Source organism: Chionomys nivalis, chromosome 3 (assembly GCF_950005125.1).
Source record: "Chionomys nivalis chromosome 3, mChiNiv1.1, whole genome shotgun sequence".
NCBI classification, from domain to species: Eukaryota; Metazoa; Chordata; class Mammalia; order Rodentia; family Cricetidae; genus Chionomys; species Chionomys nivalis.
The window spans coordinates 561,344-705,522 of record NC_080088.1 but is presented as its reverse complement, the minus strand read 5'-3'; the positions used below and the strand labels follow the sequence as shown (position 1 = coordinate 705,522).

Below are 144,179 nucleotides of genomic sequence, written 5' to 3'. Positions count from 1 at the left end.
ACAGCAATCCCGTCTCTGTGTACTTGATGACCAGTGCTACTGCCTTGTTGTCTTTTTAAAAACATGGTCCAGGTAGCAAATACTCCAAGTTGAGCACTCCTAAGGTTATAGGAATAGAAAGGGAAGGGCTTCCCTGAGTCTACAACAGGAAAGGGAAAGGCCTGAGATGAGCTCTACCTGGCACTCCCTTTAGCACCCTACCCTAAGATCCACTTTAACTAGATCCCTGGGAATATATGTGCTAAGTGCCTGTTCTCCACCCACATTCCAATAGTGTGTGTCATATGTCAGGGGAAAGGACCCTAGAAAGGCCTTTTGCTTTGTTTGGACTGGAGGACTCTTGATTCATGGAAGCTGAGCCCGGTAGCACTGGAAGGAGGGTAGCCAGGGAGAGGTTTATGGAAACCTAAGTTAGGCATAGTTGGAGAGACTGAGGTAGGCAGGGAGGCTGATTGAGGGACACCTTAGTGTTTGTCCTCATAGGGAGCTAGGGTAATAAGCTAGCTGCTGTCACAGAGATAGCCCATGCTTAGGATATCATGCCCTCTGAACCATGCAACTGACTTCCATGTCAGCTCTGCAGGGTAAGTGAAGCAAGCAAATCATAGACTGCACAGCTCTCAAACTTCAGGTGGGTTGTCTTCTGACACAGGGCAGGTAGGGACAGAGGCCTGCCACCTTGTTTTCTGGAGATAACAGCAGTGGAGTTTCCTCTGTGGTAGCCTTCAAACAGGGAACACTGTGGAAATAGGATACAGCAATGTTAAGTGGGGATGTGGGCCTGGAGTATTTGTCTCTGCCCATCCCTTGTGTCTCAGAACTCTCCTGTTTTCTGCCTTTCACATCTCCGCAGCATCACATAGCATGTCAAACGTTCCCTGGCCCCTTCTCACTAGACTTAAGTTCCCTTTGGGTCTTTGGTCTAGAATGGCCAGGCCCCAGTCCAGGCTTGGGTCCACAAATATTTGTGATGTGACTAAATGAGTTGGCAAACAGGCTAAGAATCCGGTTTCTTTTAACAGGAACCGAAGGACCCACCTCTTTTTTTCTTCCCCTTCCTCTGACAGTTGATTTTGTGCCAACTTATCTGCTTTTCAAAGAGTGACTCTGGATCTACCTGATAAGTAGCCTCAGTGACCCTGTAGCTAGGGCTCCATTCTATTACCGGAATTCATCCTCTGCCAAAATATGTCTGGCTTGTTCCGGTCAGTGACCCCCATGGCACCACCCTCCGCTCTTGAAAATGATGCTTACAGCACCAACAAACACAAAATCTTGTAAAGAAAATAAGCAGATGCTTCCCAAATCACCAGGAGTTTTAACTGATAATTGTAATACAACCAGTGCCCACTGTGGATACCCTGCCTAGAAAAGCATCCAAGAAGGCGCTGAGCTGATGTCGCCTCCAAGGGATGCGTATGCTGAGTGGGCTGAAGCCTCATGGGAAAGGACAGTGAAAGCAAGGGTCAAGCTAATTTATATGCTGACCGGGTCCCCAATGCTGCACTAACAATCTAAACAGAGATTGAAAGTTGCACTGGTGCTGGGTGGTGTCTGGGGGTTCTGCTCTCCACCACCTTGTGCAAGTCATTTCCAGCACAACTTAGAACTGGTTCTGGCTAACTGGTAGTGGTACCCTAATAACTTACTTCTCAGGCATCACATCCACATCATGCCAGACAACTCTTACAATACCGGTGGGGCAATTTTGCAGCTCACAGCAGCTGGTCCAGGATAGTCTCATTCATTCAAGTTGCTCGGACCCTGGCTTGCTGGTGATGATAGGGCAATAACTCCCAACCCTATGCACAGCACTAGACTCCAGGGAACACGAAGACAAGAAGGTGGCAAATATATAGTGAGAGGTAGAGTCAGGTTAGCCTGTAATGCTTGAATTTGGGTCTTCTGTAGACTGAGGCTGTTAAGACAAGTGTTTATATCAGAGTGGCACAGCCAGGGATGGTATCAAAGCGAAGGCAAGGAGAAAACCAATTCAAGAATTCAAAAGACGTGTTATCAAGCTGTGTAAGAGTAGAAAGCTTTGAGTTGTTGAGGAAGCAGAAGAAATTAATAACCAATACAGAAGAAAGCATGAAAAGGTCAGAAAGACTCTGGTTCCAGCCTTTGTGTAAAGGCAGAAGGCCATCTGTCCATCAAGGTAGACAATGAAGCAGACTCCAAGGGAGATAGGGAGAGATGATAGATAGGCTGTCCTGAAGGAAAGAAATATCCACCAAGTACCCAGACCACAGGCCATGTCAACCAGCCTATGCTACAGCAAGAAGATGACCTTCGTTCCAATTGCTGCACACAGTAGCCATAACCAAAATCAGAATAAGAGGAAATTACTTCTTGAAAGGATCAAAAACCTGTATAAACTCCTTGGGGTCAAAGGAATTAAACAGGAAAATTAGAAAATGTTTTAAAAATGGTGAGGCATGACATGTCAGAATATATTAAATGCAATTAAATTAATGTTCACAACAACACAAGACAGGAGGGAAATTCCTTCCGATTTATAATAAGAATAAAAACTAGGGACTGGAGTGAAAGTGCTTGCTGCTTTTCCCAAGGACATTGAATTCTGTTCCCAGTACCCACATCAGGCAGCTCATAACTAACTTGAGTTCCAGAGGACCCAGCACTCCTCTTCTGGCTTCTGTGGGCAAAAGGTACACACTCCTCACATCTGGTCAACTGGTGAAGTGACTTTTCTGTAAACCAACTGGTGCTGTGGGACCATGGTCTGTATCCTGTCAATTATATCTTAAATAAACGCTGATTGGCCAGTAGCCAGGCAGGAAGTATAGGCAGGACAACCAGACAAGAAGTAGAGGTGGGTCAAGGAGAACAGGAGAATTCTGAGAAGAGGAAAGCCCATTCCTTTGCAATTGTGACCCCGCCACAGAAGAAGCAAGATGTGACTGCCTCACTGAATAAGGTACTGAGCCATGTGGCTAACACAGACAGGAATAATGGGCTAATATAAGTTATAAGAGTTAATACGAAGCCTGAGATAATGAGCCAATCAGTTTATAACTAATGTAGACCTCTGTATAATTTCTTTGGGACTTAACAATTGTGGGAACCGGGCAGGACAGAAAATCTCAGACAACAAACTGGCATATACTTGGCCAGCTTGGTAGCAGCAATGTCTCCAGACTGACAGTTTCAGCTATGCCAAGTCCAGTTGCAGCCCTCAGAATGGCAAGTTCTCATTGTGCATCAGGCCCAGTGAGATCACTGTTTAAGAGAAAATGGTTCTAACGCTGTACATAATCAAACTTGGGGAGCTGGGTTCCCCCATGATGGCTTTGGTTTACTGGGCTTCAGCAGTTGGCTGAAGTAGGAAGGCCTGTGTTTCTGGGAATCTGTAGAAGTTGGCCAGAAGTTAAATCACAATAGGTTTTTGATGATTAGTGATGTGGAACTCCCCTATGTATGCTGTGAGTATGTTTTATTGTCATAGGTTAATAAAGAAGCTGCTTTGGACCTAAACAGAGAACTCTCAACAGAGGAATCTAAAATAGCTGACAGACACTTAAGAAAATGCTCAACAGCCTTAGCTATCAGAGAAATACAAACCAAAACAACTCTGAGATTCCATCTTACACTTGTCAGAATGGACAAGATCAAAAACACTGAAGACAACTTATGCTGGACAGGATGTGGGTTAAAGAGAACACTCCTCACTTGCTGGTGGTAGTGTAAACTGGTACAGCCCCTTTGGATATCAGTATGGCGATATCTCAGAAGATCCAGCAATACCGCTTTTGGGTATATACCCAAAGGACGCTCAATCGTACTACAAGGATGTGCTCAACTATGTTCATAGCAGCATTGTTTGTCACAACCGAAACCTGGAAACAACCTAAATGTCCCTCCACACAGAACAAAGCAACTGGCAAGCTCCCAATATAAGCAGAACTGTCTTTAAAATTTCTTGCTTCATGGAAAAGTCTGCCAGAAACTATGGGGCTGTAGACTGAAGAGGGATGCCCCAATGTTACAGAAGAACTTTGGGTGACTGTCCAGACAGTGAGATAACTTTGTCAATTCTTACAGTTTTAGAAGTTGCTTACAATAAACTTCCTTTAATTAGGTAACATTATATCCTTCTGGAGCCTTTGGTGGAGTTGAAGAAAGATAGATTAGGTATAAAACTTAAGACTTACAAAGAGAGGATAGATGATAGAGTATTTTCCTTAATTTGCCGAATGTAAATGGACTAAATATTGTAACTATGATTTTTGGTTGATAACTGTTTTGTTTTATGTAATCTTTCTATGTTAAAGTTAAAACCTTCCTTTTTTTCTTTAGACAGAAAAGGGGAGGTGATATCAGATTTGGTGTGGGACAATGGTCTGTATTCTGTCAATTATATTTTAAATAAACACTGATTGGCCAGTAACCAGGCAGGAAGTATAGGTAGGACAACCAGACAGGAAGTAGAGGAGGGCCAAGGAGAATAGGAGAGTTCTGGGAAGAAGGAAGTCTTAGACTATACTGGTGACCCAGGCACAGAAGCAAGATGTGACTGCCTTGCTGAATAAGGTACTGAGCCACTTGGCTAACACAGATAAGAATAATGGGTTAATATAAGTTATAACAGTTAATAAGAAGCCTGAGCTAATGGGCCAATCAGTTTATGATTAATATAGACCTCTGTGTGATTTCCTTGGGACTTAATGACTGGAGAAACTGGGCAGGACAGAAACCACAGACAACAGGGATTCCCCACAGTATGCTGTAAATATGTTTTATTAACATTGATTAATAAAGAAGCTACTTTGGCCTGTGACAGGGCAGAATAGAGCTAGGCAGGAAAACTAAACTGAATGCCGGGAGAAAGAAGGCAGAGTCAAGGAGACAGATGTCCCAGAGCCTTACCAGTAAACCACGAGCCTTGTGGTAAAATATAAAATAATAGAAATGGGTTAATTTAAGATGTAAGAGCTAGCTAGACATATTCTTAAGCAATTGGCCAAGCAGTATTTCAATTAATATAGTTTCTGTGTAATTGTTCATAGCTGGGAGGAAAACAAACCAGCAGTCTCTGCCTATAGGTCAGAACATATTTATATCCTCATGTATGTTCCCAGAGGACAGCGTGAGCTGTGTTAGTGGAGAAGTAGTCACATCTGGATATTAAAACATGGGGACCTTCCAAGTCCATATTTTTTGGGGAATTTGTAGGGCAGCATCCCAAAAGCAGGGATTATACTTCTTTAGTTTAGTGTCTGTTGATGTAGTAGATGTAATGACCTAAAGTAACTTGAGAAGAAAGGGTTTATTTGGCTTACAGGTCCTGATCACAGTCACTGAGGGAAGGCAGGGCAGGAACTCAAGGCAGGAAAAACCTGAAAACAGGAGCTGAAGTAGAGGCAACAGAGGAATGCTTCTTACTGGCTTTCTCTTCATGGCTTGCTCAGCTTACCCAACAATCCTGACCAAGATCTTTGTGGTCTTACTGATCACTGATGCATCATTGTGTCAACTCCAAATGTCCACACCAGGTAGTGTGACAAGTCATCAGAACTCTATGAAATTTATTCAGCCTCCCCCCACAGGTGACACCAGGCTTCTTTTTTCTTCTTCTTCCAGCATGGACTTTCTGGAGAAAACTCAATCTCTTGGAGTCCATTGTCTCACTGTCTGATGTTCCAAGGGAGGGGACACCAGTGTCTCTTTAGAGTGCTATGACCAAAAGAAACGGAGAGAAAAGGATTTATTTGGTTTATATGTTATCAGAGTTTATTAGCACTTAAGGAAGTCAAGACAAGAACACAAACAGGAAACCAAAGCAGTAACGAAGCAGGAATGCTGAATACTGGCTCATTTCTAGCTGGCTTTGCTTTTTGTTGTTTTTTTTTGGTTTTGTTTTGTTTTTTGTTTTTGTTTTGTTTTGTTTGTTTTTGTTTTTCCGAAACAAAGTTTCTCTGTAGCCTTGAAGCCTATCCTGGAACTTGCCCTGTAGACCAGGCTGACCTCAAACTCACAGAGATCCTCTGCCTCCTGAGTGCTTAGGATTAATGGCATGCGCCACCACCACCTGGTTTAGCTGGCTTTCTTCTTCAGTCCAGGCTCACTTGCCTAGGGATGGTACTACCTAAGGTGGGCTGGTGTTACATCAATCATGAATCAAAAAAATATCTCACTGGGCAGTGGTGGTACATGGCTTTAATCACAGCAGTCAAGAGGCAGAGGCAAGTGGATCTCAGAGTTGGAAGCCCGCCTGGTTTGCAGAGCAAGTTCCAGAGCTACACAGAGAAACCCTATCTAAAAAACCTAAAAGAAACACGAGGAGAAGGAGGAAAAGAAGGAGAAGAGGGAGGAAGACATAAGTATAGACCAATCTGAGCAAGAAAATTCAATTTTTTCCTGGTTTTTGTCTTTTCCAGACAGTTTTTTTTTTCTGTGTAGTTCTGGTAGTCCTGAACTCACTCTGTAGACCAGGCTGACCTCAAACTCAAAGATCCACCTGCTTCTGCCTCCCAAGTGCTGAGATTAAAGTGTGGGACCCTCACCCCTTATTCTCAAAGGGGCAAGAAGAAATTTCCTAGCAGAATGTTTTCCCAGGAAGATAGTGGCCTTCCCCCCCTCCCACCCACAATTCCGAGCACAAGGTCACTTAGCTCAGCCCAGCCAGCCTCCTGGTACAGGCTGATAAAGATGCCTAACTCAAGAACAGTGGCCTTGCTCTAAAAACAAGGAAAAAGCTAACTTAACAGAATGGGAGGGAGCAAAAGTCCTTGTACCCGTGCCAAAGCATCTTCAAAGAGTCTCTTTGTAGTTATGCCTTTATTTTCTTTTTTTTTTTTTTCGAGACAGGGTTTCTCTGTGGTTTTGGAGCCTTTCCTGGAACTAGCTCCTGTAGACCAGTCTGGTCTCGAACTCACAGAGATCCGCCTGCCTCTGCCTCCCAAGTGCTGGGATTAAAGGCGTGTGCCACCACCGCCCAGCTGTAGTTATGCCTTTAAAAGCTTACCCCACAGAGGAGATACAACTCCTCTCTACCTTGTTGTAACAGGGATGGAGATGCATGTTTGTATTATGCTGATTAAACCTTGCTTATTACAGTCTGGGCCTCTCTGGTGGTCTCTCTCTGGGGGTCGTGATCTGGGCACAACATATGGTGCATTGGCTGGGAACCCCAAAGATTCCACCAGGATGATGGAAGTCCAGAGGTTTATTAGCATCTACCGGTGAGAGAGCGCTCTTTGTCTTTTGTCTTTTGTCTCTTTGTCTCTGTCATTTTGTCTTGTCTGTCTGACTATGGCTGCTTTGGTTTTGTACCGGTCGACCGATTTGGGATTTTAGTATTGACACGTGGTCTCTGAAGTGGATGAGCTTGTACAGAGACCCTGGAGAAACAAGGGACGCCTTGTCTTCCATTTTCAGACAGGGGCCTTGCTGGCTCTGGGTCATTTTCAGACAGGGAGTTTTGCTCCCCGGTCATTAGACAGGGGCTGGCATTCTACCTACTGGCCCTGGGTCATTTGCAGCTACCTCACAGCTGTTTGGGTTTCTCCCACCATGGGAGAAAATGTGTCTTGTCCCAGGAATTTGTCAAAGTCCTTTTATGTTATGTTATGGTAATTGTTGCTCTGTTTTCTTTCTCTCTCAACTTCCATCCTCGAGGCTCCTATGGAGCCCTTTAGGGATGGAGAGGAGAGAGACAAAATCTTGGAGAGTGCCCAAAAGAAACTGGGTGTAGAAAGGGTGGGGAGTACATGCCTGTGACTTGGAATGTCTCTGGGGCCACTACATCGGGTACATGGTGATCCCCAGGAGTTCCAAAAAACTGTTGTTTATTATGTTTAAGACTGGACTGACGAGAACAACAACAAAAAAGACAAAACTTAAATGTAAAATGCAGATAACTTAACAACAGCCCATCTAGGGTCTGTATCCCTAGCCCTGAGCCAGGTCTGATGGCAGAGAATACATTGTCTGGGTGCTGAGAGCTAAGCCTTGAGATTTCAGGAAATGCAATGTGGCAGAGGATCTGGGTGGGGGCTGGGGAGCTCGGAGGCCAGGAAACAATGATTTCAATAGCCATGGGACTAGAGTCTGGGAGGAGAAAGCAGCCTTTACTGAGCAGAGGAAAGACTTGCCAGCACTCCAATCCATAATTCTCAGCCACCCAGTGTTGACAGAGGTTTCTACCTGCCCGGTTCTGCAGTCATTCAGTTCCAAGGAAACACACGGAGGCCTACATTAATTATAAACTGGTTGGCCTATTAGCTCAGGCTTCTTATTTATTAACTCTTAATTCTCGTCTGTGTTAGTCACGTGGCTTGGTACCTTTTATCAGTGAGACATTCTCATCTTGCTTCCTCTGTGTCTGGGTAACAACTGCAAACTTAGCCTTTCCTCTTCCAAGAATTCTCCTCTTCTGGTCACCCTGATAAAATTCCCTAAATGGTTTTTATAAATGTTTGCTTTCGTTTAAAGGGGAATATGCTATAGATATGAATGCTTTGCACTGGTATGGACCTTATTCTACTGATACAAATTTTAGGCCAATTTTGTTAGATACTGACACCTGGAATTCCAGAGGTTCAGTCGAACCTTTAAAGCCAAAGACCTGTGACTCTTAGCCTTGAGACTAATGGTCTAGGACTTTCAGACATGGAGGCTTATTTCTGCAGGTACTAATAGCAGGGTTCACTATGCTGGGATCTCATGGTGGGGATTTACTGTTGTTTGTAAAAACATGGCTTATTCTCTGGGCATAGAGGCACCAGTACTGCCGCTCCTGAACTGCAATGTGGGAACTTTCAGCTCATTAATTGTGGGGGACGAAGGCCCATAGTCCACATTGTCTGGTCAGGGAATCTAGCCACTTACAAGGCACAATTTGCACCTCCCACTCTTTTGAACCAAAGCAAACGCAGCACCACCTCAACAGGTGCCTGGATGTGCTAATGTTGCTCTGCTTCTTCTATTGTAAATTAGGAGGTCACCTGGGGAAGAGGTGTTTTCAGTCTACAAGACAAAATAGGCACAGGCAAGGTGTGATCTAAGTCATCCCCCCACTACCTAGGAAACAGAATGCTAATGAAGTTTTTGTTAAACTTCCCTCCCAGTTTATGTAGATAGAAAAGCTGTTTGGAAGTAAGTGTGGGTGATTTCAGGATTTGAATGATCACTGAAACTGCCACCCAATACTGTCAGGTGAATTGTGTCTTTATTCCCATGCCTCCCCTCTGGTATGAGAAACGTTTTATGTTGGTGCTGGACCCCTACATAATCGTGCTGCAATGTGAGGCTGATTGGTGAACCCCCCAAAACACAGAAGAGTGACCAGATGTACAGAGGAGAATGTGAGGAACCCGTGAAAAAACTGCACCACAGGTGGATAGGTGAGTAAGGAGTGCTCACTTCAGAAATAAACAGTAGTATTTTAAAAAGCAAAAGAGAGGCGGAAAAATTTAAAATCAAGAGTAAAGCTGTATATAAATATAAATGTGGGACAAGGAAATAGGCAGACACCAGAGAGCCTGTAAATGTGCCAGCCGCCTCAAACACTGGTCTCTGATGGAATTTTTAAACTTAGAAAGCATGGGCTGTGCCCAAGCAGAACAAATAATGAGGGACAGGCACTGCCTAATCCCTAGTACAGCAGGAAAACCAAGCCAAACAGCGGATCAGGGGAGCATGTCCTGCCCCTGCCGCATGGCCTGGCTCCAGCTATGAGCTGAAAGGCAAGTATGCAAAATAGGTAGCCCAGAGCAGGGCAGCTTCAGGTCAGCCTAGGGTCTGCAAAAATGTAAAGCAAGTTAAACATGATTTCTTTTTCCATTTCACATTTCTTACTTTGTCAAAAATCTGGTGTGGGTAGGCATGTGGAGTGATATCCAAGGACATTGATTCGGTTTCTTTGGTCTTCATATCTGTTTTTATGCCAATATCAGGCTGTTTTCAGTACTGTGGCTCTGTAGTAGAGTTTGAAGTCAGAGATCGTAATGCATTTAGAAGTTCCTTCATGATACAGGGTTGTTTAGGCTATCCTAAGTTTTTGTTCCTCCATATGAAGTTAAGTATTGTTCTCTCGAGGTCTGTAAAAAATTTTGGGGTGATTTTGCATTGAATCTATAGATTGCTTTTGGTAAGATTGCCATTTGTTGTTATGTAAATCCTACCTACCCAAGAACATGGGAAATATTTCCATTTTCTGGTGACTTAATTTCTTTCTTCAAAGATCTAAAGTTCTTGTCATACAGGTTTTTCCACTTGTTTGGTTAGAGTTACTCCAGATATTTTATGGTATTTGTAGCTATTGTAAAATGTGATGTTTCCCTGATTTCTATCTCAACTCATTTATCATCTGTATAAAAGAGGAGCATTCAGGTTGTTTCCAGATTCTGGCTATGACAAATAATTCTGTTATGAACACAGTTGAGCACATGTCCTTGTGGTATGATTCAGCATTCTTTGTGTCTATACCTAAAAGTGATATTGTTGAGTCTTTCCTGAGAAATTGCCATACTGGTATCCAAAGTGGCTGTGCCAGTTTGCACTCCCACCAGCTGTGGAAGAGTTTTGCTTTACCCCACATTCTCTTCAGCATAAGTTGTCATCAGTGTTTTTCTATCTTAGCCCTTCTTACAGGTGTAAAATGGAATCTCAGAGTTGTTTTGGCTTGCATTTCTCTTAAAAGCATGACTAAAATTGTTGAGCATTTCTCAAATGTCTTTCAGTCATTTTAGGTTCATTTATTGAGAATTCTCTGTTTAAGTCTGTATTCTACATTTTTTTACTGGATCATTTGTTCTTTTGATGACCAATTTTTTGAGTTCTTTGTATGTCTTGGAATGGATTATTAAAGATTTTCTCCTATTCTATAGACTGATGTTTTGTTCTGTTGACCATGTCCTTTGCTTTACAGAGCTTCTCAGTTTCAGGAGACCTCATTTATTAATTGTTTATTTCAGTGTCTGTACCACTGTGGTTGTATTTGGGATGTGACAATGTATTCAAGTATACTTCCTACTTTCTCTTCTATGAGGATCAGTGTGGTTAGTTTTATGTTGAGGTCTTTGATCCATTTGGACTTGAGTTTTGTGCTTAGAGAAGAATATGGATCTACTTTTGTTCTTCTACATGTTGATGTCCAGTTATGCAAACATCATTTGTTAAATATGCTTTTTTTTCCACTTTCCTATCAGCTAGGCATACTTGCAACTTAAAAGGAAGATAGTTTGCAAACTTTTAATTAGACATACAATGGCAACTTGTATATATATAACTTGACCCTGTATTGATTTTGGATTGAGGATGTGTTTGTGCTTTCTTCACAGAAAGCAAATACAGCTGGATGAGGTGACTGCATGCACAGAAAGGGAGTGGTAGTCCCGAAGACATCATAACTGCTAATCCCCCATAGAGGCTCCGAGTGAGAGGAGATGGTGAGAAAAGCCATGGTCCTGTCTTCCCTATCCCCACAGAGAGGAGTTCCTGATCCGCGGGACCGGCTGCTGCCACTTTGTGCTGCAGGATGCTGTTCTGTGCTGTGGGATGCTGAGCTGCTTCCAGACACTTGGGACCCACACAGCCATGGAGGCCCTGCCAAGACGACTACAACTTGCTTGCAGTCTGAATCCTGTTTGCTTTGGAGCCGGACTAGAAATGCAAACTCAAACATTTGACTGTTGTAATCTTTGGGACACAGAATTCGTTTGATTAAAATATTGGACCTGAGAACTAAGATCTAAACTTTCCCCTCAGGGAAAGAAAGACTCAAAATAAGGAATGACTGAAGCCCCTGTTCACATATAAAGAGGGCAGCCTAAGAGTTTGACTGCTGACTGGTACTTAATAGCAGCAATATCATTGGTCTCTCGCCCATCAGAAAAAAAAAAAAAGAAAAAACCTTTCTTGTCTTTTGTTTAGAATGGATTTAAGAAAATTGTGACGTGTCAAATTGTGGATTTATTGTTAATTCCCATTCTGTAATTGTGGTATTGACCTGGTAATGTTTGTAACTGCTTAAAGATGTTGAGATGTTTGACATGTCCTGTAAATGTTTGGATTTAATGCATTTGTTAAGAGTTGTAAATTAGGAGGTCATCTGGGGAAGAAGTGTTTTCAGTCTACAGGACAAAATAGGCAAGATGTGACCTAAGTCATTCCCTCCTTCCCGCAGCTTCCTAGGAAACAGAAAGCTAATGAAGTTTTTGTTAAACTTTCCTCTCAGTTTATGTAGATGCAAAAACTGTTTGGGAAATAAACACAGGTGATATCAGGATTTGAATGATCACTGAAACTCCCTCCTGATACTGTCATCTGAATTGTGTTTTTAATATCCCCACGCCTCCCTCTGGTATGAGAAATGTTTTATGTTGGGGTTAGATCCCAGTAATTAATACTTGGTGACTCACCAACCCTTTAGTCTGGGCTAGTATTGTGCTATCAGCTCTTTGAAGCCTCTTGTCCTCCATAGCCACAGCTGCCACAGTCTCAGTAGCTCAACCTGCAGAATCTGCCATCCATGACTTTGAAGTTTTCAACTGTTCTTTAGATTTGCAACTCAGAGCTCCAGGTTTAGAGCCCTTAGCTCAAGATGACTCTAGAATACTTAGCTACCTCTTCATCCTGGGACTTAGGGTAACAGACCCTTGGGTCCTGGTGACTTTGGGACTCTTTGGCCTTCATTTCCTTGCTATAAAGGCATTTGCTGGGCCAAAAGCCCGAGACAAGCCATACCCACTCACTTCCTGCTTGCAGCCTTAGTCTCTTCCTCTCTTCCAGTCCCTCTCTCAAAGAGGCAGCTTCTGCCTCTCCCTGCTTCTCCCCTTCCCCCCTTTTCCAGCTCTTCTCTCTCTCTTTCTCTCTCTTTCTCTCTCTCTCTCTCCTCTTCTCCCCTTTTTCCTTTCCCTCCATAACCCACCTAATAAATGTCCAACTTTGCTCTGTATGGTGTGCCTATCTGTCTGCCTCCCACCCACCGCTGCCCACATGACTCCCTGGGGACCAGCCACCTTCCTGCCATGTGGTCTCCTGCACAGTCCTTGCCTAGGGCTGGCTGCTCTTGCTGCCCACTGCAGGGGACTTGCACCGTCTTGGGACCCACTGTCTGCCGCCGCTGGGACCCCTCAGCAAGCTGCTGGGGACTCACAGCCTGCTTGGGACTGACTGTTTTTGGGGACTGGCAGCAAACCCATTACAATGCTGAAGAAGGCTTTTATTGGGCCTAATGTTCCAGGTGTTCAGTACACAAGAGCAGGTTTCCTGGCCAACATAAAAAAAGAGTACCAGGCAAGCTGCTTACATAGCTAGAAAGGAGGTGAGGTATACCCTTCTCCATCTGAAATGTCTACTATCATTGGACTGCTCCAAGTTTCGTCAATTGCTGGCCTTTTGTGAAGATCAAACATGGACCCCCCCCCAATAAGGGACAATCAGATCTTGCATTGCAACAACTACAAACTGGGGAAGCACTCCTCCCCACTTAAGTTATAACAGCTGCAGGGGAAGTAGTGTCAACGAGAGCTCACCAAAGTTGTCTTTTCTGAAATGGTCGTGACTGGAGGCCTCCTGGGGCAGGAGTTGGGTCCCCAGCAGTAGGGGCTACAGAGCTCTTTGTAGCTGGAGTACATTTTCCTTAAGGCATCTGTGAGGTGTTCAAAGCTACCAGGCTGACATGAGGACATTCTGGACTGTCCCCCAAAAGAGCAACTTCCCTCTAAGAAGCAGCGTTCACAGAAAAAAGATCTGTCTGGGGCCCATCAGAGAGTTACCTTTCTAAGAGTGTATACCACTTAAAGGAAAAGTAAACACTAGATAGTGCTTATAGCGAGGACCTGTACTCAGCCCTGACATTCTCAATATTCTCATTGTTGGCCCCTAACAAAACTCCCCATATAGGGATGAGTTTATGAACACATCTCTGTTAGATAGTTCATCATGTGTTTTATAGAGGTACTCACAAATGCTAAGATGACTTTGGTGTCTCTATGGATGATGGTACCATGTGAACCGTGTCTTCCTACGTGTGGTTCAGTATAAATCAAAACATAACTATAGCTATGACTTCACCCCTAAGTCTTTCTATGGATGATATGCTTCCCTCCATGAGTTGATGAGATGTTAAGGAGTCAGGATAAGGAGTTCCCTACCCACCCTGCCTGGTCCAAGGCTGGGTCTGTCAGGCATAGCCATCTCCATCCTACTGGACCTGGCTCCTTGGAGACATGTGCTGATCGGGGAGCTGATATTAAATGCCGAATACACAGCTAATCCTGGAGAGATGCTCACCCAGCTTGAGGCTGCTCACTCAATGTCAGCTCTGTCTAGGACGTGAGAAGGCCCTGCTACCCAAGAAAACCTAAAAGTACACATCATCCTCAACCCTGGGTCTGACTGCAGGGTGACAACAAGAACCCATACACATATCACTCTTACTGTGCAATTGGCTGAGAATCCTCACACTGATTCATAAGTCTGAACTCTCCTTAGAGCCTCTGTCAAGCTGTCTTTCTATGGCATTAATATCTACTCAAATAAATCTCTTACTCCGAAAGATGATCTGCCTCAGTGTCTCTTCAACTCTAAATCTGAAGCTTTTCTTATAACAGTTTGGAGGGGGAAAAAAAAACAGAAAAATTAATTCAAGTCTGCCTGGTGTGCTGTGGTTTGAAATGAGAGAATCTCTCCATAGTTCTTAGCATCTGAATACTCAGTCACCATTTGGCTGTACTGTTTGTGTAGTCTTGAAAGGTATGGCCTTGTTGAGGGAAGTATGTCACTGAGGACAGAATATGAGAGTTTGGAGACTCTGAACCATTTTTAATTCATTCTCTCCACTTCCTGCCTTTGGCTCTCATCCTACAGCTTGAATTGCCACGCCTTCGAGCGTTTATGCTTTTCCCACCGTGATGGTGATGGGCTATCATCCTCTGGGAGTGGTAAGCGCAAATAAACCCTTTCTTCTGTAAGTTGCATTGATCATGATAGTGTATTACAACAATAAGAAATAACTAATATACCTGTTCATTGGAGGAGCTTGTGAATCTGGGACAGTGTTCTGGAGTGAACACCTTGCCTCACGGAATCTGACAGGAACTAGGTCATGGCCCCAAAGGCATATCTTTGCTGTGTGTCAAATATCACCACTTCCCAGCTCAGACGTAACGGTGGCCATCACAATTTCTAAGCCTCACTTTCCTCTGTTGCTTCAAACTCAGCAATCCCCTCCCACACACTTTATACTGAAAAAAATGGAATTAAATGGGACATTGGGTTATTCTCAGAGGCACCCTGTATGGTTATCACCCAAAGAACATTCTGCCAGGAGATATCACGAATATATTCATTAGTCCTCTGTATACAGAGCACCAAATCATACCAAACATCATCTTACTAACCCAAAGTAGCCAACAGTCCACCCTCGACACGCCAACAGCAAAATAGAACTATGACCCACCAGCACACCAGCTTCCATCCTCCCCTACCCACCTGTAGATCCTTGAAGGGTACCGGGCAAGTTCTCTTGCCCAAGGAAATCAGCTCCATTATAGAAACCATGGGTTCCTTGAAGGCTGTACACCGGAGCCTCCTCAGCTCTAAAGATCTGATCTGTTGGAAGTCTTCTTAAGCCTCATGGCTTGAGATCACGTTGTTAATAAATCTCTCTACATTAGAAAGATGAGACAGGGCCACTAGAGGGAGACAAAGATGTTCCCAGGTGTGGAGGGAGTTCCTTGCCAGGAAGCAGACACACCTGGCTCTCCCTACTGATGAGATTTTCCTAGACCTCTAGACAAGATAACAGAAACCTCTCCTTCACTAGGCCCAGCTAGATGGTCCTGCCCTTTCTTGGTAGCCCTGTTATGCCCTAGAGGTGGCCCTCTAGTGCCAGGACTGAGTTCTGCACACAGCTTTCCTATCTTTCACCACGGAGAGCAAGGGTTTAAGTAGAGTCTCTTTGAAAGCCCAACAGAGCACTGGACCCTACTGACCAGGCCTTTACTCTTCTCCATGACCACAACATAGACTGACAACTGGACCTAATTTCTAAAAAGCTAAAGTCTTTACCCAGTACACCGTAGAGAAGCTGAAGGGGAATGAGCCCCATTGGCATGACAATCTCAGTCACAGGTTACATCACAATGCCCCATATACCCAGCCTAAACAGTGTGGCCCCTCACGAGTATCACCCTACTCACTAGGACTCAGAGCTTTGTATGGCACACAGAAAGCACAGATCTGTGTGCAGACTCCTGTATTCCCATCCAAAGGACCGTGGGCCGAAACTCACAGGTCATTGTTGCCTGACTCTGGACTCCTCTCCATATAAATAAAGGTTCAACTACTGCTTTCACAGGATTTGTGTTTGATGAGGTTGAGTGTCACTGGAGGCCTCATTTGAAATGTGCAGAGCGATACAGGGGAAGATAGGGCTAGCTCCTGGTATCGCAGGTGGGCTTAACTAAGATAGGGCTAGCCTCTGGTATCACAGGTAGGCTTAACTAATGTTCCGGAGAGCCTGGAATTAGGACTAGCTACGGTGGCCTGAGTCTCACTGAACTTCAGTGTTTGCCTGTAGAGGACACAAACGGGGAGGGGGTGCCACCTGTACTGGTGCCACCAGAGGGCAACCACAGCAAACCAGCTGGACGGTCATAGCCGGCTTATCTTTGATACTAGACTCAGAAAAGGTCTCTCTTCACCAAATGGACCAGTGTTCTTAAAGCAGAAGAATACATGCATCTGTCAGAGAATAACTGGCTCCAGAAAAGAAGGAAGCTGAAAATCCAGAGGGGTAATTTCATGTCCTTGTTGTTATGGTTTAAGTAAAAATGCTACAGGTCCCTGAGTGGCTGCACTAGGCAGAGGGCATGAGACCACACTGCAGGTTCCCGAAGTGGCTGCAGGCAGCAGGCAGCGGGTCCTGAGAGCAGCCAGTCCCAGGCAGGGAGCCACATGGTGGATGAGAGACCTCAACGGGGCAGCCAGTCCCACAACTCTCAACCTCAAAACATCTTTGCCTTCACCTGGACTGATCCTGACACTCACCTCTCGATACATCTCACCTGGACTGTCCTTCCCCAGGGATTCTGGGACAGCCCACACCTGTTCTGATCTTCTCTCACTGTCTCTAAGTCTAAACTCATACAGTATGTGGATATTTTACTTTGCAATCCATCATTAGAGATCAGCAAAACTGATACCTCCTCTCTTTTAAATTTCCTGTCCAAAAGGGGCTATAGAATCTCACCTTCTAAGGCCCAATGTCTACCTCTCAGGTCATTTACTTGGAATTGAATAAAAGTTGCATCCTTACTCAACTCTCCTGTGCCAAAAACTCCACATACTCTCCTGCTGATGGAGCGGCAGGCTATGTTCTGCCACCCGGCTAGCTTTACTCGAAATATTACACAGAAATTGTATTCTTTTGAACGCTGACTGGCCCATTAGTTCTAGCCTCTTATTGGCTAACTCTCACATCTCGATTAACCCATTTTTAATCATCTGTGTAGCCCCATGAGGTGTGGCTTACCAGGAAAGATCTTAATCTGCGTCTGTGTCGGGTGGGAGAATCATGGCAACTGCCTGACTCGGCTTCCTTCTCCCAACATTCTGTTCTGTTTACTCCACCCACCTAATTTTCTGTCCTATTAAAGGACCAAGGCAGTTTCTTTATTTAACCAATGAAATCAACTCAAAACAGAAGACTCCCACATCATTTCCCCTTTTTCTGTTTAAACAAAAAAGAAAGGCTTTAACTTTAACATACTAAAATTACATATAACGAAACAGTTATCAAGCAAGAATTACAGTTACAATATTTATGTCTACTTTATCTTTTATCATAACTAAGGAAAACTATAACTAACCATTCTTCAACTCTATCAAAGACTCCAGAATGATATAATATTACCTAAGTAAACAAGAAGTAAGAAACTTCCAAACTCTAGAAATGACAGAGACATCTCGCTGCCTGTACAGTCACCCAAAGTTTCTCTGTACCATTGGGGCATCCATCTTTGGCCCACAGGTCCATAGTTTCCAGCAGACATTTCCATGAAGCAGGAAATTTCAAAGGCAGTTCAGTCACTATCTGCTGTGTCCTGCAGAATGTCTTGCAGACTCTTTCATGAATCAGGAACCCCGAAAGATCATCTCACCTTTAGGCAAGTTCAGCAGTCCTCTCTCTGTGGGTTCTCTGTGTCCAGTTTATGCAATAGTCCAGGCAAGAGCAGTTTTTTGCCCAAATGGCTATCAAACTTGATAAGGAGCCTCTTCAATGCCCATCTTCTTCTTGAAGTAGCTGGTGCTGCCAGGAGCAGACTTGTCTCATTGTCATGAAAAGCTCTAAGTTATTAAAACATTAAATGTCCTATTCTGTAGTCTTTGAAAGATATGAAGAATGTCTATCTAAAATATATCTATATACATCCAGAAAATCTAACATAACTACAAGCTTGACTATTATTGATGATTATCCATTAACAACCTATATACATTACATTTTTAAATGAACTACACAATCACAATACCTTAGTCAAGGTCAGAAATACATATACATATAACAAAATTGACCTTAAATTTATATCAATAAAGTCAAATCCATACCAATGTCAATTATTCATATCTATATCATATCCCCCTTTAAATGTAAAAGAACATTTATAAACAATATTTGGGAATATGGGCACAGTTATTTCTCTCCAAACTGCTTCTTGTTGAATGGGGGTGCTGTTAATCAGATCTTTCATGGTATAACCTATGTGCCAGGATCATCTCAGTCAGCAATTGAGTGCAGTGATTTTTTGAAGGTGTTCACAGCAACCTTTCAGGAGGGCGTGGTCTATCATACCATATTGGGATAGAAGCAATCCACAGGGTCTCATCCTCTGTGAAAACAAAAAAAGAATCTCTTTTCCAAAGTATCATATCCTTAGATCCAAATTCTGAAGTCAAGTTATTTTCAAAATATCTATCTTAGATTAGTTCAGCAGCATTTATAAACAAATATCTTTTATCAGCTGTTGCTCTTTCCTCAGGATTCAAACAATTCAAAGAGAGCATAATAGCATACAGTATCAAGATTATCTGTGTATTTTCCATTTTTGTGCAGCTTTATTTTAACCTCTATTTCTTTTATTTTTACTTTTACTTTTTGAGACAGGTTCTCTGCATATCTTTGTCCTGGAATAACTCTGTAGACCAGGCTATCCTTGAACTCTCAGAGATCCTTCTGTCTCTGCCTCCCAGGCATTGGGATTAAAGGCGTGTGCTACCACACCTTGAAGTCAGAGTTCAACTCCGAGGTCAATCTATCTCTGCCTCCCAAGTGTTGGGATTAAAGGTGTGTACCACCACACCCAACTACTCTGTTTATTTTTCTTTTTTACTTTTAAGAACTTTAACCTTTAGCCTACACAGATTTTTTAACACATAGTAAACCCTTTAGACGTTTTCTTCGACTTTGAATCTTTCTTTTACTGTATATGCCTCTTTTGTGACCACATGAGTCTTTAATTTACCAAACAATATCAGTAGGACTAAAGCCGTGGCTTTGCCAGCTAGATCCAGCCTATTCCTTACTTTCCAGCCTCATGGCGGAGGTACCGGCTGTAATCATTTTTATTGCCACAACTCTATGGCATTTCAAGGTCCCTGCCAGCAAGCAAGCTGCAGCACTGTACTCAGAAAACACACTCAAACACTCTGTAGTCAGATCGCCTGCCTGAAAGAGTCAGAGTTTGCCCTGGCAGAACAGACCAGAACACCAGCATTTTAAAACAGCACAACTTTTTTCTTGCTATGACTGAAAACAAACAAGCATTCAGTCATCTTTTATCAATATCATTTAAATGGCAGGACCTCTTAAGAGCTGCAGGGTTTTTCAGCTAAAGCTGAGTCAGGAAGCCTCTCTCAGATGAGAGCGCTTGCTTGCCTCTAGCAAGCAGAGCAGACCGGAGAAATTGCTGCTACCAAGAAAACATGCTTTATGCCATTCTGTAGTAGGAGCTGCGGGCCTGTTTTTCGTCCTGCCCGGCTCCATTATGGTTAGCTTTACTCCCGAAATAACAACACACAAATTGTATTCATTTAAACACTGCTTGGCCCATTAGTTCTATCCTCTTAATGGCTAATTCTCACATCTTGCCTAACCCATATTTAGTAATCTGTGTAGCACCAGTCTTACAGGGAAAGATTCAGCATGTCTGACCTGGCGGCTTGCTTCATCACGTCTGCCCTGGAGAGGAGAGGCATGGCGTCTGCCTCACTTCCTCTTCCTCCCAGCATTCTGTTCTGCTTACTCCGCCTACCTAATTTTCTAACCTATCAGGCCAAGCAGTTTCTTTATTAATTAACCAATGAAATCAACGGATTGATATATGACACTCCCACATCACTCTCCCTCTTCCTCTTTCTCCTATATGTTTTACCAACTTCTCCATATCTCCAATGTCATGCTTTAATTTCCACTTAACCACTCTGCTGTTATTACAGGGACCATCATTAAACATAGAGTCAGAGGTACGAGGACTGTCAAAAGCCAAGGTGGTAAGAAACAATAACGAGCTTGCAGCCCCAATCTCCAAAAAACTCACAAAACAGACTTTAACATAACAAGTTCATCACTGACTGCAGCAGTGTCTCCTGGATGTTCAGGTAACACCATGATGCTAAAGGAAAACAAGTGCCTTAAGATTTACTTCAGGTAGAACAGTAAAGGGATCTAATAACCCCCCTTCCAATAATTCCCCTACATTTCCTCCCTCCTCCCCACCATCTTCCATTACAACACTATATCATCATAATCATAAGTTTTTAATGTGTCTAAAATTTATTTTTTTTAAAACATTTTTTTCATAAGCTTCAGGGAGTCAATTGAACCTACCTAAATGGACCAGACTTGCCCAGAATAAGTATAATTTAATTCTTCCCTTATCAGTCCAGGTCTCGGGAACCCCTGGGAAATTCCCTTCTCCACCCCCCCCCCCAGAACCCCTCTCTATCTTCCATCTTGGGACTCTCCTCCCTTAATCACCAGGATCTAAGATTTTTTCCCAGACATAATTTTTTGCCTTTCCAGTATCTTGCGAGGTCCAAGCTGCCAGCCAGCCAGTTCCACAGATCCTGGAAAAACACAAAGTAATCAGCCACCCCAGGACGTGGTCAACCATCTCTACTCCCCGACACCCACAAAATCAGCAACGAAGCCCACAAAGTCAGCATGAAGTCACGAGAGACCTTAAGACACCCCATTCCCACCCATTAAGACCCCCAAGCCCCCAAATTTTTGTAATAAACAAAAGGGTGGAATGTAATTATTCAGCCACAAATAAGGCTGCACTTCCGTGGCTGAATAATTACAGCTAAACCTTAAAATGAGCAAAGACAAGACTAGACAAATATTACTATGAACCTGAGTAGACCTTAGGAATTTATAAATCTTGATTATCGAATATACCTTATTTATCAAGCATATGTTACTTATCTAAATTTTTTAGAAGCTTGATATTTACTTGTATGGGAGTAAGCAGAGTTATCACACTATATGGTTCCTAAGAGTTACTTTGTTTAAAGAAGCTGCCATTTTGTGCATTTACATCCTTCAAAGTTCATACAAAATTTCCCAAAGGGAAAGGCATAAAGGAACTCTCATAACACATAATGAGAATCATTAAAAATTGAAGAAAAAGGTGCTGGAGAATTGTGATCAGCAAAGTATGTATGTCTAACTACCTATGTCTTTGCTAACCATTGAACATGAAACTGCTAATAAAATTGGATAAATAACAACATATGTTTGATAAATAATATATATTTGATAATCAAGATTTATAAACTCCAAAGGTCTACTCGGGTTCACAGCAATATTTGCCTAGCTTATAATGGTACGCCATAAGGATCAGTAAAGTTGTCAATCTCTTTATGGACCATATCTATGATTAAAATATCTAATATTTTGATATTAGAAGAGCTTTGGTTCAAAACCTGTTATTTTTTAAGAGTAAATCTAACAGGGGTGGAAATTGAATGTAGTCCTATTATTAAACCTATTAAATTATTGCAAACTGTTATGGATAATGAAGACATGAAAATTAATGATCAGTCACCTTATAAGTGATGAAATTCTTTAATGTGTTCAGAATTATACTTGTAGTCATTCCAAATACTAATGTAATTAATTACAGGAATAAGTCTCCTGTATATGTTTTCAAAATCAAACCTAAAACAAGTAACTAGACGTAAACAGTTTGTCTAGTTAAGATAATTAACAGATAATTGTCCTGAAATGTGATTGGACACTGTGCTTTTATTTCCCAACCTAATCACACAAAATTATATTAATATTATATTAATTGAAACACTGTTTGGCCCATGGTTCAGGCTTATTTCTAGCCAGCTCTTACATCTTAAATTAACTCACTTCTATTAGTCTATGTATTGTCACATGGTTGTGGTGTTTTCTCACTTTCGACATGTCTTGTTTCCTTGGTGTATGATTTGCATCTCTTTGACTCTGCCTATTCTCTCTCTATAGCTCTGTTAGTATTTCCCACCTGGCTTTACTCTGCTAGGCCATTGGCCAAAAGAGCTTTATTCATCAACCAATAAAAGTAACACCTATACAGAAGGACATCCCACATCCCTCAACTGTCTCAGAGATCTGGTGACTGTTGCATTTAAAATGCTCAGTAATAAAGCTTTTCATGATAGAGAGAAATGCTAGCTCCTAGCCATGACCCAATCTCCTCCAATAAAGATGAAAGGTCACAGAACTTCACCTGGAGTTTTTTTTTAATGTGGCAAAGTTGGCCACTGGATGCAAAACTGCCCTTCACTTCTCCTATAGCCTCTGTCCAGACTGTGGACAAACAGGAGACTAGGGAATTGATTGCCTTGTTTAGACAAGACCAGCCAGGTCTCCCAGGTTCCTACTCCACAGAAACGTCTGTCAGATCTTCTGTGCCTGACATTTGAAGCCTGACCCTGCCCTGCGACCTCTGCCCCCAGTGACCACAGAGGAACCCAGGGTAATTGTCCAGGGAGCAAGTAAGTCTGTCATTTTTGATAGATCCGGAATCTGCTTGGTCTTTGCTTTCCGCTTACTCCGGTGGAATTTATGCTTCTCAGATCTGTGGTGGTGCTGACTAGGCTAATGATAGTTTTGTCAGTTTGACAACAGCAACCAAGGCCTCAGCAGCCCCCTCAGTTCTCTTCATGTGTAGAAATCAGGCCTCACTTCCCTAGCGCTATTACTAGGTCTAGACAGTTTACCTTGACACCAGACTCGGAAAAGAGATAAACTCACTTTACCATGAATGGACAGCTCTCAATAATCAACCAGCCATATCTTGTGGTGAACAACTATATAGAGTAATATCTGGAGGGCTGGAGAGATGGCACAGAGGTTAAGAGCATTGCCTACTCTTCCAAAGGTCCTGAGTTCAATTCCCAGCAACCACATGGTGGCTCACAACCATCTGTAAAGAGGTCTGGTACCCTCTTCTGGTCTGCAGACATGCACACAGACAGAATATTGTATACATAATAAATAAATAATAAATAAATATTTTTTTAAAAAGAAAATGTTATAAAGTTTATGGAAGGTGCAAGGATGTGAAGCTTAACTTAGATTTCTTCTCATTTTCCTGATGCTATTGACTGACTGACTATAGATTTAAGAGCAGCAAATTTACCAACTCCTCCCCAAGGCTACAACTGCTCTCTTTATTTATAAACCTCAGGCCTCAGGCCTTACTGTCCTAGAATTACTAGGTCTCCAGCAGTGGAAGACAAACAATGACCTTGCTCCCTGACTCTGAAGGGAGATAATCTCACAAATGTTTTTAACCCAGAATCCTTTTTGGGTTGCCTATTGCCTTTTCTGTACTGTGGATTTCAGTATAGATTATAAACAGTGGCAATGTTAATATATCTAAAACATTTATTTATTTATTTATTTAAGACAAGGGTTCTCTGTATAACAACTCTGGCTGTCCTGCAACTTGCTCTATAGACCAGGTTGGCCTTGAACTCACAGAGATTCAGCTGCCTCTGCCTCTGGAACATTGGGATTAAAGGTATGCACCACCACTGCCTAACTAAAACATTTTTGTAAACTTAAAAAATAAATTCTTATAAGTTTCAGAGAACTGTCTTGAATCCACCTCTCACAGGTCAGATAGACTCCAGGTAAGTGCTCCTAAGTTCTCCGACCCCTCTATTTCCCCCCCCCCCAAACTCCTTAATTGTACCTCCTCTCTCTAAGCTATCTGTCCTAGAATTTCCCAGCACCTTGCCAGTTTGGGGTGTTGCTTCAGAATCTGCATCCTAGAGGCTCTGAGGTGGCTAGCCCTAAGTGGTTCAGTCTCACAGACTATGCCAACTCAGCCTGTGCTTCTCTAGCCCTAGAAGGTCCCACAGAGCGTGGACAGTGAGTAAAATTGCCTTCATTTTCTGGCCTTGGCCAACATTCCAGGTTTCTTGGGTCTCCAACAATGACACCCCATTATCAGCATACAATAATAATAGAAAAGATTACATCACCTGCTTATCATTTATTTATTTATTTTTAAAAGGGCTGTGATGTTATGTATCAAACCCAGAACAAATGACTATTTGAAGTGCCCATTAACATGTCAAAGTGGGCACTGGCCCCCAGGTCCTCTCAGCAACCTTCAGTCTTTGCCTATTACAGGGTCTTCCTGGTTGGCCTACCCTGCCCTCTACCCTGAACTCTCTGACTACAACTAAAGAACTTGATCATTTATAAAGATGAGTATTTACTTTTGTTTCTGAACAGTCTACAATACGTTAGCGGCTCACGTATGTCTAGGACTTGATATCACATTCCTGTCAGGTTTAGCCTTAAAAATAATGATTTTTAATTGTCCTTCTAGTATCAAAATAAAACCTTTTAACAAATGATAATGGGTTCAGTAAAGAAACAAAACTAGCCATTCTGTGAGTAAAATGGAACAAGGCTTTACCACTCTGTTAAGGCTGTCTTTTGGGAAGGCAAGGAAAAGTGACAAGGGAAGAATCCCTGTGTGAAATGGGAGAAGGAAAAAGGGGGCTTGTGAGTTGGGGTGTGGCCCATGAGCAGGGACTGAGGGAGCACAGAGGCCAGCACCCTTAACAGGTCATGGGGTTCTCTGTCCAAATGCCCAACTCTGGGAAAAGAACTCTCCTGGGAGACCAGGCATTCCATTATAGAATATATATCGTATTTATCACATATATACTCCTGTTTATTTAAGTTCTCTATAAGCTTGGTGTTGAACACTTGGCAAAGACAAAGAATGTAAGGGTCTTGTAGATAAATAGCCCTTTGTTGGAAAGACACCTGGTGTCCTTCTAGAGAACCGAAACTTAAATTCAGTTGTAAAAAGCAAGAGAGCTTAACCCCTTCATTCCTAGGCATGGAGAAGAGAGCTCATTGTAGATAAAAGGGAGGGCATGCTCAGAGACAGGGACATCTGGAAGAGTCCAGAGTGAACACGCTCCTGAGTCATGTGAGGATAGGAGTATGGAAGAAAGGAGAGGAACCGATGACCAAGAAAGGTGAACTGGACCAAGAGACTGGCCAAAGAACTGGTATAGCTAAAACAGCTGGGTTATATAGCGACCAGAGGATCCAGGAGAAGGATAACCCAGCTAGTCTGTTATTGTTTGTTAAAAGGTTTTATTTTGATACTAGAATGAAGGACCAAAGGATAAAAATATAAAAATGTAGATTCCAGAAATGGGAATGTAGAAATAAAGAAATATAAAGTTGTAAGCCTAGGAGAATGAGGACAGATTGTCAGCAGCTCTCTCAGTAGTTTAAGGATTAACTATTAACAGTGGGTTACTCTGCTTTACAACCCATAGCTCTATTTACAAGGTCAAAGCATCTCTCTGCAAACTGAGAGCTAACCTACGGATATGAGCTGAGTCAACTTTTAGGAAATAGATATGTAACCTCTGGATTATGAATTAACCCTGTAAGTCCCAAGTCCCCATCTGGCTTTCTGGTTCCCCCTCAGGGCCACCTGAAAGTTCAGGAATCCCATTAAACCTGGATGATTTTTATATTTTTTAATTTGGCTTGATTGGGATTTTTGTGTGAGCAGAGAGCTCGCGTTAGGAAAATTCCTAACAATCCCTGCTGTGTGAAACCGGCAGCATCGTAGGGAGAGCACAGGGCTCAGTAAACACCACCTGGAAGTACCAAGAAAGACAATAAATTAAGCACAAACACTAATTTAACTGAAAAACTCTGTTGATGGAGATTGTAAAGTAAGGCAATCTGTATCTGAGTTTTACCATGAGACTGTAAAGCTTCCTCTGTTCAGACCTAATGCTTGGTGCCCCTACTATAAAAAAAGGTGGGGTCAGAAACTGGTCTTTGCCACAGCCTTATAAAATCCATCTCTGGCTGTGGTCTCAGCTAGCTGATAAGCTTTTTGTGCCCCAAGAAGATTTATTTTATTATTTCCTGGATTCTGGTTTCTGGAATAAAGTTTGCTTCTGGTTTATTAGACTTTGGTGGTCTGTCCCCATCTTTGTACAACAGCCCCCTCCCCCAGACCTAACATAGAAGATCTTCAATTCAAAATCATTATTTTTAAGGCTAAACCTAATAGGAATGTGATGTCAAGTCCTAGACTTATGAGAGCTGCTAACATAATGTAGACTGTTTAGGAACACAAGTAAATAGTCATCCTTATAAATGATCAAGTTCTTTGATTGTAGTCATGCTAAGTATTGATGTAATTAATTACAGGGATAAGCCTTACTTGGTCCCCTGTATATATCTTCAAGGTTGAGCTTAAAGCAAGTACCTAAAAGCAAAGTCTGTCTATACCTAATAGACAGACAGCCCTCAAATGTTCATAGATCTACAGAATATAGCATTTAAAATGTTTAATTAAAAAGCTTTTTGTGAGATGGGAGCAGAAAAATATGTATAACTCAATAAAAACAATTTAAAAAATCAAAAAAACAAAAAAGTTTTTTTTTTTTTTGTAATAGAGAGACATGCCAGCTCCTGGCAGCACCCCTATTTTCTCCAAAAAAGATGGATGGGAACAGAAGAACCTCTACCTGGAACTTGCTTCGAATGTGGCAATGCTTTTCACCTCAACTGCTGCAAAGACCCTCTTCAGATGGACGAACAGGGCACTGGAGAACCAACCACCTTGATTTGCCTAAGCAAAGGTAGACCGGTGCTCCTACAAGTCCCCACTCCACAGGAAGTCTGACGGACCTTCTGGGGCCTGGCAAACCTAGGCCTCCCAGCTGAAAACTGATGTTGCCCTGAGACCTCTGCCCCCAATAACAATGGAGGATCTTGTCACGGGTGGCTGTCTAGGTAGCCAGCAGAGTAAATGTCTTTCATTTTAGTCGCTGACTCAGGTAACAGAATTTATCCTTCTCAGAACTCTGAAGCTGTTTGACGACTAGGCTAGAGGTAGCTTTGTCAATCTAACAGTAGCAACCAGGGCCTCAGCTGCCTTCTCAGTTCTCTGTAAAATTCAGGCCACAGGCCTCACTCTCCTAGAGCCAATACTAAGTCTAGACACAGTTTTCCTCGTAACCAGACTCAGAAAAGAGATCAACTCACAAAACAGATTTCAGTATAACCGCATTACTTTGTTTAAAGGAACTTACTTTGCAGTGACTGTTCTCAGTGATCAGCCACCTGTATTTCCTGGTGAATTAGAAAGAAATTCTTGTAAGCTCCAGAGAATTTAACCATTGTTCCCCTTAGCTATGCTTAAAAGGAGTCTACACTTTCCTCTATGGGGTTGTGGCCATTTTGTACAGGTGAACAACCCCATGCTTGTGGTATAGTGTGGTATAATAAACGCTCTTTGTTCTTACATACTATCTGAGTCTGAGGTCTTCCTTCAGCGTTTCCTTGGGCCCTACAGGAACAGTCACATCCTTCGTTTTTATCTGTTTTCTATTCAAGGGGAAGATGGCACTTGTTCCAGGAGAAGGGCAAGGAGGACACCATTGCAATGATAGGTCTCAGCTCAGACTAGAAATGCAGCCCTGGTGAGTTTAGCAGCGTCCAGCTCTGTGAGCCACAAAAAGCTCTAACACAATGCTTGCCCTTTGCAGGGTATGCTGACATCTGGTCAAAGCATCTGAGGATTATAGCAGATTTACCCTCTTGCTGGTGTCTTAGTTACTTTTCTTTTCTTTTCTTTTTTGTTGTTGTTTGTTTGTTTTTTCGAGACAGGGTTTCTCTGTGGTTTTGGAGCCTGTCCTGGAACTAGCTCTTGTAGACCAGGCTGGTCTCGAATTCACAGAGATCCGCCTGCCTCTGCCTCCCAAGTTTAGTTACTTTTCTATTGCCGTGATAAAACACCGTGATCAGGCAGTGGTGGTGCACACCGTTAATCCCAGCACTCAGGAGCCCAAGTTAGGAGTATCTCTGTGAGCTTGAGGCCAGTCTTGCCACCAGGTCTACAGAGAAACTGTCTCAAAAAAATAAAAAACACCATGACCAAGGAAACTTATAGTAAGAAAGGTTTATATGGGCCTATGGTTCCAGAAGGATAAGAGTTCAGGCAGCCAGTGACATATTTCCATCAGCAAGATAATACCTCCCTAACTGCCCAAACTGGGGACCAAGTGTGTTCAAATGTCCAAAAGTGTGGGGACATCTCATCCAAACCACTACAGCAATCAGCGGCCTGCCTGCTGTCTCCATCAATGTGTTTGGTAACTGTAAAGGATGACCAGAAAGCAGGACCGGTGGTCATCACACTTTCCCTTTCAGGAAGCTGGAAATGAGCTCTGGCTATAAACTATTTTCTGGTTCCCAATGTCTCTTGACCCCACTGTTATCATTCATGGCCAGCCTAGGCTGGTCCCAAGAGGGTAGCAGAGGGTGACCGGAAGCTGAGGCAGGCGGGCGGGCAACAGACAGGAATGCTATGCCATGCAGAAAGAACTTGGGTATAGAGTTTATTTAGTGGGTTATAGAGGGGGAGGGGAGAAAGGGAGAGATAGGGAAGGGGGTGGAGAAAGAGAAAAAAAGAGGAAGAAAGGGAAGAGAGAGGTAGAGGCTGCATCTTCAGAAGAAGGAAGGAAGGGGAGAGAGAGAGAGAGAGAGAGAGAGAGAGAGAGAGAGAGAGAGAGAGAGAGAGAGAGAGAGAGAGTAAAAGCCAGAGATCTGCTTGCCTCCTCAGTGGAAATTTGGGGGGATTGGGACGGAAGGGACTTGTCTCTTAAAAGGGACAGGGTACCCAGGTGACAAAGTAGGCCAGCAGATTACAACATCCACTACCTTTGCTCCCAGCCTCCTCTAGTGTAAATCAGGGCACACTTGTATCTATGCCTGTCTGCTGCAACCTCAGAAACTTTTCTTCAGTCCAAACACCCTGCTTGAAACCTCTGAGAAGTAGTAACATACACAGAAGAGGCCCAGGAGCTGAGAGACTTCCCCCGAGACAGAGCCTAAGCAGTGGAGATCTGGGTTTGCTCTGTAATTGTTTCAGGCCTGGACACCATTAAAGCAGTTTGGATGGTCCTGCAGCAAGGCAATCAGAGTGTAGGACGATTAGTAGTCTCAGGAAGATTCTTCGAAAGCCACCCACTGATCCCAGTCCAACTCAGTTCTTTCTCCTGTGTCTTGGCTTCCTCTTCTTGCCACACACCCTAGACCTCCTCCCGTCCAGTGCCCACTGATCACACAGCTGCCTGCCCTCCAGGGATCTTCACTTCCTTAAGGCACCTCCCACTTAGATTCCCTCCAGCTTTCTCCTTTCCCCCTCTGAGCTCTGAATCTGCTATCTGATTCTCAGCACAGACTGAAGTAATTTCCCAAGAACCAGAGAAATGAAACTGAAACTAAGTCTGAGCCGAATGAGAAATGCAACAAGGAGGGGGGAAGAGGGAGGGAGGAGCTAGTAAGAGGGAGGAGGCCAGCAAAACAAAGCGGAGCACAGGATGACATCATCACGACCGAATCTGCTGTTCCCATCACTATGCATTCTAAAGCCACAGAAACATTGTACACTGTGCTTGATCCTAACTACAAGAGTCACCGGCATTGACGAGGCGCGAGCCACGGACCCTGCCCTCAGCCACAGAAACAGAGGTCAGACCCTGTGACAAGACTCTGCTCCTTAGAGAACACACAGGGAGCCTGGTGTCTGTCCTGCCAGTTCCCAGCGCAGGCAAGCTCAGGGAAAGGGCTGCAATAAGCAAGTTCCTGTGTTCTGAGGAGAGGCACTCACTTCCCTAAGCTGGGGGATGTTCTCTGCAGTGCAGAGCTCTGCTTTGAAAGATGCAATAGGGCCCAGGGCCTGCCCCTTCTCCAAGAAAGCCAGCACCTGTCACCCTTGCCAGTCCTGCAGGAGCAGTCTTCTCAGCCCTCAACTGCTGTCACCAGTTGCCCAGAAAGGCTGGCAGGGTTCCTGGGTGACTCCCGGGATGGTTTGTCTCTGTCCCTTCCTGGTGCTGCAAGAATTACCCCGTGAAAAGGAAGGCTAATCTAGGCTGTATTCAGCTAAGAGGAGGTCACACTGTTGGAGTAGAAGGAGCTGCACAGAGCTGGGGAGGGAAAGCAGGCAGCCATGTGAGCTGGTGTCCATACAGCTGGTCTTGGTGGGTTGCACCCAAAATATGCAATTTCCAGAATTTAGGACCCAGCCAAGCCATTCCCCTCCCACTCTGCGATGAGTTTCGTTTCTGATCTCAGTTTTTGAGGGGCAGGGGTGGGCAGCAAGCTCAGGCGATTTCACTAAGTTTCAGTTCTCCCTGGGAAGTGGGAGGAGCCAGCACTATTTAAAAGATTGGAGTCGGCAACTGAACTCTCTTGCTGAGCAGTGTCAGCGGAGTGGTAAGTACAGCACAGGATTCTGTGCAGAGCTAGGGGATGCCTCTGGGTTCCTTGTAGATGCTGGAGGGCACTGTGGGACATTGCTCAGTGCCATTAAAATTAGAGGGTGAGTGACAGCTCAGGTAGTTACTGGGCTAGACACAGTGGGTCCCTCCCTGCTACTGATTTCAGAGGCAGTCTGAAACAACCTCACAAATCCTATTATCTCTGCTAGAAGGCAGCTGGAGAGGGTGGGGTCCTGGGGTCTCTGGAATCTCCGGAGTCTGGGGCTAAAGCATAGATGAAAGGTTTCAGATCCCCTGCAGCATGGGCCAGGAGCCCATGGGAAAGCAGATGGAAGTCTCTTGTTAAAGGTGGGAAGAAACAGGTGACCCAGGGACAGGCTTTGAAGTACAGGTGGGAGTGCTCTGGGGACCCTGCTGGAAGGGCTGACAGGGCTGTACATTATTCCCAGGGTCTTTCCAGTGCTTACACAGGAAGCCCTACATCTGCTCAAAGTGCAGGGTGTCCCACAAACCTTCCATTTCAAAGGCTCAACTGCAGGGGACATGGAGGGCAGGAACTGGGAGATAAAAAGACTCTTGAGTCTCTCTATGGCCACTTTAACACCCAGACAGGCCTGGGAAGGCTCCCACTCTTATCAGTTTTCCTGGACAAGCAGGGTGGTTAGGGGCTCTGAATCCTATTCCATGCTGCTCCTGTTTACAACCGGGCTGAGGATGATTTCCCAACAGGACAAAAACTCAGGGGAGCCCCACCATTGGGATCTCTGTCCATAATAAATGGTAAATAGCACATTAGGGCCATTGGCAAATACCCCTGCCTCCTATAGAGTGGAGGTATAGCCAATCAACCCAAGGACAGCACAAACGGGCACAGGCCTGCCTGGGTAGGGATGCTTAGAGCCCACCACACCTGGTTACTTGTGTGTGTCTGATGTTGAACTTCAGTTGAGGCAGGAGCCTGCATAAGATGTGGTAGGGCTGCCCTGATGGTCTCTGTGCAATGGGATCTGTAGTGTGACAGAGTTAGGAGACAGGAGGCAAGGGTATCCTGTAGCTCCCCTGCAAAGTAGCGTTGCTCTACTGCTGGGAGTAGCTTGTGCTTGACTAGAGCAAGATCTAGATGGGCAGATGCACTCACCTCAGGTTGGCAGTGCAGGGGGCTGCCCAGGACACTGAAGGAACAGAGGAGGGTGTGATGCTTGAGGTTGCTGTGCTCCTGAGATCCACCAAGTCTCAAAGGTGATTCAGAAGAATTGCACATGCTTGTGATTTGCAGACAACACATGGGACTTAGGTTCCAGAAAAGGACCAGAAAAAAGGCTTGTTTTGAGTGGTCACTAGGAATCTTTGATCATGGGGCACAAGGCTCGTGATATCACTTGATTATGCAGTGAAATTGACCAAAACAAGCATGAACCAATAGATGAGGCACAAACAGAGGATAAAAGGGTACTTATCCTGGTGCCTAGGACCCCTTGTAATATTAGGTCTTCAAAGCAGCAGGAGGAGAGCTGTATCTGAAGAATTTCCTAGATTAACAGTCTCCATGAGCGCCTTTAGAGTTACTCCTCTTTCATGATCCCCTTCCCAAGTCAGAAATAAACACCTGCATTCCAAAAGGAGAGGTGATGGGTGATGCTGCCAGGAAGCGCAGACCCTGGGGCTGGTAAGAAAGGAATGGAGATTGTAATATTGTTATCTCTGTTGTGAATCTTAGCCAAGGTCTGAAAAATTGTTTTCCAAACCTTTCTAACTTACAGTCATCATTTTCCACAGTGTGCCCAGGAAGAAGCAATCAAAGATGGTTCTTAGCACAGAAGAATCTGGAAACCCTGCTTCAGTCACCTTACACAGTGACCAATTGCCCAATGGAGAGACTGGCCTAGAAGAGAAAAACCAGGTATGACAGGTGTCCATCTGAAGGCTGATGCTTTATGTCACACCCCCTGGAGGTGATGGCTTCCTTGACCTTCCTGGGGCACGATGCCAATGTGGGTCTACTGTTCACTTTGCTTGGGCTAAGGTAAAACCAATGACCCTCTCTTGTCCTTCACAGGATGCCATCTTGGTCTGGGAAAAGGGGTATCGTTAGGAATTGGCAGGGCCCTGGGCAGTGCTATGCTGTACCCTGCCTACACCATGACTTAATCTCCAGCTACAATGTTAATGACTCACTGAGACACTACCTCCCTGGAGAAGTCACTTGGTATTTGTTTTCATTGAATTGGGATCCAGTTTTGCTGGAGTTTTGCTCCCTTAGCATGGTCCCAGCCTGACCAGTCAGCTTTCTGGCCTTGGGAGGGTCTTCCTCCCTTCAGCAGTGGGCTTTTCCATCTCCATGGTGGGATTAACAGCATGGCTGTTGAGAGGAGTCAGTGTAGCTGATGCTGGCACTCAAAACTGTATCTTCATTCCCCAGGCTATAACCCTCAGTGTAAGGGCAAAAGGAACTCACACCCAATGCATCAGTCACTCTTTTGTTTCTGTGACTTAAGTTTTCAAAAGAATCAATTTATAAAGAAGAAAGGTTATTTCGCTCATAGTTTCAGAAATTACATCCCATGCCCACTAGGTGCCATTGTTCTAGGCCTGCAATGCATAGCATGAAGGAACAAAACTGATGTCTAATGACTAGGGGGGAAGAAGAGGTAGAGGAAGGGCTCCAAGTTCATTTCAAGGTAACCTATACCCTCCCAGTAGTCCCCAACTCTTCCAACCTCACCACATTCCAAGAACAGCTGGGACCTCACCTTCAGGAGGCCTTTGGGGTATGTTTCAGATCTAAATTCATATACACTCACACCCACTTGCTTTGGGAATAGCTGGGTTTTTCTGTCCAGGCAAGAGGCTATCTATGATCTCTCAGCACAGCTTCTAGGCAGAGAGGGACCGAGTTTCTGATTTGGGTGCTTTCAGACCCACAGTAGCAGCACAGCCTCCTCCCTCAGGTATGATAAATAAGAGACCTAGGACTGGAGCCATCTGCTTTAACAGGCACAGGTGTCTCTGTTGGAGGAACAAGTGAGACTCTTGCACCTTCTCGGAGTACAGTTGATGTTAGCAACAAAGCCCCAGAGGATCTGCTGCTGGAGTGCTGGGAGCAAGACCCGGGTGTGGGGTGCTGTTGCTACAATCCTTTCCCTGGGGGAGAAAGTAACAAGAGTCCCTCTTTCTAAGATCACAAGGACAAACCAAGGTGTAGTTACATCAGCAATCACCAGGGAACAAATGAGTTTATCAGACTTCCTTGCTGAGCAATAGGGAAGGGGTCAAAGCAGGAATGTATAAAGCAACCACACTGGAAGATCTGCATCCAGCAGGGACAGTGGCTCCCCCAGGGCTGTGTAGACATCTGCTCCTCTCATTATTCCCCATCTATTTCCTTTAGAACTCGCATAGGCCTAAAGCCAGGTGCACTTAGAACAGAATTACACACAACTGGGAAAGTATCTGGATATTCATGGAGGATCCCATGACCCTCTCCACCTTCCTCTGTGAGGAAAGATCAACAGTCTACAAAGCTGTAGGCAGGAGTTTCTCTTCCACAAGCTGCTCCCAAGTAACCAGACAGAGGCTTAATAATAATTATAAATGCCAAGCCAATAGCTCAGGCTTATTACTTGCTAACTTTTACTTTTAAATTAACCCATATTTCTTATCTATGCTTTGCCATGTGGCTTGATACCTTTTTTCAGTACAGCATGCCCACCTTGTTTCTCTCTGCATCTGCTCAAGAGACTTCTGACTTCATCTATCTTTTTAAAAATTTATTTGTGTATATAAGTGCTCTGTCTGCATGTTCCTCTTCTTGCCAGCGGAGGGCATTGTGAGCCACCATGTGGTTGCTGGGAGTTGAACTCGGGTCCTCTGATAGAGCAGTCAGTGCTCTCAATTGTTGAGCTGCTGTGAGATAATTATCTTGTGTACTATAAAGATTTGTCACTCATATTAGTTTAATAACATGCTAATTAGCCAGTAGCCAGGCAGAAAGTATAGAAGGGTCAACAAAATTAATAATTCTGGGAAGAGGAAAGGCAGAGAGTCAGTCACCAGACAGACAAAAAGGAAGGAAAATGAGAATGCTGCATTGAGAAAAGGTACCAAGACATGTGGTTAAACATAGATAAAAATTATGGGTAAATTTAAGTTGTGAGAGCTACTTAATAATAAACCTAAGCTAATAGATCAAACAGTTTATAATTAATATAAGCCACTGTGTTTCTTTGGGACTGAATGGCTGTGGGGCCAGGCAGGAGAGAAACTTCTGTCTACACTGGGCCATCTCTCCAGCCTTCTGACTCCACCCTTCTTTATCCCAACATCCTGTATAATTTGCTTGTCCTGCTTATACTTTCTGCCTGGCTACTGGCCAGTCAGCTTTTTATTAAGCCAATTTGAATGGCAAATCTTTTTTTTTTTTGGTTTTTCAAGACAGGGTTTCCCTGTAGTTTTTAGAGCCTGCCCTGGAACTAGCTCTTGTAGACCAGGCTGGCCTCAAACTCACAGAGATCTGCCTGCCTCTGCCTCCCAAGTGCTAGGATTAAAGGTGTGTGCCACCACCGCCCAGCCAGAATGACAGATCTTTAAAGTATATAGAAAAGATTATTTCACAGCACAAAGCTGAAAGAAAATGGCCATATGTCTTTGTAGAAAGCTTCAGCACAGGCAATGGCACAAGGATCATCTTGGGGAGAGACAGGAAAATGATACTGAAAAGCAAGGCTGTGGTTGCCAAGAGCTTGGGGCAGAGGCACCTGCTAGAAAGGAGAGTGATGGGAAAGAGGTGATGTGAGGATGAGGTGTCCTGGTCCAGCAATGGTTATTTCCTTCACAGGGTTGGAGGGTGGGGAATCTGTGTCTTAGCTTATTTCTTTCTATTTTATTAAATATTATGAATGGATCTTACAAGGGCACAAAAACAGAATGTTGTCAGGACTCAGACTCACTGCTGGGCACCATAGGCATAGTGAGGTCTCAAACACAGCTACCCAGCAGCTGTCCTGTGCTCAGTGGGGTCAGACCACATCTGGCTAAGGAGTCCATATCAATGTGGTCTGTTAGGCTGAAACCTAATATTAATTCTTTGTCAGATATATACTTAGCAAACATTTGCTCCTTGGATAACACTTTTTTTCCTTTTTTGGAGACCTGGTCTTTAGCTCTCAAGACTTTATAATTCTTGTCTAACTTATGCCTTTTGGGTCATTTCTAATAAGCTAGGACCTAACTCACATTTAGGGATTTTTGTAGTTATTGTTTTTAAGAATGTCTATATTTTATGTCTTTTTCATCTAGGTTTATGATGGATCAAGAATTCATTTTTATGGTGTGAGATAGTGATTTAGGTCTTTTAACTTAAATGTAGACAGTGAAATATTCCAATATGGCGTGGTGAAAAGCCAGTCCTTTCCCAGACATTGCCTTTGTATCTTATCAGCATCCGTACCATGTGGTGACCTTCAGAGATGTATGTTGTGTTCCACTAATGTCCTGTTCCATTCTGTGAAGTACACACCTTATCAGTTCCAACTTTATCACCATCTTGGGACAAGAGGCTTCCATTCTCCCACTTTGTAGTTCTGTTTTAGAGCCATTTTGCCTATCGGGGCAGAATTTAAGCCATTTATATTTAATATGGTGCTGTTAGATGAGAACACCTGTTGCTGTTCGTTTTTATGTGTGAAGCCATTTGTTCTTACCCCTTTCCTTATATTCTTCTGTGTTTAAGATTAAACATCTATATTTTAAGAGTGCTTATCATATCTTCTGCTGATTTCTACAAACATGATGTGAGTGTCTGTAGTTCTTGCCTTTAATAAACTCAGGAAGTCTATCTATGAGGGACAGAATACTAACTTCCTGGGTGGTATAAGAACCTTTTCTCTGCTCTTTGTCCCCATCCCATCTTCCAAGATCTTCCTCATCCATTAATCAGAAACCTCACAATCCATTACCACTGTTTGTTGCTTAGGTATCACTTAAGGATGCTGAAGTCATAAGAGATCTGTGCCAGGCTGATTCATATAAATTTAGGATTCCTCTCCTGTCCCTTGCCCTCTGCACACAGGATGCCTTTTACAATTCCTGCAGTGTGGATCTGCTGGGGATAAATTTGTTCAGATTTCATATCCGGAAAGTCCATATTTTGACATAATTTTCTGTGTTTCTATTTGTAACAATCATCTCCTGGTTTTCATGAGAACAGCACGGGAGACTTTCAGAGTAGAACACAGGCTATCTGACTCCTAAACTGTCATATTTCAACCAGGGTGAACTTAACTCTCCAAGTCTTAGTTTTCCCCCTAAATTATAGGATCTAGTGATAACAGAGCATTTGAGCAATCGCTTTACTCTAGGGATGGGAAAGATATTTGCAGAGTGCTCATTGACCTTCCAACACTTACCAGTAAGCCAAACTCACATCTTCTTCCTAACAGACTTTTAATTAACACTTCTTAAAAACAATAACAAACAAACAAACCTCCCTGGCTTCTTGCAACTTTTAAGGGAAAGGCCATGTTGCCGACCAGAGATATACTAATTCCCAGCCATCCGATGTTCCTGCCAGTTATCCATGGTGATATAGCCTTACTCTTCCCTCATTTCAAACAGATATTTTTCTGGGTATAGAACTCTAAGTTCATGGTGTCTTTGGCATCAATATAAACACTTTTCAAAATGGAGATGCAACCCAGTTGTCAAGATGTTTTGGCAAATTCTACCCTACTATCTTCACGCTTCCATTCTTTCTGATAAGAAACTAACTGGTTGTCAAGCTTGTGTCTGTTCCTCTGTATGTAAGGTGTAATTTGTTGATCACTTTTAAACCTGTTTAGAACTAGCTTTTAATCATTTGATTCAAATGTACCTTGTTGTAATTTTTTTGTGTATCATGTACCTGAAATTTGTTGACTTCTTTAATATTTGGATGATGGTTGTCATTTTTAAAAGGTTTATTATTGATTATGCATACAGTGTTCTATGCCTCCAGGCCAGAAGAGGGCACCAGATTTCATCATAGATGATTGTGAGCCACCATGTGGTTGCTGGGAGTTGAACTCAGTACCTCTGGAAGACCAGCCAAGCAGCCAGTGCTCTTAACCTCTGAGCCATCTCTCCAGTTTGTTATGGTTATCATTAAGGAGGCATGCCCTGGCACTCAGTAGGTAGTAAGGGGAGGTGGTCCAAAGTGACAACTGAAAGCTGCTAACATATCACAATGAAAACCAAGACTGTGGTTGAAAGAGAGACTAAGGGTTAAAAGGGTGGAGTCTAAAGACTGAGGAAGATGAGTGGGAGGACTTGGAGTTAGCTATGAGATATGCCAACCAGATAGGAAAAGAAGTAGGGCTCTGGTCCAGTGACACAGGCCAGCAGGCTCACAGGAAGCCCTTGAGGATGAGTGTGTGTAGGGCATGACTGACCTTCTGATATTCTGACTTCTGATGAGGCCAACTATAACAGTAAATTGTATATTAGAATGTCTTCTAACAAGAAGATTGCCTTTGGGAGACCATCTCAAACCACCCCACAGACAAGAAGTCAAATACGCGGTAACCAAAGAAGACTGAGATAGCATCTTGATAGCTGTGCTATAGTTCTCTATGGTGGTAAAGTTATCAATGAAAACCGATTGTTGTGAGAACAAAGAGTTTAGTAAAATCAACAGCACTGGAGACACCTACAAAGTGTGTGTGTGTGTATGTGTGTCAGAGGCAGAGCAACCATTAGCTAGGGGCTTGTCAGTATCAAAGCTGGAGTCAAAATGGATAGAATGGGGCTTCATTACTCCTAACTGTGTTGGCAGAGCAGAGCCAGTGCACGATCATCTCCCTGGTTGGGCCAGAGGACAAGCATAGAGTGTGTGACCTGCCCTTGGGCCAGGGGACAAGCGTAGAGTGTGTGACCTGCCCTTGGCTCAACCCATAACAATGTACAGAACTAACATTCAATCTCCACAGAGATTACTTCTGCCTTGGTCCAGTTTTTGCCGTAATCCTATAAAAACAGTGAACAAGGGAAATTGAACAGTATCACTTCCTCTGTGGAAACTCATGTCACTCCTTTTCTCTGGCGACAGTGAACCTGGGGTTACGCTGCAGGTCCAGCTCTGATAAAGAGAAGTAAATGGCACCTTAGGTTCTTAGGCCATGCATAACAACATGGATCCTGTCATTTTCATCATCGATACAGAAGAATCAACTTTTTATTTCCTCAAATGTATTTTTGCCCATTTCTTACTCTTAGGAACTCTAACAGCATATGCATCATCCTTGAACCCAGCAGCCTTGGCTGGAGCACTCCCATGGAGCACAACCTTACCTTACTCTTGCTTTGCCCTCATCTAGGACTCTGTGAACAACCTCTGCATGCAGTATGAGGAGAAGGTGCGGCCCTGCATTGACCTCATCGACTCCCTGCGGGCCCTGGGCGTGGAGCAGGACCTGGCCCTGCCTGCCATAGCAGTCATTGGGGACCAGAGCTCAGGGAAGAGCTCTGTGCTGGAAGCACTGTCAGGAGTGGCCCTCCCTAGAGGCAGCGGTGAGAGCCCCGTGCTTATTGCCTTGCTAGACTGTGGGAGCTGGGGCTCAAAAGATAGAAGCAGATCCCCTCCCAGTTTGGGCACACAGCAGAACAAAGGTGGTCTTCCTCCTTGGCTTGAGGGCAGCCTTTCTTCGGTGCAGCTCAGCAGTTTCTTCCTCCTCTCACAAGGGCACCAGTTTTAGGGTTTGGGCTTCTCCCATGCAGCTTCCCAAGCCCTTCATGAGCCCAAGTTACCTCCTTTGAGGCTCTGTATCCAACAGTCACTGTAAGTATCGGGGCTGAGCACGTGGGGGCAGGCGCCCACACAGGGGCGGGGGTGGGAGCAGCTTTCAGTCCATTGCACTGCTCCATTGTACATTTTGTGAGTCACTTGAAATCTGCAGTTTGCAGAAGCCATGACTAAGTGGGTCAGGTTCTTAGACCCTTCCTTTGAGGTGACGCATACCCTTTGGAGAGAAGACTGGTGTCCAGGTTAGTGTTGCTGCTTAAAGTCCATGGCGGAGGTGGTCATCGAGTGCTCAGGGAGAGGTCAGAGCCGACGTGGTACAGGGACCCAGTAGAAATGTCATGGTAAAGGCAGGAGTTGGAGGGAGATCATAACAGGGGGCAGGATAAAGTAGGCTGAGGGGCACAGTGAACAGGATGTGGTGGAGGCTGGTGAGAGATGTCTGGTACCCTAAAGGTTCCACCAAGGTCCCCACAGAGCTGAGGGTGCCATACTAGGAGGAGAGCATTGGGCTCACAGGGACCGCATCTCCTAGGTATCGTCACCAGGTGCCCTCTGGTGCTGAAACTGAAGAAGTCGGAACCAGGAGAGGAGTGGAGAGGCAAGGTCATCTATGACGACATCGAAGTGGAGCTCTCCGATCCCTCCCAGGTGGAAGAGGCCATCAACAAAGGTCCGTGTCCCACTGTCCCTTATCCTCTGACTGCCTGTCAACCCTGCCTGGAGTCGGAGGAGAAGTGTAGAGTCATTCTGTCAGGGCCCTGTTCCAGCACACACACAAAAAAATAAATAAATAAAATGAGACCCCTTCAAACCTGCTGTCACCCAGGACCCCCAGACAGAAGAGACTCTGTATTCCTTCTCAGTGGCTGTGGCACAATATCTCCCAGGATGCCTTTCAGAGGGACATACTTTATCTCCTGGATTCAGAGGGCTTTGGTCTATGGTGACCTTTTCCTATGATCCTGGAGGAACATTATTATGGCAGGGACAAGTGTTGACAGAGAGAAGCAGAGTGCCACAGGAAAGAGCCAGAAATGAGACATATGGACCTGTGCCCCAGTGACCTACTTCCTCTAGCGGGGTTCCACCTCAAAAAGTGTCTAGAAGCTTAAATTATGACCAGCTGGGGACCAATCCAACTTTTCAATACAGGAACCTGTGGGGTCATGCATAGCCAAGACATGCTTTCCCAGAGTTCCCTGGAAGAAGATGCCCTCCATCTATCTAGTCTAGATTCCCTCAGTCTCTTCTCCCTATCCCACCCCACAAAGCTTAACCAGGCTTCCTTTTTCCTCCTCTAAAGGCCAGAACTTTATTGCTGGGGCAGGACTGGGAATCAGTGATAAACTCATTAGCCTGGATGTCAGCTCCCCAAATGTCCCAGACCTGACCCTGATTGACCTGCCTGGGATCACCAGGGTGGCTGTGGGCAACCAGCCTGCAGACATCGGACGGCAGGTGAGACTCTAGACTCCACTCTGACCCACACTGGGCTTCAAGGGGCACTGGAGTATGTCCAGGGCTATGTCTAGGAGGGACCTTGTGGAGGCGGGAGTGAGACTGAATGGCCAGGATTCACTAAAGAGGGGTGCAGTCATGGAAGCCAGAGCCTGAAGCAAGTAGATGGCCACAACCATCTCATTCTCAATCCGTCTCCATAACTAGGCATTGCCATCTCATTTCTTACAGATCAAGAGACTCATCAAGACATACATCCAGAAACAGGAGACCATCAACCTGGTGGTTGTCCCCAGTAATGTGGACATCGCCACCACAGAAGCACTGAGCATGGCTCAGGAGGTGGACCCTGACGGGGACAGGACCATAGGTGAGGAGAGTGGGAGATAACAGTGGTGTGTGTGTGCCAGTGAGAATACATGCCCTGGATCCAGATGGACCAAACTCAGTGCACAGCCAGGATCCCACTGAGGTGGGAGGAAGTGAGCCCTTCATCTTGTCTCCCTGGTAGGAAAGGCATGAGGAGTCAGGGGTGGGCAAGCGTGGGGAGGAAATCGTATTTGCTGAGACTCACTGGCTGAGGATCCATGGTAAGGTCCACACAGAGTGAAAGGATGAATAGCTGTTGTCTCTCTGCGTGGTGGCCGTGGAGAGGTGCTAGGAAGGAGCCTGCAGCTCACTGAGGGTCTTCTCTGATTTCACAAGGCTAACTGCACTTGGCTCTGTGGGTGGACTTCCACCTTGCATGGGTTCTGGCTGTCTCAGGCAAAATGGGATCCTGGTGGTTAGTCAGAGCTACAGTTCCTGCTATCTTGGGCAGGGTGTGTCCTCTGATTCCAGTGTCTGTCTTGCAGGGATCTTGACCAAGCCCGATCTGGTTGACAGAGGTACTGAAGACAAAGTTGTTGATGTGGTGCGGAACCTGGTGTACCACCTGAAGAAGGGCTACATGGTGGTCAAGTGCAGGGGTCAGCAGGACATCCAGGAACAGCTGAGCTTGACTGAGGCCCTTGAGAAGGAGCAAGCCTTTTTCAAGGAGCACCCTCACTTCAGGTGCCTTTGCCATACTGTCCCATGCAGTGAAAATTACTGGCCAACAAAATTCCTGACATGAAGGGTATATGTGCAGCAGCCTGAGGATGATTGCATTTTCAAAACCACTATAAAACTTTCCTGAAAGAAAGCACAATGTACAAAGTAGTCCTTAAAGAGTAGTAAGTAGTAAAATAGAAGAGGGAGCTTGCCAAAGTACCACAATCAAGAGGTGCAGGAACTAGACTTACAAGTAGAACAGAGCAGAGGAAAAGTTGGAGACCCAGAACCCCACTGTGCCTTTGACACGTCATAAATGCAGCGCTGAGCCATGGTAGGTGCCCCTTTGCCATCTTGTCATAGACAACTACTCAGCACCTGCATAACACCAGGCCAGGCTCTTGCTTGACACATTACTGCAAATCAGAGGTGAGACAACAATAGACATGAATGATAACATCTGAGCTCCCAAAGACATCTGCTGATGATGGCTTAAATCGCACCAAGACCTTCAGAACTCCCTACTGCAGGAGCATTCTCTTGGGCTGTCCTAATCTTAGTGGGAACTTTTAAATTTGTTTCCATTTAGTATGATATTGTCTATAGGATTTTTGTATACACTGTCATGTATACTGTCATTAGATTGAGGCAAGTTTCCTCCATCCCTATCTTCTTCACGGTTTTTGTGATGAAGAGATATTGGATTTTGTCAAATCCTTCTTCTGTGTCTAATGAGATGATGGTATGATTTGTCTTTGAGTACGCTGTGGTGATAGATGATAATATGAATTGAATTACGTATGTTGAACCATCCTTGCATCTTTAGAATGAAACCAAGCTTGGTTGTGATAGATGATATTGTTTGTATGCACATAAATTTGGGTTTGCCAGTATTTTATTGAAAACTTTTGCATATTTCTTCACCTGGGAGATTGGTCTGTAATTTTTTGTTTGTTTGTTTGTATTGTCTTTATTTGGATTTGGTATCAAGGTAATACTGGCTTCATAGAGAAGAGTTTGGAAGCTGTCCTTCATTTTCTCTTTCAAGAAGAATTTGGACAGTGCTGGTGTGAATTTCCTGAAAGTCTGGTAGAATTCTGCAGTGAATCTGGTCCTGGGCTTGTTTCAGTTGAGAGAACTTTTATTAGTGTTTCAATCTCATTCCTTGTCTAAACTGTTTATTTCATATTGGTTTAATTTCATCCATGTTTTTTAGGCTTCTCAGTTTCGTGAATTAGAGATTTTTAAAGTATGTCCTTGCAAATGTCTGCCCTCCACTTGGATCTATTGCATCTATTGGATCTCTCTCTCTCTCTCTCTCTCTCTCTCTCTCTCTCTCTCTCTCTCTCCCTCTCTCTAAATTTGGCCAAGGATTTGTCAATCTTCTTTTTCTTTTCGAAGATCCAACTTCTCATTTTTTGATTCTTTGTAGTTTCTTTCAATTCAATTTTTTTATTATCCAATCTATGGGGGTATTGTTTGCTCTTGATTTTCCGAGGCTTTCAAGTGCATAATTACGTTATTAATTTATGATATCTGGAAATTTTTGATGCATTTGTTCTATAAACATTTTTCTTAGGATTGCTTTCACTGTGTCCTGTAGATTTATATATGTTGTTTTCATTTCCCTTCAATTATTAAATTTTTTTCTTTTTTTCCTTTTCTTTGTTTCTCTCTCTCCCCCGCCCCCTCTCTGTGTGTGTGTTTGCTTTTTGAGACAGGGATTCTCTGTGTAACCCTGGCTGTTCTGAATCTCTGTAGACCAGGCTGACCTCAAATTCAGAGATCCAGGTTATCTCTGCCTCCCATGTGCTGGGATTAAAGGCATGTGCTGCTGCCACCCAGCAAATTTTTGAAATTTTTTAATTTCCATATTTCTTCCTAATAACAATCACCATTCAGTAGGGTGTTGTTTCGTGCCCTGCTTGTAATTTTTGTTGCTGTTGATATACTGCTTAATTCTGTTATGGTCAGATAAAGTGCAGGATGTGATTTCAATTGTCCTGTGTTTGTTGAGATTTGACTTGTGTTCTTTTTTTTTTCTTGCTGATTTTTTTATTAATTAATTAATTTAATTATTAAAGATTTCTGCCTCTTCCCCGCCACCACCTCCCATTCCCTCCCCCTTGACTTGTGTTCTAATAGCTGATATGTTTTGGAGAAAGCTTAAGGGGCTTCTGAAAATAATGTGTATATGTGTGTTCTTTAGTATTTGGGTAGAATCTTCTACAGATATCTGTTAGATACACTTGATTTCTTTTTTTCTTTTCCTTTTTGTCTGTCAGACTGTCTCTTGTTTGTTTGTTTGAGAAAAAGTCTCTTTACTAATCTCTGGCTGTCCTGGAACTCACTATGAAAAACAAGCTGTCCTCAAATTCACAGAGATCTGCCTTCTTCTGTGTGGGATTAAAGACATGCATCACCAAGCCTAACTTCATTTGGTTTCTGATATCACTTAACTGCCATGTTTCTCTGCTTAGATCTTGTCCAGATGTCCTATCTGTTGACGTGAGTTGGGTACTGAAATCACCCACAATCGGTGTGTTAGTCAATCTGTGATTTTACATCTAATAGCATTTTAAAATGAAAGTTGTGGCCCTGTGTTAAATGCCTGTATGTTTAAGATTGCAGTATCCTCTTGGTAGATTGTTCCTGTGGTCAGTGTAAAGGATCCCTGTAGTGAATCATTCACCCTGATACCTGACTTTGGGTTTTTATTATTAAGACCAATTAGAATTCAAGCTATACATCCTTCCTTATCTCTTTTAACCAGTTTTATGTTGAAGTCTACTTTATCAGAAATTAAAATATCTAACCGACTTGTATTCTAGATTCATTTACTTTTCCACCCTTACCCTGAGGTCATGTCCATCATTGAGAGTAATCTGTGTTTTCTGGAGGCAGCAAAAAAATGGATTCTATTTTCAGATCCAACCTGCTAGTCTGTCTTTATTGGGGAACTGAGACTTCATATTCAGAATTATTATTGACAGATATATGCTAATTCCTGTCACTTGTTTTTGTTTTGTTTGTTTTAGACTTTGTATTATGAAACAGGGTCTGGTTGTCTTAGACTTGTTTATCACACATATGCAAATGCATTTCAGTGACTTTGTAAAAAGACCTGGATCTATATGTATTCTTGTGTATTGTGTATGTATGTGTGTTCTCCTATGTACAGCCTATATGGAAGGGTGTGTTTACTTGTATATATTATACATGTGTGTGTTTTTACTAACATATCACGCATGGAAGGTTGTGTTGTATACTTGTATATGAAACACACAAAAGATGTGTGCGTGTGTGTTCATATGTATCACACATGGAATGGGATGTTGTGTTATGATAACATATCTGTACATATGTTTTATGGAGAACAGATTTTACTCTGATTATTAATGTGCTGAGGGGGAATACTGCAGCCCATTATGGAACTATCCTGGCTGGTTCCCCTGTATCACTGTACAAAACGATCTCTGAATTCTTCATGAGTACCAACCTCAAGGTACCCAATCATCGATAGTTCCCAAACTGGCCCTGGCCTCCCCACAGCAGACTGCAGATTTGTGTTTTGGCCGAGTCTAATGGGACCCTCTCTCCTATTCCCTCAGTGTTCTTCTGGAGGATGGGAAGGCCACAGTGCCCCGTCTGGCAGAGAGACTGACCACGGAGCTCATCGCACACATCTGTGTAAGCCAGGGAGGCTGTATCTTCATCAAGCTAAGCTGGGACCGGGATGGTTCTGGCACACAAGCTGGTCAAGATCTCTTTGCACGGACATGCTGTGTTTGGGAGTCAGTCACTCCAGCATCTGAAGGCTTTGTGCTGGCTCCTGCTGCTATCACCCTTAGGTTCTGGGTGGCACGGCTGTGAGACCCTCATTCTGGAATTGATCTCGAGAGCTTAGTTCAAATGGCCTCTTCAGATAAAAGCCACGCTCACTTTCTCTGACCTGGTGGAGTCTGCATCTCAACCCCTTAGTTCTCTACCTGGGGAGTTGAGAATACTCAGCACATGTGGATTTAGAGTCCATACCTGCTTGAGGACTGCTGTGGAACGAACCCAGCAGTGATCTTCTTCCCCTGGGCTCTTCCTGAGTTCAAGGTGTTCCTGCGGTCCCCAGGATGCAGGTGGAGATCAGGGCATCTGCAGGCACCATGGTCTTGAGTGACCCTCTCTGGTCCTCCTTGATGCAGACAGAGGCAGGCCTGCTCTTGCTGAGTTCTGTGCCTTGAGCTGCCTGGGGACAGCAAGCTGTAGAAACCTTCCTTGGAAACAAGAATCCTCGGCAGCTTTTGACCTGTTGAAAACAACGCAAATGCTTGGGAGTCTTGTATTATTCTAACTTCCCCTGTTTCAGAAGCTTCTAAAAGGTGCTTTGTTGCATTTCCCTCAAGAGAGTTCATGTCCCTGTTACAGAAGGAGATGACCCTGGGTGGCTATTTTAGAAGGCAACCATATGCAGTGGACAGGTTTGCATACCAGATGGAGTTGTGGGCAAACCTGTGTGGGAAGGGATGCTTCTCAAGGGCTGTTCTGCACTAGGGAAACTGTATCCAGACTTTAGAACATTACCCATGTGTCACAGTGACTAGGCTGAGCAGGTTTGGAGCCTCCTTTGCATCCCAGTCTGTAGTTCTATCTCCCGTTCATCTCTTTCCATTTCAGAAATCTCTGCCTTTGTTAGAAAATCAAATAAAGAAGTGTCACCAGACTGCAAGCGAGGAGCTGCAGAAGTACGGTGCAGACATACCAGAAGACGACGACGGGAAAACGTTCTTCCTGATCGATGTGAGCATTGCCCATAGTTCCAGGCATGAGGACAGCATCACTGTCTACACAGGAACCGCTCTCTGGGGCTCTTCAGATCCCAAGCCTCCAAGGCTGATGGAGCTGCATCCTGTCCATTTAGTGTTAAAAAGGAGTGGGGCAGAGACAATGGTTGAGTGCAGGGTGGGGCTTGAGGGGACATTTTCATTTCATCCACACTGACAGAAGAATTCTCCCCAAGGCTCCCAAAGGAGGAGGGGGAATGAAGGTATTTCCTGCTGCCAAAGTCCCTTCTCCATACTGTTGTGCTGGGCCCGTGAGGAGGAGGTGGCTCATCCACCTTCAAGGCACATATGTTCTTTTACTACCTTGACCCCATGCTTGAAGGATTTCTGCTAATAATGACGTTTTTCTTCTTGACAGAAAATCAACACTTTTAACCAGGACATCACTGCCATAGTACAAGGGGAGGAGAGTGTAGGGGAGGGGGAATGTCGCCTGTTCAACAAGATCCGAGGGGAGTTCTTCTCGTGGAGTAAGGAGATCGAAAAACATTTCCAAAGCGGTAAGTATCTTGTTCAGTCTGCGTTGCCACCCTTAACAATCTTATACTCCACTGTCATGGACAATAGGAAACCATCACTCACAGTTCTGGGTGCTAGGAAGTCCAAGGTCAAGGTACCAGAAGATGAGGGGACTGGTGAGTGCTCCATCTCTGCTCCCAAGGTGGCACCATCTAGCCTGATCCTCATGTGTGGAGGATAAGAGCCAATTTTCTCTGGCCTCTGTTCTAAGGACACACATCCTTCTGTAAGAATGGAGCTACCATATCCTAGTAACTTCTTAAAGGCCCACCTCTCAGTGCCAGTCCACTAGGAATGAAGTCCAACTTATGAACTTTGGTAACACATTAGATAGGAAACTGACAACAAACCAAAGTACAGGTACTAGCAAAGTCCAACTTGGTGAACCAATGAGTTTTATTGGATTTACTTATAGGAATGTGGGTCTGGGATTACTTACAGACATAGAAATGAGTCTTGATACTTGTCATTATGGCCATGAGAAGGTAATACAAGCACATGCAGCACCAGAATGCTCCATAAATCTGTTCTTTGATCACATATCTGTTCTGATAAAGCTGTCATGGCTGAGGGGAATTCCAAGACTTCCTTGAAGGGGCTTGATGAAAACATAGGATTAGTTTGAACCCACCAGAGGTTCTGATAAACATCTTTGCTGGACTGAGTGACAGAATATGAAGCAACTTTACAACTCCAAGGTACAAGAGCAGGATCCAATTAGAAAAGATGTTTTTCCAAAAAGAGGATATACAAATGACTAGTAAAATACCAGTGGCCATCAGAAATGCAAATGAAAACACAAGGCTAATTCCTGTCCCAGCCCCCAGGGTGATTAGAATTAGAAAGGCAGACACTGGCAGGTGCTGGAGAAGAGGCTGGGAAGAGGAAGCCTGGTGTACTGATGGGGAATGTGTTACAGCTGTGAGTCCTCAGAGAGGTGAGCACAGGATACCCACTTCCACTCCCAGGGAGAGTTGGAAAGATGTCTCTTTCCTCTACTATAAGGAAATAGTCAAACAAACATATAAGTCCTTTAACCTGAACCTGGCATCTTCTCCCTGTGTTTTCACAAGTCCTTTACTCTGGGTATTTATGTATCTTTGTCAGTCCCTGTAAGGACACAAGACACAGTGGATTAGAGACCACCCTCAGAGACTCCTTTCTACTTAATAATTTCTTTTAAAACCCTCATCTGCACATAGTCCCATCTTGAGGTGCTGGGTGGTTGGGACCACAGCACAGGATTTTGAAGGAAACAATTCAGCTCTTAGCGTCATCAATGAATGGAGTATTTTAATTCACAGAAAGGAGCGGGAATACAAGGTGCAAGGCTGACAAGCCTTGATGACAGAATACGCCTGTGGCCTGAGATTCCATTTCAGAAACACCTGGAATACATTCTTGGTGTAGGTAGAAGGTAGAGCAGAGGCTGCAAGGTTGGAGAAAGGGCAGAACAGAAGGCACCTCATGCTGGTGAGAGGAGCAGTTTCTGGCGGTGACAGACACTTTCCAGAATCAAGGATTAAACTGTTGGAGCTTGGTTCACAATTCTGGATATATTTAAGGTCTTGTTTATGAGATAAGTTTTCTTTTAATTAAAAATATTCTTTGGAGGGTTAGAGTGATGGATCAATGGTTAAGAGCACTGGCTGTTCTTCCAGTTGATCTAGGTTTGAAACCTAGCACCCACATGGTGACTCATAACCATTTGTAAATTCAATCACAGGGGATCTCTCTGACTTCTGGAGGCACTGTATGCACATTGGGCAGAGACATATATGCAGGCAAAATGCCTAAACACATAAAGTGATAAAATAAAAACTAAAAAGATAAAAACAGCTAGTTTGCCACAGGGGAAGCTGGGATTGTCTGAGTCTGCTGCCCACTTCCATTAGTGGGGAGAGGGACTGTTTTGTCCAATGAACAGGGAGATCAGGTCACACTGGGGCCATCCACGTTCCTACTTGCCCTGTAATCTCTTGCTGAGAGGTACCTCTCCTCCCACCCAGCTCTTGATGCTGTCTGGGGGGTCACAGGTTCTGTGAGCTATGTGCTCTGTCTCTTCTTTGCTCAAATCCAGCTGGATTCATAAACCCACGCACTCCAGGTATTTTTGATGCCATGTCTTCCTGTGGTTTCCATCTGTTGGATTCTGCCATGGTCTCTGGCACTGAACTTGCCTTTTGCGTCAAGATCGTATTCTTCCTTATAACCGCAAATATCTTTCAATTTGCAGATATTTATTTGCTTCATTATATCTCAGTCAATCCAGTAAGATCAGAATGGGCTTGTTTAGGAAAATATTTGCAAGTCCTCTTAGAATCTAACAGTCACCTCCTACTGTAGGTTATGATATTTTATATAATGAAGTCTGGAAATTTGAAAAGCAATATCGAGGCCGAGAGCTGCCAGGCTTTGTGAACTACAAAACGTTTGAGAACATCATAAGAAGCCAAATCAGAGTCCTGGAGGAGCCGGCTGTAGAAATGCTGCACAAGGTCACTGGTGAGTGCTACCCGGGGTCACTGTTCTAGGACAGGAGACAACCAGGGTTGTCCTCTAGAGCTGGTTCTAGGTGGGCTGGAGGGTTTTCTGTGCTCTAGATGCCACTGTGGTGATCAAAAATGCAGTCCATTCTGATCTTGTCTGTGGGTACAGGGATTTGCTGTCAGAGGGCAGAGTCACCTAAACTTTTGGACCCTTAACTCAGTTCTGTAAAGAGCAAAGCCAGAGTCCTTCACGCAAAGTGATGACCACGCTTAGCCTGCAGCTATATTTATATTAAAGAGAGTTCTCTAGAAGCCTGGGTGTACCTCCTTCTTCATTGGACAGGAAGGAAAGAAAGGAGGGGGCGGGGATCAGGAGAGCCCCCTGCATCCTTCAACCCTATCCTGGTTGGTTTTACATCTACACTGAGTGAATATATCTTAACCACTTACTATGTTAAACTGTTTTTTTTTCTCTCTTCAATCAGAAATGGTACGAGTGGCCTTTTCGAAGGTTTCTGAAAAAAATTTTGATGAGTTTTTTAACCTCCACAGAACTACCAAGGTAAAACCAAATGTGTGTTGTTTTTAAAGCATAATGAATATGACATTAGGGAACAGGTGTTTAGGATTGAGACTGTGTCTCCTTTACTGTGCTTGTATGGAGGAGGCTTAAGCTCCTCCTTGCATCTTGTTGATGAGGCTACTGGTGCTGTCTGACTAAAGTAGGGGCAGGGAGAGGAGGGAGAAGAGAAGGAGGAACGGAGCTGAAGGCTGAAATCCACAGGTGAGGCTCTGTCAGGGAGCCTCACAGGCCCATGCAAAGGAAGACCCTCCTGACACTGAGTGAAAGGTATCAGATGTGGGGCTCAGGGGGGATGTTAAGACAGATTGTGGGAAGTAAGACATTTATTAGAAGAGTTGTTCGTTGTGGACAGACAGACAGACACACAGACAGTATACTTGTGGCTCTGAGTAAAGTCAGGCCCCATGTCCAGAGACACTCTGACAGGTGTCTGAAGTGGATTCAAGCCCATAGAACAGACGAGATTCCTTTCTGTAAGTCTCTGAGGAAAGGAGGTTTTACAACCCTACAGTCAGGCTTTCCAATACCCCAACAGGCAGAAGGGAAAGGGTGGGTAAATGTGGCCCGGGAAATCACCAGATACCCATCAGTAGCCTTTTGATGTCCTTTGATGTGTATGATGTGTCTTAGAAAACTTACTTCCCAAGATGAGAAATTTAGGTGTCTGGTAGCCTGTTGGCTTGGTAGGATAGCTCTGTGTGAGGCTGAACGGGAAGGGCTGCTGGATTCTTAGGGACACAGCAGTCTTGGCTGGTTTCTAATAGTGATTCTAACAGCGAGGACCACAAGTGTGAAATTGTGTCTGTTTAGAGGGATGCAGCAGCAAAGAGGAAAATGGCTCTACCTTCATAGGGCATGGTGAAGAAACTCAGCCCCTGCCCAGACACACAGGTCCTGTGCAGGTGGCCAGTGGCTCTGCCATTCTCCAGCCTGGGCCACAGCTGGGTTGTTCCATGGGCCTGTGTCCCCAGTGTGGGAGGATGAGGCCTCCCTGGAAGGTATGGTAAATGAGAGGTATAATTGGAGACACACCCAGCACTGAACTTTGCATAGATTGCCCCTGCAATGGTCAAGCCAGGAGCCACTCTAGGCTAAGGCTGTCCTGAATGCCTAGGACATGGCACCCATAGGAGGTGACTGACCTAAACTGAGTCCTTCTTACATTTGCACACTTTCTGGTAGAAGTCACCTCCTTATTGTAGATGTTAAAGTGGCTAAAACAGCAAGGAGAGCGGCTGGGTCAGGGCTGAGAATCTATACACATCCCTAGCCCTTCCTAAGTGTATTCCTTCTACCCTTACTGTGACCAAATAACTGGTAAGAACAACTTAGTAAGGATTTATTTAGGCTCATGGTTTGAGGGGATACAGTCCAATGTGGTCGAGAAGGCAGAGCAGTACGGATGTAAGACAGCTGGTCACGTTGCTCTGTTCGGAAAATGAGTGCTGGTGTTCAGAAGCTCCAACTGTATATAGAACAGCATTGTCCACTTTAGGCTGGGTCTTCCACCTCAGTTAAACATCTCTGGAAACACCTTTTCAGACATGTTCAGAGACAAGCCGCCGGAGTGATTCTAAATCTAGTCAAGAATCTAGAGAGATGGTTCAGCAGTTAAGAATGCTTACTGTTCTCGTAGAGGAGATGAGTTCAGTTCCCACATCAGGTGGCTCCAACTATTTGTAACCTCAGTTCCAGGGGATCCAGTACTTTCTTCTGGCTTCTGTAGGCACTTGCGTGAATATGGTAACACAAAGGAATGCCACACATACATAAAATAAATAAACAAATCTTCAAAAATAAATCCACTCGAGTTGATGCTTTAAATAGGGGCTACTCATGCCTAGGCTTCCTCTGGTTTCCACCCTCAGTTTGGAGGACCCTACATAGATGAGATGAGCAAGGGGGTACAGGGACTACTCCCCGGTAATGGCTGTTCTTGTTTCTGCTGGGTGACCAATACTTGTGGACCTGTTGGGTATCCTGTGTTCTTACTCCATGGCAAGCCTTTCTTGATGATGTTGGCCTACATTTTTCTTTCCTTGCAGTCCAAACTCGAAGACATCAGATTAGATCAAGAAAAGGAAGCGGAGAAGATGATCCGACTTCACTTTCAGATGGAGCAGATTATCTACTGCCAGGACCAAGTCTACAGGGGAGCTTTACAGAAGGTCAGAGAGAAGGAAGCCGAGGAGGAGAAGAAGAATACAAAGTCAAGTGGCTTCTCTTCCTCTCAAGCTTTGCAGAACTCATCAATGGCTGAGATCTTTCAGCATCTGAATGCCTACCGCCAGGTAAGTGTGTGAACACCTTGGAATGGGGTTTCAGGGTATTCGTTCCCTTTGTTTCTTTGGGATTTCTGTTCTTGTTGTTCTTTTTGTTTGTTTTTCAAGACATGTTCTCTCTGTGTATCCCTGGCTCTCTTGGAACTCACCCTGTAGACTAGGCTGGCCTCAAACTCACAAAGCTGGGACTAAAGGTGTGTGCCACCACTGTTGGCTGTTCCCTTTGTTTCTGTTTGTCTCTCTGTGCAGGATACGAATCTGCAAAAGGGCTTCAGGACAATGTCATCCTTAAGTTCTGTGTGAGCCTCTGGGTTATAATTCATCCAGATGAACAGGTAGTTTAGAGCCAAAGACATTTGCCTTTTATGGTCCATGTGACCCTGACTGTGTGACTTAGAACATCAGCTTTATTCTCGGTTTCAGTATCCCAAGCACCTGTGATGGAGTGTGGGGCTCTTAGCACAGTGTTGGAGTGCTGTGTACTCATCAAGTGGAAGCCAGATTCTGGTATCTGTTTGGTGGGGCATACATCATGTAACCCAAGTATAGCTGGTCCTACTCAGTCAAAGCCATGGGGACTTGGAAGCTACCACACGAGGGAAGGAATGGTGACTTTCTAATGTACAGACTTCTGCCACTGACTGCTAGAAGGCCAGACTTGTCTTCTGACCAATCACAAGACTCCTAGGTCTTATGGCCATGCACCTGTAGATGTCAGGTTTGCTCTCTGTCTCTGGGACTCTGACAACTCCAGGGATCTTAACAAGTGGAATAGTAGAGTTTTTATCCTGCCTTCCTCACTTTTTTCTCAGAGCATACTGACCTCAGTGTCCATACATATCATAGCATGAATCAGGGCTTTTTGTCTGTGAACATCATCCTTTCCTATTAGCCAAGGCCCCATTCCCACCCAAGGCACCAACATCTGGATATCCAGGGTCTCTATGCCTTTTATTTCCCACCACTTCTGAACCTCACTCCTTCCCATTGATGTTTGGAGACAGGCCACAACCGGACTATCTGTGGTTAGAGAACACATAGCCTATGTCCTGCCATCAGTTGTGCCCAAGCTGTGTCTAGGTGCTCCTCACTTGTCAGGAATCTTATTACTTGTGACACAGCTGCTTAACTATTCCCAGGGGGCTGTGGACATGGAGTACTTGTATCCTGATTGACCCATTAGATCAGGCTTCTTATTAACTGCTGTAACTTATATTAGCCCATAATTCTTGTCTGTGTTAGCCATGTGGCTTGGTACCATTTTGGCGAGGCAGTCACATCTTGTTTGCTTTGTGTCTGGCTTCCTCTCTTTTGGGTGTCGACTGCAGAATGAATCTTTTCCTCTTTCTAGAATTCTCATTGCCCTGCCTCTACTTCCTGCTTGATGGCCCCACCTCTACTTTCTGCCTGGCTACTGGCCAATCAGCGTTTATTTAAAATACAAGTGACAGGGTACAGACCATTGTCCCACAGCAAGCAATGTTCTCAATAGAGGGGCCAGCCATTTGGAATGGAGTTGGGTGTGTCTGTGGATTATGTTCCAGTACATAGTACTCTTATCCATTGAAAGTCCACTTGATTGATGGTCAGGGAAACTGGTGGGATCCAGAGTTTAACAGGTACCTTGGACCTGCTCTGCTAAGACACTGAGGGGGCTGAGGCCTTTCTCTATCAGGATCTCACTACTCAGAGATATATGGTGTCAGGTTCTTTTTGCCCCTTCCTCAAGCCTTCTGTGTCTCCCTCTTCCAGGAAGCTCACAACCGCATCTCCAGCCACATTCCTTTGATCATCCAGTATTTCATCCTAAAAATGTTTGCTGAGCAGCTGCAGAAGGGCATGCTCCAGCTCCTGCAGGACAAGGATTCCTGTAGCTGGCTCCTGAAGGAACGCAATGACACCAGCGAGAAGAGGAAGTTCCTGAAGGAGCGCCTGTCAAGGCTGTCCCAGGCTCGCCGCCGGCTAGCCAAATTCCCTGGTTAAGCTGGCTCTGTCCTTCCCCGTGTCTCCTGGACAGTACTTAGTGACAGAAGGGCTCCTGCCTTTCCTGGTAGCTATACCACCACCCTTTAGCCTCTGACCTGGTATTGGTGTTAGCAATCAGGAGCAAAGGGGAGCTTTCTGCTCACTCTAAGATGAGGAAGAGGAAGAGGCTCTCAAAACACAGGAAGTAGATGTGTAGACAATGCCACTTTTCTGTTATGACAATGACTTCACCCTCAGAACCTTTCCCACCTTAGCCTCTACTTTCTTAGCACCTGTTTCTGTGCACCCTACCAGTTTAATAAACAAATGAGCCATAGTCTTGGGAACTGCCTACTGTATTCCTAATGAACCACTTTTGACACTTCTCTGACTCACTTTGAATTGGGGGAAGGGTTGCACAGGACTGCCAGGGATAGAGGGCAAGTGGTAAAAATAAGGACCACTAAAGCCAACTTCCCTCGGGAATTGGGGACCAAGGAGGGTCCTAAAGCAAATGGAGACAAGCTTGGAAAGACAGACAGTTGAACACATGCGTTCTTTATGCACATGGGTACTGGCCCTCAGGGAATGCAAAGCAGTCACAATGCGAGCAGAGGCCGTGAGAAGTTCTGCATGCCCAGCTCTGGTAGAGAAATCACCCAGTAGGACCAAGTCAGCTGGGGGGACAATACCCTCCCTACAGGAGAGCTGCTGAGTCCTTCCAGACTGGGAGGTGAGTGGATTCAAGCTGCACCCTCAGGCCGACTCTCCTCGAACTCAGTTCCAGATTCACACAGCACGACCTGCCTTGAAGGTTAGGAAGCCTTGGGTGCAGGTCACAGCACTGGCTGGGGACAGATGCCCAATAGAGGTCCTAACACCAGGTCCACTGAAAGATCACTAAAACATCAGGAATGCTGGGCCCAGAAAGAAGACACACCTGGCAGTCAGGGGAGGTGCAAGAAGCTGAGGGACATTCTCTAGGAAACATGAGTAAGGACATAGGGAGCAGAGTCCTTTTTATAGACTTCCAGAAATGCTGACTGTCTCTAGAACTGTCTGTTCCCCAGGGAAGGGGGGGACCACCCTGTCCCCTCCCAAACAGAGCCCATTCTATATGTCTTCTGACCCTTGAACTCTATCAACAGTGACTTTGGAAGGTTCTAGAATATGCTTACAAGAGGAATGCTAGGAAGACAATGGCCACTGTCCATGCCCAATTGTAAGCACCGGGGTCAGATGACAGCAGTAGATTTCCCGGGACTGACTGACTACTTGTCATTCCTGTGGTCACTGGCAATCCTCCCATCACAGAAGACTCTGGGGAAATACGGTAGGCAGGGAGTTTAAACATCTCTGACTCAAGTGTGTATCCCTCCAGTTGACACAGAATTGACCTCTTGCTTCCGAAAGCAGCCCAGTGCCTGATGGCTGAGGAATTCTTCATGCCCAGATCCCTCCTCTGTATAACCCTAACCCCAACCTAGCTCCACTTTCCAGGGACATTAGGTTCTGATGGATCAGAAACACTCAGAGGCATCCAAATATCAGATGGGCTTTGCCTGGCTGCACTGGTTTCCTGGATATACAGAGAGGGTGAAGGGGAGACAAGAGTCTATGCTACAAAGGGAGTTTATAGGGAAGTAGCCTGCTGGGTGTGACTCTCTCAAAGGGCTAGGAGGATGTTCTTTTGGGGCCATAAAGAACAAGGGTCTGGGGTCTATCCTTGTGATCAGAACCCAGAATGAGAACTCTAGGACACCTCTATGAGATTCCAGCTCTGGGAGAGGCCAGGCTCAGGCCAAAGCTTGTCAGTGCCCCCAGGACGACAGCCATGCTCCTATCAATGACGCTGGCACATGCAGTTGATCTTCTCCTGGACCCTCTAGGAAGGTGAATGTTAAAGACTGGGGCCTTGGGGGCTAGAGAGATGGCTCAGCGGTTAAGAGCATTGCCTGATCTTCCAAAGGTCCTGAGTTCAATTCCCAGCAACCACATGGTGGCTCACAACCATCTGTAATGAGGCCTGGTGCCCTCTTCTGGCCTTCAGGCATACACACAGAAAGAATATTGTATACATTAAAAAAAAAAAAAAGACTAGGGCCTTGGTGACCATTACAAAGTGAGGAGGTTACTAAAGCAAGGGGAGATAAGAACAGAATACAGTCGAACGCTTTGGTTTTTCAGAACACTAGGGATGGCACGCTGCAGGAGCTCAACCATGCTGTATGATGGGAGTCCACACGAACGTTGTTTCAAAGGCTTTGTGGACACGATGTTCTCAATGAGGAGAGCCTTCTGCTTTCTATAAATCCTCTTCAAGTGGAGTGGACACTTGCCACTAGCCAACCAGCACACAGACACCCCCAACACCAAGTCTGGTCTCAAGGAGGGAAGCTGGTGTGTGTGTGTGTGTGTGTGTGTGTGTCCCAGTAACAGGTGAGGATGAGCCTGAGAGGGACACAGCAGGGGTGCTGGCTGGCTTATCAGATCCTTTATTCTCCTCCCAGGGAGCCTATTCTTGTATTCAAATCAGGCAGTGTTCCAGCTTGTGCCTCAGGTACCGCCACTGCAGGCTGATGCATTTGGGATGAATTAGCAGCTGAGGGGAGACCTAAGGCTTCTTTCCAACTACAAAAATTAAAGCCCTTGCCAAACACTGCACCCAAGTGAACTGGGCCACATCACACCATATATCCACCCCTCTGTCCTGTGATTGGACAGAGTTACACAGGTATGTCTCTGGAATCACAGCCTTGGCCTGAATGGAAAATAGCTTTGAAATCAGGGACCCAGGGACATGAGCTCGGGGTAGGGATGTCACCCCCAAACTCAGCCAACCAGTGATCATTTCGAGGCTGGGTTTAGCTTCCTTGCCCAGCTGTGAGAAGCTGCCCATGTTTATTTTCACTCTAATGAAAGACTGGGCTAATTTACATTCAGAAAATAATAGTTAACAATATCGGCACGAGTGTTTCCCTCTTCTCATTGTTTTTTCCGTAACCTTTCAGGTGAAGTTGGCATCATTCACAAATGAAACCAAACTATGAAATTTTCCAACCTGAACAAAGCAAACATCCCAGCTTCTTTACCCAGGGTAACACATTAAACCAGCATCCTTCCTTACTGTCCCTAATGTCTGACTTGTGAATTTCTCTTGTTAAAGGTTAGTAGCAACCTCAAGGCAGAAATCTGCAGCTCCGAATGGGCATCCCCAGCGGAGGCCAGCAGCTGGCGCTTTGCTTGCTGTTCAGCATACACTGGGCAAATCCTTCTCACACCTATTTAGTTCCCTAAGTTGGACTTTTGTGTGTTTGCATTTTCATCGTAATTTTGCTGCCACACAGCCCTCAACACAGGGTTGCATATCTGTGATATATCTTCAGCCCAACAAGACATCTGATGGGAACATGTTTGTGGGGGGGGGGGGTTGTGCAGGCTGAGCTATGAGGTTGATGTGAGTTCAATGGTGAGGAACCTACAGTTTATGTTAAATATGGTGTTTAGGGCTAGAGATACAACTCGGTTGGTAGAGTGCTTGCCCAACATCCAGGAAGCTCTGGGTTCCATCCCCGGTACCATATGATATGCTGTGTGATGATGCATGCCTGTGATTTTAGCTCTTTGGAGGTAGAGGAAAGAAGAAGGTCAAAGTTATCCTCAGCTATGTCGAGTTTGCAGCTATCCTGAGATAAGACCCTGGTGGAGGTTAGACAAGAACAGGGAAGAGGAAAGAAATGGTGTCAATGTAGAAACACACATGTACTAAGAACCCCAAGCAGAGTAGCTTTTAGCTCTTATGTGAGAGACCACGTCCGTCACTCTCCTGCCATGGCTCCACTTCAGGGCAGAGGAGTGAACACTGTGTGAGGCAGCATCTCTGACACCATGAACCATCTGGGGTTTTGGGAAGAAGTCACGGTACAGATGCTGAACTCAGACTTAGTCAGGTTGCCTGAGGATGTGGGAGCCTGGAGCTGTGTCTCCAGAGCTAAGGGTCTCCATATGACAGCAGACACAAATCGGATTTACCATGTGCCTGCTCTGCTCCTTTCTAGGACCCAGGGGCTGTGAGGGAGGGTTGAGAAGGAACTGGGGAGGAGAGGTGGTAATGGTGGCTCTTGGAGTCTGGCTTTGGGGGTGCTGTGCTGATAAAGATCTTACAGGAGTCACTGGAAGACATTGGAAGAGTCCAAACACAGGATCCAACCAGGGCCGGGCTGATGTTCCGACAGGATCTCTCCCCAACCAACAGCAGCGCTGACATCCTTCCCAAACTATTGCAGCCTGGCCCTGCCCTTGGGGCACAACCACAGATCCAATAAATAATGGAAAAAATTATAAACTTTATTTATATATTTCACAGTGGAAACTCAGAACAGACATAAAGCAGGAAACAACCAACCAAGGGCACAGAGAGGGAGAGCTGAGGAGGGGACATGTTCTCACACTTCAAGGCGCCTACACATTTAGTATGGCATTGCATCCAGAAAGTCCCTGGGTGTTGCTCAAAGAGGAACCATCATGGAGTAGATGGCCCTCCCCTAGATAGGAGTCACTTCACAGAAAAGATGAATCCCAGTTATGACCCATCCACTGCCTTCTGGATAACTGGGCAGAGGAAAGGAGGCAGAGGCCTCACCAGAGGTAAGACACTAATACTTCATACTTGATAATTCTGGGATGGTCTTCCTGGTGAAAACCCAGGAACAGAAGAGAACACAGGACAATGACTTCCTTTTTTTCATCTTTGTCCCACACTAAGGACTTCCAGTCCCATCCCCATTCTACAGAACAACCTCACCATCTGGAAGAGGTCTGAGGCACAATCACACAGTTCAAATGGAGGTTAACTCTAGCCATCTATCTGGGCTAGTGTTCCAGGAGCAGCGAGGTAGTAAGAGGAGAAACATGACCCAGAAGCAAGGTGAGTGGAATCATGTGTCCCTGATTTTGATGGACCTCATCCTCCGGGTGTCTAGGTGAACTATATGGGCTCCATCAGGTACCAGGCCTTGCCTGTCGCCAAGGCTCTGAGAGGCTGAGAAGACAGTGGTGGAGAGACAAGAACCAGACTGAACAACACCATCTGGAACTCACCCAAGGGGCAGGTGGCCAAGGGGAACATGTTGACATTAGCTTCTTGCTCTGAAGGCTCTGCCTAGGCTCTCGGCCTGGCGAAGGCTATGTCACCCTTGGAAGTGGCTGTCATGTCAACATGCAGGAGTGCAAGCCCTTTGCTCCGAGCTGTGTTCACTCTGGCTGCTAATGAAATCGATATATTACGACCAGCCCAAACTGCACAGCAGAGGCAGGGCACAGGCTACAGGTAGTTCTCTTTTAAGGTGTCTGTCCCAGGGCCCAGGGCCCTGTCTGGCCTCCCTACTCTTTCTCGGGCCATCAGGCTACTCAGAGATCACAATCCTTGCTCATCCAAAAGAGGTCTGAGAATAAACCAAAAAGGAGGCCTAGCATGACGGTGCCACCCTCCTTGGCATCTGGCCCTTTGTGCCCAAGCCCAGCAGGATCCCTTCTGGATGGGAGTCACAGAAGTGACCTGGGGTGGGGCACTGGAGCCCGCACAGGACCAGGGAGCACAGTCAGACAAGTCACTGTTTAATAAAGTGAAAGGCCCTTTGAATCATCTCAAAAGGTACATTGTACACAGGAGTTAAAAATCAGCCCCTGGATTTTCTTGCGGAAGGGTATCGAAGACAAAAGAAGTCAGGGACAAAGGCCACGTGGGTGGATTAGCTGTTCGCCTGTGCAGACAGAAAGAAGAGATGAGGTTACTTGCCTAACACAGACAAAGCTGCTTTTTTCCCCCGTGGTGATGTGAGAAACCCAGGGTCTGAGCACAGGCCTCACAGACTTCTACAGGTCAAGCTCAGGTCACAGGGGCAGGAAGCGCATGGGTCTCTGCCCAGAAGCCTTGCTTGGCTCAGGACACGCTCTACTAAGAGATGTCACATGTGGGGTCCGCCATTCTTACCTGTGCTGTCCCCTCCCACTCAGCACTGACCTTCCTCAAAGTCATGCTGAGTGGCCTTGGGCTTAAGAATACCTGCTGGTCAGCTCCCTACATTCTCCCCTCTCTCTAGCCTCCTCTTTGTGCCTCCTAAGCACAGTCTGGCTTCTCTGTTTCCACTTCTGCCTCTGCCAGGAGAGGGTTTCTCGTGGAATGATGTGACACCCTGAGCCCAGGTTTCACTTGTGTCGACACGGTCAGGCCTCATGACAATGCCCCAGTCTCAGTCCCTCTTTATCAGGCAGATACTAGGAGATGTTCTCTTTCTCTAGAAACCCCTCCTATGAGTTCTTTTCTAAGGAGACCATCATTCTGATCTCTGGGATGGAAGGGCCTGGGGCTCTAACCGTGTGTGAATGAGCCAGGAGGACCGACTCACAGGAACCTCTTGGCTTCTTCCATGCTGTGCAAACTCCCCTGGTCCCACATTGGGGACTTGAGATCTCTAGCCACCCTTCTCCCTCCAAACATGAAGGCTGCCCTAAAGCTCCCCCAAGAGACCCCTCTGAGGAAGAGTGCCATTCTGACTATTCCCTCACCCAACTATGTGAGTGGATGAGGGCTGGATGGGTGCCTGGCTCTGCTGACCGTTCACTAGAATGGGAGCCAAGAAGGTTCTGAGTCCAGCTCTGCCATCAACAATAGCAGGGAGGACAGTGAGGTTGATATGCCCCCCACACACAATCACCACCACCACTAACCCCAGCCACCGCCAGAGTTGTGCAGGCACCATAGGCTCAGGGATCTAGAGGGATTGGGCAACTAGAGGGGTGGGGGGAACTCTGGAACAGAGGGGTGAAAGGTGATCCAGGAGCATGCAGTTCAGGATATGAAAGTGTCTGCTTCCTGCCGTGGTGCATTCTGCAGACCTGTGACTTGAGCTCAACGAGATAGATACCCCAGGAATCAGGATGTTACCTTCATTTGCTGGTAGATCCAGTCTGTAAATACTGTCACATTCCCGTATACTCCAGGTCTTAACTCCTTGGCACAGCCAGAGCCCCAACTCGTGTCCCCAATCAGCCACCAGATGTCATTCTTCAAAGTAACCAGCGGCCCTCCACTGTCTCCCTGGGGAACACAGCAAGTTACTGAGAAGAGAAAGGCACACGACAGCACCCTGGCCACCACACACCACGCAGAGAGGACAGAGTCTCTGGATATGAAAGGGGGTGTGGGTCTGTCTCCTCGGCACGAGGCAATGGTCATGGAGACATAATCCAAGAGACGAAGTTGGTCCAGGCCAGCTAGCTGTTACCAAGTGCATGGCAGAACACACTTTAACTACACCAACACTTGTGCAAACAAAAGTATCTCTTGAGACCATAGAATGCCAAGCACTGGCTTCTGCCAGAGGCATAAACGCTGCTAGTGACCATCTTTCCACACAGCTCTCCCAACTGGCCCTGTGCCCCAGGGAGGTACCTCTTACCCCTTAAGGGCCCCATGTCTCACAGGGTTCAGTGGGAACTACACACTCCAGGGTTGAAAAAAAAAACTCAAAATTACCTGGCAAGAGTCCACAGTGCCATTCAGGAAGCCGGCACAGATCATGGCTGGTGTGATAAGGTTGTTGTATATGTATTTATTATTACATTTGGAGGACTCGATCAGGAATACCTTGGCAGCATTCAGCACGTCTGAGGTCTTCCCTAACAACAGAGGTGTCAGCCAGCATGTCTTGTGGACATCTTCCACAAGAAGCCCACGTTCTATGTAGACAATCTCATCCCTCTCTTCCGTCCTCCCTCCTCCCTCTAATGGTTAACATTGATTGATAGGATCTAGAATCACACGGGAGAAAAACCTCTGAGCCTGTCTATGAGGGAGTTTCTAGAGCAGCTAAATCAAGTAGGGAAAATGCCCTAAAGATGGGTGGCACCATTGTATGGGCTGGATTCCAGGCTGAATAAAAAGGAGAATGTGGGCTAAGCCTCAGCATTCATCTCTCCCTTTCTGCATCTTGACTACATAAACGTGACCCAACGCCTCGAGTTCCTGAAGCCATGCCTTTCCCTCAGTATGGACTGCATCTCCAAACTGCGGACAATACACCCTTCTTCCCTTTGGTTACTTTCGTCGAGTATTTTGTCACAAAAATGAGAAAGTACTCCCTCAGTCCAGCACAATGCCAAGCCCTTTCCCTATGTGCTAAGCAGAGTTAATCTGATGTCTTCTATTAATCAAACAGGGAAAAAGTTGAGTCACATAACTTGGGTAGATTGTCCAAAGTCATTAGCCACTGAATAACAGAACTGAAATTCAAATGAACAGGTCCCGCTGTGGAAATCAGCATCCTCTCCTGGGTGGCCCAAAGCCTCACCTTTCTCATAGATGGCCCCCCACCCTGAAATCCAGCACGCCTGGGCTGGATCCAGCATCATGCCTGGGTTCGGTAGACACACTGGCTTCACTACATCTGTTTAAAGAAGAATAGTGGGTGAGTTATCCAGGTGTAAGGGCCTCTGTGAGAGTCTCCCCTGACTGTCCTATGTCATGCCCCTGCATGAAACCTTGTTCCCATCCTGGCAGGCCTGCTTTCTGACAGTTCCTATGGTCATTTGCTATTACATCTAGAATTAAGTGTTGACTCTGTTTCTAAAACACAGCACACAGGCTCTGAGTGACAGAGGAGGAAAGGACTGGCGACAGCCATTGCTCAGAAGCTGATGGCTTTGCCCCAAAGCCTCACCATCTCTCTAGAATCTGCTATTTTGTGTGTGAGTTGGTCCCCCAGCTTGAATACAAGCACCTCAGAAGAGAAGTCTGTCATTACCTGTAGATTCTAGAAACTCCCATGCTCTTGCATAGACTAGAAAAGAGGTAATAAGCTAAGGAAGAGACTGGGGATGTAGCCCAGTTAGAAGAGTGCTTGCCTAGTGTACACAAAGCCCTGGGGTCCATTCCCAGCACCTCATAAAACCAGGCATGGTGGCACATGCATGTAATCCCTGCACTCAGGCAGGGGAAGCAAGAGGACCAGAAACTCAAGGCCGTACACGGCTACTTAGAAGGACCAGCTTAAGCTACATGAGAAACTGCCCCCCCCCAAAAAATACACTGTATACATTGTTAAAATCTCAAAGAATGAATCTAAAAGTATATGCTTTAAAAAAAAAAAAAACGAAGTAGACCCTAGCAATGGTGACATATGCCTTTAATCTCAGCATTTGGAAGGCAGAAGCAGATGGATCTCTGTGAGTTCAAGACCAGCTTTATCTACAAAGTGAGTTTCAGGACAGCCAGGGCTACATAGAGAAAGCCTGTCTCGAAAAACCAAAAATGAATGATTGAATGAATGAATAAATAAATAATAAATAAGGAAATAGTTTACAGACTATTTTTAATGAACAAACTTATCAAAGTTCTTTTTAAAATACATTAGTTCCATTTCTGTGATTCTTAAGTGTTTACAAAATATTGGTGAGAAAACACATTTTTTTTTTTTAAGAAAAACTAAGGGTCTACATTTCACTTTTAAAGTATCCTGCTTTCAGAACATATTTGTTTAAAAAAGAAAAAAAAAAAAACAACAGTTTTCTTGGGAGAGATGGCTCAGTGGTTAGGAGCACTGGCTGCTCTTTCAGAAGACCCATGTTTGATTTCCAGAACTCACATGGGAGGCTCACAACTGTCCCAGGGAATGTGACACCCACCCTCTTCTAACCTCTGTGGGCTTCAGGCACACAAGTGGTGCACAGACATACATGCAGGTCAAACACCCATCACATAAGAGTTAAAAAAATAATTAACATTTTTAAAGCAGATCTTCACAAATTATCAGCCAGATAATGGCCTCAGCAGGAGAGAATGTTGTCCCATAGGGACAGTAAGCAGTGTTTGAAACTGGCTCTGACCCAAACAACTAGAGGGTGTTGCTGCCCTCTAGTGGAATGAGCCTCACATACCATTAAAAGTCAGAGGCGTCTGAAGTTTCATGAGAGCGATGTCGTTATTTTTGGTCTTGGAGTCGTAACTTGGATGGGAAATCACTTTTGCTACTTGGTGTCTTTTTTCGTAGTACATGTTATACTGATTCAAAATCCCCGCGAAAGCTGTCCAGTACCTCGGTTTGTTGAGGGGTCTGGGAGACAGGGGAACAGCATACGGAAACTCAGGACCACAGATATGAGGTGCTCCCTCCGCATCTTTAAAACACATAAGCTGAGGTCTGGAGTGAGATGAGTACCCCAAGCCACAGAGTACAACGGTGTGGCAGGGTGCTCCCCACTTTCCTCCCACCTCCTATAGCTCCCTGCTGCTGAACAGGTCTCTGTGAGACTTAAAATCACATTTCTGACAAGACTGTCTCACGAATCTCTATATGCCAGAGCACTTACTGACACACTGCGGGTGCTTACTACGTGTCTACTGATGGACATGCTTGGAGTCCGATACCGGTCACTCTCTTCCTTGCATCTGGGATTTTCTTTGGGATTTTAGAGGGACCTCAGAATCTGGGATTTAAAAGGAAGAGATGGCTGTTCCCTAACTGTGAGCATCCCTATCCTAGGCTGGGATGCAGCAGCAGGAGAGACCACATGCACGTTTGTCTAATGGGTGGATGAGACTGTACACCTGCAGGGCATATGTTCCCCCCAGCAGCACTCACCCCATTATACACACATAGCAGCTGTCATACAGCTTGTTGTGGGTCCCCTGGTGGCAGAGCCACACTCCAAACCCAGGAGTCTTGGCCATGTGACTCCACCCTGCCATCCCAGGCCTCATAGAATATAAACATACTCTTCCACACAGTGAGCGGCTGTCACAATCCAGTCAGGGGTGATGATGGAGCCCCCACAGACATGGGTGTCTTGGACGTGCAGGCTGACCTGCCAGGGCCAGTCTCCTGGTGAGGCATTCGATCCACCCACAATCCTGCTCTGGCGACTCACTGAGCGGATCCCACACTCTGAGGGTGACAAGCACATGCTAGGTGTTAGTCAACAGGAGACACCAGGGACAGCATACAGCCAATCAATCATACGTACTCAACTCAGCTGCCTTTCTTTGGCTTCCCCAGGCAACGGGGCTGATGGAAGGTGGCTGTCTCTGCCTCTCTTTCCCTATTTTTAGGAGTCTGAATAAGCAAGCAGGGTGGGAAAGATCCAAGGGGCCACTCATTTCGTGGTTGGAGCACAGGCTAATCCTTATAGGTACTCAGTTCCACCAGATCTCTGATAGGCATGATTGGGAAGGTCCTGGGTAACAGGCTCCTCGGGGAGACCGATACAGTCAGGGTCCTCCCAGGACTTCTGGGCAAAGAAAAGGGTGGAAGACGAGGCCAGGAGTCAGTGAGGAGATGAGTGAGGGCTTCAGCCTGTGCTAAAATGGGGAGATGAGAGGAGGTGAGGTCATGTGAGGGGGTAATGGGGTGAATGAAGGCTGAGCACCTCTCAAGAAGTAAGAAACAGGCTATTTGCTGACCAGTTGACTGAGAGAGGAAGTCTACCCCAGAGTTAGCAGCCCTGCTGGCCTGAAGCAGGGGTGGAGGGTGCGGGGCAGGGGCCAACTCTAGAACACACAGGTGTGGGGCGAGTGCTCAACAGAGAAATCAAGGCAATATGAGAAGTGGACGTTGGAGACCACCTGATGTCCTGGAAGGGCCCCATGCCAGTGGCTGCTATAGGGTGCCATCTGAGCAGACCTGGTACATCTCAGCACAGTGTGGGGCAGGGCTTCTGGACACACCCTCTAAGTGCCACCTGAACCTCGCTGTGAGTTACTGGGCGCACCTGTGAGGCACCTGATGTACAACACCGACTGGGGACCTTATGGAGACTCCTTTGCTGAAAGGTGAGCTTCAAGTCCCAGGCCTAGGCTAGCTATCCATAGTTACCCAGTGTGGGGTTCATGGGTAGCTGACAAACATGGGGGGCAGGGGGATAATTAGCTACCATACGAGCTATCGAGGAAAGGTAGAAGGGTATCCTTGGTGTCAGTTTTTCTCCTTAGGAATCCCAGAAGCTGTGTGCCCCAGGGCAAGAATAAATGATACTGCCCTGGCTTTGCCCTAGGCCAGGTCACTGCTGCAAAGGCTCCAGGATCACAAACAGTCCATCCCTCCACTTCATGGAGAAGGAGCCATCAGGGCTCCCCACTCACAAGGCCTGCCAGAGTCCAGTCATCACCTGTCCTCATAGACACCACAACGTAGCAAAATTCCAAAACAGAGATCCGAGTGTAAGCAAGAGGGCTCCAGGCATATCTGGAGCCTCCCCTCGCCATATCCCAAGACCCAGGAATATTGTCCTAAAGCCAAAGACTGGCTCCTACTCAGAAGTACAGAGAAGTGCTGTTGGGAAGTACTCACGTATACATTGCAAAGAAACCACCATGCGGGATGAACAGGAATCACTGGAAAGAAAGGACTCTGGTTACCACACCCAGGAATGAGACACTGAGGTCTTCTCCTAGTGTTGCCTCCTGTCTACCACTAATGACCCTACTTCTGTGACTAGATCTACATGGGGATAGTGGCAAAGAATGGATACAGTCAAAGTACCATGCTCAGATCCCAGCTATCCACTTTTGGGCATGATGCTAACTCTCCCTCTGCCTTTTCCCAACAGGTAGAATAAGATTACAATTCAAAGACAGGCATGGTGGTGCACACCTTTAATCCCAGCACTTGGAAGGCAGAGACAGGAAGATCTCTGTGTTCAAGGGTCAGCCTGGTCGACAGAATGAGTTCTAGGACAGTCAAGGTTACACAGAGAAATCCTGTCTCCAAAACCAGCAACAACTAATAACAACAACAATTCAAGTTGGTCCCTGGTCTGCAATGTGCCAAAATCTTAAAACTTTGGATTCCCAACACAATATAAGTGGAAATTTTATACCTAATCATATGCAAAGGGTCACAGCCCCAAACCATAGTCATGCTAAGGGCCTGCGAGATGGCTCAGCTGGTGAGGGTACTTGCCTCCAAGTCTGACACTCTGAGTTCAATCCCTGAAATCCACATGGAGAAAACTGATTCCTCTGACCTCCACATGTGTGTCATAGCAGTACCCCCACATAAATAGACTAGATAATTTAAATAAAGGAACACATGAAATGAATCAACTCTGTTCCTTACATTTGAGTCCTAACCCCAAACTGTCCCACATAGGAGTATTTTAAAGATCTGAATGAACTCTGAAATTCTTCCTGACCACAACATCTCAGTGCAAGAATGACCCATGAAACCTCTAGGACAGTGGCTTGGGGGTGAGGGCGCAGTTGCATCAGCTTTTACTTCTGTCCTCGTATAATTTAAAATCATCCTCTAGTCTGGGTATCAGGACAAAACATTTAAAATTTCAGTGCCCAAGAGTCTGAGGCAGGAAGACCACCAATCCAAAGCTAGCCTTGGCTACATAGCAAGACGCTGCTACCAATGAATGAGCAGGCACCAACTAATGTCATCAGAGAGTGGTCTGGAAACTTCCGACTTCCCTGGACGGCTTTACACGCAAACCACAGATGACAACAAAATCAACACTTTGCCAGTGACTAAAACAAAACAAATAAAAAAAAAGCAGCGCTCAGTTGGAAGCCAAACTTCCCGTGCTCTGTATGAGAAAGAATCAGTGCATTCCGTCTTAGACACTGTCCCTGGTGCACCAAACAGGACACAGTCCTGATGTCCTGATGCCCTGAGCCAGCTGTGGTTCTGAGGAGACAGCTGATTTCCCAAACATAATGTCCCATTAGGGCCACTTGGACAGATAAAGTCTCTCATGTATAAGCCCACTCCACTGTCACCCAAGCACACACTGAATGGGGAACCTTTCCAAACTCCCAAATAAAGAGCTGCCATCACCTGCCCTGGCTAATTTGTGCTCCCACTAGGGTACTAAGTAGGGAGCCTCAAGAAGGGAACATTGGAAAGAGGGCATTTCTGCATCCAGTGACTTCATTGAAGCCTTGACTCTGAACACACACCACGGGCACTTTGTACATAAACACAGTCAGGCCATATGCACCACCGAATGCCCCTGCAAATGCCTCTCTGCAGGTTCTAGACTTGTGTGTGTAAGGAGCTGTAGAATGTTACTGCAATGCCCCATTTCTGTGTATAAAATATACAAGTTTAATTACAGAATGCAGAACTCTTGGTATTTTCCTACCATTACTCCTGTGTATGTAAATTCACATTTTTTAGGTTATATTGTGCTACACAAACTTATTCATTTCATTTGTATGCAAATTTGTTTTAATCTGTAATAGTAGCAAAATCATATGTATATACATTAATAGTGCTTGAAGACAGATTTATTTATGATTTGTTATCAATAAACATTTGATTTGTTTATCTATCTTATAGTGCTATGCTGTGGGACTTGTGTACCCTGTCACTTGTATTTTAAATAAATGCTGATTGGCCAGTAGCCAGGCAGGAAGTAGAGGTGGACAGCAAGAATATTCGGGGAAGAGGAAATAGTCTGCAGTTGTCACTCAGACACAGAGAAAGCAAGATGTGACTGCCTCGCTGAAAAAGGTACCAAAAACCACATGGCTAACACAGACAAGAATTATGGGCTAATATAAGTTATAAGAGTTAATAAGAAGCCTGAGCTACTAGGCCAATCAGTTTATAATTAATGTAGACCTCTGTGTGATTTCTTTGGGACTAAACGGCTGTGGGACCTGGTGAGACAGAAATCTTGGTTAAGAAATGGTGTGCCAACATGGGGCTGACCAAATCCTCTTAAAAGCCTGAGAGAATTTGGCAAGTTAGTCTAGATAGAAAAGAATAGAGTACAACTTCTTGATAGCAGCACTTTCTTGGGTGGGCTCTGCTTGCTAGAGGCAAGTGCTCTCATTTAAGAGAGGCTTCCAGACACAGCTTTTAGCTGCAAAACCTTGCAGCTCTTTTAAGAGATCCTGCTATGAAACACTTAAATGGTGCTGATGAAAAGCTGATTGCATACTTTTTGGTGGTGTCAGGGACCTTGAAACGCCATAGAGTTGTGGCAATAAACATGGCTCTGACCAGTACCTCTGCCATGAGGCTACACTTTCAGAAAAAAAAACTAAAAAATAGTCTGGATCCAGCCATCAAAGTCATTGTTTAATCCAAGCCACATCACTTAGCACTAAAGACTCATGTGGTCAGAAAAAGAGTAAAAAACAATAAACCCTGGCCAACAGTCCTATATACCTGGGTCACATAAAATTTTCTCAGGTGTAAAGGAGTCACAATTTAAAGAACCCAATACTAGACAATAGCTTTCCTTCCAGACAGCTCTAGAAGTGTAAAGGCCCTCACCTAGGATGGTGAGCTGAGTTTACCCCTCCCTGCTATGCTCCCTTCTGCAACAGCAGCTTATACCTCCTCTCTCCTCCCTTCTGCACTTGCCAGATAGGTAAAATCCTAGGTCAGAGTATTTGTAGAAGACAAAGAGCCATTCAATTCACATAAAACCCCTGCTGCCTATGCTAAGCCCTGCTGTCTGGATGGTACACCTGGTCAGACACTGCTCTCCAGCCTGGTCAGCCCTGCTACATTCTCAGGGACAGCCAGCCTAAGGCAGGGCATCCTGACTGGTAGTCACCAGGAAGGCAAGCAACTCAGTAGAGGTAGAGTGAGTGATTGGTTCTCCAGCCCTGACATGTAGTTCCTGACAGATGGCCCTAAAAGCACCTGAGCCGCCTAGAGATGAGCAATGAGACCCTGGGAAGTCTCTGCACAACATCAAAAGCACCTGGAGGAGAGCAATGACCCTGTAAACATATACACAAATGACGGCTGTCTGCATCCCCCTCCAAACTCTCAGCAGCTCAGCCATTAGCCCCATGATCTGTGGCTTCGGTACAACAAATGTTTATTGAACTAGAAACTTGCACCAGGGCCCAGAACATCACCCCATGTCATACTCTCACTGCCAGCCATGGGCTGAAGTCAAGGGCCAGAAACTCTCTTGGACTCCTAGTGTCCAAAGTGCCATACAGTTCTTCTCTCTGAGCTGATGCCAGAAATAAGTCCCAGAGTCTATGTTCTGGGTACTGAAAGAGCAGAGACTTGATGCAACTGTGATATGAAATTGTCATTGGATGGAGGAGTCTCTGTGATAGAATCCTGGTGGCCTCATAAGGAGAAAGAAGGAGGCCATACAGAGCTTACTTAGTGTTGCTTCCATGGTGAGATGTGACCCTGGGACCCTGCTACAGTCATGTCACACTATAAGTGACTTGAATCTCTAAAAGCATGAGTCAACAAAAACAAAAATAAAACCCTTTTCTCTACAAAGGAACAAAAAGCTAACTAACATAAACCCTGCACAGTAGACATACCTCCTCTCCCAGTGCCTGGAGAATAAAAAACAAACAAATAACCACAAAAGTCCGGTAGACAGTAGAGATCAAAACCAATATGGAAAAATGGCATGTAAGTCCCAGATAGTTGCTAGAATGAAGCCAAGGTTGCTGTGCAGGTCCTGTCTCTAACTCTACCAGTGTGAAGTTTATCCACCACCACCACCCAGAATACACTCTATAGAAATCAACTCAGAACGGCAGCATCTGTGGGATCTCCTCTTCCTTCTCAAATTCTGCAAATCAAAGGAGCCCTCCGTACCTGTAGTAGAGCTTTTTATAAAGGTCGATGTTGCCCGCGCTTATGTTCAGCTTCATAAAGCTTCTTGTCCCGCCCATGTCTTGTATTCCTTCACTACGATAAAAATTGTTCCTGGAGATGACAGAAAATCTTACTGAAAATGACGTTTTAAGCATATGAGCTCACAGAGTATACCCCATATCACAAAGCCACCCTGGGATCATGGCTACAAGAAGGAACACCTGTATGCTCTAGAAAACAAAACCTAAGTTTAGATTCATCCATGCTGTGTGAAAGCCATTGTGTGAACTCCAGAAACCTTGACTTGTAAAGTCAGAGTCTTCCACCAACTGTGTTTCAGACACAGAGTTAGCTAGGACAATAGGCTGCTAAGGATGCCTAATTACACACTGTCTAATAAATGTACAGTTGTTAGTTTGCCTTGTTATAAAATCTCCACTGGTTCTGGACCTGGAGGTGTTTCTGTGTACACAAGATGATATGTCAGAGTCAACCCTGAGCATCTCCCTCAACTGCTCTCCACCTTATGTTTATTATCTATTATTATTATGTGTGTCTGCCTGCATGTATTCCTATGCATCAAACATAAGCCTAGTGCTCTCAGAGGCCAGGTGAGGGCACTGGATCCCCTGGAACTGGAGTTACAGACGGTTGTGAGCCCCTATGTGGGTGCTGGGGACTGAACTCAGACTCTGGAAGGGGAGTGAGTGCTCTTAACTGCTGAATCAGCTTTCTGGCCTCTTCTCCTCTTGGGTTTTGAACTTGACTCTCCTATAGGACCTGGATATCATCAATTCAGCGAGGCTGGCTGGCCAGTAAGACCCAGAGATCCTCCCATCTCTGCCTCTCCATCACTGAGATTACAGTTATGTGGGTGCTGGGGATCAACCTGAGGTCCACATGCTTTTGTGGTGAGCACTTTACCCACTGAGCCGTCTCCCCAGCCCCATATGGTGGCATTTTGAAGTGTCTCGTTAGCCGAGATGTCAGCTTTTCATTTCAAATAGCAATTCACCTTTGAGAACTGGCAAATAGAATGCCCTACTATGTATAGGATCTCACAACTGCCCCATGGAAGAGAAATCCCCATTAAAATCTTAACTCTCTTCCCAGGCCTGAGGCTTGCCAGGCTTCGTGAGAGCTGTAGTTTGGATGTGGTTTACCTGCTCCGGCTCCACACTGAGAGGGCTCCGATATAGCAGCGTTGAGAGGCAATAGGAACTTTAAGTAACCTTGTGTCACAGCAACTCCTCTCTTATAAAGGGATCAATACCTTTCTAAGGGGTTGATTTAAGCCTCTCCAGAGCAAGTTGTTAGTTACAGCAGATCCGGTCCCCTCAATACCCGCCCTACATGTGCTCATCGGCTCTTTTCTACCATGAGGTGAAACAGTACAAGGCCTTCATCAGAAGCCGACACATGATCTTTGATTTCCTCCGGAATAGTGGGTTAAAATAAACCCCCATCCCTTACAAAGTACCAAGCCTCAAGTGTTTTGTTATAGCAGAAGAAGCTGGGCAATGCTGGAGTCCCTGGCCGGGAAGGGATGGAGGGAGTTATTCCTTCTCAACCCTGGTTGCTGCACCAGAAATGAATTCTTTCTTTTTTGGTTATTTGAGACAGCGTTTCTCAGTGTTCTAGCCCTTGCTGTCCTAGAGCTCACTCTTATAGACCAGGCTGGCCTCAGTCTCAGAGATCTAACTGTCTCTGCCTCCTGAGTGCTGGGATTAAAGTTGCGCAACCATTACCACTTGGCAGAAAAGAATTCTTAAGTGTGGTTCTGCTCAGGTCTCTTCCACACCCAGAGCCTTCAGTGGCTCCTGCCTATAGTGAACAGAGCAAAGACTCAGCTCATCTGAAAGGTTCCAGGGACAGAAAGTGACCATTGCCTTTGTCTAATGTCCCTTGTCCTGGCACCCCAACACTACATGGGCATTCCCAGTAGCCAGGAAAGATCGCAGGACAGGTGGCAGTGAGCCTAGGCTGAGGTTGCCCTTGGTTGTAGGATCGACTTTTGGAGGGTAACGAGTGTCTACAGCATCCAGTGCCTGGCACATACAGAGTTGGAGAAATAGTCTGCCTGCTGCCAGTGCTGTCATGATGGCGCTATGTCTCTCCTGAGGGCACCATACTCACTTGTAGCCCATTTCTTTACAGGCTGCTCTCCCATAGCTCTCATTCCAGTCATCCTGACACACGGGATACCAGGCTTTCCTCTGAGATGAGTAAACCTGGAGGGTGAAGCTGGGTCCATAGAGGCGAACTGCTCAGGGAGAAAAAGAGCTCATAAGTTCTTGACTCTCAATCCACATCTTCCAGACGCTGCCCTAGCCCCACACTGTCCATGCACACACTCACAGCTTCTTCTTAAGGCCATGGTTGTGCATACAGGACCGTGAATCCTTGCTTCCCTGATAGAAATCATTTTAAAAGAATTTTAAATAGGAATGGCCCACAGCCCGTCAGTGACCGTCTTTGGATGTCACAGCCAAGCAAGATGGTGGAAAGTCATTCAGCTGTCAGTGGGAATGAAGCCCTAACAGAAGCCACACACAAATGGGTCTTAGAGGCATGACACAAAGTGAAAGGAAGTCACAGCAGCCAACAGATCGGGCAACTCCAAGCATATGAGAAGTCCAGACTAGAAAACCCAAGGCCTGGAGAGATGACTTGGCCACTAAGAGCACATAGTGCTCTTGTAGAGAACCCAAGTTCAGCACCCATGTTGGTCAGCTCAGAACAGCCTGTAACTGTAGTTCCAGATCTGACACCCTCTTGTTCCTGCCTTCTGTGACATTACACTTAGGTGGCATACGCGCATTGCTACAAGCTAGGCAATAGGATGTCACTCATTACCCAAGGGAAACCACAAAGCCGTGAAAATCCCAACCACATAGTGCAAAAAGAATGAAGCCAATCTGAAAAGTATGCAACTTCCAGAACACACACTCCAGAACATTCTGGGAAAACTAAGCTATGGAGGTAGTCAAAGATCTGAGGCTGAGAGGAGACACCGCAGGCAGAGGAATGTGCAGGGCACAGGATGTTTAGGGCAGGGCATCTGGATGTAGATACACAGTCACTGCTGAGTCTTTGTCAAACCCATAAGGTCACACCAGGGAAAGATAAAATTCAACACAAATCCGTGGCTCTGGCTCTCAGGGAAGAGATCCAGTGATCGCTGTGTGTTAATGCCTGGGTGATTGCTGGAGGCAGAGTGGCCTTTGTCTGCATGTCTACAAGTGTGTTCAAAATTAAAGTGTTTAAATGTAGCTCAGACTATATGCTTCCACAGTTAGTGATGGAACTGCCCACATGGTGGGGTAGGGACAGTGCTGTCTTCCCTCCCGTCTGTTCTCCAACACTGATAAGGAACAAGAGGGAGGCAACATGATAGAAACAGGTCCCAGGAAGATTTTTTTAAAGTGTTAGTATTTTTTCCTAAGTCTTTCAGAGCTATAAATAATAAGTGAATGTATATGTTTATGGTGTCCATCATGAAACATCGCCACTAACAATTGTGTGTGCTCACCTCCCTCCTTCGTACTAGGTTCTTTCTCTCGTCTGTGGTGAGAACACTTAGGGATTAGCTGCCAATGACCCTCAAACACTTACCACTGGGCTGTTGACCACAGTCATATCACAGTTCTTCAGGGTTTTTTTTTTCCTGACAGCTTTGAGAAAGACTCAAAGAAATGAAACAGGAACTGGTGGGTTCTGATACTTGGGCAAGTGCATGCTCACACATACCCTACTCTTGGGAATGCTCCATGCATATTCTTAAACACATTACATTTAAAAGCATGAAAGTAAGCTATTCCCATCTATACAGGACATATATCATGCCAGGTCATTTGCCCCTTCCATATGTAAACTCTGAAAACTGTACAAACCCAAATCTTGAACACAGAAATGTCTTCCCAGCAGCTCAGATCCTAAGAAGGCATCCTACCTGTCCACTCACAACCTAAGCATTGCATCCTGGGTACTAGATGGTATTGACCACTAGGAAGTGACTAATCATAGCATCATGTCAACACAGGTGGGTGACTCAGCCATGAGCCCTGTGGACAAGGGAGTTGCGCTCAGACTCCCATGAAAAATGAAATGACATCTTTGCAAAGAAATCTCAAAGCAATCATCTGAGGAGGTATGGTAAACAGGTGGAAACACTGTAGTTGTGTGTGTGTGTGTGTGTGTGGTGCTGGGGATTGTTCATATATGCATAATGAATACATAGCGCATGCCAACCTTATATTTTCAACAGCCTGCTTGCTTGAACTGCCATCCTGACTGAGTCCTTTCTGACTTTGTCACCTCCCCATCACTCTGTATGTTTCAGGGCCAGGAACACAGTTCTTTGTGTAGGGTGCTAAGGCATACCAGTGGGCTGAACAGAACCCTGCTTGGCTGTCCCCCAGCTGCTGCTATATGGCGGACACACCAAGCCCAGTGCTTCCTCACCAAACTCACCACACCGGTTCTCATCTTCCTCATTGGGGCAGTGTGAGATCCCGTCGCACCAGAGAGAAGAGCTGATGCAGGTACCCGAAGACCCACACTCCTTCTCAGCTGTAGAGCACTTGCTATCCTCTGGCACTGAAGGAAGAAAGGGCGGGAGGCTGAGCATCCAAGAAACTGTAGAGCCCATAAAAAGCTTGCCATCCACCCTCAAGCCCAGTGAATAGAAGAAACTGCCTCCTCAGAAGAAAGGGATATATCATTGCCACCTACACACACATGGAGCTAGTACTGGGCACTGCCTTCTGCAGAGATGGGTGCTTGGGTAAGGGGAGCCCTCACGCTTCCTCCTGTTTGTCATCTCGTGGGCTTCAGGGGTCCACCAGGTGCACATGAGTCTGCATCACTCCAGGCCACTTAAAAAGGCTTCAGTTGCAAGATGTGGCATAGGAAGGGGACTGGCAGCCAAGGATACCACAGTTGTGCAGTGATATACAAGGGTCAGGCTATGGCTATGCCTCCTTAAACATGCCCCATTTCATTCGCTCTCCGTGGTCAGCAGGGTACAGCGTGATTGGTACTTGGATGGGAGAACTAGTTTAGGATTTCCCAAGCTACAGGTTACTGGAAGCAAAGCACAGATTCATGGGTACATGGAGGAAAGGGCAGCCTTGTCCAGAAGGAAAAAACCCAATTGGGAGGCATCAGGTGACCCCTTCAGCCTGGGAAGCAGGGTCACAGTCACAGCTCATGCACACAGTGGCAGCACCCAGCCCGAAACTTACAGAACCTCCAAAGCAAGACAACAGCTACAGCAGCACCCATAAGGACAGTGCCCAGGGCAAGGGCAACACACAGCGACTTCTTGGTTTCTGCAGAAGAGAGGGAAGCTCAGGTCAATGCTGTGAGAAGACGTCCTTCCACCATGCATCAAGTATCCATACTCCTCAGTATCCCACAGAGTTACTGCACAATGAACAATAAATTTTCCTGCAGTAATCTTTGAAGTTTCCAGAAAGAAGATTGGGCCCCACAACAACAATTCCACCTGGTTGATATTATGTCATCATGTTGATAGTACCATCTTTTATTTATTTATTTATTATGGATTTCTGCCTCCTCCCCGCTACCACCTCCCATTTCCTTCCCCCTCCCCCAATCAACTCCCCCTCCCTCAGCAGCCCGAAGAGCAGTCAGGGTTCCCTGCCTTGCGGGAAGTCCAAGGATCTCCCACCTCCTTCCAGGTTTAGTAAGGTGAGCATCTAAACAGCCTAGGCTCCCACAAAGTCAGTACGTGCAGTAGGATCAAAACCCAGTGCCATTGTTCTTGACTTCTCAGCAGCCCTCATTGACCGCTATGTTCAGCGAGTCCGGTTTTATCCCATGCTTTTTTAGACCCAGTCCAGCTGGCCTTGGTGAGTTCCCAATAGAACATCCCCATTGTCTCAGTGTGTGGGTGCACCCCTCGCGGTCCTGAGTTCCTTGCTCGTGCTCTCTCTTCTTCTGCTCCTCATTTGGGCCTTGGGATTTCAGTCCGGTGCTCCAATGTGGGTTTCTGTCTCTGTCTCCTTTCATTGCCTGATGAAGGTTAATATCCAGGAGGATAACTATATGTTTTTCTTTGGGTTCACCTTCTTATTTAGCTTCTCTAGGATCACGAATTATAGGCTCAATGTCCTTTATTTATGGCTAGAAACCCATTATGAGTGAGTACATCCCATGTTCCTCTTTTTGGGTCTGGCTTACCTCACTCAGGATAGTGTTTTCTATTTCCATCCATTTGCATGCAAAATTCAAGAAGTCATTGTTTTTTACTGCTGAGTAGTACTCTAATATGTATATATTCCATACTTTCTGCATCTATTCTTCCATTGAAGGCATCTAGGTTGTTTTCAGGTTCTGGCTATTACAAAACATAGTTGAGCATATACTTTTGTTGTATGATAGGGCATCTCTTGGGTATATTCCCAAGAGTGGTATTGCTGGGTCCTGGAGTAGGTTGATACCAAATTTCCTGAGAAACCGCCACACTGCTTTCCATAGTGGTTGCACAAGTTTGCATTCCCACTGATAGTACCATCTTAAGATCAGTTTTGGGTTACAAACTGCTCAAGAAGATTCCAACTTGGCTAGCTGAGATGGTGCACCTTCTTACAAAATGTTCTGGCCAGAACTTCAAATAAGAACTTCAGAAAACCCCTACCGACTTCTCAGAGACTATTTGCAATTATACCAGACAGTAATCTTGAAAGTTAACCATCATTTTTAGTTTTTACAGGATCCCATAGAAATAACATCACTTTCATGACAACTGGAAGTAATTCTAGAAAACAATGTCCCTTTTCCCAACAAAGTTTGTCCTCAGGATTAGGGACATCTATTAGGGGTTTGTTATAAGTGGTGCAGGGTTGGGGATGGAAATGAAGTAAGCTTAGGGATCTCATTTGATAAAGAAAAAAAGGAGGGATTGGATGGGATGGTATAATAGGTAGATTAGATTATTACATGAGAGCTAGAATTTATAGACAATTTACATTATTTACATTGGCATAGATTCCTATATTGATACAAATTCAAATTATATTTCTTATATTAATATGTTCCTATTTCTGATTACAATATTTGTTCACCTATGCAAAGTTATTTTGTCATATTGTATGTATGCATGCTTCTACCTCTGCTTAAGATATTTTGTATATTGATGCAATTTTAGGGTATATTTATCATATTGCACTACACATTTCTACCCCTGATCAAGATACTTATATATTGTTCACATTTGGAGGGCATTGTACTCATTTGCTGCACAGTTGTTTAAATACTGTTTAATATTTTTAATATGAAGTCTTAGTCTTTAAGTTATATAGGTAGTAAGAATTATAGGTCAATAGTCATCCATGTTTGTCATACTTATAGTTAGACTAATCAGGTTCTTTAGATACATAGAGACTGTATTCTGCATAGAAAGTTAATCTTCAATCACTTCAGAGAACTGTAGAATATGGCATTTAAATAACTTAGGGTTCTGTTGATGTGAGACACGATTGGTCCTGGCAGCACCAATCTATTCCAGAGAGATGTTGGGTACTGAAGACACTCTACTTGGAGCTTGTTTTCTTTTTGACAAAACTGACCTTTGGGCAAAGAACTGGCCCTGCTTTGACCACTGACAAAATGCACTGTGTCCAGACTGGATAAACAGGATACAATCAAAAAGACTGCCAAACCTTGCCAAGACAGGGTAAGAAGGTTTTGAAAATTTGATTCCCAGAACCTACAGAGTAGAAGGAGAGAGTTTCATCCAACAGGCTACTCTTTGGAACCTCACCTGCCATAAATAAATAAATGTTCAAAACAAACAACAACAAAACCCAAAGCAAGGAACTGGAGAGATGGCTTAGTAGCTTAATAGCACTTGTTGAAGACCTGAGTTCAGTTCCCAGGTCACACTAGGTGACTCACAACTACCCTTAGCTCCAGTTCCAAGGGATCCAGTGCCCTCTTCTGGTTTCTGTGGGCCCTGCATGCACATGGTGCACATACGTTGGTGCAGGCACTCATAAAATAAGAGTAAAAATTCAGCTAAGAATAAAATAATTTGGAGAAATATTTTCTAATAGTTCACTGATTTCTCCAGCCATAGCAAAGAGGAATAGCACTCTGGACAGAGGTTTGAACCAAAAATAACATCAAGTTTCAGAAGAAAGAATCAGATCTCAGGGAAGGGACCCTGATTTATCTGATACCTGGCCTCTGACAGTGAGGGGCACATCACTCCCAACAACTCCCTCTCAAGGTGAAGTCCAAGTCTCAGGGATCCCTGGAGGTTTCTTTCAGGGCAGGGGAAACATCACTGAAACAGACACTCCCAGGCTAGAGAGTGCCTTGAAGTCTGTGAATCCCAGCTACATGCAGTGTACTTCCAGAAGTCAGTAGGGCAGAGTCAGGTTGAGTTCTGGAGTCAAAAGACCCAAACTGATCTGCTTAGGACCAGAAGTCTTGCTTTTATCTGGTTACTGCATTCTGCTAATGGCATAAAAGCTTTCAAAGAGTTCCTGGGGACTGGTCCTCATCCCAATCAACAGGGATTGTGCTCCTATGGTAAAGTGGGCAACCTGTACTCCCAGCAGCCTCACAGTGGAGGCCCAGGTCTGAAAGCTTCATCAGGCTGCGATTTTATCAAAACCCAGTGAGAGGTGACTATGCCTTCAGGCGCCAGGGTGGAGCCACCCAGAAACCCACAGGAGAAATTCTTGATGGCTCACCTGATGAATTACCAAGCACACTTTCCTCTTTGGGAAACTTTTCTGCATGCCATTGTACCTGAGATAAAATAACTTGTTTAAAGCTGGCCATGTGTCTCAGAGGTAAGCACTTGCCTAACATATTCAGGAGCCTAGCTCAGCTCAGCCAGGGAAAAAAACAAACACTAAATCAGTAACTTGGCTCGTGAGTAAGGGAGATTAAATCAGGTGTCCTTCAGTTCTGGTTGGGGCATGTGCAGTGTCACATTCTGGCTGGTTTGCTCAGGACCTTGTCTGTAGCAGCAAGCCCCCATTTCACCTCTGGACAGGCATGTGTCACCAGCTGCGGTCAGCACCGCACGGATTTGCACGGTTCAGTCTTGGGCCACTGTTCGTTTACATCCAACCCTACCAGCACAGCCTGTTGACTCAACCCTGTGGTATCTCTGCATCACAGGACTGTTGACTTTGAATTCTTCAAAGGCTCTTGCAGACGCATACACTGCCACTCAAATGGGAACGCTCCATGACAATTGCTAGAGCAAACAGATAAACCTGAAGTAGAATGTCCTTACACTCGAGACTTTTGATTTAATGCTTCCAACTTAAAAATGCGCTGTTTCAGAGCTCAAGATCATTTTGGGAAAAAATGTAGACTTTTTATGTCTTATATGTGAACAACATGTTTTTTCTTTTTGGTGTATGTGTGTGTACACATGCCCTCAGAGGCTGGAAGATGGCATTGGATTCCCTCCAGCTGGAGTTGTAGAACTCGGGTACTCTGTGAGAACAGCTAGTGCTCTTTACTGCTGAGCCATTACTCCAGCCCCAGTAACATAATTTTAAGAACAATGTCAAGGTTAGTTCAAAAGATAATAAAATAAAGTTACTAGATTACTTTCCAGTCCATGGGACATGGACATCAATCTGTACTTTTGGCAAGCCAATGGTAGGAAGCCCAAGACACCAATCTGAAAGCCTGACCATCAGATTTCATCCGAGCACAGTCAGAGGTTTTACAATGCAGGTTTATAGTGGAAAATCACACCCTAGGGTGTATCCTGCCTATATATAGGCAACTGGCAGGAAACTAACATATTTTTCCCATGTCTGTCACTTCCTGGTTACTCCCTTGGAATGTTGACGTATTCAGTGGGGTGCATTGGGACCCTTCTGCCTTCTGAGCTGGCCGCTGATAGCAGGGCAGTCTTTTTGGGGGTGCAACCTTACATAGGCCTTTTGGCTTCTGACAACTAACAGGTTCCTCACCCTGGCTTTCTTTCAGCCACCATGATGTGTGAATGGCCCTGCATTCTGCACCTCAGTCCAGCTGACCCTGGCTGGGCTAAAACAAAAGGGGTTTGTAGAGGGAAGGGGGCAAGAGAATAGAGGTAAAGCAGAGCAAAGGACAGAAGAGCCACACAGAGGGTCAAGTAGTGGAACATAACTAGGCGGGGGACAACAGGAGAGCCAGAAAGGTCTAAATAAGACAGACAGATCCCGGAGGCCTAAGGCCTATCACCTGATTGCTGATGAAGTGATAGGTGGCCCACAGAATTCTCTTCCCTATCAACCTTGAAGTAAACATGAGATATAAAGATTGGTGCTCATTTCATAAAACAGAAACTACCTGTTAAAAGCTTGTGCAGAGCTGGAGAGATCCCCATCCGTTAGGAACATCTACTGCTCTTCCAGAGGACCCAAGTTCAGTTCCCAGCACTCATGTTGAGTGGTTTACAGCCACCCGCAGCACCCACGACTCCAGCTCCAGGTTAACACCTTCTGGCCTCCATAGGCACCCGCACACATGTAGCATACACATGCTCTCACACACATAAATGAAAACTAAATCTAAAAAAATAACTATCAGTAGAACCACTTCTATCTGTCCTCTACACCACACAGACACTGGAAACAGTCTGAATCAAAAGATGGGGGGACACAGGGGTAAAGAATCTGGAGAGAGAATAACCTTTGGAGTGTAAGGGCCAAGGACAGGGTAAAGACATTCAGCTTTCATACTCAACCTTCAGCACTATTCTGGGATTACAGGGGGGTTGAGGACCTGATACATCCATTTTTGTGCTATTCCCAGAGTATCTTCTAAACACAGAGAAGTGATTGGGAACGGGAGAGCAGTCATGCCACAGCTGCCTGGCTCCCATAGAAAGGATACAGGCAGACCCTGGAAGGAGAGGAACCCCATCATGGGGGAGACCATTTTGCTGGGGGCAAGCACTGGCTGACGTGAGAGCGGTAACATGTCTCTGGCTAGCCGCAGGAGGTATCTTAACCTTGAACCCTCTGCCTTCTGGGCACACCAATAACACGTAAGACTCCTAACCTTGAGTACTTACTATTGATTCAAGACAACACTCCCAAAAGCACAGAGGCAAGAATAATAAGCCATGTGCCAAAAGACCAGCTGAGCTAGGCAAGCACACAGTGGTGCTACAGCAAAAGCCAAGGGGAGAGTTCCAAAGAGAGGTGAGGCCAGTGCCACGGCCCTGACCAGCTACAGAGTGGAAGGCAGACAGCTCCGGCTGCCTGCGCAGAGTTAGTGACAACATATGGGTGAATAAGAGATCCCAAGAGAAGGCAGACCCAGAAACTGTAATGACAAAGAGTCTTACTTGAGTTTGAGGTGCACGGTGTCCCTGAGGACCTGCGCTGTGTATGGATGACAGGTGTTGAGACCTGTGTTGTAACCCTCGGGGCGTACTGGGGCACTGGAGATGGGTAGTACTGGACTGGATACAGGTTGTGGCCATTGGGAGCCACAGGTGGCCTTGGCGGGTAGAAATGTTCAGACTGATACCCATGGTTCTCATAGTAAGGTCCAATTCCTGGAGGTGACCCCTAAATGATGGGAAAAGAGATTCAGCAGTTACATCTCTCGTGCACCGTAAAGTTTGGGAAGTTAGTAGCATAACAGGGAGAAAGCCAGCATATTCACCAACTATGGTATGGCTTAGAATGACTAGACTCTGTGTCTGAATTAACTAGAATGCTTAACAGTGTGTGTTTTGATGGCTTTGTTTTCCTTGTTCACTTGTTTCCTTTATTTGTTCTTTGAAATAAAGAAACAGTGACTGATAATTGAGATTCCATAGGAAAAAAAAATCAAAGAAAAAATGAATACAAGTTTAGAGTCAGCAGTCACTGAGCTAGAATCCCATTGCTCTGGTTCCTCCTCCAGGTTACCCCCCGAGCACTGAGATGTGAAATCACAAGCCAGGCTGAATCAGAACAGATCATGTCTGAGAACTCACTTGCTGAAGGGACCACATTCAGCTCCTGTGTACAACCTTAGGTGTGGTAAGTGCACACTTTTCAGCTGAGCTGAGAATCCGCTAGAATGAACCCAAGATGCAGGCTCCTCCAGCTATTCTCTACCAGGGTCCCTTCTTCCATGCTGCTGGAGTTGGCAATCATGTACCTACCTACCCTCACCAGGGTGCTGTTAGCTCAGCGTAAGCAACCCTATCCAGTATGGGCATCTTGGTGCAGAGGGTTCAGGTGCCCTTTCAGGGGAATTTGGGGGCCCAACTGTGTGATGTTTAGATGTGAAAAAAGCAGGATCCTCTGCTGGGGTGTCAATCCTTGTACTTAGCCCGTTTTGCATGACCCTCCCCAGGCTGCACTCCCACGCCTGGCAGTCCCTCAGAACCTGGTAGCTTGGCATTCTTATTTCCACTCTCCTCATTCTCTCAGGGACTGGACCTCTTCCGGAAATCCCACTTCATCCATGTCTAACGGTTCTTACCTAAGACCTCTCCAGCCCCGCCCCCTTTCTGCTCAGGCTCTCTCACGGACCTCAGGAATAACGAGACACCATCCTCTGGAAGCAGATATCCTCAGCAGGGCTCACTAAGTGTTCAGATTTTTTTAAAGCTAATTTATGTATTGTGTGTGTTGCACATGTGTGTAAACAGGGATCAGGGAAAACTTGTGAGGGTCAGTTGTCTCCTTCCACCCTGAGGGTTCCAAAGATTGAATGCAGGTCACCTCTTACCTTATAGAGCTGTCTTGTTGGCCTAAAGGTTGAGAATTTTAAGCATGGCAACATGAATACTCCAAGGTTAATAATCTGCGATTAGTAACTCAGCTCCCTACTTCGAAAGTCCAAAGATTGTGACTTGAAGCTAGAGAGGTGGGACAGTGAAAACCATCTCTCATCTAAACAGAACACTCCAGATTCAGAAATCAGGTGAGTGTCTGGCCCAGATCCAAATGGCCTCCGAGTATGCTCCCCTCCTAGGAGGAAAGGCCAAGATGTGCCAAACACTTTGTCCGGATGGAGCTCTTAAATAAATTATAAAGAGATCTAGTAAAACAAAACAAAACAAAAACTAAGTATCAGAGACCCACTAAAATGGAACACTGGCATGTGTCCTAGGTTCCTAGAACCTTGAAAATTATTCTTATTAGCCGGTAAATATTTATAAATATGGAATATGTAAGGTGGACTGGTCAGGCTTGAGGATGACAAAAACAATGGCTTTTATTGCTATAGGGAACACGCCCAGCTAGCTCAGTCGGTAGAGCATGAGACTCTTATTGCTCTAGGGAATGGGCTCCCAGCAAGAATGGACGACCCAACGCCTTATACAGGTGTGGCTGTTCCCCAGTCATCGAGAGGCAGACACCGGCAGGACTGTCACACACCTTACTCCCTAACCTGATGCTCTCTGCCCCATTCCTCCTCTCCCATAGGCACACCTATTGCCTTGAAGGAGGAAGGGAACACACACAGTGTACCAACCCCACTTCTGCCCAGGATGGCTTTTGAGACACTCCGTGCCGTATTGGGCTCCATCCTTGCCCTCACCCTTTCCCACATAACTGTGGTATTTTGAACAAGAATGCCTCTATAGGGTCATGTATTTGTATGCTTAGTCGCTAGGAGTGGAACTCTTTGAAAAGAATACAAGAATTAGGAGGTGTGGCCTTGGTGTATCACTGGGGATGTTGCCATAGATCAGGATCCAGAACTCTCAGCTACTGCTGCAGAAACTACCTTCATGCCACCGTACTCCCTACAAAGCTGATAATGGACTAAACCTCTGAAACTGTCAGCATGCTCTCAATTAAACGCTTCCTCTTGTAAGAATTGCCTTAGTCACGGTGTCTCCTCACAGTGATGGAACAGTGACTAATTCAGAGACGTTGAACAAAGGGCCACCTGCTCACAGCTGTGGAAGAGGAACAAAGGAATAAGGAAATGGCCAGCGATGTAAGAACTAACCACTTACTGGTGTCAAAGCCATCCTGGCTGTGTCAGCAGCATGAGGAGGTGAGTGTCTGGCTTCTTCCAGGTACCCTGGTGGAAAGCACACACAGTAATATTTCAGTACAATTGGTTTTGGAGGACTCTAGGTGAAAGTGACATTGTCCTAGAGCAAGCTGCAGCTCTCCCTGGCCTTGAGCCTTCACTCCACCTGCATCTTCCCAGGTCCCCTCATTCCTGGTGTGTTTATGCCATGGGGCAGAGAGAAACTCATGAGTGGGACTGGGAGACAAGTTGAACTACTATGACCAAGAGAGCCTGGCCTTGAAGAAGTGGGGACAGGCAGATGGCCCTGCCTACAGGAGCACCCATGGCTGAACCTGGGATTCCAAGTCCTTCCACACTTACATGGTTCTCAGCGGGGAAACAATAATGGCTCCTCCCAGTTACATTCACCAAAAGGAAGATTCATGGGAGAAAAACACAAGACCATCAAAGAGAAATCCCATCCCATAGAGGGCAACAGCAGGCCTAGAAGGCAAAGACCTGGGGCTATCGTCTACCTGTGCCCCTTCCTGGAAGCATCCTTGGCCAGGTAACTGAACGAGCCTGACTCTGCAAAGTGGATACCATGGCTGACACATTGATAAGATGGAGTTCACTGCAAATGTCCATGGAAGGGGGTCTTCAGAGAGCGGGGCAGCAGAGGAGCAGCTGGTGGGACCAGAAACACCCTTTCTAGAGGAACTCCATGGGTGTGTTCCTCAAGGCACCTGGCATGGAACTGGTGGCCTGCAACTGAACACCAGAGACAGTTGCACTGGACTCTTCTATAAAGCCTCACAGGGTTACCTAAGCTTTAGTAAGTAATGTGTTTTAAAAGTTCCTTATAACAATGTGAAATAGCACCCCAGCTAGTGTGCTGTTTCAGAAGGGCGTGAACCTTTTGAACATAGGCTAGGCATGGAATTTGCGGTCTACAGGCCAGCTCTACTCCCTGGCTCTGCTTCTGGCTAGAGGTCCTGCTTCCTGATCTACCAGATGACAGCAAGCAGCTTCAAGCTCCCACTGATGCAGACAGGAGGTGGTCCTAGGCCATTTCCGGAACAAAGATCCACAATAAATCCTTTTTCCTGTAAGTTGTTTTGTCAGTTACCCATCACAAGGAAGAAACAATGAATGATATACAAATCCACCCCCAACCTGTTTACTATCCCAAACCCTAACAGAAAACAACGCCGGCCTAATTGCTTTGACCGACTCAATGATGTGTGGTTATGAAAAGAAGTCCCTGGGTCATTTCCTAGGCAGTCATGTGTGAAAAGTCAATATTAAGCAGAGATGCCATCAGCAACAAGTTCGTTTCTTAAGCAAGCCATCCTCTGAACCTTCGCACACTCACTCATGAAAATCTAGTTTAATGAAACCTTGATAAATTTGTTTACTGAGAATCCCAATTTTCAATAGTCCTCTATCATCCTCAAAGGATACCTGGTGACTGACTTGCCTTCAGCAAAACCCCTGTCAAAGACAGTCTAACCAGATTTCTCTCACCCATACTGTCTCTTACCAATTTCTCATCCACAGACACTGCTCCCTGCTGTAGGTTGCCATTCTCCCTTGCTGAGTTGAGAATCAAAGTCTCTTCCTCACCACAAAGTTCCCTGCCTCCTCGCTCCACCTGCTGAGATGTTCCTGACTCCATTGTTGCTCACCCTGCCTTAATGGAGGTTATTGAATTACTGTTTTTCATTGATATCCTCCCTATGAGGGCTTTGCTTCACTCCTCCCATCTGGACTTGAAATGATCCAAGACTACTCTAAGAAACCATCATGGGGGAGAGAGGGAGTTTACTCATCCACAGGATGATGGATTGGGAGGAGTTCAGGAGCCAGGAGAAGCCCTTTTTATCTATGAGAACCAGGCACTAAAAGTGCTTGCTAAGCAAGCATGAGAACCTGAGTCTGGACCCCAGAACCCTCATAAAAGTCTGGGAATGGAGGTGCCCACCTGTAATCAATCCTAGTGCCAGGGAGGCAGAGCCAGGAGGATCCCTAGGACATAAAGACATTATTTCCTATCCTGTGAGTTCCAGGCTCAGTAAAATACCCTATCTCCAACATTGAAATGGAAAGAGATGGAGGAAGGCACCCAGCATCCACTCTGGATCTCCATGTATGTACACATGTGTATGCACACCTACACACACTCAAGAACACATACACATGCATGCATTACACTACACACCTACAAGCCTGACAGTTAAATACAGAGAAAGTAGTAGGCAGCGCTACATAGCTAGATGGCACGAAACTGGGGGCCAGGCTTTAGGTGGGACTAGAATCCCAACCTAGATTCAGTCTCTCACTAGCCGTGACCTGGGAAAGTCCTATGCCTCAATTCTCTTTCCAGATGTAAAAGAGATTATGCTGATCTCGGGAGCTTGAGTAAATTAGCAATAACACCATTGGCACTGGTACACAGTGTCACCGTAGTCTTAGTTAAATAAAAACTAATTTTATCACCAACCTGCAATGAAGAAAGATGATAATGGCTTGGAACACTGAATCAGTCACAGTAAAAATCCACCAGGTCACTCATTTCTTCACTTGTAGACCAAACAAATAGAAGAATCAAGTCATGTTGAGAGATTCTAGGTTTTTCTAATGTTAAAGTCAACAACTTTCTGGGTTTGAGGAAGGAAAGTGAGTAACATACCAGCGAGAGGGGTCACCATTTAAAATGTGTGGGAAACACTTACGCCTGTTAAAATGGTACAATTGTCACCCACTGGTGTGTCTTTTCTACACCCACTTTGTAAAACAGACTCCAAGCTTGGACGTCTACCTGGTGCACCCTGATTTCCTCCCACAGGCATGACTAGCCAGGCCACCCTCCCAGGGTCCTTCCAGAAGAGCCCAGCTGCACCGGCTCTCATTCCTCTGAGTTCCTGCTAGCTTGTTGGTCTGTCGCACCAATTATGGGTTTGGTTGAAGTTTCAGGAAATGAAAATCCAAGCCGCTGGCAGTTTTCCAAGCTTGGGAGCCCTCCGAAAGGAGCAATGACTCGGTGCTTGAAATTCATGCAAGGAGGAAGCCAGGAGCCCAGCCATGGATTGTCAAGGGAAAACCAGAGACAGAAGACAGCAGAGATTCCTATTCTGTCCAGAGTCTGTGGCCCACAAAACACGGAAGAATAGGGTGAGGTTTGAGACATTCAGCATAAACACGTATTGAACATAGGAATACTGCCCTAGCAGGGGAGGTGTCTACGGAGAGACACTTGTGCTATCAGACTACCGAAATAGGGGACCTGGAAGAATTAAGACTTCTTCAGGAACTCCACAGTAGAGAAGGAAAAGGCTGAAGCCTAGGCCAACCAGAGGAACTTCTTGCCCAGAAGGAGATTTCACACAATTCTGACACCATGCGGGAGAGACTGGAGCTGATCCAATGGTGGACCAGATATGTGGGACCATACCTTGAGTAGGACTGCTTAGATGTGCACACATCTCACCCTCTATTTAAACATAGATCTATGTATGGACCTCCAAAGTGGAATTGGGGTCACTGGACCCCTTTATCTGTTCCTTCTCCCAATGTGGCCAAATAATAAATCTACTTTCTCTGCTCTGCACTATGACTTGTCTCCTTATCTGGTATATTAAAGATGGGTGGCTGGGCCAGGTTTGTTGGGAGTGCCAGCTTTGGTAACCAGAGTGATAGAGAAAGAGAGAAAGAAAAGAAAGGAAGGAAGGAAGGAAGGAAGGAAGGAAGGAAGGAAGAAAGAAAGAAAGAAAGAAAGAAAGAAAGAAAGAAAGAAAAAAAGAAAGAAAGAAAGACAAAATGCCTCAAAAGAGGCAGGCCCACCCCATCTGTCCCTATGAATGCCTCCTTGTCCCAAGGATATTACAAACTTTTCAGGGTGGGAATTAAGTCACACATGCTCACACACATACACATGCACACATAAACAGACACACAGAGACACATGTATATACACACAGGCACACATAAACAGACACACAGAGACACATGTATACACACACAGGCACACATAAACAGACACACAGAGACACATGTATACACACACAGGCACACATAAACAGACACACAGAGACACATGTATACACACAGGCACACATAAACAGACACACAGAGACACATGTATACACACAGGCACACATAAACAGACACACAGAAACACATGTATACACACACAGGCACACATAAACAGACACACATACACATATGCACAGATACACAAATGCATAGGCACACACATACTTGCACACAAACACACACCTGCACACAGGCAGAAACATGCATATACACATAGACACACACACATACAAACAATTTTTGTCTTTTTAAGTTTTTTGTTTTTGTTTCACGTTCCAGAGGCTACATGAGTAAGATAAAATTGAACAGCCAGGGATGGGAAGCCCACACCAGGACATTTCCAGCTTCACAAGCTGGGCGTGGTGGGTGACCCCACAGACTGCAGGTACACAGAGCTGAGCATACATCTAACACTGAGACAGAAAGGCGCCAGGTCACGGCAAGGGAACTCCTCAACACACATCCAGGCCCCTGACCTTGCCCAGGCCACTCTGTTTAATGAGGATATTGAGTAACAACTGTCATAAAGATGGAGTGAAAGTGTGTTCTCCAGCTCTGCGCTCAGTAGAACAGAAAACAGGCTTTGCCTTCCAGTGTTTATGCCGCTGCTATATGGTGAAGAGACCTGGTTCAGGCCATGCAAACTCAAAGGCTGCCCTCAGGATTAAGGAACTGAAGCAGCCAGAAGTCAGGCTTTTACTAGGCCCAGGGAAACCAAATTTCCCACGCACGCCTTTAATCCCAGCACTTGGGAGGCAGAGGCAGGTGGATCTCTGTGAGTTCGAGACCAGCCTGGTCTACAAGAGCTAGTTCCAGGACAGGCTCCAAAACCACAGAGAAACCCTGTCTCGAAAAAAGCAAAAAAAAAAGTTCAGCTGAGGATGGGAGCTACTAGGAAAATGTGAAGTCCTCAAAGCACAGAGCCTGGACTGGAAGGTCAGATTCCCAGGGCACTCTGGAATAAAAATGACTAAGAGTTAGCTACAAGGGCACTACCAATTCATTAGAATGTATTGTTGACAGTGAACTTGAACGCTTTTCAGAGTTCTGTTTAGAAGAACCTCCAAATCTGTGGTCCCTAGAAATCATCTCCTGTCCTGGAGCTCAGATCATTCAGATCCAAAAAGAGCTCAGAGCCACCTGCCTGATGACTCTTGGAAAGCGAGGGCCATAAATTAAAGGGAAATTGACTCTCTGTGTTGTACCTTGGGCAAACAAGCAATAACAAAGCCAGATTTGTTTCATCCGCCAATTCAGCTCATTAGAGAATATGACCGTGTTACCATCTCACTCCTCAGGCACAGCATTGAGCCCGAGGCTTCTGTCTACCCACTGCCGTTGCATGAATTTCTACAACCACAAGCCTTTGCTGACCTTCACACAGTAGGTGCTTTGTTACTATTCCCTGCCCCTTGAGTCCAAGCCCCCATGCCTGATGGCTCACCTGTGCACACAAGCAAGACAGGCAGACTTCCTCTCTTCGCCCACTGCCTACGCGACAGAAGTCTCTCAGCCACCTGACCTCTTCAACGTCCACCCTGCGCACAATGTAGGTCACTGACAGTATACATACCCTCTAGTATCCCACATGGGTTCTCCTCCCAAGATGTCCCTATGTGTTCCTGTTTCTTTCTCCTGATGATCACCTGCTGGGAGAACCAAGCCCTGGGTACAGCTCTCCTCCTTTCCAGAATCCCAGATCTACTCCGGGGTCATCCTTTAGGGTGGCCACTGTGATCAGATGAGACTCTAAGGACCATGTAACCCCCACCCACCCAATAACCCACAGGCAGGTTTAGATCGTAGTTGCCCTGGTATGACGTACACATGAACCACCCTCCTTCATGACCAGGTCCACTACACTTGGGGCCTCACGTAAAGGCTCCCCAAGTTGACCTTGCAGGTCTCAGCTCCTAGGATCATGATGCTCCTGAACTCGTCCTGGGACAGCTTGGGGTGGGGAGCTAGGGAGTATTCTAGAAAGTGTGGAGAAACCTACGCAAGCAAGGTTTAGCAATTTCAGCCTTCAGGACAGTTAGGGGAACAATTGGGTGAGCAACGGTGGATGGAAAAGCTTCCCCACATGCTGTGTGGCTCCATGGGAGTTCTTCTGCCCACCCCCAGATACCTCCTTTGCCTTGCTCCCCAGCAGGGCCAGTTTCAGGAACCCAAACTGACCAGCCACTTGACTGACTAGTAGTCCTTGCTTCCTTCCTTCCTTACAGGGCTTGGTCTGACCAGGAGTTCCTAGACACAGAACTTTCTGGAGAGCTTACAAAAAACTCTTGGTTCCCACTTTCAGGGTTTGGTGAATTCTCAAAACCAGAGCGATACCTCATGCTAAGGAACCTCCCCCTCATTCCTCATCTTCCTAAGCTCCTCAATGCTTAAATGCAAAGAGTGATGTAGTCAACTGGATTCTTGATTTCTATTTCATGGTAGCTCCTGGACTCAGGGTGAGCTCATTGCTGGGAGTGACCCTCTCAGACTATGAAGAAGTTCGTACTGGAATACCATACTTCATATACCCAGGCTTCATCACCTATAGAATAACCACACAAGTGTCTGTCACTCATGACCCTATAATCCAGGATTTAGTCTTCTGGCCCGTTAAGTAATACCCAGGCCCTGGTCACTGTGGGGCTGCAGAAAGAGATGAGGCTTTGGGGTTAGGAAGCATGGCAGCCTGGCTCCAGACATCTGACGTACCCAGATTTCCTAGACTTCTTTTGACTTGCCACCACACTGTGACCTCAGGACTAAGGGGAGGAAAAAGAATTGAAACTCTTTGCAGGTAGATGGTCAACAAAGCCCCTTGTACACATCTTTGCCTAAGAGTACAATGCTTACAGCATTGACCACTGAGGACGGCAGCCTTTGTTCTGCTTCCCTGATTCGTAGGGGCACCAGACGAGCTACCTAGCCTTTGCATCAGTCTACAGCTGAGGTGAGGCAAATGGGTTATAAAGAACTCGTTAAGTGTCCACACCACGGTGTGCAGCTATTGTACCAGTGTGGTCAAACTTCCTCCTCCAATGATAACAGTGCCACTGGCAAACAAATTCTCTACACTTGACTCCTAGATCTTTCATCTGGAAAGCCCACAAAGGGGTGTGTGTGTGTGTGTGTGTGTGTGTGTGTGTGTGTTCCTGTTCACATGCACATTTAGGATCAAACCTGGGAATGAGCTGAGAACATAGACCAGAGATGCCTGAAAAGACCAGACTGAGATATGAGTCCCAGCTTTCTATAAGCAGTCCCCAGCTCTTGAGAACACTCCTCAGTTCTTGCACTTGGTCTCCTGTCTTGATGACACTCCAGTTTTTTTCCCTCTTGCTTCCTTCCGTCTCTCTTTAGACAGGGTCTTATTGGGTAGCCGTTGATGGCCTTGACCTCACAGAGTGCCAGATGTGCCTGCCTCTACTTCTCAAGTTCTGGAATTAAGGATAAGTTTCACCACACCTGGCTTTTGAGTTTCCATTCTTATGCCATACGAAGGTCACTGGAAGAAGTCCCCCAAGCACCTCTTCAGCAGAAGCACGGGAAAGGTGAGGAATAGGTCACCTTGCTTACCTGGAGGTCCTTCACCACCCACTACCGCAGTAGCTTAGCAGCCTGGGACATTTTATCCTGTGTCCCCAGTCAAACTGCCCAACCCCCAGCTTTCCTGCTAGGAAGGAAACTTGTTAACCTCACTTGCAAAACCTCTCCCCTCCTCCTGAGTCAGGTAAACAACCCCCACCTCACTTTGGATTTTCAGAGCACCTTGTTAGGTGCCCTTTGGAACTTTCCACAATGCCTGGCTCTTGCCGGATAGAAGCTGAAGGAGCCAGCACTGGATGGCTTGTCTTAGCTACAGGACTTAAGTATTTGCATGCAAGATCTTCAAACCCAACCCTTGCAGGGTCCCCTGCTTTCCAAGTCCACCTAGGGCTGCTACGCTTGCTTTCTCCTAAACTAGCTGCCAGAGGCCTATGCGCTCGGGACAGAACTACTGGATATCGGAAAGGGCCTGGGCTCTCAGCAAGCAAAAGCACAGCCACAAGGCACACACACCCTCCGAGGCATGGACACATAAACTTTCAGGCAGTGGGACAGTTCATTTCTTCAGCTGGGCTATCAGGTCCTCTCACACAGCGTCCACTGCCTAGCTATCCCGTTGGGTTACTCTGCCACCATCCCAAGTCCCACCCGATAAGAGATACACGTGCTCGGGTGGTCAGCCTTCTCCTGAATGGGTAGCTCGCCCCTGGCAGCCGGGCCGGCTTCTCCAGTGCCAGCCCTTCCAGGGCCCGCTCCAATGAGTGCTCAGGTCCAAGCGGCCTGGTCCGCACCATCGACCCGGGCCACCGCACCGGACCGCTGGAGTCCTCCCTGCCCCCAGCTGGCGGGCGGGTCGCGTCTTGACAGGGTCCCAAGGGCCCCGCAGCGCCGCCTGTATCAGTCTTCTGCATCTCAACCAGTTTCCAGTTTCTCTCCACCTCGGTAGGGACCAAGGAGCGGAAGGAGTTCAGGTAACCAGCCGGACCGCAGAGATTTTCCCGAAACAAAGAGAACTGCGGACGAATCTCTGCATCTACGTCCTAGGAAGGGACTGGTGATAGGAGCCAGGAGCCTGCTCCACCGAAGGACCCCACCCCCAGACACTCTCTTCTCCAATACATAAGCTAGGGGCCGGCAAGACCATAAACCAAGCCGCGAATCTACGGAGTCGCCCTGGGGTCTCAGTCACGGGATCTGGGTCTCCAGGTCTCCTCTCAGTACCCAGAACGTGCGCCCGGTCCGCTCAGACCCAGACCGTCGCACCTGTCGCGCCCTGGCCTCGCCTAACCTACTGTACCCCAGACGCCCCAGCCGGGCACCGTCGGGTGGACCCGAATCACCCACTCCCAGACAGGGACCCAGTGTGGAGACCACGAGCTTGTCCCGCCTACTGCTCACCTGCTGCGCTTCCCGCCCCTCTCCGCCTGGGCCCAAGCTCTGGGTTTCCTCGTCCGTCCCAAGTCCCCGACCTCCCCCAGCTCTTGCTTAAATCTCCGTAGGCGGCGTCCTAGGAGCCAGGGCAACACCCCTAAACGCAGGTGCCGGGTCACCTCGGCCAGGAGGAGGGGACGACCGGAGCGCCTGTCCCAGGGAAGGAGGAGGAGTTTCCCCGAGGGAAGCCCAGGGCGCGCTCCTCCCCCACACGGCGGGACCAAAAGAGACCAAAGGCATTTCCCTGGCAGACCGGCCTCCGGAGCTGCACACCCTCGAGGGCCAGGCCCATGGGACCGTCAGGGTACCGGCAGGACACCGTCCTTGGACTGCAGTGTGAATTAACGGGGAAGACCTTAAGGGAGCGCTAACCCGGCCCCCTGGAAGCCCGGGAGCTGCTGGTTCACAGTCCCAGCAGGCTCTCTTCTGCGGACACCAAGGAGGCCTCTGGGCCAGGACCCAGTTGGCAACATCACCTCTAAAGCGCATAGGTGACTCACCCCCCGGGCTAAAGACCCTCCCTAGTGGAAATACCTTGGATTTTCCTCACCTACACCACCCACCAAACCCCCAGCACCCAAAGTCCCCTGGGAAGCTTCCAGAGGCAAATGGGACAATGTTTGTACCGAGGGTGGGGCAGAAATGAGGCAGGGGATGCGCTCTCTGAAGTCTACTAATTCAGGTGACCAGCAGTCTCCTAAGCAGCTCTCCCTCTGACACGGGAAGACAGCCGGAGCTGTTGATTTTGTAGAACTGAAGAAGACACTGGAGAAGCCCAGAATAACTGCCCCTTTTGTAGGGGCAGTTCACAACCACAAAAACTGACTTCTTTGTAAAGGTGCCGGAAAGGTGACTTCTTGTCTGTGCCGGAAAGAGAGCTGCTCTATGACACGTTTGTCCACCCAATCTTTCTCTCCAGGCTTTTCCCCCTAGCACATTCCCGTTTACCTCCACGGACCCATAGCTTGCCTCCACAACCCACACAGGAAGCAAATGCTATTTCTCTGTAGAACCCGGTATAGAATATAAGATTAAGCCCTAGACAATCTCACAGTCTCACACTGATTTTTACACTTTGAGACAAGGTCTCATTGTGTAGCCCTGGCTGTCCTGGAACTTGCTATATAAGCCAAGTGGGCCAGCCTCTGCCTCCCACGTGCTGAGATAAAAGGTGTGCAAAGTTAGAAGGGCACTGGGGGTTGAGAACTTTACGGAGTTTATAGGATTCCCCCTCCAGTTCACATGAATTAAAATGATTTTTCTTCTGCTAATCTGTTGTGCCCATTTAAAGACTAGACCCCTTCTCAAAAAGAAAAAAGAAAAAGTGATATGAGCACTTTCCCACTTTAGTAACAGGCACTCATGAAGTATTGCTGTCCTAAAACTCTGGTTACACCTACACTGCACACAATTCTTCACACGTTGCTTTCACTCAAAACACAGGCAGAACATTAGAACCATGCCCACCGTGGTTGTCAGGCCCTGTGAGCCCTTCCTGCTTCCCTGGTACTTTGTCCCCTCCTCCTCCTCCTCCTCCTCCTCCTCCGTGATCCTTTCTAGAAAGGTGCTTAGCAGCGTGTTCCTAGGGGTGTATATGGCTGGAAGAGATCAGCCCCTAGACCTGGTGAACTTGAGGCAGGATAGACAGAGAGGAAAGAGAAGGGAAAGAAAGCCCTTCCTCTAGGGTATGATGGATGGATCTCTCCAGCCTGTCAAGAATTCCAGCACCCTTGGCATCTGCTGTGTATACTGCCAGAGTACAGTCGATGTGCCTTTTACAGGAAGGTATTTCAAATAAGAATGTGAAAAGAGCAATGGATCATGCTTAGAGTCTGAACATGTGCTGCCTTGTTCCTTTCCCAGATGTAACCCTCACAAACATGACGATAAACTTTTGTTTTCTTGTTAAAAACATCTTGACTTCTGTGCAATCTTCTGACCTTATCTCATTTGACCCTTTGAGGGGAACTCCAGAAGTCACTAAAATTGTCTGTATGACTGTTGTAAAAATTCTTAAGCCTGTCACTCTCTGAGAAGCCACACCCATTCTCGAGTGCTTTATTGCCCCTTCCTTCTGTGTGCTCTTCTCTTGTGCCTTAGATAGAGTCTCACATAACCCAGGCTGACCTGGAACTTTTTCGAGACAGGGTTTCTCTGTGCTGCCAGTTGTCTTGGAACTCTCTCTATAGACCAGGTTGGCCTCAAACTCAGAGATAAGTCTACTTCTGCCTCCCAAATTCTCGGATTAAATGAACATGCTACCACACCTGGCTTGTGACCTTGAGTTTATTATCCTCCTGCCTCAACCTCCTTACTGCTGGGATTACAGGTCTGCACCTCCACCTTGCACTACATCCACAGCCCGCAGCCCTAAGGAAGTCTCTTCATTAAAAAAACAAAACAACTTTATGGCTCATCCTAAAAGTCTTTTCAATAGCAAAGTCAAGACTGCTGGCTTCAACTGAGTGACTGAGTGGAAGTCCCTGAAAAGAACTCCTCAGGGAGGCTAGAAAATGGCTGAGCACTTGCTGCCAAGACTGAGACCTGGAGCTTGATTCCTAGAAGCCGTGTGATGGGAGGGGAAAACTGAGTCCTTAAAGTTGTCCTCTGACCTCCACATGCACACTAAAACACACAAATAAATAAAAATAATAAAATCAGTCACTATAGGCGGCAGCATGGAGCTGCGTCACACTGTCAATAACAAACCGAATGAAGCAGATAACCCTCCTCAGTGCCATCAAGTCTGGAGGGGATTACCCCAGATGTGTCACTGCTGTCCGCTCCAGAGAACTCATTCTCCTGAACACAGGTCAAGTCTTTGGTGGCAACTCACTTCCATTTTGATAGTGTGTTGAGGCTTCCAGTCGTGACTCCTAATGCCTACCTATATGCAGCTAGTTGGTGTGGGACAATGGTCTGTATTCTGTCAATTATATTTTAAATAAACACTGATTGGCCAATAGCCAGGCAGGAAGTATAGGTGGGACAACCGGGCAGGAAGTAGAGGTAGGATGATGAGAACAGGAGAATTCTGGGAAGAAGAAAGCTTATTCTGCAGTCCTGACCCAGCCACAGAAGAAGCAAGATGTGATTCTCCTGCTGAATAAGATACCGAGCAATATGGCTAACTCAGACAGGAATAATGGGCTAATATAAGCTATAAGAGTTAATAAGAAGCCTGAGCTAATAGGCCAATCAGTTTATAACTAATGTAGACCTCTGTGTGATTTCTTTGGGAATTAACAATTGCAGGAACAGGGCAGGACAGAAAACCTTAGTCAACAATTAGTATGTACACTTAGCTCTCTTGTGGAAGGTGTTCACCCAATACCCATTTCCCCCTGGGTATCAATAGCATTGGGTCTTCAGGGAAACAGAAGAAGAGGAGAATATTGAAGTGGCTTATTACCAAGAATTGGTTCATGATTTTGAAAGTGAGATGTCCTATGGTCTGCAAGCTAGAGTGATGGGAAGCTTGCGTCGTAGCTCAGAGACCTGGGACCAGAGAACAGATGGTGCAGAGCCCAGTCTGCAACTGAAGGTGAGAAATCAGGCACACTCAGGGGTGGAGAATAATCCCATCCAGCTGAAGCCTCCTCCACCACTGGTTCTTCTACTCAGAACATGGACAAACTAGATGACCATGGGATTAAATCTGCTCTTCTTCATTCAGTTTTATCACGAACCTCTCCCCTACTTGGACAAGTTTGCAGCCTTGCCAACTCACTGGGTGAGGTTAGCCATCACAAGTCTGCCCACACCAATGACACAACCAAGTTGGTCTCCCTCAACCATGTCAACTCCCTGAATAAAGACCACGTGAGGTTATAATTATACAGAACCTGAAAAAAAGCTGACCTGTACACAACTGAAAAGATGCTGACTCTTTTCCCAGAGGACATAGAGTTTTCCATTATATCTCTGCTCCTACCTGATTCTCCCCACAGTTTACATACTGTGGTGTTAATGCAGTGCTTACAAATACAATGAGATGAAGTCAGTTCATCTGTATATGTGTGCCACATGGGTGTATATGCAGGTAGAGGCCAGAGGAAAGAAAACCTTAAGGATTCTTCCTCAAACACCATCTAACTTTTATTATTTTTTTTTATTTTGAGATAGGGCCTCTTGCTGACATGGAACTCTAGTAGGCTATGGGGCTGGTCAGCAAGTCCCAGGAATCCTTCTGCTTCCCCAGTTTGGGGATTGCAACTATATACCACCATGCCTGTTTGTTTGTTTGTTTGTTTGTTTTACATAGTTCTAGGAACCAAACTTAACTCTTTATGTTTGAAAACAAGCTCTTAACCACATCAGCCATCTCTGTAGTCTGAAAGTCAGTACATCTTATGTATATACGGAGATAAATAAGGAACGAAATGGATAGATGATAGATAGAAGATGATAGATAGATAGATAGATGATAGATAGATAGATAGATAGATAGATAGATAGATAGATAGATAGATAGATAGATGATAGAGATAGATAGATGATAGATTGATAGACAGACAGACAGATAGATAGATACACATACACATGGAGGTAGATTTACACAAAAGAAGTATTCAAAACAAAATAAGGAATGCATATTCATAATAACTACAATGCCCCTTTCCATACAGGCTAAGTGGACTTAACTGGTATTTTTAACTATCTTCTTTCTAGCACCTGAGTTAGCTATGATGGGTTACCTGGTGGGGTAACACGCTCCTTCATTCCAGAAGGGTTTGGGCTGTTGGGAGTGTTCCTGAATTGGGTTGCTAAAATTTCCATTTCACTTAATTACAAGCATGATAAAATGAAAAGAAACCCTAAGGAATGGCCAGCATTCCAGAAAAGAGTCCTTCCCTTCACGGTGCCACAACAATATCCACTCACCAGGATTGCAGCTCTCTTCTTAGCTTCTCTACCCAAGGTGGCCAGGCTGCCCTCTTCACTTCTAGTTGAATGGAGATTCTCTGTCTCCCAGTAGGAGCATCTGCCCTCTGGAATAACGTCCCCTGGGCTAGCACAGCATAAAGTGCAAGGATCAGGAAGCAAAGATATTTTGAGTGGCTCACTGGATATAACAGTGGCTGGTGCCATTCTTGTTTCCAACCCCTTGATTCCTGGACCAGTGAATCCAGCTTGTGAAAGAAGTAGCACTGTGTACTGTATCCTGATTCAGAACACCCACAGCCTCCTGATGAGTCCTGCCACAGCCCTACAAGACATTGCCCCCTGACTGGAACTGTAACTACATCTTCAAAAGGCCAGTCTACTGCTCTGCCCTGCCAGCTGCCTTGGGGTGGCAGGAATGAGATACAATGAGTGAATTTCAGGAGCCTGGGCCCACAGCTTCACTTCTTTGACTCTGAAGTGAGTTCTTTGTAGGTGCAGCACTGTGTGGAATGCTATGAGGGTGGCCAAGACACCCTGTTAGTTCCAAGACAGCAATTCCAACAAAAGTGCTGCATACATGGAAGGCAATCTATAGCTAGATTGTCTGTTCTGGTAGAACAAAGCCCTGGTCCTTTCAGGATGGAAGTGGTCCAGTTAACTTAAACTGGTGCCAGGCCACTGGCTGACCATCCTGGGGAATAATGTCATGACAGTGAATCTGCTGCTGACAAGTTGGGCACCCAGGTTTGGCCAGTTCTGCCTTTGTCATTGAGTCCACCATGGCTCTACTGCTCATGAATCCATCAAGTGGCTGGGGGAAGTAGCTGGTTGGTGTCTACAGGATAGACCATCTTAATCTTGGTTATGAAAATCTTCCTCTTCTGAGATCATTTTTAGTGAGCATTCCATGTATTATTGGGTTTTTGACACTATGTAGCATTTAGTCACAGACCTGTTACCAAAATTTCCTTGTCACTCATCTTTCAGTTATAAGCCTTACCATTAATCAAAATATCGATTGCAAGTCATGAATTAGTATGCAATCAGATCTGGCCATTTCTTCATCCTTCTCATTTTCCTCATGTGTCTCATGTATGGCAGGCATGTGTATGCATGCTTGCAGATGTATGTGTGCACATATGTGTGCAGTGAATATCACATGTACACACATGCATGTAGAGGCTCAGTGGTTAAGAGCGTGTCTCAGTTAGGTTTTCTACTGCTATGATAAAACACCTTGACCAAAAGAAACTCTGGGAGGCAAGGGTTCATTTCAGCTAACAGTTTGTAGTTCTTCATCCAGAGAAGTCAAGGCAGGAACTCAGTGTATGAACCTGGAGGCAGGAGCTGATGCAAAGCCTGTGAAGGAATACTATTGGCTTGTGCCCCACAGAATTCAGTCTGCTTTCTTATACAATCTAGGATCTCCAGCCCACGATGGGCTGGGCCTTCCCACTTCAATCACTAATTAAGAAAATGTTTCATAGACTTGCCTACAGACCAGCCTTATGAAGGTGTTTCAATTGCGGCTCCCTCTTCATGGGTAACTCTAGCTTTTGTCAAGCTGACAAAATAACTAACCAACACTGAATGGATACTCCTCTTGCAAAGGATCCAATTTCCAGCAACCAGGTCAGGGGGCTCACAATCATCTGTAAGTCCAGTTCCAGGGACTTTAACGTTACCCTCATCCGGCCTCCATGGACACGGCACTCATGTGCACAAGCCCATATACAAACACCCATATATATATACATGTATACATATATATAGTTAAAAACAAAAATCTTATTAAGTATATTTGGCCTAACATTGCTAAGATGGAAAGTTTGCACTTTGGTTTTGATATTAGCAGCTCCTGGAATCCCATAGTGCTCATGGTTATGCAAAAGAATTTAGACCTGAAAAATGGCAGAAGCCATTCCTAGACATAATGGTTCCAGGAAAATATTTTGCATGTACTAAGGAAAATCTGCAGGTAACTTCTGGTATTGTAAGGATGGGTGAGGTCCCAAATATATACAATATTTCCCAGAAAAATGAAGATTTGTACAAACCTTTACACCCTAGATGTTCTAAAAAGAGGAGTTTTATATTAATATTTGCTATTCTGTCATCAAAGTCAGACATAAGTCCATTGCAAGACGTAAAAGGAAACTGAGCCTTCATTTCCAGCTCAGTGTGTTCATTGTAAAAATAATTACCTTTTATTGAACATGCACTCTGCCAGTTAGCACATTGAAGTTTACACTAGCTCATGGTGAGATAGGTGTATTGACTTCCTTATTCCCCATCAAGGACATTGGGGTTTTGAGAAGGCACAGAACTTGACGTGTACCAGATGGAGCCAAGACCACAACTGAGGCCACAAGGTAGGAGCCACCAGTTAGGAGCTAGGAGCTGGGATTCCTGGCTCCCAAGACTTGAGAAAGGTTCCTTGTTGATATGCTTGACCTGTTCCTAGGGACTGTAAGTCTTCCAGATCCCTTCTGATCGAGAGTCCAACAGGAAACAAGCGTGGGGAAAGGGTGTTTGGGAGGGTATAGGAAGCGATGGTGACAATGAGAGAGAAAGCTCAGGCCACACTCCCTGTCTTCCAGATTCCTCCTTGATCTCAGCTCCTCATGGTTCAATCCTCTCACTAGGGAAGGGCTCTCCCAGGCTGGCTGTGGGTGTGACTAAGAACAACTTTTCCCAATACAGATTCAAGGTTGAGGAGAAATAAGTTCACTGCAGTGAAGCTCTACTGGGCAAGGGGAGACAATACAATATATAAAGACCATCATCCCTGCAAAATCCTAGTGAACATTTGGTCCCAACTCTGCTCTCAAGCCATTTCTCTGTCTAGTGCTCAGGAGGGAAGGAGGGTTTTCTGGTACTTTCTTCCATGCATGATACCTTCTTCCTGCTGCCTGGAAAGGGTCTGAGACTGACCTTCAAGTGGGGGGTGTAGGCTTTCCTGGTTAGGTGATGCTGATGTAGCAAGGAAGGTTTCTTAGATCCCTGACTGGCTCCCTGAAGACTGGATTACTAGAGCCAGAGTTCTGGTCAGACAAGTTCCTTGTGGAGGGAGGATGTGGGGTGAGGGCTAGGGCCTGGCTGGTCCTTCCAAGCTGGTGTTATGGTACTGAGGGTGAACCTGTTGTAGACACTCTTAGAGGGGCAGTACCTCCCTCAAAGACCTCCTACCCAGCCAGACAAAAGTAGGCCCATGGGCTACCGTTGGCTTTTCACCTGTCTGTGGCAGGTTCTTCTCATACTCTTTCTTCTATTCAGCTACCTTCTTGAACTAACAGGCTTCTCTCTCTGTCACCCTCTGTCCCTTGTGTCCGGTATTTAATTGAGAGTGAGACAGCCCATTTCTCCCTTGTGTACAGGCTCTCTTTGTGTGCTGGTCAGTTTTTGGTCATGATCCAGAACCAGAATAATGGTTCTTGCAATATATCATCACAACCCCTGAGCCCAGAGACACTCCTCTCTATCTATAACTATGTAGGTTCTCAGCATGACTCCTTCGTTCTTTCTCTTCTATCCTCCCAACAAAACCACCATTACCCCCAGAAAACCCCACCCACTCAACCCTACTTTTTCCAGGATCTCCAACTCTTTCTGGGAGCTATAGCCAATGTTTCATTTATCAAAGCCAAGACTCCAACTGGAACATTTCCACAGGCAAGCTAGGGTGACCACACAACCTCCGAGAATAGCCAAAACCTGGAACCAAAAGTGGAATTTCTAATACACTTACTGAAACCAGATTTTCCACAGCAGCACCTAGTAGTCAGGTAGGGTCAGGACATAGTACACCAAATGTTTATCATCATCTTTCATCATGCATCAAGGGGATTTGTCATAGACTGGGAGTTCCTGTGCTGGGTAGAAGAGAAGAAGGGAGCCCATGAGGCTTCTTCCATAGTAGGGAAGCATCTGGGCAGAAGAGACCCCACAGAGCAGTAGAGAGGTGGTGCCCGGCTTGGTGTCTCAGTGGGCAGGCTTGAGCAAATGCACACAAGGACCTCTATCCCCAACCCCTGCTTCCATGATGCAAAAAGTGAGGAGGATATCACCAGGAGGATGCTTGCGATAGGAGACCGCATGGCAATCTCTACTTCAGGCTCATCTGACTCTGGAACAGCTGCAGTTTGCTGTGGCAGGAACTTCTCCACTTCTTCCGGTATTCCACCTTCATGTTTCCGCTGCATTGAACTATCATGGCTAATGCCTGGGCAGACATGGAATGTACTGGTCGATAAGTCCCACAGTTCACCTGAACTGAACACTTCCAGTTTGTACTACTTTTGGCTATGCATCTTGTTGAGCACAATTTAAATGTAAGTGTGTGCACATGTGGATACGTGTGTGAGAGAGAGGGAGAGAGAAGGCTAGGATATATGTGAGTAAATATCTATACATATATGTAGATTTGCCTGGTTTTTATTTAAAACAAGTCTTATGTATTTTAGCCAGATTAAAAAAAAATCATTGTTGTTGCTGGGCAGTGGTGGTGCACACCTTTAATCCCAACCCTCAGAAGGCAGAGGCAGGCGGATCTCTGTGAGTTTGAGGCCAGCCTGGTGTTTAGAGTGAGTTCCAGGACAGCCAGGGACTATACAGTGAGACCCTGTCTCAAAAAAAAAATGGGTTTTTTTGCACTAGAGAGATGGTTCAGCAGTCAAGAGTACTGACTCCTCTTTCAGGTGGCCTAGGTTCAATTCCCAGCTCACAACTGTCTCTAAGTCCAGTCACAGGAAATCTGACACCCTTACAGACATATATGCAGGCAAAAGACCAATACATATAAAATAAAAATAAATGACTTTTAAATTGTTTTTATTGAGCTATACATTTTTCTCTGCTCACCTCCCTTCCTTCCCTGCCCCTTCTACCCTCTTCTGTGACCCTCATGTTCCCAATTTACTCAGGAGATCTTGTCTTTTTCTCCTTCCTATGTAGATCCATATATATCTCTTATAGGGTCCTCTTTACTGTCTAAGTTCTCTGAGGTTATGGACTGACTATAGATTGGTTTTTCTTTGTTTTATGTCTGAAAGCCATTTATGAGTGAATACATATTATACTTGTCTTTCTGGATCTGGGTTATCTCACTCAATATGGTTTTTTCCTAGATCTATCCATTTGCCTGCTAATTTTATAATGTCATTTGCTGTGTAGTACTCCATTGGGTAAATGTATCGTATTTTCTTCATTCATTCTTTGGTTGAGGGGCATCTAGGTTGTTTCCAGGTTCTGGCTATGACAATATAATGCTGCTATGAATATAGTTTAACACATGTCCTTGTGATATGATTGAGCATCCTTTGGGTATAAACCCAACAGTGGTATTACTGGGTCTTGAGGTAGATAGATTCCTAATTTTCTGAGAAATCTCCATTCTGATTCTCAAAGTAACTGCACAAGTTTGCACTCTCACCAGCAATGCAGGAGTGTTCCCCTTACCGTGCATCCTCTCCAGCATAAGCTATCATCAGTGTTTTTGAACTTGGCCAGTCTTACAGATGAAAGTGGAATCTCAGAGTTGTTTTGATTTGATTGTCTCTGATGGCTAAGGATGTTGAGCATTTCTGTGGAGTCAGTTTTATTCTTCCACATCTATATGAGTTTTGGGATCAAACTCAGGTTCATCTGGTGAGCCATCTGTCACCTCTTCTCCCTTTTGAATCAGGGTTTCATGTAGCCCAGGCTGGTCTCAGGCTTACTGTCTAGCTGGGGATAACTTTGAACTCCCAATCTTCCTGCCTTCACCTCTCAAGTGCTGGGATTGCATCTGGGTGCCACTGCATTTGGCTTATGTGATAGCAGGGATGAAACCAAGGCTTCAGGCATTCTAGGCAAACAGTCTACCAATGAGCCATATACCCATTTCCCCAGTTTATGTTCTTAAAAAAACAAAGGTGATAGATGCTGGCATCATTGTGGTCCAGAGGAGGCCTAAAGCTGAATGTAGTATCAGAGTAGCCCAGGGTCTTGGTCAGCCATACCCACTGAATCTCCTTTAGTGAAATTAAACTGCACCAGGTGAGCAGGGGACCATGTTGTTCAGGTGTGGATGGAGAAATCAGGATAGCTCCTTTTTGTATAGAGATGGTCCAGCAGATTAAGGCCTGACAGGCACCCTCAAGGTGACCCCATGTCTCCACATGAGTCCGTTGGGAGCTGTTGGGACTCCACATCTTTTGACATTAGTTCTAACCCCCAGAGAAAGTCCCGGCCAGGAGAAAGTTTGCCAGTAGATGACCAGCTTGTTCTACTTGGAACCTGGGAAGAAGGGCAGCTGGTGTGGATAGTAGGTAATGGGAGTGGAGGTGGGGATGGGACAATGAGTCCTGACTTTTTCCAGGACCAGGGGCATCTGGGAGAGTATAAGGGAGGCTGTGAGGTGTGAGACTCCCTCCCCTTCCTGGGGATCCTTCTGTCCTTCCACCCACTCAGGAATTCAAGCCCATCTGCTCTGTTTATTCAGCTATCCAGCTTCTCTGCTCCCTACCTGCCCCTGGAGGCACTTTTTGTCCAGTGGTTACCAAGACCCTGGCAGCAGCGCTGGTTTTTCCAGTTGGACAGGGAACGCCCTGCAGAGCCAACAAACCCTGTGCCTGGGGGAGAGAGAATGGTCCCCAGACACATCCTGGCTGTCTCTGGACTGTCAGGCTGCATTCCTCAGTGGCAATGTGTGTACACCCCAGGACACTGGGGTTCCTTTCCAACAAAATGAGTGACTGTTGCAAACTAAGCTTTGGCAATGGCCTAGCCAGGCAGAGTAGGAGTTTGGTGGTACCTGACCTTCTCAGGGCTCTGTTCCATTGGGCACAGGGAACTGTGGTGGTGATAAGAACAGTATTTTGCAGAGGGAAGAAAGCCCTAAAGCAACTACAAAGCAAAGGACACAATCCCAACAGGGACAGGGAGGGGAGGAGGAACACTGGTTTCTTAGGCATTGTCTCCTTTAAGCTCTTCCCTTGTGTCGACAGAGGTCAGGCCCACTGACCAACCGCCCCATCCTGGCTGGGCAGTTAGCATAACAAAATATATCAAAATTAATAAAACAGCTATAATGATTTTCTCAACTTAGGCTATTGGCAGCTTGCTAGCTGGTTTGTTTGTTTGGTACATATTGTTGCCCTGAATTTTCAATTCTTCCTGCCCCATCTCTCAAGGACTAGGAGTAACTCTGGGCCAGTACCACCACACACTGCTTAAATTGCATTTATCTCAGAAATGCAAAAGTCTAATTTATCATTTTAAAATTACTTAACAATATAAATAATCCTTAGAAGTGTCATCTATCAATACTTCTAGTAAATGCTGTGCTGTGATTCTAGGCAATTGAATGATTAAAAAAAAGATAAGAAAAGAGAGACTCAGAGAGGGAAAAAAAGAGAGGGAGAGTGGAGGGACAGAGGAAAGGAAGAAGGAAGAAACAGAGAGAGGGAGAGAAAGGAGAATAGGAAGGAATATTAGATAGAAAAATGGACAAGATTCTAGAAAACTGTCTTTACATGCAATTGATATGACTGTCCTCTGGTAAAAAAAAATCTGAAGGTAAAAATTGCTAATTATATCAGTATAATTTAGCATGGTTTTAGACACATCAGTGGCAGACTTATACACAAGTCATCTTAACCCAAAAAAGAACCTTTGCAATGGCAATGACCTGGTTGATTCTCCAAATCTAACAACAACAACAACAACAACAAAAAGAAACATGAGAAAACTGTCAAATATAGATCTCACACTGACCAAGTAAAACCACACTGTGCCAATAAATCAGAAGACTGTTGAGGATACCATAACGCCAATTCCGTTCTTCCCAACCTCGTCTACAAACAGAACATCACTCTGAGTAAAACTCCTGAGAGCTTTCTAAGAGTTACTCCAAACTGATCCCAAAATTCACACAAAGGACTGAAGCTCAGCACCATTAAAGAGGAGGAGCAAAGGAAGAGAACTCATTTCTGAGACACCAAAGTTTTCACAAAAAAAAGGTGAAACACATCTGTGCATAGCGGTTTTCATAGAACAAGGACAAGGGGACAGAGCTGGGATTCAAAGGACCAACCCACATGTGGGTGGAATTTGCCCGTGCTGCGGGTGATACATCAAGGTTGGAGAAGGGGGCCACTGTAAAGGGCACTAGCCCGGGATCAGAGAGGCCTCGCTGACCAGTGACAAAGGAAACTAGATTGCCTGTGACCAGCTTCAGATCATTTCTGCTCTGGCGTGGCAGGACGTTAAGTGAGAGGGATGGAAAGTCTCAGTCCAGAAAGAGCAGCCACCCTAGCTTAGCTCAGGGGCCTTTGCTCTTGCTGCAGCAGAGGGGCGTGCAATGTGACTATTTCTGAGAAACAGTGACACCGGGCCTGGCTTCATCTTGGCTAAGCCACAAGGCATTGCTCAGTGCTGTTGAAATCACAATGCTGGTGGCTCCTGGGAAGGACACAGAGCATAGAATGGAGAGAGAGAATTTCCCATCCTTTAAGTAAAATTAATCATTTTCAGGATGAGTGCAGACTGTCCTGTCTCCGCTGGCCTTCCACTTTTCTAGCATGGTGACGGCGCAGAAGTCACGTTCAGCAGAATTCTTGGAGTTTCCGGTTTGGTGCTTTGCCTACCTAGTAGGACTTGCCTTCGAAGTTGCCCATCTTCACAGGCGCTATATCTTGGAGCTACAGCTTCATCCGTGACATTTAAATATTCCTATCACTCACTTTATCACTCAAAGAAAGAATGTGGTGTCTTTTGAATACTGACATATTCAAGTGATGTCTTCCGTACCTGATAGAGCTCTCACCTCGATTATTCACCATTGGCAGAGCCAGGTCTCTGTGTGCAGTCATCCATCTGGCTTCCTCTCCCTCTCAGCTTGTGTGTTTACCTCATGGTCCACACTAATTTTATCTGAATATAATATGCAGATGCTTCTCCCTCCAAATAAACACATCATCTGGAAAAACAGAAGGCAGAAAACTCACTGAGCTCATGTGGCCTCTGTACATTCTTGCTCAGTTACCTGGAGCTTTTGCCATTTCCCAACACCACCACAGGCCCCTCCCCTTTTCTGTTTAATAAAAAAGCAAGGTTTTAGCTTTAACATAGTAAAATTACATATAACAAAATATTTGTCAATAAAAAATAGTTATTTTATTGTTTTTATTGGGCTATACATTTTTCTCTGCTCCTCTCACTTTCTCTTCTCTCCCCCTCTACCCTCCTCTTGACCCCATGCTCCCAGTTTACTCAGATCTTGTCTTTTTCTCCTTCCTATGTAGATCCATGTATGTCTTTCTTAGGGTCCTCTTTGTTGTCCAGGTTCTCTGGCATTATTAACTGTAGCTGGTTTTTCTTTGCTTTATGTCTAAAATACATTTATGAGAGAGTACATATTATATTTGTCTTTCTGGGTCTGGGTTACCTTACTCAATATGTTTTTTTTTTTCTAGATCCATCCATTTGCCTGCAAAGTTCAAGATATCATTATTTTTTTTACCACTGAGTGGTACTCCATTGAGTAAATGGATCACATTTTCTTCATTCATTCATTCTTTAGTTGAGGGGCATCCAGGTTGTTTCTACTTTCTGTCTGTTAAGAATAATGTTGCTATGAACATAGTTGAGTACATGTCCTTGTGGTATGATTGAGCATTCTTTGGGTATATACACAACAGTGATATTGCTTGTCTTGAAGTAGACTGTTTTCTAATTATCTTAGAAACTGCTGTACTGATTTCCAAAGTAACTGCACAAGTTTGCACTCCCACCAGCAATGCAGGAGTGTTCCCCTTACCCCACATCCTTTCCAACATGAGTTGTCATTATTATTTTGATCTTGGCCGTTCTGACAGGTATGATGGAATCTCAGAGTTGTTTTGATTTGCATTTCTCTGATGGCTAAAGATGTTGCGCATTTCCTTAAATGTCTTTCAGCCATTTGAGATTCGTCTGTTAAGAGTTCTCTGTTTAGGTCTGTACCCCATTTTTTATTGGATTATTCTTTTGATGTCAAGTTTCTTGAGTTTTTTGTATATTTTAGAAATCAGTCTGCTCTCCTATGTGGGATTGGTGAAGATCTTTTCCCAATCTGTAGATTGCTATTTTGTCTTGTTGACCATGTCCTTTGCTTTACAGAAGCTTCTCACTTTCAGGCAGTCCCATTTATTAATTGTTTCTCTCAGTGTCTCTGCTACTGGGGTTATATTTAGGAAGTGGTCTCCTGTGGTAATGTGCTCAAATGCACTTCCCAGTTTCTTTTCTATAAAGCTCAGTGTGGTTGGTTTTATGTTGAGGTCTTTGATCCATTTGAACCTGAGTTTTGTGTGTGGGGATAAATATGGGTCTATTTTCATTCTTCTGCATGTTGATATCCACTCATGCCGGCACCATTTGTTAAATATCCTTTCTTTTTTCCATTTTAGATTTTTTTAGCTTGTTTATCAAATATCAGGTGTTCATAAGTGTGTGGATTGATATCCAGGTCTTCAATTTGATTCCATTGATCCTCCTGTCTGTTTTTATGCCAATACCAGGCTGTTTTCATTACTGTAGCTCTATAGTAGAGTCTGAAGTCAGTGATTGTGATGCCTCCAGAAGTTCCTTTGTTGTACAGAATTATTTTAACTATTCTGAGTGTTTTGTTTTTCCATATGAAGTTGAGTATTGTTCCAAGGTCTGTGAAGAATTTTGCTGGGATTTTGATGAGCAGTACATTGAATCTGTAGATTGCTTTTGGTAAGATTGACATTTTTCCTATGTAAATTTTATCTATGCAAGAGCATGAGAGATCCATTTTCTGGTTTCTCCTTCAGCTTCTTTCTTCAAAGATTTAAAATTCTTGTCATACAGGTATTTCACTTGTTTGGTTAGAGTTACCCCAATATATTTTATGTTATTTGTGGCTATTATGATGGGTGATGTTTCCTAATTTCTTTCTCATTCCATTTATCATCTGTATAAAGAAAGGATACCGATTTTTTTAAGTTAATCTTGTATCCTGCTACATTACTGAAGGTGTTTATGAGTTGTAGAAGCTCCATAGTAGAATTTTTGGGGTCTCTTATGTATACTTTCATATTACCAGCAAATAGTGAGAGTTTGACTTCTTCTTTGTATCTCCTTGATCTCCTTTTGTTGTCTTATTGTTCTAACTAGAACTTTAAGTACTATATTGAATAGATACAAAGAGTGTGAACAGCCTTGTCTTATTCCTGATTTCAGTGGCATCATTTTGAGTTTCTCTCCATGTAGTTTGAGGTTGGATTTTGGCTTGCTGTATATTACCTTTATTATGTTTAGGCATGTACCTTGTATCCTTGTTCTCTACAAAACTTTTGTTATGAAGGGATATTGAATTTTGTTGAAGTTTTTTTTAGCATCTAATGAGATGATCATGTAGGTTTTTTTCTTTCAATTTGTTTATATGGTGGATTACATTGACAGATTTTTAGATGTTGAACCATCCTTGCATCTCTGGGATGAAGGCTCCCTGGTCATGGTGGATGTTTTTCTGATGTTTTCTTGGATTTAGTTTGCTAGTATTTTGTTGAGTACTTTTACACTAATGTTCATGAGTGAGATTGGTCTGTAATTATCTTTCTTAGTGTCTTTGTGTAGTTTGGGTATCAGGGTAACTATAGCCTTGTAAAAAGAGTTTGACAATGTGTCTTCTGTTTTGATTTTGTGGAACAATTTGAGGAGTATTGGTATTAGTCCTTCTTTGAAAATCTTGTAGAAGTCTGAGCTGAAACCATCTGGTCCTGGGCTTTTTTCAGTTGGGAGACTTTTGATGACTGTATTTATTTCCTTAGCAGTTATAGGTCTTATCCGATCTTGATTTAATTTTGGCAAATGATTCTTATCCAGAAAATTTTCCATTTCCTTTAAGTTTTCCAGTTTTGTGGAGTACAGATTTTCTAAGTATGGCCTGGTGATTCTCTGTATTTCCTCTGTGACTGTTGTTATGTCCCCCTTTTCATTTCTGATTTTATTAATTTGGATAGTTTTTCTCTGCCTTTTGGTTAGTGGTATGGGAGGTCCATCTGTCTGTGTGTTGCTTTTCTTGGTTAATGAATAAAGAAACTACCTTGGCCTGTTGATAAGGCAGAACTTAGGTAGGTGGGGAGATGGAACTGAATATTTGGAGAAAGAAGGATGGAGTCAGGGAGACCCCATGGATCCACTGACAGTGATAGACGTGCTTTGCTGGTAAGCCACTGCCATGTGGTGATATACAGATTAATAGAAATGGGTTAAATTAATATGTAAGAGTTATCCAATAAGGAATTAGAGCTAACAGGCCAAGCAGTGACTTAATTAGTACAGTTCTTGTGTGATTATTTCAGGTGTAAGCTAGCTGGGCAGTGGGGAAGGACAAGCAGCTGGCACCCTGAAACAGGTTAGTTTGGATAAAAGTTTGTCTATTTTGTTGATTTTCTCAAAGAACCAACTCTTTGTTTCATTGACTTTTTTGTATTGTTTTCTTTGTTTCTAGTTTGTTGACTTCAGTTCTCAATTTGGTCTTCCTGGGTGAGTGTGCTTCTTTTTGTTCTAGATCTTTCTGGTATTCTGTTAACTTGCTAGTGTGGAATTTTTCCAGCTTCTTTATGTAGGCATTTAGTGCTATGAACTTTCCTCTTATCACTGCTTTCAGTGTGTCCCATAAGTTCAGGTACGCTGTGCAGTCATTTTTGTTAAATTTTAGGAAGTCTTCAGTTTCTTTCTTTATTCCTTCCTTGACCCATTGGTGATTCAGGTGAGCATTGTTTAATTTCCATGTGTTTGTGTACTTTCTAAAATTAGTGTTGCTGTTATTTTTGTTATTTATGTATATGCACATTGTACTATCTGGTTTTGTGTGTACTTGACACAAGCTAGAGTCATCAGAGAGGAAGGAGCCTTAGATGAGGAAACGTATCCACATGATCCAGCTCTAAGACATTTTTTTAAATTACTGATTGATGTGGGAGGGCCCAGTCCATTGTGGGTGGTGCCATCCCTGGGCTGGTTGTCAGGGGTTCTTTAAGAAAGCAGACTGAGCAAGCCATATGAACTAATCTAGTAAGCAGCACCTCTCCATGGCTTCTGCATCAGTTTCTGCCTCCAGAATCCTCCCCTGTTTCAGTTCCTGTTCTGATTTCCTTTAAAAATGAACAGCAATAAAAAAGTGTAAGCTAAATAAACTTTTTATTTCCCCAACCTACTTTTTGGTTATGGTGTTTCACTGCAACAATATAAACCCTAATTAAGACATTAATTAATTAATTAAATTGGTATCAGGATCATGGGGTATTTCTGTGACAGACCTGACCATGTTTTTGGGAGGATTGTGGATCTTTGGGCTAGAAAGGTCATTGAGTATTGAGAGCTCAATTTGATGCTCTGTAGGAGCTTGGAAGACAAGAATGTTGAGAGCAGAACAAGATGAAGGCTTGGCCTGTTAAGTTTCGTAGGGAAGTTTAAAGACTCTATCAGGGCTATTTTGAGTTGAAATTCTGTCTTTCTAATCAGCAGGCCCCACTTCCCATCCAGTCTCTGCTTCCTGAGTGCAGATGCAATGCAATGTGACCTCATGCTCCTGCCATCATGAAGCTGCCCACTGCCATGCCTTTCCCACCATGATGAACTGGATCCTGTCAAACTATGAGCCCAAAAGAAACCTTTCTTTCCTGAACCTTCTTATGAGACATTTGGTCAGAGCAGCAAGAAAGTCACTAACATAGCACAGAGTTTGATGGGCCCTGCACATCTCTGCTTGTTGGTGAGTGAGAAACACTGACCAAGTTGTGCTATATATGGTGCAGTTAATGTATCAAGTAATGATTTGTGCTTGTCTCCCAGGCTGGTACACCCTCATTCCTTTCACCCTCTTTGTTCTTCTGTACTGCAGAATGTAACAGATCACCACTGACTGACCTCTGGGTCTCTTACTCTAAGTTTACTGTGATCAGAATAGTTACAACTGAGGTGATCTCCAAATGCCATCCTACCTTCAGCAAGGAGAGAAAAGGTAATGAGTCATTCCATAAACATTTTATAAAGCTGCGTATCAACATCCTTTTATGACTGTACAGAATGATCTGGAAAATGACGCCCCTAACTTCTCTTCTCATGAAGAAAGTCACTAAAATGATGTGTCATCAATAGGAACTTCCTCTGAGCCCAGATTTACATGATGAAAACAAGGGGTTACTTAACACTTGGTAGTCTGCATGTGGCCCCTGAAAAGCCATCCCTAAGCCACCATAGTCCTTTGGAATGATATCATCTAAATTATGAGCTGGCAGGGTGGGAAGTGGCAATCACAAGGCTGCGCTCACCTAGACAGCTTCCTCTCTGTGTTGTCCTCGTGGGAGACAAGGTCACATTCTGGGGCCGGGGGGTGGGGGGTACGGAGGGCTGGAAGCAGTCTGTATGGATAAAGTGAGGCAGGGTACGCATCCTCAAGCAACTAGCCAATTACTGTTGGGTTGTAGGTATACAGCACCTGTGTGTGCCAGAGCCTAGAAACTGCTCTTCCTAGGAAGGCAGGGGTATGTATATGAGGATGGACTGATCTGAATAAGGACTGCTTTCTCAACTGTAAAAGAAGAGAATTGAGAACAGAGTTGACCACAAAGCCTGTCTACCACAGTGGGCTAAGAGAGACAGCTAGACACACATACAAAATGACATTCAGGGGCTGAGAGGAAACATGATGCCTTGAAAAAAATAACAGGTGCAAAAAAATGGAAGAATTTTCCCAAGGAACTCTAAAGAACATAGTAAATAACAAAGGACTTACATAGATAATCTTCAGAGACACATAGGGAGGGATCATGATAAGGAGAAAAAGAGAATGGTATGTTCTGAAATAACTCAAGCAGATAAAAAGAAAATTCTTCCATACGAATGACTGATCGAGAGTCTATGCACAAAACCCCATATCTAAGCATGAAGATAACCCCATAAGTTGTTTAAACCTTAAAATGGACACAGTTAAAGAGAGAGTCAGTGAAACAGAAAATTCTGCAGAAAGGAAGTAACACCAGTAGAACAGTAAGAGAAGTAGAAAATATGTAAGAGACAAATAATATGGAAAATAAAGACACATCAATAGTCTTTACAGGAGTTCTAGAATCGGAGAAGCTAGGGATCAGTGCAGAAGTGGACATATCACATCAGCTTTCCAACAGTGAAGGAGGGCAACACCTGTGGGAGGGTAGCACTGAGGAACCTGAAAGGTAAATAGAAATAAATCCACAGATTCCTTACAATGAGAATGCAGAACACTGAGGACCAAAAAGGAGAAAAGATCCCAGAAAGAAAAGACAGGCACTGACACACAGCAGTGATGAGTGGGTAGTTGACACCTACACAGGAAGCATGTGTGTGGGAGAGAGAAAGCCTCTCCAAGGCAGAGGAAATGGCCTATGACCCTAGACACTTTCAACAGTGAAACGATGAGAACTGAATGAAAAACGACCTAGCACTTGGGAAGCAGAGACAGAGCTCTGTGAGTTCAAGATCAAGTTCAGCCTGGTCTACAAGTTTCAGAAAGAGAAAAAGGAAAAAGCTCACTATATAGCCCGGCTAGTGTTGGAACCTGTGATCCTCCTGCCTCAGCCTCCTGAGTACCAGAGTCACCAAACTCAGACACACTCTGATGAAAGAATTACAAAAGGCAGTACTTTTCAAATAGGAACCCAGGAAATCCACCAAAAAACATAAAAATTTTCCAGAGCCCAGGCGGCACTTAGACCAGGCACGTGTTCTTTTCTATCTCAGAAATTCCAGTGTTCAGTCAGGGCTGAAACCCTAATTACCCCAGCAGAGAGTCGTATCCAGGAGTGGTTACTAAGAGCAACCACAAAATAAACTTCATCAGCTCATGTTGTTTGTGAGATTATTATCAAATAGGGCTCAAGATCCTGTTCATTTCCTCTGCCAGTCAAAAATTTAAAAGGCAGGAAAACTCTCTAGTGTGACAGGTAGCAGCAGAGACGTCCTCAAACACACCTAACAGGAGCAGATGGAATCACACAGTGAAGAAGGACTCTTTTAGGGTTAGGGAAACATATACATACAGCAGGTAGGTGGAGAGAAAAACCCTCTACAAAATGGGGTTGGGACAGGATCTCCTTGAGGGCTGTAGTTTTGTTTGTTTGTTAGCCTGTGAAGGGTCTTCCTTACTAACCCAAAGTTCGTCAGTTTGAAGAAAGACAAGAGAACTGACTGGCCCAGAACTATTGTGTAACAGGCCCTGATCTGGCCTTGAACTTGTTGAGCCAGTCCACAGGTGGCTACTGGTGGAAGAAAAGGTTCAGAAGGCCTTTATTTGAAGCTGTCAGGTTTATGGCTCAGGTCAGGAGGGAGAAGTCACCAGCCACCTTGGAAGTTCACTATCTTTACTACCAAGTCATGACTCCTCTCCTTCTGTGCTGTTTATCAGGCAGTCTGTCTATCTGATGGGTGAGGATTGTCCTCTGTGAAGAACCCACTGTTTAGACTACACTGCTCTGGAACAGCCTGAATTTCACCACGCAAGTCAAGTTTTCTCACTTATTTTTTTGAGTACTTTGCACATTTCCTGGGAGAAGGGCCAGTTGAAAAAGCTGATTCTATTTATGTCAGTGGACCTGTAAACTTGACCTTGATGAATACTGGAAACTCCTGAAGAGGGTTTTTTTTGCATTGTGTGTGTGTGTGTGTGTGTGTGTGTGTGTGCACATAGACATTGTGGGGTGTCTTCCTCCATTGCTTTCCATATTATATATTGGAACAGGGTGTCTTGATAAACCTGGAGCAAGTATGTTTTTCTGACATTTCAGATAATCTGCCTCCCCAGCTTGTACAGCGAGTTTTCTATCTGCAGCTTTCCATCACAGACTTACAGGTGGCTGCCACGCCCACCAAGCTTTTATGTGAGTGCTGAGGATTCAAACTGAAGTCCTCCCATTCTGCAGTAGGCGCTATACTTACTGATCCACCTCCCCAGCTCCTGGGGAGGAGTCGCTGCTATTGTTTCATCTCAAGCTCCTCCATTTCCAGGAGTTTTCAAACCTCCTCAGCAGCAGCTAAGTCTGAGAACCTCTACATGTGAAATTCTCTGACTCAGGGGACCAAAGGAAACAGGGAGAAGATGGAATCTGGGGGAGTTCTGGAAATTACAGTCCTCTGGGTCCTTTAGAAGGTGGGAGTATGGCTCATTTCCACTGTTCAGTAAGGGAAATTAAGATGCTCTGGAATGACTGGGGCACGTGGAGGACGTGTCTTCAGAAAGATGTGCTTGTGTGTACTTCTTCACATATTTATGCTGTTCACATCCAGACCTGACAAGGGGACAGCAGTGGATAGGCAATCTTATTGTGGAGCCTTTACTCGGTGGACTTTGAACAAATCAGCCCATGGTGCTATGGTATCACTTCCTTGAAGGGAGAGTGGGGAAATCTAACCTATCCCATGTGTGGGCTGGCTATAAAATGGTTCAATGGTCAGCAATGGTCCCTGAGCTAGGTGGTTATTGGAGATAAGGCGAGTGCTCCAAACTTCCTTGGGAGCCCAGTGACCTTAGGTCATTTCATAAGCATTTACAAGGAGCAAACACTGTGGTAGGAGCCCTGTGCCCTGACAGAAACAAACCCAGGATGAACTAGTAAAGGCTTGTTCAAAGCTGACATCATGAATAGTCAGAGTTGCAAATCTCAAGGTCAAATTATCAGCAGCCAGAAAGCTGACAGCAAAGGCACCATCTGCTCGTGGACACTGATGCTGAGTACCTGGGCCTGGCCTCTAAGACCCAGAAGAGTCAGTGGGTCTGAGGCAAGGCCCAGGAATCTACATCTAAAAACCAACCCAAATGGGGCTGAGGTAATATCTCAGTCAGTAAAATGCTTGTGCTGCCAGCAGGAAGATCCCAGAACCGATTTGAAAATGTTGGGTGAAGTGGTTGAAGTTTATAATCCCTGGTCTGGAGAGGTAAAGACAGAGGATCCTTGGGAAGGAGACCAGGCTAATCAGTGAGCTCCAGGCTACTGAGAGACCTTGCTTCAACAAAACAAGGTTGGTGGTACCTGAGAATGGCGCATGTGCACCTGAAAACACACACACACACACACACACACACACTAGCACACTGAAACCCATCTCGGGTGGTGGGATCACCTTGTGAGGAACCTACAGGTTGGGCTTCTACCAGCAGGACCCTCCTCTCTGAGTTGGCTATATCTCTGCCCTTTCTCAATTTTAGGGTCGTCCGTAGCCTGATATCCACCTCCATCTGAGAAATTGTGGAAATAGGTATAATTTTTCTTTTCCAGGGCAGTCTACAATCATGGACTCTGCATTGCTTAAGACTTGGTGGCAGCAGGTGACAGCTGTCACCACAGAGGGCACACACAGTCCTGAGGAAGAGAGCCTGGGCTATAGGCAGATGGGCTGTCTTTAGACACCATCTGGTTGGCTTCTGCCATTACAAAGGGGAAACTGCGGTTTGCTGCCCTCTGGTCTCAGCACTGGGACAGAGCTAGACTGGACGTCGCAGCTCAGGAGCCCTGCTGCTCTGGTCTGAGCCATCCTGCATTAGTCATGTTATCCTTCTTTGGTCAGATTCTTGGACCAAGTTCTAAGACACTTGAATTTGAGGTAAAAAAGAACTATTTCTTGTCACAAGGGATTTGCATCAGCACAGACGTCTGTCTCTTATTGACTATAGGCAGAAAGACTCATACAGTTGGAAAGTATCCTAAAATCAGTATTTGTGTCCCTGCAATGACATGGTTCAGCTTCTTCCTAGCCGTGAGGACAGAACCCTGAGTCCTGCTCAGGAAAGCCTTCAGCAGAATGTGGGCTATGAACCACAACTGCCTGCCTCTCTGGAAGGTTCTAGGCCTCAACATATTCTCTCTCTCTCTCTCTCTCTCTCTCTCTCTCTCTCTCTCTCTCTCTCTCTCGTGTGTGTGTTTCTCTGTCTCTCTTTTTTGAGGCAAGGTTTCATATAGTCCAGACCAATCTTGATCTCACTATGCATTTGAGGTTGGCCCTAAACTTCTGGCCCGGCCTCCATCTTTTGAGTACTGAGATAACAGGTGGACAACCCTGGGCCTGGCTGCTCTCTTCTCCACTCCCCATGCAACTTTCCCAGGTTAGGACTTTGTAGATTTGATCTGCTCCCACCAAAATCAATAGGAAAGCTGAGGAGGGAGGGACCAAGGATAGTTTCAGCCATTGCCTGCAAATAATTCAGGCACAAGGGTCTGGGACCTTACCTCACTCTCTAGAACGCACAGCTTAAGAGCTCTGTTATGCCAATCACCTCAGCAGGGCTTATAGCCATTGTGAGCCATAGCTCGAGCCATTCAGCACAGGATATGAGAGGAATAAAAGGAGTGTCCCCAAACTAATGCTCCATAGACATTGATCCAGATCCTTCTGCCTCTCCAGAAGAGCAGCAGCAGGTAGCGGTGTGTGTGTGTGTGTGTGTGTGTGTGTGTGTGTGTGTCACGGCCTACAGAGGTTCAGCAACAGCCCTGGTAAAGGAGCCCTGCTAGCATGGCTATCTTCACACAGGCTGATCCTGTAACTGCCCTGGTAAGGGATTTCATGTAAAGACTCTGGTACCCAGCCTGGCGGTGGTGGCGCACACCTTTAATCCCAGCACTTGGGAAGCAGAGGCAGGCGGATCTCTGTGAGTTTGAGGCCAGCCTGGTCTACAAGAGCTAGTTCCAGGACAGGCTCCAAAGCCACAGAGAAACCCTGTCTCAAAAACACAAATAGACTCTGGTACCCATCCTTTTTGTTACTAGACTATTGAGTTGGGGCCCCAAGGAACTAGAACTTCCCCAGTGTCAGGATGGAAGAAAGAAAAGAGAGAAACTTGTCTGCCAGGAAGAAATCTCCCCCAGGACTGACAATGGAATCAGCCCTGAAGGGGAGAAGAGACTAAAGACTAGAGTTGAGACAATGATGGTTCAGGGATGGGCGGGACTAACCTTGGTCAGGTCTGCTTAGTTTTTCGTAACTCTTGCCATCTACTTAAACCTAAACCTCATGTCAGAACCCTGAAAGATAACCTTGCGAGTGTTTCTGGCCCTTTATCGTTCCTCTTTCCAAAGTAGGGAGGTTGTTAAATCCTTAGTTCCAAATTTTCAAGGTCCCTGATGAGCAGTGGGGCCCACAGCTGGTGGAAGAGGGTGTGGTCTTAGAGGAAGGTAAACTTCCTGCCTTTTTACTATTTGTTAATTTCCATGGTCCCAATTGGGCACTAGAAGGCAAAATCCAAAGATGGGGAAGGAGAGTAGGAGGTGAGGAAGTGGGGGAGGAAAATGGGAGAAAGGAGGAAGATGGGGAAGGAAGAGGAGGAAGGTGGTGGAGAGGAGAAGGAAGAGGGTGGTTATGGAGAAGCTGCAGGTACCAGATGCTATCAAGTTTGGCAGAAATGCTAGGCAGAAAAAGTAGGAAAGAGAGCCTTTTGGGAACTGGAGGGAGGGACATGCTTTTGAGGAGTCAGGGGAACCAGTGAGGTCACAGCAGAGAAGAACCTGGGGGAGGCACATCTCATAGGTAACTGCCATCTTCCACCAAGGTAAGGAAAGGAAAGAACTGGACCTGAGGTTCTCCAGGGATGCCCCAGGCAACAGGAGAGCTGGGTGGAGTTTGGAAGGGTTTCTATGTGGACATACTGAAGGCATGTATATCTCCATCTTCTCAGATATGAGGTCAGGAACAGTGGAAGTTTGTGGACAGTGCTAAGCCTTATCTCTCTACTGTGAATGTCCTTCTGGCATCATGTTAACAACGCTCCCAGGAATAAAACAAAACAAAAATCTAAGGTATTTGCCTTCCTACCTGATGTGTACTTTGAGCTTCAGTAAAACCTTTAACATTTGCATCTTCGTAGACTGGCTATGACTGTTTAAATCTTACCAGGCAGGGAGAAGCCATGAGGTTGGTTCTTCACCAAAGTGTGGCTCAGTCACTTGCCTTCCCCAGTGGCAGATTTCCCTCAGGAGCATTGTTTACGGATCACAGAAAGACGGCAATCACTCCTGCCCTGCCCACAATGCCTTCTGTGTTCCACCATGTTTAGCAAACCTCCTGTCTCTGGTGGTGGCGGGCAATGAGCCATTTGTTCCTGGAAGCTAGGGCACAGGGTCCCTCCCAAGGGCTCAACTGTTTCCTTGTCCCCAAATCTTTATTGATTTTTTTTTTACAGCTTTTCAAACAACTGGAGGGTATTTGGTGCAAGGCATACTTCCTGGCTTGTTCCTCTGCTGTTATCTGGCCTTCTCTCTTGTGTCCTCATCTCCGACAGCTGGAAAACAAGCCACCTGGATTTCCTGACCCCACCCCAAATTTCTAAGTCAATACAAAACCCTTTCTTCCATACTGGGGATTTCAATCTATCTGTCTATCTGTTCAACTCTCTGTCTTCTCCCTCCCACTTTCCCCACTTCTTTTCTTTCCCACTTCTGTCTGGAAGTGTTGGAGATGGATGGGGCCTGGAGCATGCTGGGCAAGCGCTCTTCCTTTTGGCTGCATGGTAGCTCTTGCCTGCTTCTCTCCCCAGGGTGTTGTTCTGGATCTCTGGGAATAGTTTTCAAATGTCAGTATTGAGACCCATTGCTTTCTATTTTATAAGGCTTTCTATGTTCTAAAAAATAAAAGACAGGTGGCCTTTCATGGCATCTCATTGCCCTCCAAGTTCTAGCCAGCTTGTCTCTTCAACTGTTCCCACCCACCGAAGGCTGTGTTTAAAATCAGCTCAGGGTTCATGCTTGTTATCTGGATCTCTTCAAACCATACAGAAAGCAGTGTTGTTCCTGGAAGGGAACCATTTACTGTATTTGAACTTTAGAGATGTCATCAGCATTACAGCACCATGAACTGGCTCATCCCATGAAGGATTGTGTGTGTTCTGGAAGGAAGCTGTTTACTTTATCTGAACTTTAGAGACATTGTCAGCATCACAGCAGAATGAACCGGCCCATCCCATGAAGAACTAAGGAGGAAACACTCATTTTAGAAGGAGTTTAGATCTAACAAATGCAGACCTGGTGGAAAGGAGAATTCAGGTGCCCAAGTCAGTCTCTGATTAAAGCCTCTGGGTGTGGTTAGATGAAGTTTGGGACAAGCCTGGAGCCTTGCTTCTCCCTGACCCTTGCCAGACCCACTGGCCAACTCCATGACTATAGTGACCGACCATTCCTGTGGCTGGACACTGTTGACAGAGGGTTCTGTCCCTTCTGGTCCTTCAGTCGTTCAGTCCCAAAGGAGCACACAGAGGTCTATATTAACTGTAAACTGGTTGGCCTTGTAGCTCAGGCTTTTCTTATTAACTAGTTCTTATATCTTATATTACATCTTATATTCTTGTGTATGTTAGCCACGTGGCTTGGTACCTTATTGGGTGAGGCAGTCACATCTGGCTTCCTCTGCATCTGGGTGATGGCTGCAAACTGAAACTTCCTTCTTCCCAGAATTCTCGTTGCCATGCCTCTACTTCCTGCCTGACTTCTGGCCAATCAGCATTTTATTAAAAAACAATACAAGCGGCAGGATAAAAGACCATTGTCCCACAGCAGGACACTCTTGATTCCTCTCCACCTGGTTATTGCTCCAAAGTCCTTTGCCTCTTTTCTAGGAGCCCCACTTTTTCCAAGGTCCCCTAAAAGTTAAGATCCCCCAGGCCATGGTGTACAGTAAAGGGTATTCTTGCAGCTGCTGTACAACTATCCCATATCCACCTGAAGTCTGCTCTGCCCACCTGCCTCTACCCAGATGAGTCGGGCATGGGACTCAGCACCCTAAGTACCTGCAGTGTAACCAGTAATTTACTGGTTACACACAAAGAAGAGTGAAGGAGCCACTGGTTTAAAGTGTCAGAAGGGCTAGGTGGTGGTGCACACCTTTAATCCCCAGTACTCAGGAGCCAGAGGCAGGTGGATCTCTGTGAATTCAAAGTCAGCCTGGTCTACAAAGTGAGTTCCATGACAGCTGGGCTATACAAAGAAACCCTGTCTTGAAAAACCAACCAAACAAACAAAAGTGTCAGAAGCTAGAAAAGGGTGCTGAATGGAGTCTTTGTCTAATTTACAGCCTTCCCTGGATCCACCCTTCCTGGGTTATAAGCCTAGAGAAGCAAGCTGTTATAAAAGGGTTATAAAGAGAAGTCACAGAAGGAAACAAGCTCTTCCCTCCCTCTCACCCGCAGCAGACATCTTGGGCAGGTTCCCAACCAGGCATAAAGGAGACCTGAAAGGGCTTCATAAATGCCTGCAGTCCATGCTGCTCCAAAGTACCCCATAGCTGTAGAAGTCATTGCTGAGACTCCTTTCCTCATTACAACAGCTAACAGACTATTAGATAGTGTCATGAGTCATTCCCACAACTGCCACAGTGTGGGTACTATCTGGGCACCAAGATGTCACTGAGAGTATGATCTGTCCTCCAGTGTCATCTTCCCTGGATGCTTGGTGGCTCTAGTGAGGTTGTCCTCGCAGGAACAGTCTCTAATGGCCACAGCCATCACGAGTCACCTTGATTCTGGGATCATGCTGGAACAGAGAAGCGGGCACTCTTTTAGGCCAGTGGCCTGACCTTTGTCCCATTGTCTTACAATGTATTTGGGATATGAACATTTGGTTCCAACCAGTCTGGGGTTGTAAGCCAGCTGTAAGCCCCTGACAACCCAAAAGTCTAGCATGAGGGGAGGAGCCAGAGCCCGAAGGTGACATCATCACTTCTGAAGCTTTTCTACAAAATACATGTCTCCTGGAAACAGCAGGTCACCCAAATCCAAGGATGTCTTACCGTACACAATCCACTGTTTCCCAAAAGTCTCAATCAAGTATTGTTCCATGTTTGAGAAGGTAGAATAGCACTGCAACCAAGTGCAGCTGGCAAGCTGGGCCAAATAAAGCATGCTAAGGAATGGGGTGGATTTGGATACAATCTGCAGGTGACACCATGCTCCTTTTCAGTTTTTAACAGCACCCAGGAGCCATGGAAATGCTACCTTAGGGGAATCAGAGCCAAGAATGCTATTACAACCTCCTAGTCTGGAAGCATTTAAAACGAAAAGATAAAACATTGAGTGACCTGGGCAGATTACTCAGAGGTTAAGAGGACCAGCTGCTCTTGCAAAAGACCTGGGTTCATTTCTCACAACCACTGTAACTCCAGTTCCAGGGGATCCTGCACCCTCTCCTGGCCTTCATGGGCACGGGCACATGGTGCACACAAGCAAACAGGCACTCAAACACTCATGAAAATAAAATAAAATAAACATGTTTTTTAAAAAGATAAAGACAGTGAATGCTAAACTGGGAAACTAAGAACAAATGTTGCCTAGAATGCAGCCTAGAGAGACAGAGAGAAGGAAAACACACAAAATCAACTGAGGGGTAACACAAAGGAAGGAAATCTGAAACAACCACCTGGTTGGAATCCCAGAGATCACAAGGAAAGCTAATGACTGAGAACTTTCTGGAATGCTAACAAATCTCGAATCCTGAGTCCAGGAAATGGAATAACAGATGAGATTGGGTATTGGGGATGGTACAGTGTAGACAAAAGAAAGAATCCACATATAAATGCATCCGAAGACATTTCAGAGCTTCAGAGAAGAAAGAGAAGTGAACCACATTCTGATGAACAGAGTCAGGAGCTGGGCAAGGGTTTCCCTGTTACATCAGCCTGCAAAAAGGCCCTTTTCTTCTGGGGAAAGGAAAAGGTAAAACCACACATCTCCCAGGCCTTGTGAGTCTGGGTGCAAGCATGTAGAAAATCCTGCAAAGATAAGCAAGCATACAACCATATACACAGGAGGCTGCAGGATGCAAGGTAGACTGTAATGGGTCATTCTTGATTTGTATGTGTGCAAAGACCTTTAAAATTGTCGATTACAGAAATATCAAGGGAAAAGTCACTGTCATGAATTTATAAAGAATCTGTCTGAAACCTCTACACTGAAAACTATATATCAACACTGACGAATGTATTTAAAATCTAAAGAGAAAAGCCAGGCTTGGTGCCACACACCAAGGGTCATGAATCCATGGCCAGGATCAGCTACTTAGCGAGACTCTTCTAATAAAAATAAACAAACAAATAAAAAACACCTGAATAGAAAGCTGTAGGGTATCTCTTTGGATGGCACATGAGCTATTCTGAAATCCACCCAGAGATTAAAGATTAACCTCAGCAAAGCCAGACCTTCTGAGGATGGATGCACAGACCAAGGCACCCAAGAAGGGAGTCCACAAATGGCCCATCCCATACTTACCTGCTCAAACTTGGCTCTGGCAAGGATGGCAGAGCACTTCAATGGAGAAAGAACTGCAGCAAGAATAACAAAAATAAGTCTTCCGCCTCATTCTAGATGGAACATTACCATGAATGATTACATTAAAAGCAACAATTAAAGCTCAAAATTCCTCTATTTAAAGGACAAAGTTGTTGTTTTTTTTTTTTTTTAGACAGGACACAAAGAACACTAGACTTCACTGAAATTAAAAATTACCAAGAAAATCAACAGGTGACACAAACCAGGATAAAATGTTTATATTATATATAGCATTATATATGTGTATATTATATATGCTTATATCGTGTGCATATATGCATATATATGATAAAGGACTTCAATCCCATATATTATTTTCTTTTATTTTTATTTTATATGTATGTTTTGTCTGCACACATGTCTGTGCACCACTTGTGTGCTGTGTCAGAGGAGGCCAGAAGAGGGTGTCAGATTCTCCTGGGACTGGGGTTACAGAGGGTTGTGAGCCAACATGTAGGTGCTGGGAATCAAACTGGGGTCCTGTGCTGTGATGTGGGGTGCCCTTCTGTATATGTGCTGCTTTTATTGGCTAATGAATAAAGCTCCTTTGGCCTATGGCAGGGCAGAATATAGCCAGGCTGGAAGATATATATATATATATATATATATATATATATATATATATATATATATATATAGAGAGAGAGAGAGAGAGAGAGAGAGAGAGAGAGAATAGGTGGAGTCAGAGAGACACCATGTAGCTGCCAAAGGAGGCCATAGCCTTGTGGCAATACACAAATTGATAGAAATTGATTAATTTAAGATGTAAGAGCTATCTAGGAATATGCTAGAGACATTGGCCAAACAGCGTTGTAATTAATATAGTTTCTGTGTGATTATTTGGGTCTGGGGAGCCGGGAAACAAACAAGCAGTCTCTGTTTACAGTGCTGAGCAGTCTGAGCTATTAAATATGGAACCATCTCTCCAGCCTCATATTCCCCAAAACATTAAAACTTGCTACAACTCAATAATAAAAGGTGAATTGTAAAATTTAAAGTAAGAAATGGCTCAGTGAAATGAAGACTAAAAAGATCTGAAAATATGTCACACAAGAAGACATAAGAGTATCCAGTAGACACTTGAGAAGGTTCTCAATGGTGGTGGTCATCATGAAAATTCAGAATAACGCCAGATGGGTGTTTGCTGACTTTAAGGCCCAGTGCTCCAACATAAATAAAAACTCATGCTCACAGACAACATGTCTGTGAATTCTTACTCAAAGTAACTTGTTCCCAGCAGCTCAAACTGTGAACCAACCCCAAGCTTCTAGCAAAAGAAGACTGACATCTTACAATGGTAGGTTAATCAAAAGCATAAAGTGCGACGTTTGTGTCGCCTCCCCAAGCTCACTTGCTGAAGCTCTAACCCCATATAAAGGAGGGGGGTTCAAAGCTTAAAGGTCATGTCAATGGGGTAAGTGCATATGTGTGTGCTTGTGTGTGTGAGATGTAGTTACATGTGTTTTTGTTCGTGTGTGTGTGTGTGCGCGCGCACACACACATTATACTATGTGTACAGGTCAGAGGTCAGTGGCAGGTGTCTTCAATTATACTCTACCTTTTAAAAATATTTTTAACTTTTCTATTCTCTCCCCTCTCTCTCTCATTCTCTCTCTCTCTCACTCTCTCTCTCCCTCTCTCTCCTCTCTCTCTCCTCTCTCGCATTCTCTCTCTCTCCCCTCTCTCTCTCATTCTCTCTCCTCTCTCTCTCTCCTCTCTCTCTCTCCTCTCTACTATTTTCTCTCTCTCCTCTCTTCTCCCTCTCTCTCTCTCCTCTCTCACATTCTCTCTCTCTCCTCTCTTCTCTCTCTCTCCCTCTCTCTCTCTCCTCTCTCTTTCTCTCTCCCTCCCTCTCTCTTTCTCTCTCCCTCTCTCTCTCTTTCTCTCTCTCTCCTCTCTCACATTCTCTCTCTCCTCTCTCTTTCTCTCTCCCTCTCTCTCTCCTCTCTTCTCTCTCTCCCTCTCTCTCTCTCCTCTCTTCTCTCTCTCTCTCTCTCTCCCTCTCTCTCCTCTCTCTCCTCTCTCCTCTCTCTCTCTCCTCTCTCTCTCTCCTCTCTCTTTCTCTCTCCCTCTCTCCCTCTCCTCTCTCTCCTCTCTTCTCTCTCTCTCTCTCTCTCTCTCTCTCTCTCTGTGTGTGTGTGGGGGGGGGGTCAGTGTGTCTGTGAAGGTCAGAAGGAAACCTACGGGAATCTATTCTCTTTCAGCACATGGGCTTCAGGGATCACACTCAGGCCGTCAGGCTTAGAGGCAAGCACCTCCACCTGCTGAGCCATCTCACCTACACCGTATTTTCTGAGACAAGGTCTCTCACTCAATCTGCAGCTCTCTGGTTTGGCTAGATAGCAAGTAAGCCCTAGGAATCCTTCTGTCTTTACCTCCCCATTGCTGGAATTACAGGTATGTGCTGCTGCTTTAACATGGGTGCTGGGGATCTGTGCTCAGGCCTTTATGTGTATTTGGCAAACACTCAGTAAAACTGTCCTGTTGGTGTTACTACTGGTGTGGTGAAACACCACAACCAGAAGCAAGCTGGGCAGTAGAGGGCTCATCTGATTTACTCTTCCACATCATAGTCCATCACTGAAGGAAGTCAGGGCAGGAACTCAAGTATCTGGAGCTGATGCAGAGGCCACCAAGAATCGCTGCTTACTAACTTGCTTCTTATGGCTAGTTCAGCCTGCTTTCTTGTATAACCCAGGACCAACCCAGGGGTGGACTGGGCTCTCGCTCATCAATGACTAGGCAATGCTCTACGTGTCTTGCCTAAAGCCTGATCTTATGGAGCCATTTTCTCAATTGCCATTCCCTCCTTACAGGAGACTCTAGATTGTGTCAAGTTAACACAAAACTAGCCAACACACTACTGAGTCATCAGGATCTACTGAGTGCCAATTCAGGATCAGTTGTCCCATCCCCCTTTTTTGAGACAGATCTCACTACGTAGTCCTGGCTTCTCTGAAACTATGTAAAACAGGCCAGCCTCAAACTCACAGTGGTCTGATTGTCTGCTTCCTGACACACAGATGCATCAGGGAGCCCAGGACTAAAGAACTTCAGAGAAGAGTCTGGCCCAAACTAGTACCTGCAGAATCTTCAGCTGCATGTACAGCAATTGCTGGAGCCCCCAAGAAATGGAGAGATGTACAACTATGATAACTAACTGATAGAACCATGTTAAGATACTTGTGCCTAGTGCTGCCGACATGGCTCAAACGGTAAAGGTGCCTACTACAAGTCTGGCAAACTGAGTGCAAACCAATATGGTGGGAGGAGAAAACCCACTCCTCTGAGGTGTCTCACCAAGTAAAGGCTAACGACCTAAGTTCAAACCTCAGGACTCACATATCAGAAGGAAAGAACTGGCTCCACAAGCTGTCCTCTGGACTCCACATAAGTGCTTTTGTATTCATATGCCCATACATAACTACACATAAGTTAATAAATACCATTTAAAACAAAAAACATACCAGGCATGGTAAGAGCTCTTACTGAGCCATCTTGCCAACCCTGATAATTCTTCTCTAGAGCCTCTATCACCTGCTTTTTCTGCTTCTTCTAAGCTGTGTTCTCATGTCTGCTTCCATTCTCAGTGGTCTCTGATGAAAGGCAGAGCACTTGCATTGAAGAAGTGGCCTCATGAATTGTTCGAGGCCAAGGGGGATGTCTTTATCCAGAACTGGTCATTCTATTTCAGCCAGGTGCTCCGAGGTGGGGCCAACCTGTGGCCACCAATGCTATTCCATTGGTAGGTACTTTTATGGTCACTGGTGACTGGGAACTAGGCTGCAGTCGTGTTTGCTTTGCTTCGTGCTTGTTTCTTCTCTATTCATAGGATGTGACCCACCGAACTTACCACTCACTTTGGGAAGTTATGGGCCTGTGAGCTTGGCAGGCCTGAACCCTACTCTTGGTATCCTACCTCTCAGTGTGGCCAAAAGCAATCCCCAGCTTCTCACCCCCAATCAGCAGACCCTGGGGATGAAGACAGAACCCAGCTAGCGTGCTTGTCTGGATTTCTGCTTCTTCTTGATCCACATGATTCTACTAAAGCTCCAATTCCATTCTACAGGCTTACAAGACATCTTATCCGGGTTTACTTTGTTCTCATTGGCACTGTTGATCCAAAAAGCCAGAAGTGGGGATCTTTAGAGCCTCAATGAATAAAGGGGTGCTCTCAGGTGCTCATTTCTCATTAATATGATCCCCCGAGTCTCTGCCAAATAGTAATCCTCCTTCAAACATCTCTATCTCGGTTTACAGCCCATCACCATTACTTTTAATAAACTCAAGGACCAAAGTGATCATTATGCCCGTGTTTGCATAACTCACCAGCCATTCTAGACGATGGCCCATAACAGGCGTACATTCAAATAATAGGAAGTGGGGCTATTTAGTCCCAACAATAAAGATCTGGTGAGCTGGATCCGGATCTGCAGCTGAGGCTGCTCAGGTGGGACTCTGAGCTCTAAGCCAGGGTTTGGAAGGTAACCATATGCTCACACTGCCACCTTGATGTGGGCCCCGTGGGGCTTTCCTGTCAGTGTGGAGTGGATAGTGTTTGCCAGAGCTGAGGGAGGGTAAAGAAAGAGCTGGAAATATTTGTAAGGAGAAGAAGATGTGGCATGGATGTGAAGAACACAACTCCTCCCTCAAATGGGCCACGAGGTGGTTTATTCTGGGCCAAATCTAAGCAACTGTGGCCAGGGAGTGGGGATTCAGGTTACCCCAATCTCCATGGTCTGGAATGGAATTGGTTTCCAATCATTTACATAATTACAAAACAGTCATAATCAAGACACTTTTCAGACACACTGGTGGGAAGCTCAGGCAGGTGGGTTACAGCAGAAAAGGGGAACATTGGCTGTAGGCTTCACATGCTGAGCTTTGGGGTTGGTGAAAATAGTAGCCTGCCAAGCTAGAACATTCAAGTGGATGTTAGATCAGACACAGAGGCGGACTAGGAAAGGCTACTAAGGGAGTTGGAAAATAGCCCAATGTAACTTGTCTCGGGATCTGCAACATTGTGACTTTCTACAACCACAAGCTCTAACCAGTCCATCTGGTTTGTAGAATCTCCCTCACAGAAGCAGTTTTTTTTTCTTTTTTCTACGAACTTCAGTTCACGACAGACCCATCCCAAGCTTCTCCAGTCAAGTCTCCACCCACACAAATGCATGTGGACTCCATTTATGCCACTTTTATGTCCCCAGGCATGGGAAGAGTAAAGTCACGATGTGCAAAGTTCTGAGATCTGAGATCCAGCTGTGCTGTCAGGATGCGTTCAACCATGCAGGACACTCACACTTCTGGGCTGTGGTTCTCAATCTTCCTAACGCTGTTAAGACACTTCCTCATGTTGTGATGACACCCCTAACCACAAAATTGTTTTTATTGTTACTTCATAACTGTAATTTTGTTAATGTCAGTATCTGTGTTTTCAGATGGTCTTAGGCGACCCCAGTGAAAAGGGTCGGGCGACCTCAAAGGGGTCGCAACCCATAGATTGAGAACCACTGCTTTGGGGGGCAGTTTTGTGACATGGGTCAATTAAATCAATTCTCTACCAGTGTAGCCACAGTGAGATAGACTGGGGTCCACAAGCCAGGGCAGTAAAGGGAGGAATATCAGGAGAACTGAGAGTTTTTGATGGGCTGAAAGGGTTAGCTTCAAGACTAGCAACAAAGCAGAACCTGGTCAGTTCCAAGCAGCTTAGAGGCCTTGCTGCAGCTCCCCCTTCCCACCCAGCTTTCCTGCTGGGATCTCCCACTGGGACCTTCATAAAAGTCACTGGATCTAGGTGTTGAATGACAGCATTTAGGACAAGTATGCACTTCCAAACTGGAACCTTTACGCCCCTCATAGCAGTCTGGACTCAGAAATCACCAGATAAATGGTGAAGATACAAAAAGAGGGAAAAGCTGGTTAGGAGCTGGGGATGCCGCCCAGAGGGCAGAATGATTGCCCAGTGGGTACAACACCCTGACCTGGTGACTGCCAGGAATAGGAATCAGACCTGGGGCTGGAGTGGGCAGAGGCTTAGGGAAAGATAGGGCTTCTGCATCAGCAAGAGTGGGGGCAGAAAGGAGTGAGTGGCGGCCCTGATTTTGGGTGTGAGCAGTAGACACCCAGCACTTCTTCCTGTGTTCACAGGGCAGTAGAATCTACCGTGGCAGTGCCTGTGGGTGAGAAGAGGGTTTGAGCATTTCTACAAGCACAGTGTTCCCACTGGCAGGCAGGGTAGCCACATGCCAGATGCACAGACCAACCTTGCTTGTTGTAAACAGGGAGGATGTGAGCACACAGCAGGCTCAAGAAAGTAGGCAAAGGCTACCTCCACTCCCAAACACAGAGCCAGGCAAACCACTTGTAATCACTTGTGATTCAGTTCCTAGAGCTATAGGCAAATGCCTTTCCCTGTGAACAATGCCTATAATACACATGCGCTTCCAGCTCTTGCTCTGGAAGGTTCAGAACTTGCAAAGTCGGTTCACTTCCTTATATGGAATCACTACTTTAAATAAACAAATAAATAAATAAATAGCATTGGGTGTGTGGAATGAGACCCACATAACATAAAACAGGTCCTCTGGTCCTCTCTGGTGGGTCTGCCATGTAGTCTCAGACAGGATTTTGAAACGCTGAGGTGGAGGCCAGATGCCCTGGCTTTGCACTTCCCAGTTTATCCAGGAGCTGAGCAGGGGTGCAAGAGCCAGCTAGGGTAGGAGGCAGGTAAGGGTAGCCTGTTCCCAAGCAAAAGGAGCAGGGTGCTGTATACACTGTCTTTTCTGTAGTGGTTGGGACCCGGAACTTCCCGTGGGGTCAGCTCCTGGCTTCCTTCCAGGGCCCAGGGGGATTGCAGGTTCTGCTCACCTGCTGCAAGTCACCCTGCTGCTCAGAGCAGGAAGTAGGTCAGACATAGTACTGGGGCACTTGAATTCCCAAGCAGGTTCTGTGGGTAGGCAGGGCACCCTCTTCACAGGTGGTCAAAGGCCAGAATTATGGATCTCCTTGGCTGGCCATGGTACCCAAATCATAACCCAGCATTTGGGAGGTAGAGGTAGGAAGATCAGGGATTGGAGGCTGGCCTGTGCTATCTAGACTGTCTTTTCATCTGTAGAGAACTCCAAGCTCAAATACCCCTGCAGCTTATTGATCTCTTCACCCCATGTAGCCACTAACAGTGACATGGTTCTTTAGTCTGTCTAGACAGTTCTACCAAGTAACATGCAGAGGGTCAGAGGAACCATGCCACACTCTGCTGTCCCCTGGGAGAGCCAGAAACATGGGAACAGATATGAAGATACTGGGAAATCCATAGTGAGTCACAATGATTGACAGGAGCTAATGGCACAGTGGCCTCTGTCCTGGAAGGAGAATGCACACAGCTTCCTCAACACCTGTGAATAGCCAGGTCCAGAGTTCTGCAGAAAAGCAGCCACTTAGAGGTTCTTCCAGGTCAGCCTAGATAGAAGGCAAACAGCACATTATGAGTTATGACTCTCTACCATTCAAGAGAACTTGGTTCGCCCTGTGCAGATGGGCTCCAGCTAAGAACCTCCAGAGTGCATCAGGGAGAAGGGGCCACGAAGAACCATGGAGTCACAAAGGCAGACTCAGCACAGTCCCAGGCTCCGGCAGATGAGCCACATTAGGGATGTTTGAAATCACACGGATGCTGGAGTGTGTAGGGAATGCTGAAACCTGAGGGACTGGAAGCCTGGGAGAAGCCACAGAGACAAGAGGCCAATGCTTGCTTACGAAAGAGAAGAGAGATCTCTCCTCTCCCTCTGTCTCCTCATCACTTCTCTTTCCCTCTTCTCCTTCTCCCTCCTCCTCTTCCTCTTCCTGCTAAATGGTGGCCCACACTGGAGAATCAATCCAAGAAGTCAAACAACAAGATGGAAGTAAGGGCAGTTTTCCTAGCTGACTCACCTCAGCCAGTGCCTGTGTGTACTTTCTGGACAGGGAGACTAACATGGTGCCTGCCTGCAACTAGCTCAGCAGCTAGCACTTTGGGAACAGGTCCACCTCCCCATGTGGGTGGTCATGGGATTGAGAATCACGTATCTTCCTTGGGCTACAGGGTCTGAGGCTCACAGATTTCTGCAAAATGAGAAGGGAGGAAGAGAGTCTGAGTCTGTGTCCAGAGCAATGCCAGTAGTCTTTGAGCTTCCTGAGGGATCCAGAGAGGGCATTACACAGCCACCTGGGCCATCTGCCTGGAATAATAGAACAATTCTTCACCTACCCAATATTTCCAGACAGCCTTGACTCCTCCTGAGCTTTGGCATTCTACCACAACTTTGGATCTTGGTCCCTTTCACCACAAGGAAGAAGGCCAGGCCTTGGTTTGGAAACTCAGACCAAGAGTTTCAGCATGAGCTGTCTCTAAGAATGGGTCACCTAAGTGGGTGCCCGGAATAATGGTGGTGAGTAACAGAGGTCAGGCAGGCTCTTCCATGGGAAGAGACATTAAGTAGGAGGAACCACTGAGAGGGGGCTAGCAAGGAGTAGCAGGCCACTTGCCACTGAGCCTTGGTAAAATAATGTCAGGTTGGCAAGATATATGCAAAAAGATGCCAACTCTACAAGGCACCAAGAATAGATCCTGGTCACTTAAAGCCAAGGGCTATCTGTTCCTGCCTGCCAAGTAGCTCCCAATGCCCCGGGCTTGGTGAACACCTTGGCTGCACTGTTATCTCCAGAGGTAACTAACAGGCCTGGCTAAAAAAATTCTCATCTAGGAGTAGACACAGGATACTTCTGACAAATTTTGGGAGAAATTTCTGCTTTCCTGAGACTCACACTGTTCTCTTTCTCCCGTTCTGTCTTTCCCCTTGAGGCACAGAAGTAATGTCCGGATCTGCAGCAGCTATGTTGTGATCATGAAGCAATATTCTGAGAAATGAAGATGAATGAACACAAGCCATGACAATACAAGCTATGTATTGAGAAAAAGACGAGGGGTTCCCAATGGAATCGGCTCCTCCCACAGCCCTGGACGGTCCACCATGAGCCTTGTCATTTTGTGAGTCAAGTGTGTTGTGTTGTTATGACATCCAGGCTAGTCAGGGTTCCTGTAAGTTACAGGTGAATGGTCCCCGCTCATGGGGAACCTGAGCTTGGCTGTATTTATGCGGTAGCCTTGGAGTTCTATGGTATACTAAAGAGTGTAACTGTAAGGGATGGACCAAGGATATCACAGAGCTGGACAGCACAGGTGGAGGTGGGTGAGGACTCTGCTTCTGCCTCTCCTGAGTGGGTTTCTCTGTTACCCCTGGGAATCCTGCTGTTCTGGGACTACCCAGCCCCATCTTAGCTGAAAGCGCCTGCCAGGCAGGGCTGGGGAGGGAAGGAGAGGGGACTGTCCAAGTGACTGCCACTTCAGCACGGGTTGTCACTTGTGTTCCGTTCTTTTGTTCTTTGTTTTCCTTCCCATCTCAGTTACTTCCTGTAGCTGTGACGAAATACCCAACAGAGGAAACTTAAGAAGAAAGAGTTTATTCTGTCTCACAGTTTAAGTTGAAGAAGGCAGAGTTTGAAGCTATTGGTCACTTCTCATCGATAGTCAGGAAACAGAGAGAGACTAATGCTGGCAGTCAGTTTTCTTCTCCTTTCCACTCAGTCTGAGAGACCAGCCCATGGCACAGTGCTGCCCACATTTAGAGTGATCTCCCCACCTCATTTAGCCCAACCTAGACACTCCCTCACAGACATACCCAGAAGTTTATGTCCTACATGGTTCTAGATTCTGTCATGTTGCGTCAATATTAACCATCCCATTTTCTGTTTCACTGGAAGCACAAGGGTACACTCAGCATTAGCTTGAACTAGGTCACTTTGAACCCACTGAGTTCACACCAGTCCTGTTGTTCTTGCTGTGAGGCAAACTCCCCAGGATCCTTGCATAGTCCACAGACCCAGAGTGCGCAGCTCTGCAATTGCTGCAGCTGGGGTGCAGCTGAAGCCAGGCATGCTGCTGCACTACCTATGGAAACTCCCCAGCACTGGGGGGCCTGGATGAAGTCTACTGAAATCACACACCCACAGTCCCCCAGAGCCCCTAGGAAGAGAGGAAATCAGCAAAGAAGCCCTGGTACTTCTCCCAACTGCTGGCAGAATTATCAAATGACACCCTCTAGCGAATCCTCTCTCCGCGTGGTGCTGTGAACTGAAGCAGCCAGTCCTCAACAGACTGACTTCATGGGCTACAGGAGGCTTTTGTTTCATTTTGGTTTTTTGTGGTGCTAAGAATGGATCACATGCTAAGTGGTGCTAAGAATGGTTTGCTGCATGATAGTCAGGTGTTTCAGCACTGGGTTATGTTCTCAGAAAGAACCCAGGAAAGCTGTCTTGCATTACTACTGCAGAGCCATCTCCAGGACACAATGACAAATGAAGGACAGGCAGAGGGGTTGGGGTGTGAAAAAGCCCAATGGTCTATGTTTGATTCTCCCAAACCAACCAACATAAAGTAGGGCAGGGAGAATCAGCTCCACAAAGTTGTACTTTGATGCCCCCACATCTCTCTCTCTCTCTCTCTCTCTCTCTCTCTCTCTCTCTCTCTCTCTCTCTCTCACACACACACACACACACACACAAATAATATAAATAATTAAAATTAAAAACCATGGTAAGGTAACCACAATAAAGCCATCAGCCCTGGGAGAAAAGAAAACATATGGTATGGTGGGGTCTGGGTAGAAGTCAGTTCTCTGTGTAGGAATCTCAGGAGGGTGACTGCAAACAATTCTCAGGTCTTAGACTCTGCAGGACAAAGTGACCACAGCTGGTAGATTCTTCCCAGCTGGAGCTGCCCTTGTTTGGCGAGCAAGAAGTGGTTATGAAATTCTCAGGAATTTTGCAAGCTAGTTGTTAAAAGTTGTGTGGGTGCATATGTCCTACCTCAGCCCCAGTACCTCCTGTGTCCTGGGAGAGGTGCTGGCACCATTGTGGGTGGCAATAACCCTCACTTAGCTACCCAGGCCTGATTCCTTCCTACTTTCTCTCTCTGCTTTGTCCTTTCTTTTTTGTTGCTCAGATTTTTTTTTTTTTTTTTTTTTTTGTAGACCAAGCTGGCCTTGCACTCAAATAGATCTGCCTGCCTCTGCCTCCCAAGTGTTGGGATTAAAGGCGTGTGCCACACACCCCCACACCTTTTTAAAGACAAGGCCTCACATAGCCCAGGCTAGCCTCAAACTGGCTATGTAGCCCAGGGCAACTTTGAGCTTCTCCACCTCCTGGGTTCTGGGAATGAAGGTGTGCTCCACTATGCCTGGTTTATGCAGGGTGCTGGGTTTCATGCAGTCCTGGCAAGCACTCTACCAACTTAGCTGCATCCCCAACCCCTTGTTCTGATTCTTCAGTTGGAAAGTGACATGCCAGAAAATCCACTTTCTATAAACACGAGAGTGTTGCCCATTTCCTAAGACACCTGCATAGCAACCATAGCAACCTAGGGGAGGGCAGAAATCTGTGCCACTCTGACAACCTACAGGGTTTGGGTGCGGCCTCTACAACACCCCTTTTAATTTTCTAGTCTGACCTCTGCAAGAACCAGATGAAACCTAAAGGATGCTTGCAGACTTCTGCCAAGTCAACCAGGGTTGTCCCCAGCTCTACTCCAGGAGCCAACATACTCGATCAAGAACACAGCAAGGTGTCAGAGAGACAGCTCTGACCCAGAGCCTTCCCGATCAGATCAGATTAGCACCTCTGCCCCCAGAGCGTAGCAAAGGAGATGAAGCTGGGCTCAGCATGTGAGATTGGGGGCTGCTGCCCTTGAAGCACGGGTTGAAGAAGGTGTCCGGTGAGCCTGAGAGCTCTTAGGCTGAACTCGAGCAGAGGGCTGAGCGCATACTGGTTCACAGGTGGGGCTAATGGCTTGGTCAGGTGTCCAGGGCATAGAAGGAGAAGGATGAGGACACTCAGAGCTTGCCAGTTAGAAGAACCAAGCTGTCTCCTGGGCAGCGTTATTCATCAGAGCCGAGGCTATATCTGGCCAGTCTCTAGGGCACCTCTTGTTGTACATAAAACACTGAACTAGAGGAATGTCTAACACAAGTGGCAAACCCAGCACGTGAGAAGCTTCATGAGACAAAGGTTACTTTTCTGCACTAAATAAGTGGCATCCAAGGAGAGATGTGCTAAATTTAAAGGAACTTGTAGGTGGTACATGCCTGTACTCCCAGCACTTGGGAGGTAGGGCAGGAGGAGTACAAATTCAAGGTCTTCCTTTATTACATAGCAAGTTGAAAGTCAACCTGGCCTGTAGGAGACACTGACTCAAAAAAGAGTACAAGCCACTATTCTTCTTAAGACAGGACCTCATGCAACCTAGCCTGGGATTGAACTTGCTATGTAGCTGAGCCTACTCCCAAACACAGCTCCTCCTGCCTCCACCTCCCTAAGTGCTGGGAGTATAGGTGTGAATCACAATACTCAGTTTTATGTCGTGCTAGGCAAACATTCTACCAGCTGGGCTACACCCCCAGGCGCCAAGCAAAATAATAATAAGAGTGTGTCTCCCACATGCTTTCCTGGAGCTCTTGTTTGTCTTCATCTTTTAGATCCTACCAGAAGCATGGATTAGGGGGCAACTACTGAGCCCTGGTCAGTCTCACTGCAACTGTTTCAAGTGTGCACAAATGTTTCCGTCTGTGTCTCTTCAGCAGCGTCGGCTGATGTCTGTCCACAGAGAGTGGAGACCTGTGCTTCTCCTGGGCCAGTCCACCCTCCTCAGAAAAGGCTTGTTTCTTGCCGTGTCCACACTCAAGCTTTGCCTTGTTCTTTTTTTAAAAAAAAAAAATATTTATTTTAAATAGTGTGGGTGTGTAGCCAGGCTGTGGTGGCACAGGCCTTTAATCCCAGCACTCTGGAGCCGGAGGCAGGTGGATTTCTGTGAGTTCAAGGTCAACCTGGTCTACAGAGGGAGTTCCAGGACAGCCAAGGACACACAGAGAAACCCTATCTCTAAAAACTAAAATAAATAAATAAAATTATGTGTGCACACACTGATCAGATGAGGCCAGAGATCCCCGATTTCCTGGAGCACTTATGAGTCGCTTGCTTCATGTGAGTACGGGGAATCTAACTCTGGTCCTCTGGAAGAGCAATATACACTCTTGACCACTGAGTCATCTCTCCAGCCCTGCCTTGTTCTTTTTTGCTGTTGTTGTTGTTTGTTTACTTGTTTGTTTTTTTGTTTTTAGAGACCGAGTTTCTCTGTGTAGCCCTGGCTGTCCTGGAACTCACTCTGTAGACCAGGCTGACCTCAAACTCACAGAGGTCTGTCTGCCTCTGCCTCCTGAGTGCTTGGATTAAAGGTGTGAGCCACCATTGCCTGGCTGCCTTGTTCTGCCAAAATAATATCATTCAACCTTTGAAACATTACCTTTATTTTTTGTGTATGCCCATGCAGAATCTGAGGATCAAACTCAGGCTACCGGGCATGTACATCAAGGGCCTTACTTGCTGAACCATCTTCCCTATCAACAATATTCATTGTGTTTCTTTTCATTGTTTCTTTTTGTTACTGTAGTTACAGCCTATATAAGCATGCTTGCTGTGCAGCTTGTGTTTCTGTTGGGCTGTTTCCTAGGAGAAAGTACCTACTTTTTAAAACAAGAGAAAACGAAGACTCCAACACCTTTTAAGTGCCCACTGTGGCTTGGTCAGTAAATGGCAGGACTGGCATTCAAACAAGATTTGTGTAACCAAAGATTGACTGTGTTTCCCATGTCCTTCCTGTGCAAGATGCTGACCTCAGCACCTCAGAAGGAGCATCTAAACTTGAATGCAAACACTCGAAAGCTTTTGTTACTGAGACTGGGAGCATCAAGTTAAGCAGTCTGAGCAATCACCTATGTAATGAGGTGAAGGCTGAATGATGAGCCAGTAGATGGGGCAGAATTCCTCTCAGGGGACAGTACTAGGTAACACACACTGAGCCACACCCAGGGTTGTCATTGTCAAGCACATTGAATTGAGGACTAGGAAGAAGAAAGAACAAAGAAGTCACTTGAGAGGGTGGTCCCAAGAGAGGCTCCCCTGTCCTGTCTCCTTCCCAGGGGCCACTACACTAACCTCAAATAGAGGCTTCTTTCTGGAATCTCTCCTGACCCATTTTGTCCATCTCAGGTGAAGGAGTCATTGCCTAGCAACGGGAGGAGGACTGTGACGTGCTTGGACCATTTCTATCCTGCCAGGTGATACCTAACGCTGGTTGATAATTAGCACAGAGACGGGAGAAGGCAGCCACCTTAAAGGAAAACAAAGCCACTGGGGACAGAAAGGACTAGCTGATACTGGATCTTTCTATCCTCAAGAAGGGCCTTTCCTGAACTGCAGGATTTCTTGATCCAATGGACAATAGGTGTTAAGAACCTGCTTTGAAATCTGAGTCTTTCTAGATTGTAAACTGTCTTGCCTGCACACAGCCCCCCAGGCCAACACTTAGTGAGCCACCGCTGGTGCTGGTAGGAGTGAGGTGTGCGCTCCGTGCCATTTTCTATAGAACTGGTTAATAATTTACGCTGTGACTAAGAGTTGCTGTTGACACTGGGGCAGAGAAACTTTTCAAAGAACAGGCTACCACCACCAGGTAAAGACTCTCAGATAAGCTCAACTGGCCCTGGGAGTGTCTTGAAAGTTGAAGGTATGTCTTTGAGAAAGTCAGTAAGCCCTCTCTCCTTCTGGCTTCAACCAGTGTAAAGGGGAAAAGCAAAACCAAAGCAAATCAGCCCTATCACAAAGAAATGTCAAAGCACCTTAAATTCTAGAGAAGAAAGAGTGACAGAGGAGAAGACAATGACACACACACACACACACACACACACACACGGGGGCAGGGGGCATCTGGAATACACACTTGTGTTCTCAAGCTCACATACCAAGTTCTCTTTCCTACTTAGCCAGCTTTGACCGTTGGAAATGAAGATGTAAAGGCCAAAGTAGCTGTGACTTCATGCTGAGTTTGACTCAGCAACGAATGACTTAGAGAAATGAGAAGATTATAGCAATGACGGGGTGCATGGGAGGATTGAGGCTGTGCACTCACAGACAGCCTGTGTCCCCTGCACCATTCCTCTGGTGCACCCCGGGGTCTGCCAGAGGGGCAGGAGGGGCATCAAAGCCTGGACCTCCTTCTCCTGATATTTTCCCAGTTGTCTGTGTCTGCTGCTCAGGAGCCTTATTTGGGTTGCATATTCTGAACCCCAACACAATCATCTACCAATCCCAGGTCCCTGATATTGTTTGCAGTATTTCGTTTTTTTTAAAATCATTTGCTAGGATTGAAGCAATGTCTTAGCAGGTAAGAGCACCGCCTGCTCTTCCAGAGGACCCAAATATAGTTTCCAGAACTCATGTGGTGGCTCACAACTACCTGTAACTTCAGTGCAGGGATTCTTCTGGCCTCTGTTGGTCTCTCTCTCTCTCTCTCTCTCTCTCTCTCTCTCTCTCTCTCTCACACACACACACACACACACACACACACACCACACAAACACACACACACAAACACACGAGCTCTTGTACTGAAACATGCATGCACACAATTAAAAATAAATCTTTATTTTCATTTTCCAAGAAAGAGTTTCTCTGTGTAGCCCTGGCTGTCCTGAAACTCACTCTGTAGATCAGACTGGCCTCAAATTCAGAGCTCCACCTGCCTCTGCCTCCCTAGTGCTGGGATTAAAAGCTTGCACCATCACACCCAGTTTAAAAACGAATATTAAAAAATAAAATTATTTTTTCTTAGATAGTGAGGAACAACTTGAAGCAAAGCAAATTGCCTGGGCCTAGGGGTCTTTACCTAGTCTGGAGGCCCAGCACTTGAGAGGCAGAGGCAGGAGGATGGCCACAAGTTTGATACAAGCCTAACCCACACAGCAAGAGCAACAATACAATCAACAAAAACAATCAGAAGTAAGCACAGAGTTTGGTAGGGTAAAATCTCAGTGCTCTTCCCCCAGCCCTATGGAAAAGGTTTGACCCTGAGCCAGCATTGGAGATTATAGCCACCCACACTCTTGTGGACTCCTGTTCTGATTGTTTCTAAAATAGTCTACACCCTGGCAGGCATGTCCAACCCTTTGACATTGACAGATGCTGTCTATAATGGTCACCCTTAAGAACCATTCAATGGAGTTACCAAAAAAAATCACAAAACATTCTTATAATATATTAAGTAAGTTTGCAATGTTTTGTTGAGTGGCATCTATAGCTTGGTATGCTTGTGGCCTATATGCCACAGGTTGAACATGCCTTGAGTATCAGGGAGGTCCAGTCACCAAACACCAAACACTACCATGAGTCCTAAGACTCAACTGCCTACCTCAGTTTCCCCTCTGGATAAAATCCTGGCACCTCCACATTGTCCCAGTCGAGGAACATTGAATAGTTTATGATTTCCAGCTGTGACCACCATGCACGGTGACTTCCCATGTACTAAAACTTACGTAGACCCTTCACAGACCCTGCCAGCCCAGAGCACGAGTGCACTCTGCCTCAGTGCTCATCCACTAAGTCCTGTGGTGCACTGAAGGAACACCCTACACATGTGCCCATGGACTCATTTTGGAGAAAGGACATTTATAAATATAGTTAAAGGAAGAGAGGCCAGGCTGGAAAATGTATGAGTTAACACAGTATGACTGATACCCCTCAAAAGAAAATGTTAGGACTGGAATACATCAGGAGAAGGTTGCATAGAGTCGGAAGCCAGCACCAGAATGTTCATCAGTACCAAAGCTTTCAAAAAGCACCTGGAGACAGGAAGAAGCTGGGATGGGTGTTGGCTGCACGCTGTTGCTGCTGCTGCTGGAGCCTCACATACTGGCAACCATGCTTGGGAAAAACAGGCTTAACTCACAGCCTGAGGGTTGGACACTCAAGATCCAGGGAAGGCATGTTGATGAAGGCCTTTGTGTAACATCATAACATGGAAGAGGGGAAAGGAGTGTCATGCAAAGAAAGAAAGCCAGCTGGACATATCCTGTTCATCTGGGATCCACTTCCATAACTAACTCACGCCTGTGATTACCAATCTTCTCCCATGATAACCATCTCACTCCCATGGTAACTAACCCATTCTGATGATAACTAATCCATTTCATCAATAATTAACCTTAATCCATAAGAACTAATCCACTCCCATTATAGCCAACCCATTCCCATGATTACCAACCCACTTCCATGATAACTAACCCAGGGATGGCATTAATCCATGAAGTCTCTTTAAAGCCTCACCTTTAGTACTGTGTGATGCTAATTTAAGTTTCACCCTGAGTTGAGGAGGGACATTCATGAAAACAGCCCTGGTAACAGGATTTCATGCTCTGGCCTCAAGAGCTGAGAGCAGACACTTGTGTTGTGTTAAGTCTTTCAGGGGTTAGGGTCTGGACTATGCTCCACAGACTTGAGCTCAGATGTGGCCTTCATCTTGGAGTGGTCAGGAGGTGGTGGAACCTTCAGGAGGTAGGGTCTAGAGGGAGGGAATTGTGGTACTCCATCCTCTCTTTTTGTACATTCTGGCCATGAGCTGAGCAGTTTCCTGCCATATGCTTCCATGATGCCATGCCTCACCCCAGGCCCAAGCACATGAGGGTGCTGGCAGCTAGGTCATAGGTTTGGTATTTCATCTTGTCCAGCAGGTATGAGACTAGGCAAGCATCTGAGGCATCTGAGGAGTAGCTAACCTGAATATTTGACAAACAATCAGAAAATAAGCATAAGGAGTGTTTCCTAGTTTGCCCCTCAGCTCTGCCTTAGACATTCACTGGACATCTTGTGAAAGTCCCAAGACCTGAGCAGAGTATAAACCACTGTGCAAAGCAGACTGACAATCGCACTCAGCATCTGTGGTCCTGTGCTGCCTCCTCAAGGTTTAAAATGTCACAAAGACTTGTTTCTCATCCTTGACGACCATGGAATTTGGAGGAGTGTTACATATTTGCTTTAAAATAGAAAAAACACTATGATCCATGTAAGAGGGCTTGTCTTGGGGTTACTATTGCTCTGATGAAACACCGTGACCAAAGAAACTCGAGAAGGAAAAGATTTATTTAGTTTACACCTCCCATATCACAGTTCATCATCAAAGGAAGCACAGTTCATCATCAAAGGAAGTCAGGACAGGAACACAAGCAGGGAAGAAGCCTGGAGGCCGGAATCAATGCAGAGGCCTTGTCAGGGTGCTGTTTTCTGGCTTGCTCCTCATGGCTTGCTCAGCCTGCTTTCATATAGAACCCAGGACCACCAACCCAAGAATGGCACCAACCATAATAAGCTGGGCTCTCCCCCATCAATCACTAGTTATGAAAATACCCTACAGGGTTGCCTACAACCTGATCTTATGGAGACAATTTTCCAGTTGAAGCTCCTTCCTGTGCATGTCAGGTTGGCATAAAAGTAGCCAGTACATGATTAGTTTGACCACTGTGCACTGTGAAGGTTCTCCTCAGCTGGTCTAGACTCTAGCCTGGCTCTCCCTAAACTCTCTCTCTCTCTCTCTCTCTCTCTCTCTCTCTCTCTCTCTCTCTCTCTCTCTCGTGTGTGTGTGGGGGGGGGGAGGAGCAAGCTCCAATCTGCAGCAAATGGTCCACCTTTCCCAATGTAACTTAAGAGTCAGGAGGATGACTTTTTGGGTTCAAGTCTCAGCTCTGTCATTGCTGGCTGTGTGGCCTCAAGATGCTCACTTCATGCTTGAGTGGCCTTTCCTCCCAAAAAAAGCAGGAATAAGGATAACATGCAGGCATGGGGTTGTGCCAGTCCAGGAACCAAGTTAAACAGCTAGGCTGTGTATTTCAATCTATCTCCCCTCAGCAATCTATCCCTCCATCCTCAGAATTCCACGGTGTTATTATTGTATTTTCTCTGCCTTTCTTCTGTTCTTATTTCTCCCCTCTCTTCTTCACACTAAAATGTCCCCTTGCTTGGGACTTGATACATAAAGTATTCAAGTCATGTGGTCATGACCATTGGACCCCAAGCACAGGCCTGCATCTGTCTTGTGTCCAGAGAACATTGAGCCCTGCCTGGTATGGGGCACATGGCAGTGGGAGAGGAGAAGACCACACTAGAGCACCATTGGCAGGAGATACAAGTACTCTGCCAGGCTGTGGCATCACGAAGGGGTCACTAACCCTTTCTACACGGCTGTTGCATAATGTCACAGAGGTACACCTCCAATAATAGCTCAGAAGCCACAAGATAAAATATTGTGCAACAGTCCAAGCCAGCACGTTGTGGTAGTGGCTTGTGGATGGGAGCATTCGCCTTTCCCTAGAGCAGCTGAGCAGGGTCCCAGCTTGGCACGGAGCTTTCAGACCCTACTTGGGGACTGGAGTGTCAGAGGAGGTGAAAACCTGGCCAAGAATCCACAGCAGAGGACCTGCTAAAAGGAGCATCTGTCTCTAAAAGGAGGAACTATGGGTGGAATGAGCTTCCTTCCCTTATACTGTGAGGAATGTTGATGTAAATGCATATATACTTGTGTCAAAGTCTGGAACCCACAAAGCCCTCACATAAGGCATGGGTAACACAGCAGTGACTTCAGCAGTTCACATTTCCAAGTTAAATGAG

At 45.6% G+C, this 144,179-nt stretch overlaps 2 protein-coding genes across 4 annotated transcripts; one reads left to right on the top strand and one right to left on the bottom strand.

Moving 5' to 3' along the window:
* The first annotated feature begins 29,960 nt into the window (after nucleotides 1–29,960).
* Mx1 (MX dynamin like GTPase 1) lies at nucleotides 29,961–55,140 on the top strand. 2 transcript variants are annotated; one of them, XM_057764581.1, is made up of 14 exons: nucleotides 29,961–30,070; nucleotides 32,596–32,719; nucleotides 39,168–39,360; nucleotides 40,125–40,262; nucleotides 40,896–41,050; nucleotides 41,282–41,420; nucleotides 41,905–42,103; nucleotides 45,694–45,772; nucleotides 46,751–46,873; nucleotides 47,276–47,417; nucleotides 49,783–49,941; nucleotides 50,411–50,487; nucleotides 52,554–52,799; nucleotides 54,543–55,140. In XM_057764581.1, exons 2-14 carry the CDS (start codon nucleotides 32,621–32,623, stop codon nucleotides 54,771–54,773), a joined length of 1,980 nt encoding a protein of 659 aa, XP_057620564.1. In that variant the 5' UTR covers nucleotides 29,961–30,070; nucleotides 32,596–32,620; the 3' UTR covers nucleotides 54,774–55,140. The 2 variants fall into 2 exon arrangements, with proteins under 2 accessions (XP_057620564.1, XP_057620565.1); XM_057764582.1 differs by lacking the exon at nucleotides 29,961–30,070 and adding an exon at nucleotides 30,774–30,814.
* Nucleotides 55,141–60,358: 5,218 nt separating this feature from the next.
* Tmprss2 (transmembrane serine protease 2) lies at nucleotides 60,359–94,398 on the bottom strand. Of its 2 annotated transcripts, none has more exons than XM_057764974.1 (14): nucleotides 94,349–94,398; nucleotides 85,311–85,378; nucleotides 82,689–82,914; nucleotides 76,597–76,683; nucleotides 75,815–75,949; nucleotides 73,487–73,613; nucleotides 71,351–71,461; nucleotides 67,100–67,143; nucleotides 65,530–65,698; nucleotides 64,692–64,867; nucleotides 63,107–63,202; nucleotides 62,293–62,435; nucleotides 61,702–61,854; nucleotides 60,359–60,517 (listed from the first exon to the last, which is right to left on the bottom strand). In XM_057764974.1, exons 2-14 carry the CDS (start codon nucleotides 85,323–85,325, stop codon nucleotides 60,506–60,508), a joined length of 1,494 nt encoding a protein of 497 aa, XP_057620957.1. In that variant the 5' UTR covers nucleotides 85,326–85,378; nucleotides 94,349–94,398; the 3' UTR covers nucleotides 60,359–60,505. The 2 variants fall into 2 exon arrangements, with proteins under 2 accessions (XP_057620957.1, XP_057620958.1); XM_057764975.1 differs by having other exon boundaries at nucleotides 75,824–75,949.
* Between the last annotated feature and the right edge of the window lie 49,781 nt (nucleotides 94,399–144,179).

Bases quoted from the DNA above. Each gene is read 5' to 3' on its own strand.
- Mx1 (XM_057764581.1), top strand. From the start codon at position 32,621: ATGGTTCTTAGCACAGAAGAATCTGGAAACCCTGCTTCAGTCACCTTA. The intron at 49,942-50,410 runs GTGAGTGCTACC...CTCTTCAATCAG, and splicing joins AATGCTGCACAAGGTCACTG to AAATGGTACGAGTGGCCTTT. The intron at 50,488-52,553 runs GTAAAACCAAAT...CTTTCCTTGCAG, and splicing joins ACCTCCACAGAACTACCAAG to TCCAAACTCGAAGACATCAG.
- Tmprss2 (XM_057764974.1), bottom strand. The intron at 75,950-76,596 runs GTAAGTTTCGGG...TTCTTCCTTCAG, and splicing joins TGTCTTGCTTTGGAGGTTCT to TGCCAGAGGATAGCAAGTGC. The intron at 62,436-63,106 runs GTGAGGCTTTGG...CTCTGTTGTTAG, and splicing joins GGGGGCCATCTATGAGAAAG to GGAAGACCTCAGACGTGCTG.